Source organism: Callithrix jacchus, chromosome X (assembly GCF_049354715.1).
Source record: "Callithrix jacchus isolate 240 chromosome X, calJac240_pri, whole genome shotgun sequence".
In the NCBI taxonomy this organism is placed as follows: Eukaryota; Metazoa; Chordata; class Mammalia; order Primates; family Cebidae; genus Callithrix; species Callithrix jacchus.
This window is the reverse complement of record NC_133524.1, coordinates 44,607,023-44,739,067: the sequence shown is the minus strand read 5'-3', so window position 1 is coordinate 44,739,067 and position 132,045 is coordinate 44,607,023. Positions and strand designations below refer to the sequence as shown.

At 40.5% G+C, this 132,045-nt stretch overlaps 1 protein-coding gene and 1 non-coding gene across 2 annotated transcripts; both read right to left on the bottom strand.

Annotated features, from left to right (window-relative positions):
* Positions 1-10,554: 10,554 nt before the first annotated feature.
* Positions 10,555-85,700, bottom strand: MAOA (monoamine oxidase A). Its single transcript, XM_078363336.1, has 15 exons — positions 85,525-85,700; positions 66,562-66,656; positions 56,415-56,552; positions 38,827-38,931; positions 37,990-38,081; positions 29,301-29,442; positions 26,340-26,489; positions 25,888-26,047; positions 24,936-25,032; positions 21,469-21,522; positions 16,676-16,733; positions 15,372-15,469; positions 13,525-13,636; positions 13,260-13,322; positions 10,555-13,062 (listed from the first exon to the last, which is right to left on the bottom strand). The coding sequence occupies exons 1-15, from the start codon at positions 85,595-85,597 to the stop codon at positions 12,916-12,918; spliced, it is 1,584 nt and encodes a 527-aa protein (XP_078219462.1). The 5' UTR covers positions 85,598-85,700; the 3' UTR covers positions 10,555-12,915.
* A 42,602-nt stretch (positions 85,701-128,302) lies between these two features.
* On the bottom strand, positions 128,303-128,374 carry TRNAE-UUC (transfer RNA glutamic acid (anticodon UUC)). The gene has a single exon. It is a non-coding gene; the product is annotated as a tRNA-Glu (tRNA).
* Positions 128,375-132,045: the final 3,671 nt, after the last annotated feature.

Here is a 132,045-nt window from a genome sequence, read left to right as displayed (position 1 = left end):
CAGGTGGGCACAGGGAAGGCCAACTGCTGTTTAGGTAAGGAATCCGAGGGACTCCAGCAAAGACCTATTGACCAAGGCCTGAAAATGTTTTTGCTTCACTTTGTCACACTGTCTGAAATGTTACATCAGAAATCTCTTACATTGGGGTATCTCAAAACGCACATTTGGCCCACCAAATGGATTCCTGGCACATCTCACTTAAGTGTGAATAAGCTTTATCAAATTGTGGTTACCTCGGGGAAAAAGTCTACTGCAAAGATGAAATTCTGGGCAACACCAGCACAAGGTGACTTCAGGATATTGGGAGACTCAATGATTCTTCCTTCCTCATCACCCTCTGAACTCTTCTGCCTACCTCCTCTATGTTAGCTCTTCCTCCTGTTTCTCCTTGACTGCCTTCGGAGTGCTTTCAGTGGGTGACTGCCTCCTTTCTCAAGATCCCGCTGATGGAGGGAAGAGAATCCCAAATATGTCCAGTGCTTCCTGGGGATTGGCAGGCATGCTAAAATGACACTTTTCATAGCTTGACCTCAGAAGGTTGGGTTTCCTATTTGAAAGGCCTCTTTGAAAAAGTGGATGGGTGAGAAAACTAGAATAAAGATAGGAAAGCGGGGAAGGCTCTGATCATTTCTACAGGCCTTTGGTCCATCCAGCAGACTATGGCCCAAGAACCTTCCCCTGGGGCTTGTACCTGCGGGAAGTCCTACTCCCTCTGCCTTAGGTGTCCTACCCTGTTGTCAGCCTGGAGTATTTCTACATTTAGTCTTCAGCAACTCAGCTTCAGAATTTCTTTCTTTGAGAAGCCAAGAAGACGAGAGTTGGCTGGGTCCAGTGAGGCTCTTTCTCCACCCCAACCCATCCAGGCTGGCAGTGTCAATCATACCATATGCCGAGCTTAATAGGGTGACCCAGATAGACAGGCAGGGAAGAGGAGCAGGGTCCCAGTGTTCCTGGACGATGATTCAGTTGAGGTTCTGCAGAGGCTAATCCAGGTGAATTCGAGGGCCTGGTATTCAGCAGGCATGCAAAGAGTCATATTTAACCAGGGAGCATTACATTGGCCGCAGGTAGGTGACAGCCATATCCCTGCCCCAAAGGGATCTGTGATGAGAACAGTGTAGTTAAGGTACCCAGTGCAGACCACAGGCCTCAGACTGGATCTTAGATCCCATCCTCTCTCAGAGATGGATCTGCCTCAAGGGACAGGACCAAGGCTCCATGTCCAGTAGCCATCAGCAATTCCTTTTCCTCTGCTCCTTATTTGTAGGGCTTTCCTGTCTGAGCCTAAAAGGGTGTCTTTCCTATATTTTGTGTTATTATCCTCTGCCAGCCCGTCCTCACCAAGACTCCCTGGATCTGTTTGCCTGAAACCCAGAGTGAGGATGGCTAAGCCCTTGTGTGGCAAGCCCACCTTCTCCTCTTACCATTTCCTGACCACTAAGGCTGTCCTTTCCCTTTGCTCCCCCTGGCCACCTCACCATATTGAGTCTGTCCCAAGAGAGGGCATTGTGTCATGCATGGGCCCCTTCTCCCTGTCTCAGAGAGATTGCTGTACAGAGCCCTCCTTTCCCTGGATGCTGATCCGTGAGGGATGTGATCTGCTGAGTGCTCAACAGCATCCACCTGATGCCAAATGACCTTTACATTATCCCAATACTGCCTCCTCTGTTTACCTAACTGGAAATTTTCATCATGGATTCATGTGTGGGGATGGGGAGAAGGTGAGCTGAACTCTAAGAAGCCAACCAAGGGCACCCTTCCTGGGTATGCCCAGTGTCAGTCCTAGCCCTTGGAATAAGCTGGGGCGAGACTGGATTTTTTTTTCTTTTCTGTGCCTGTTAATTTTAATTTGTTAATTTTGCATTTCAGTCAGATACCCAGCTTCCCCTAGAGGCCAGGCTTGTCATAAATGATCAGATGAAATAAATAATGAATAAATGCTTCTCTCTTGGATTCCAATTTAAATCCAAGGAGCCCTGGTGAGATCTGAAGACTGGTTCTGTCAATTATTTCTTCCAGACTGACCTTCAGTTACTAATTGGCTCATTTAAATTCATGTTTTTGAGGGCATGTTACAATGGAAGTGAAATAATTAAAGAGCAGCAAACTTGAATTTGTGGTTGGATATCTTTGAAGGTATGTTATTACCATTATGATACTGGGAACCGTATGAAATTGTGGTCCTGGGAAATGACAGTGGGTTTTTTACTTTTTCTCATGCAAGCGATGTTTCATGGTAAAATCTGGATCCTTAATCCCTGCTTGCTTACCTCTCCAGCTACACCAAAAATACTGGCATAAGGCAGTGCTTGCCAACCTTTCTCACATCACATCACAAAAAAAAAAAATGGTTGCATTCGTTTTGGCACACTGGGTAAATGGATACAGTTACTGTATGCATGGGAGCTAGTAGCTCGGGGATGTGGACACCTGAGTTCCTCTTCGTATGGCTGGAGAACTGATGGCCTCTAGATCTCTACATAAATACGACCCATTTGTGGTGGGGTCTGTCATTTGGGGAGACATTAAACAAGCATTTCAGAAAATATGTAATTTCAAATCGTTATGGAAGGAAAACAAAAACAGTGATAAGAGCGTTTTTTCATACGTTTGTTGGTCACTTGTATATCTTCTTTTGTGAAGTAACTCAGGAATGGAAAACCAAACATTGTATGTTCTCACTGATATGTGGGAGCTAAGCTATGGGGATGCACAGGCATAAGAATGATACAATGGACTTTGGGGAGTTGGAGGGAAGAGTGTGAGGGGGGTGAGGGATCGAAGACAACAAATACGGTGCTCGGGTGATGGCTGCACCAAAATCTCACAAACCACCACTAAAAAACGTATTCATGTAACCAAATACCATTATACCCCAAAAACTTCTGGAAAATAATTTTTTTAAAAAGCAGTGATAAGAGATTGTAATGGAGAATTCATTGTCGGGGAGGGGTTCTCAGGAAATGTATCTCTGAGGAAGTACTATCTTATCCTTTTAGAAATGACCCAAAAAATTTAGCCAACTGAAGAATGGAGAAAAGAACCTTCCAGGGAGAGGGAACCAAGACAGAAAAGAGCTGGATGGATCCGAGCATTTATGAGAACTAGATGCCTAGAAGCTCTGAGGGAGAGTGGAGTTACTCTAGGCGAAGGTAGGTAAATAGGAAGAGGAAGGAGCATGCAAGGTTTTGGGAGCCACAGTGTGTCATATCCAAAGTGCATTGAGCAGTTATTGAAGGGGCTCCAGTCAGTACTGACAGGATCAAATTTGCAATTTTAAAAGATCTACTTGGGCTGCTCAGGTGGTATAGTAAAAGCGAAACCAGGGCATTTTAGCAAGAGATGACTAACCAGAGACGTGTTACTAGCAGAGAAAGGTAATTTAAGATGCGTTTTTGAAGTAGGAATCATAGTAGACCATCAACGGATCCTAAATCTTTACTTTTTTAAAAAGCTATCATTTATTGTTAGTACTATAACAACTTCACATATGTTATCCTATTGAATGCTCAGAATAACTGAACAGCTACCTCCATTTAACAGATAAGAAAATGCATGTTCAGGCTGGGCGCAGTGGTTCATACCTGCAATCCTAGCACTTTGGGAAGCCGAAGTGGGTGGATCACCTGAGGTCAGGATATCGAGACCATCTGGTCAACATGGAGAAACCCTGTCTCTACTAAAAATACAAAAAATTAGCTGGGCGCGGTGGCACATGCCTGTAATCCCTGCTACTAGAGAGCTGAGGTAGGAGAATCACTTGAACCCAGGAGGCGGAGGTTGTGGTGAGCCGAGACTACACCACTCCACTGCAGCTTGGGCAAGAAGAGCGAAACTCCGTCTCAAAAAAAAGAAAAGGAAAGAAAATGCATGTTCATTACCAAGATTCAAACCCAGGCCTAGCTGGCTCCAGAAACCTGAGCTTTTACTATTTCGCTTTCCTGCAAACGAAGGTGACTTAACAAAGAATCTGTTTCTAACAACAGTTCTTAAGGCTAATAAATCAGAATGTGCCTTTAAGAATAATAAGTAGTGTTAGTTGTGTGTTAAATGTAGGAAGCTGAAACCAACAGACTTTCCTGTCCCTGAACTAAACAATACTGAGCCAGTCAAAATAACCTGGCTACTTGTCCCAGGAAATACTTGCTCCGGGAATACAAAGCTTTGAAGAAACGAACACAGATTATTTGTCAAGACCAACAGCTTCCTCATCAAGACTCCCTTTAAGACACCACTTTACTTTGCCTACCAATCCACAACCACTCTATCATAAACATTTCCAATTCCAACCCTTTTTTGCCTTGCAAGATCTGCCTTAAAGACAACGCCCAGATTGAAAAGTCTATGAACACTTCCCCAATCTTTCCACTTTGACACATTAGTAAGACTGTCAATGCGATGCTCTCCCTTATGGCAGTGTATCTGATAAACTCGGCTTTTCTTGATTGACATGTTTGCTGATGATCTTTTGGGAATTCAATGGTTGACAAGTGCCTGGTAGGATACTTGTGCTTTGGGGCTTGGCCACCTAAAGGGGTGCCTGAGCAGTTTCATATGAAAGTACAGTATTCAGGTATGTGCAGAGTCTGAGAGAAATTCAATTTTTGGGATTAGAGAGCAAAAATTTCTCTTCTGTAATTTATTAAAGGTACAAAGTTGGAGTCCGGATTTATGCTTATGTAAAGCAAATACATTTTTTTCTCAGGATCCCAGATGCCAACCTTTCTGTATGTAGAAGACAAAGCTGGGTAGAAGCTATATTGGGGTGTGCATGTGATAAGGAAGAGAGTAGGCATTGGTGGAAGCAGGGCAGAGCCCATGTGGTTATAAATCATTAAAAGTTCTACTTGCTGCTCCAAATTCAGGTGCCTGGAACAGCAAGGATTTGAGGACAAATTGTGCCATTTAACTCTTGGTATTCAAAAATATTAAGGGCCATGTGGTAGGCTAGATACTAGTCTGGCCAAAGATGTCCACGTCCTAACCCTGGGCCCAATGAATATGTTACTTTACATAGCAAAGGGACTTTGCAGATGTGACAAAATAGGGAGATACTCCTCGTGGGCCCAGTGTAACAAGGGATCTCTTAAGAGGGAGGCAGGAAGGTCAAAGTGAGGAGGAGATGGTGCATCCATGGAAATGAGATTGGAGTTTTGTAGCTACAAACCAAGGAATGCCAGCAGCCTCTGGAAGCAGAGAGGCAAGGAATGAGTTCTCCCTTGGAGCTTCCAGAAGGAACCATTCCTGTTAACACCTTGATTTTAGCCCTGTAAGACTCATTTCTAACTTTTGACTTCCAGAACTGTAAACTAATCAGTTTGTGTTGTTGTAAGTCACTAAGCGTGTGCCAATTTGTTACAGGGACAATAGGACATTAATACAGCTGACAAAATTTAAATGACTGATATAGCAAAGGTTGTCAGGGTGCTTGAGAGAGAAGCTGACTTGCCCTCACTCCCTTTGGCCTGTCTGAACTGGCCCCATCTCTCAGTGGACTTACCTTTCAGATGTACCGTCTGGCCAGCTCTACACAACCTAAATATAAAGCCCATCTGATACCAGCTGCCTCGTTGGATCCATCTAGGGGCCTCATACCTGCATCTTCCATGTTTGCTAGTTGATGTGATGTAATAGTCTACAGTAGCCAGATGAATATACAACGTCAGGCAAGCAGACCTCCTTTGTTCATTTTCTTAATGTAAATCGAATGCACTGCCAGATGTATTACATATTGAGTGTATATCTGGCATGGGGTACACAGTTTACCAGCTTAGATGTTGATCTTGCCAAAGACAGAGTTGCCAAGGTTTAGTTCCACTGAAATCCCATAAACTGAACCCACAGGGCACTTACATGACATTCCAGATTTCAGCCACTATTTGGTGTATGTTTTCTGAATTTGTACAGCCCCAAATAACCGAGGGTGCTCTGGGGACCTCTAAGGCAGTCCCAGCACAATCCAGTGTCTAAAAGAAACACAATGTTGGCTCCCAAAGCTTTAAAGTAATGTAAATATTTACTATACCACACAACTCCAGCCAAACTTAGAAAGCTTCCTTCCTTCCTTCCGTTTCCTTTGATTGTCAAAGAAGTTTTTGAAAACCGCTTCTTCTCCCATCATTCTCAGCAAACTAACACAGGAACATAAAAGTAAATGCTGCATGTTCTCACTCATAATTGGGACACATGGACACAGTGGGGGGAACATCACACACTGGGGGCTGTCAGGGAGTGGGGGGCAAGAGGAGGGAAAACATTAAGACAAATACCTAATGCATGCGGGGCTTAAAACCTAGATGATTTGTTGATGGGTGCAGCAAACCACCATGGTACATGTATACCTATGTAACAAACCTGCACGTTCTGCACATGTATCCCGGAACTTAAAATAAAAAGAGAAAACCCCTCCTTCTCTCCAGCTGCCCTCCTCCACAGCCCCAAGTTGCCTTTCTGAAACTTTTTCCTCTCCCCAGCCCCGCTCTCCTGCTTTCCCCAGATTACTTCCGTGCCCTTTCTGAGGTGAGAGTAATTCTACCTGTCTCATCTCACATCTATTTTCTCTTCACCCATTACCCAGATGCACACAATAGAGGCTGAAGAACCGAGAAGTTTTAACCAAAACAAACTTCCTGAGAGATTAGGGCAGAGGAACGGCTGGAAATATTAGATATCGGTATTGATCCCTGTCAGAACTGAAAACAAAGGAAGAGAGCGCAGACAAATGTGCTGCAGGAAATTCTGTGTGGAAGTGACAAAACTTCTTAGTTTCCCCGAGGGCGAAGCTGTCTTGAATACTTTAGGATTCCCACGGGAAGGAAACAACAGTGTTTGGCCAGAAGATGGCACTCTTTTAAAACAAACTGGGGCAGCCCCTCGCCCAGGGCTTGGGAGATAATCATAGTTGATAACTCCAAGTACAGAGAAGGGCTGGGCAGACAGAGGAACAGTAAAAGACCAATGGGGTGAACTATTGTCAATGGGACAAATAGGACTTAACAGTCAGCAATTTTTACTTGCACATGTGGTTTTCATTACCATTTAGTCATGCCGTTTCTACTTTTTACTTCCTGTCTCACTATTTGGTGTCCTTACTCTCTTGCCACACAGTGGTGCTTATAAAGGCCTGAGGTTTCTGGAAACTTCCTCTTAAGTCCTGGTTCCCCTGCATTTATAGCATCCAATGCTTTTCTTTCTTTCTTTCTTTTTTTTTTTTTTGAGACAGAATCTCACTCTGTCACCCAGGCTGGAGTGCAGTGGCGCAATCTCAGCCCACTGCAACCTCCGCCTCCCAGGTTCAAATGATTCTCCTGCCTCAGCCTCCTGAGTAGCTGGGACTACAGGCACGCACCATCACATCTAGCTAATTTTTGTATTTTTAGTAGAAACAGTTTCACCATGTTGGTCAGGCTGGTCTCGAACTCCTGATCTCATGATCTGCCCACCTCAGCCTCCCAAAGTGCTGGGATTACAGGTTTGAGCCACCGTGCCCAGCCCTGATGCTCTTCTGTAATAGTACCGACTAGAGCCACAATTAATGCGATCCACAGCATCTACCATCAACCGTGTGCTCCATGAGGTGGGCTGTGTCTTGTACACTGCTGAATCACAGCATGGCGCCTACCTACCACATAGTAGGTGCTCAGTTAAGTATGTGTTGAATGATTGTAAGAAACTCAGGGCAATAACTGCTCACAAAACTTAAGCAGTGCTTCCTGTCTGCTAGTCTAAGAAGTCAATGGAGAATAGCTGATACCTATTGAGTGCTTGCTGCGTTAAGACCTTACCTGCATCATCTCACTTTTCCCATCAATTCCATAAGACAGGTACTGCAAGTCATAGTAGCTATCTAGGGGCATGTAAAAAGTAAATGATACAAGGTGCAGGGGCGCCCTATATCAGTCCAGCAAGATTCTCATTACTGTGCTGCTTTGTGGAACTTTAAGCACCCTACCCCCCGCCAATCTTTGTGTCTTTTTTTCTGTCCGTACCCCCCATTCCCCAACACACACCCACATGTCTCTCCTCCCCTGTATTTCACCCATAGACATCAGTGGTTTGTGGAAAATATATGAGGCCCGTTAATAGGAAAACCTGGTTCCCATCGAGGCATTATTGTTTGGAGTGTAAATAAATAACAGCCTTTTATGGATCACATGTGCATTAAAGTGGGGTCTCACTTGAAGGGCCCACAGCCCACCTTGAATGAACAGGAAGTTTCCATAAACCAACTTTTTCACATGAGATTTCCAAAGCTACTTTTCAGAAACTTGGCTCCAGGCTGAGATAACCAGTTCACACCAACTGTCACTTTAAGATCTGCTTTTGCCTTCAAACTCTGAAAAGAATGGCGTTGATCAAGGAAGAGAGCCAAGCCCTGGGCTCCGATAGAGGAAAGAACCGTTACTATTACCTAGTACCATCCTTTGTTTTCATCCTCTTCCTCTAATGTCTCAGTCAGCTTCCTTAGGCCACAGGACATGCCTTGCATGTTTACCAGCACCTCAGTGTAAGCAAGGACTATAGTTTGAAAAAATTAATACGCTCAATGTTAACGTCCTGTTTGCTGAAATTATAGCACAGAATAAATGTTAACAGAAGACCAGTGATTCTATCTCACTGCAAATACGCAGTTTTTCCAATAAAGTCTGACGCCAGTCTCATCAATTGTGACATTGCCATAGCAGGAGATAAACATTGCCATGGTATGCTGGACTGGGGGAGGGTAATTTCCTAAGGGAGATTTCTGGTCTAAAAAGACGTTTTTTCTGTCTTTGTTTTTCTTGTCTTTTTGCCCTTCCAACCCAGGCCTCTGTTTTTCACTGTAGGTAGTTTTACGATATGGTTGCTGGTCTTTGTGCTTGTTTCTCAGAAAATCAAAGACATCCAAAAAGAATTTGTCATTTAAGTGACGCAAAACCAAACTTTGCACTTCTGTATCAAGGACTTGAAGACAACTTGGACATGTGAACCAAGCCTTCAAATAAATGTGTTTTATTTTTATTTTTTTGAGATTGAGTTTTTTTCTTGTTGCCTAGGCTGGAATGCAATGGCACGATCTTGGCTTACTATAACCTCCATCTCCTGGTTCAAGTGATTCTCCTGCCTCAGCCTCCAAGTAGCTGGGATTACAGGCATGCACCACCACACTGGGCTAATTTTTGTATTTTTAGTAGAGATGTGATTTTGCCATGTTGGTTATGCTGGTCTCAAACTCCTGACCTCATGATCTGCCCGCCACGGTCTCCCAAAGTCCTAGGATTACAGGTGTAAGCCACCGCTCCTGGCTCAAATGTGTTTTATTTGGTCAGCAATCTTTTCAAGGAATTTGAATATAAATGCTTTTTAGAAGCGTAAATACTTCCTAAGTCAGCCAGTCCTCAATAGTCCCTAATGTCTCATGTCTGCTGCTGTTGACTTTTAAGCTGCCCAACTCCTTAAGACATTGGATTTAGGAATTGTCTTTATAAATGGTTATTTCCCCCTTTGATCTTTCTGTTAGTTTTCTGCAGATGGGGCTCCTTCATTGAGACAGAGATTGAATCATTTCTAGGGCTTTTTTTAATTCTGATTTTTTTTCTTTTATATAAATAGTGCAGAAATACAACCTTCTAAAAGAAGTTACCTTACCTAACAGGGATAGGTTCACAGAGAGAGCTCCATTCTATCTATAAAGCCGAAGCTCAAGTCCACAATGTCTTTTACATGACAAGGCAACTCCCTATTTTCTATGACAGTAAAGTAGATAATGCAGTGCTCTGCCCTGGATCTGAAAGGAATACAGGCTGGTCAAAGTTCACAGCTACAATTCCTCACTAGGAACTGTCCTTGAACCGGCCTCACCCAGGGTAGCACCCTGCCTCAGGGGGAGGCTGATGAAGGGTCACAGAGTCCAGACCTCCTGTTCTCAATGAGGGACAATTCTGAAGGGTCTTCCTAGCTCATTAGAATCTGTAGTTGCAACTGCATTGTAGGTCTCCTCTCCTGCCCAATCCTGCCTTCCTCACCCTCTTAGGTGTATTTCCTAAGGACTGTCTCCAATAAACTTTTTGCCTTGACTCTGTATCTTAGAGTCTGTTTCCAGAGGACCCAATCTAGGACAAGGAGGGAACCAGGGCACAGAAAGACTGAATTTTTTGCCCCTGCCATACCAATAGGCAGAAATAGATATAGTACTGGCAACAAAATGCATAGATCACATTATGCTGCCATGAAAAGAATGCTTAGAAGCCATCTAATGCAATCCAACCTTTTCCAGATGTGAAGACCGAGAGAACCAAAGTTACTTGCTCAACGTATCATAAGCTAATTAGGTGAGAAAACCTGGACCAGAATGCACATCTGCGGCCCAATCAGAATTTCAGCATTTAATCAGTTCCCAGAAAACCTCAGTAACACATGAGAGTCAAACTCAACGTTGAGAATTTGTAGTTGATATCAAGAATGATTTCCTAAGTCCATCTTCCATGGAAAATGCCTCATTGTGACCTCCTGCTATAAGAAGCCACTGAACTTTCTGCATTGAGCTATCAACCGAATACAGGAGTCAAGTCTGTATTGGGGATGGTATTACACTTTATTAACAAACAAAACAGAGCCATACAGGCAAAATCTTACTTCAGTGGCAAAGCACACACACACAGGTATACCCCAACATGTAGCACTGGGGCAAGCTTCGGACATGGAACATTAGGCATCAAGTTCACAATCAGACTAAACATTGTTCACAATCCTTCAATCCATACTCTTCAGTGGAATATGAGGTCTTATTTAACAGTTAACTGTGACAGACAGATAAAGTTTTAAAATCTAATTCTTGGCCTAACTATGGAGTGGGGCCAACTCAGCCTTCAAAACTGTGAAGTAGATGCGTTAGCAGGGCCAAGATCTATCAGCCTCTAAAAGTGACTTTCACATCTCTGGTTCAGAGACAAGGCTTATGGTATCTTCATGTTGGATGAACTCACATATGGTGAGAGTTCTCAGCTCCAATTTCTTGTCTGGGCATATCTGGACTGGAATTCATTTTGATACCCAATCCGTAGATTAATAGGGTTAATCTAATTAGAATAAATCAAATGGTTTTCCAAAAAGTTGAAAAGGGTAAATCACATACTTATGAGTTCTTCAGCACTGAAGACCTTAAATATGTTAGCAAGCTGAGTACTGTTCAAACTGTTGCCAGTTAAGGAGTTTCAATCAGCATTTCCCGAAAGGTGTGTCAGGACTGAGTTAATCAGTAAATTAATAGAAACAACTGTAATATATTAGGGAAAAGATTTCTCAAAGCAGTTTGATAGAATATGTGGCAACTCCTTATGTACTGGAGCACATCCAATACATTCTCAAAACTCCTAAATTACCTGAAATTCAAGGTAAAGGGCAGCAGAAAACTCCAGCCAGCTCTTGGGATAGGCAAAACTTGGAAGATTTATGTGCTCACACCAGGGTCCAGCAACTTAGGTTTGAATTCATAAGGTTAAATGATATAATAAACTTGGGTTGGCTGGATACCCCTGGCAATTGTTAATTTCCCTTAAATAAATATACATTGATACCTTTTAAAAGGAAGTATTTTATGGTTAAAACCTTGGGAAAGGGCTTTTAAAAATCGGAGTTTTTAATATGGGAAAACAAGAGGTGGGTACCCTTCTGGGCTGACATTACTCCTAAGATAGAGAACTTAGTCTTCACGTATAAAATGACTCAATTAAATGTCTTTTATAAAACTTAACAACTAAAGCAAGTGAGCTTTCTTTAAGAAAATTAGAGCCCTAATTTCTTTTCCATTTGACAGTCTCAACAAATAACAGTCAAATTTATCATGTGTATTTCAGAACTTATTTAAAAGAAATTGGCATGCTATGCTAATATTTATGCAGAGGTAACCATGTTGAAGACATGTGTAAGCTGAGAGGTGTGTCTAATTCTACGGATGCAGAAAAAAAGAAAAAAAAACATATGTCCCTAGAGGCCTTCAGCCAGCCAGGGGGCACCTGAAGAAAAGAAAACTGCTGCTTTCCTGGAGTTGAAATAGAATGTTATGACTGGCAAGGATTACTTGGTGTCTAGCTGCCTTCCAGCCGGAAGAGAAGATGCCAATTGCAGTTGGTCTCACAGAGCTAAGTGTGGAGATGTCCTGGGGGACAGTCCTGCCGCTATTTGCCTCTACTCAACGGGAAAGCTGCATGTAAGTCACAGCAAGTCAGTTTCAACATTCTCCCTCAGTTAAATACTCTCCTCCATAAGAAGTTAAAGAGGAAAAGCATACAAATAAGTGAGCACTGAGACTAGATGTCTAGAAAAGTCAGAGGAATTAGAAGTGGTCAGGAGATCCCTGAGGCAGCAGCCCACAAAGATGTCCCTATTCTGGTCTGAGGATCTGCATGCCGCTACCCCCAACACTGCTTTCCTTTACTATTTCCTGATCCAAAGTGGAGGCTGCTTTCTCCAGGAGGCTGTGAGCCTCTAGGCTCTGTAATGACACTTCACCATAGCCTAAGGGAAGGAAAAGGACAGTCACAGGCTGGGCCTTCACCTACTCCACCCCTACAGAGAGAAAGTCAAATGCTTTGTTTCTGAAATCATCAGGCATTTTGCATTGAAGAGAATAAAAACAGGACACAGAAATTGTTTCCGATGAGCAAATCACCTTTAACTTTTTGAATTTAAGTGATCACAAGGCTTATTCTATCAATTAACATGAGTTGGTTTACACAAACATATAAGATGGAGCTTGATCTTACTGAAATTAATTAGGTGATTCTTTGAGTTGTTTAACAATGATTGGAACTAAGCCGAAGATAGTTAGAGTGCACTTAAAAACGGCCCAATGACACAGCCTTTAAATTTGTCACTATTTTCAATACCACCATTGAGTGGTATTGAAAACTGGTGAGCAGGTATATGCATGAAACTTCAAAACCGTGGCAGTAGCTTGTATTTGTACATAGTAAACCCTAAGGCAGTTACTGATGAGGTAAATCCAATGATTTTCATGAGGCCAGGAACAGATGGCAGGTTTCTCTCCCAAAAGGTGTGGGTGATTTCTACCGCTGGAACATCCTAGATGAAGGAACACAGATCATGAGGAAAAAACTCATGCTGACAAGGAGGAACAAAACACATCTGTAACCCCCATGCATGGAGATCCCTTGGATAGTTGCATCTATAATAAATCAGAGGCTACAAGAAGGGAGATGTGAGTTCTATGTTCCATGATCGGTCTAAGGAGAGATGGTGTCCAGAGCTACCAAACTTACCTTTGATTCAGGTTCTTGTACCCAGATGTCTTTCTTGGCCACCTTCCCAAGTGCATGCAAAACCTGAAAGAAAGTGGCCACGGTATTATGAAAAGAGGTTGTACAGTTTCTACAGATTCAAGGCCCTGCTAGCCACAGATGAGCCCCATGAGTGAGGGGTAGAGAAATGGACATATAGATTCTATCAGTGTCAAGACTAGCAAGACCAGATGCCAAAAATGTCACCATGACTGAGGAAGGAGAGAGTCTCAGCTTCCCGGCTTACCTCCCTGGCTGCTCGTTCTCCAGCCTCAACTGCCCCTTCCATGTAGCCGCTCCACTGTGTGGCAGTCTCCGTGCCAGCAAAAAAAATCTTATCCACGGGTTGACGAATCACCCTTCAAGGGAACCAAGAGGTCACACAGAGTTACTTGGGAAGATGGGCAAGGTAAATGAGCCAACCACTGTCCTCGTTTAGTTTGTAGAAGGCACAGAAATTCAGACTGTTTAAAAAAACACCTGTATGCCTCAGCCCAAGGTGAAAGGCCGCTTTTTGCTTTCTGGGTCTGCATAGAAGATCTGAACTTTCAAGGCAGGGAGAATCAGGCTGTCAGATCATCAATCTCTAAAAGTGATGTTGACCTTTTCCAAGCCAGCCAGAGCTGGAATATAAGACCATGCATTCAATCCCCAAATCACATTTCTTTGCTATGTTTTCTGCTGGTAGTCCATTCTGCTCCCTATCCTGTCTTTCTCAGGGGAGGGGGCTCTCTTTTTGAGAACAGCCACAGACCCAGCTTTGCAGGCATTCCCAGTGTGTGAGGAGGAACTGCAGTGGCAAGTGGGAAGACAGGGAGGTTAACTGTCATTCCTGGCAAAGGAGAGACCTGAGAGATTATATGGGTATGTCTCTTTAAGAAAACACTGCCTCTGTACAGTTAGCTTCTCTGAACTTCTCTAGGGGCAGGCTGGGGGCAACAAAATGGGTCTCCTCTTACAAGGAGGTCCTGCCAAAGAGAACCAAAGAAGGGCTGGACTCAATGGACAGCTCTCCCCTCCAGCTTTCTTGGCTTTGACTCCTGCCATGTCCACAGCTAGTTTCATGAACTCTCCCAAGCTGCACATCTTGCCCTCATCCTGATGGCCTTCACCTCTACCCACTGGCACTCCTTAGCTATTCCTTATCTTTGTCCTGTCTTCTAGACTTCTACTTTGATACCAGAACAAATCCAGTTCCTCAATCCTGCCATTGTTAACAAAGGCGATTTGATTCACTTAAGAAAAAAAAGACCAAAGCTCCTGTAGGAAAAAGGTTAACAAATACTTCTTCCTTCTCGGTGGACAAACGTGATCTTGTGTTAACTTTCTAGCTCTGTTGCTCTGGAAACCAGATGAAGGTGTAATGCCACCTGTGGAGGCAACATCACTTATGCTAAAAGTGCCTCTCCACGCCACCCACGTTAGCAAACCATGCAAGCTGGGAAGACTGAATGATTTGTAAATACCTGGTACAAGGCTATCACTTTGGGTTTCCCTGAGTTTGGTGTCTCTTGTAACTGAGCAAGTCTTATAAATGAACAAGTTACTAGACACTATGCTATGAAGCATAGAGATAATGGTTCCCATGAAGCAAGGGGCTTCTAGGTCAAGGCGGACTTCCCCACCCCACGTGGATCTCATTTTCTCACACCTCAACTGTACAGTGAGGATTCTTCTCCTGAAGAGGACTGTCTCATGCTGCTCTGTTGGCAAGACAGATGTGTTAGATAAACACATCCAATATCCTTCTGTGTTGACTGGTGCCAAGGAGCCTAAGGCAGTCATGTGAGACTAAATGTCAAGCAGAGCTCAAGAAGGCCCTTTGGAGGACACTGCAGCTTCCTTCATTCTCACAAGCACTGTTCACATCTGAAATCCTCCCCAGTGTTCTGTTATTGTTTTATATGCTGACAGTTCTTTTTCTACGTACTGACATCCTTATTTTTCTATGGACACCCAGAAATATACAAGCGTTAACTATGACTTAAGAAACGGGGATTTTGACAACTATTTCTAGAATTCCCACTGAACTCTGTGTTTCCTTTCAAATTTGGCACAGGTCTTGGATTAACTGGTGTAGTGCTTGGGTCATACCTTCCATACTGAGTCATGATCCCAGGCGGAAAATAGGCCGTGTAGCAGCCCCCAGAGTACTGCTCCTCACACCAGTTCTTCTCTTCATAATGCACTGGCTGTAGTTCAGTGAGGGAGAAAATGCCAAAGAGAAAACAAAGCTGAAATGCTGCAAGCCCACAATATCGTTGCTTTACTTTAACCAAAAACTTACATTAAGAAAATAAAGAAGATCCTGTTTCTCTAACTCATTTAAGGGGGAGCATGATAGTACCAAATAATGGCCTTTTGTGAAGTTCCATGTGACAAAACACGTATACTTTGGTCTTCTCATTTTCTTGATTAGGAAAGACATGAAGTATTCCAGTATCTGGGAGGAAGGGGTAGCCATCCCTCCATGCGGATTCTGAAGTCTTTAGAGCTAAGTGTATAGGAAACCCCATTAACGATTCGGCTGCTCAAATCTCTGGAGTCTCTAATAACAGGTTTACTTCCCCATCTACCAGACATTATTGCTGAGAAAAGGGTGGGAGGGAGGAGGTAGAAGACTAACAAATGTCTAAAAAAGGCTTTTTTCCCAACCAGCTTCTCTAAGCTGGACACGTGAATGATGGGAATTCCACCAAAAAGGGGCAATTAATATGAAAGATGTTTCCTAAGGGACATGTGGGAACCTTCTCTAATTTCACTGGAACATTCAGAAAGTTTTATTATTTGAACAGTTCAGAGATAAACTCCTGAAAGAGCCCCCAGCTATTGGTATTTTTTGTTTCAAAAAGATGTAATTTCATTCTCCTAATTGCTTTCAGTGGTGGACTGCAAGCACTGATGTTCCTAAATGAGTTGTGAATTGAGTTCACACATGGAAAAATAAATTAGTATGACATTGACCTGGGCAGAGATTCTAGATTCAGTCTATCTTGTCAAGTACATACTACTTTGCCTTCACCAACAAATGATGCCATATCTGGAATTTAATCGTGCAGCAGGTAAGTGACACTGGCGGGGGGCAGGACCACTGTTCTGGGAACCCATCTCACCCATTCTTGACATAATGCCTTCAGCTCTAGACTCTGATTACAATTGGCTGCCAGTTATCTAGTGAACATTTAAATAGCCCAAAGGAGTTGCTGTCTCAGAAAATCCAGGCACCTCACACCAGCTTTTAATGACCTTTTGTGACTGCTGAAGCTTATCTTCCAAGTTAAGCATATCCCTTTATACTCTCCTTCATAAGACTGTCAAAAAATCAGCATCTGCTTCGCTTTACCACTTATACTAAACAGAGAAGAACCTGCTAGGGATTAAAGCTGGGAGTTTCTTACATCTAAAGCTTCTTGGGATCCTAGCACTTTCGCATAGAGCTCACAGATTTTCTTCTTCCTATAAAAAAGAACCAAAAAAAAAAAAAGTTAGGGAAGGAGTAGCTGATGGGTATAGAATAAATCCAGTAATTTCCAGGGCTTTTGCTTATCAGTCAGATTTGTTACAGAAAAGTTCAAATCAATGGCCTTCTGTAACTGCACAAATGAACAGTTCCCTGAATCCCTGCATTCTAATTAGTTTTCAATGCCTCAATACAGTCATTTCAGGATTCAATGGAATTATTATTCTTTTTTATATTTTTGCTTCTTTCACTACCTAATACGATATCTGCTCAAGATAAAGATGGGAAAAATAGATTCAATTAAGTTTAGCCAGCCTTAGGAATTGATTCCATGTAACTTTCCTCGAATATGTACAACACAGAAATGGCCCCTTTTATAAGACTATAGTATAAGTGATGGTGTATGTTAACTATCCTATACTTGTGTTTTAATTACCTACAAACATATAAAGCTCATTTAATCATTTATTTTAATTTTTCATTTTATTCAAAGTTGTTACAGAATTGCTAACATTTCCATAAAATAATTACTATACTTCAGTTACAGAAAATACCACAGAAAGGAATATACTTCGAAAGAAATGTAGTTCATCTTAAAGTTTCCAAATATTTTTGAAGGCTAATGCAGCAGCTGATAAAATAACACACAGTACACAAAGAACAGTGTATTTTAGTGTCAGTAATGCAAACTGACAGCTCTATAGCAGATATGCTTCATTTTTTTTCAAACAATAACATTTTCAAAAACACATGAAACCAAGATCATATATGTCTGCAATTTTTAAAATTCAGATTGTACACAGTAGGTTAGAAGAGACAAGTTAGAATTGTCATGATTTTGACAATCTTAAATCTATAATTTCAACTGTACTCCTTTCAATATAGAAATAACCTGCTTTATACCAAATTTTACTTTCTGCTTGCAACTCAAACATTGTACAATGAGATGGGTCCAATTAGTCAAACCTTAAAATTAAAAAAGCTGCGGACAACAGAGGGTAAACTGGAAATTCATTTCCATGTCATCTTTTAAGCATAAGTTATGCTATACTGAAAGTGTGTACAGTCATTTCAGTACTGGAATTTGTCACTTGACAGAATGGTCTGTGGACCACAGTATTCTAAACTGTACCTGAGGGATGGGCACAATATGCTAATGTTACCTCAAACACAGCCTTCGGTTAGTCTCATAATTCATTATCTAAATGACTAGCCCAGAACATGGTATTTTCATGTCTGAAAAAATCAGCAGTTGTACTTATGTAAACTCTTTTTGAAATGAAATACATTTTAAACTCACAAATACTCATGGTGAAGTTTTTTTAAAGGTCTAATTTACTAAAATCACCTGTTTTAGAAATTAATGGTTTTATTTCTGGATTTATTTGCATAGGTTCACACTGATCCACTTATATACTTTTCCTATTTACTTTTTATAGTTTTTATATAGTTTAAACATTTGAAAATGCTCTAAAATATTTGTTAAGGGATAACAAGCAACTGGAAAAATATTTGCTTAAAAATGTGGCAAAAGGTTTGAGTCAAATCTATAAGACAAGTATTAAAAGCTGAAGAGACAAAATTATGCAGCGGGGGAGCTCAAGCTTACTGGTAATAAAGAAATAGAGATTGAGGAATATACAATTTTATGTTGCCAATTACATTAGAAAATATTTTGAAGACATGCCCCTAATTTCTCTGAATAATGTGGATCCAATAAAATGTAACCTTATAAATGTATCTAAATGCTCACACTTATACCATTTATATAACTTGCAGAACATTCACCTCATAGGTATAAAGTCAGGAGGAGGAGGTGGATTATAAACATTGCTTATTGTCACCATTTTCCATGGAAGGTTTCAAGGGAAAGACAATGCCACTCCTGAGATGATGTCATGCAACATTAGGTAGATATTTAGGTGGATAGTTAAATTCCAGGATAGTCAGAGAAAGTTTGGTTTCCTTCAAAGAACTGCTACATTATACATAAGAAGTCATAAAGGAAAGGAAGAATGGGAAGAAGTCTCAAGACTACTGTCTGCCTGTCTGTCTCTCTCAGTCTGATTCAAGCCGCTCATTTCAGAGATGAGGAAGCTGAGGCTCAGGGAGCTGCAGAGATTTATTTGATTTTGCTCAGCTAATTAGCAGAGTAAGGTTCTACCCTTCTGAGTAATCTGCCCGTAGTAGGTACATAATAAATATTTGTTCAGTCAATATCCATCCTCAGTCTAATATGGCACTCTCTTTGCCTAGTCTTTGAAGAGATGACTGATTCTAACACCTGCTTCACAGGGGGGTTATAAGCAATAATTCAGACATTTTGAGTTAATTAGAAAATAAAAGTATTAGCAATGATTATTCTACAAAAGCTCACCAGTACTTAACTTATTACTATTATTTCTGAGATAGAGTCTTACTCTGTCACCCAAGCTGAAATGCAGTGGCACAATCATGGCTCACTGCAGCCTCAACCTCCCTGGACTCAGGTGAACCTCTTGACTCAGCCTCCCAAGTAGCTGGGACTACAAGTACATGCCACCATGCCCAGCTAATTTTTCTATTTTTTGTGGAGATGGAGTTTCTCCATGTTGCCCAGACTGGTCTTCAACTCCTGTGCTTAAGCAATCTGCCCACCTCAGCCTCCCAAAGTGTTGAGATTACAGGTGTGAGCCTTCCCTTTACAATTAAAACTTTTTGCAAAAGATGCAAGGCAAGGATGTTAAAAACAATGCACCGATTGATTAATTTGGCTCTAAAAGTGATGGAACCTAAGTGATGGCCAAAAGAAACCACTGGGCAAATCATCCTGTTGAACTTATTAACTGGTTTCTAAATCTGGTTGCTTATCATAATCACCTGAAAAGCTTGTTGAAAAATACAAATACTCGGACCCCACCTCAAACCTACTCAATCACAATCTATAGGTCTTATAAAAACATATTTTCCAAATATTCTTTGAGATATTTTGATGCAATCAGATCTGGGAACCACTGTTCTTGTCAATGACATATTCCGTAAGAGTTTTGCCTTACAAGAACTTTTGAGAAGTTCAGCCACTGTGTGGAATCATAACCAAATGTCTACCTACAGGCTGGTATTTATTTTACTATTAATAAGGAGGGAAAGCAGGAAATCCAAAAGAAAATGTCAGCTTAGGGTGGTGTAATGAAAAAGTATGTGTTATATGCTACTCCTGGCTTTGTCACAAGCTAGCTACGATGATTTGAATGTATGTGTCCCTCCAAAATTCAAATGCTGGAACTTAACTTCCAAGGTCATGGTATTAAGAGGTAGGGTCTTTGGGAAAATGATTAAATCAGGAAGATTATGCCCTCATGAATAGATTAGTGCCGTTATAAAAGGGCTGGAGGGAAGTAGCTAGGCCCTTTCTGCCCTTCTGCCTTCCTCCATGTGAGGACACCACCTTCATCCCTATTTGCCCTTCCCTCTTCTGCCTTTTCTGCCATGTGAGGGTACCATGAGAAAGTGCTACCTATGGAACAGGCCCTCACCAAATACTGAATTGAATCTGCTGGCATCATAATCTTGGACTTCCCAGCCTCTAGAACTGTGAGAAATAAATTTCTATTCTTCATAAATAACCTAGTTTTTGGCATTTTGTTATAGCATCACAAATGGACTAAGACACCAGCTATGGAGCCTTGAAAAAATCATTCCCCATCACTGGACCCCCAAATCCCTCCTCTATGGAGGAAGTAGAGTTTATTTTAACAACCATGAGATACATCTCATGGTTGTTTGAATCTCATGATTGTTGAGATTCAACCATTTACCACTTAGAGTGAACAGAGAAGAACCTGCTAGGGATTAAAGCTGGGAGTTTCTTCCATGTAAAGTTTATATGCAAACCATGAGATTGTTGAATCACATGGTTGTTCAAATAAACAAATCTGTGTGCACAGGTAGGAACTCATTCTGCAGCCTTTTCCCCACGTCTAAAGTCATTAGAGTAACTCCCAAAGCAAGGGCTGCTAATGGGTTAGCTGTTTAATTTTTTTAATTACATTCAGAGAAAAGTCTAAATTTTGGTGTATGTATTGGACCTCTTTAAAAGCTAGCAAAGTATTTAGGGCTACCGTGAGGCATCCCTCCAACAGCCAAATAACTCTGATGTTAAAAGGCTTACCTCTCTGGGTGAGACTTTATTTGGACAAAGGATTCCAAAACAAAACAAAACAAAACAAATATACCATGACAGAAAGAGAAAAGGAGAAAGAAAGAAAAAGCCACTGCCCTAAAATAAATTTTATACTAGGGAGCTTTCAGATAAGGAAACATCAGAACTGTGTCCCAGATAATAAGTATGGGTACTTTCATGTACACATGTTGCTACAGGTTAAAACACACTTTTTAGAAAGTCCATGTCAGACAATCTTAGAAAAGGATTATGGCCTTGCAAGGGGACTGAGATTCAGTTTCTACAGCTTTTTTCACAGTGAATATTTTCTGTGACTTTTTCTCCAACCATCTCACTGGGAAATCCTACCTCTTAACCACTGTAAAATAAATACAAACACGTAAAATTAAATTTGTATATGCACACAGGCAAGGGATAGGTCTGTAGCAAAATACAAAATGTTGGTTTGTTGGAATTTTGAGAATATTTATGAAACACTGTGCTTTTCCTCATGTTATTCTACTATTGTCAGTGCAAAAACACAATATAAGGCTAACTTTTAAATCTATTTTTCAGTTATAAATCCTTACCTTTCTTCTTTATGAAGCTTAGCAAGTCGATCGGCTTTCCGGGCAAGAATGAAGCTGGAGAAAGAGGTTACATTGAATAATCAGGTTACAGCTGTTCATCTTAAGAGCTGCCCTTCCTTTTTGAAGTATTCTTGACCTGTACCTATTCAGCATTAAATGAACTCTATCAGACCCTCTTCCTCCACTAGAGCAAATGCCATGTTGTCTTTGGTCTGCCTATGTGTCCAAAACCGCTGCTAGGCTCTGTTCTCCTACATGACAGGTGACTTCCTATTCGGTATTTTACTTCTAAAGTTTAACATGGTTTTTGGCATACCATAGGAAATCAAATATTGAATGAATTAATGTTGCACTAAATGATTATTCTGGTAATGACTGTTGCCCTCCGCCAAATACTTTATAAAAGCTGGAAAAACAAATGTAAACATGTGTCTGTAGTGGAGACCATGGTGGGCTCCCCAGGCCTCCCTTTAGGACCAGGCACTCCTTACTCTTTAGCTCACAGCTGAAACCTTCCCCAGTAATTAGATGGGGCAGCAGAGGATGCCTCGCTCAAGGTCCCACCCCTCCCCAGAGTTGTCCTGATCTAGGCTGTTGAAGGCAACTCTGAAGAGCCACCCAGCTCCAGAACTTCCAAGGAGGCCTTTGTTGGGACAACACTGGAGCTCAAGTTCTGCTTCATCCTTCTGCCATAGGTGGTCATCCTCAGAGCACTGTCCAATAAATCTCCAGCACCTGAGTCTCCAGATCTGAGTCAGCTTCCCTGGAAACTGACCTAATATAGTCCCCAAATAAAGTAACTCAATAAAACTCAGTTGTAACCTGCCTGCTCCCCTTTAATCAAATAGATTCTATTTATTATACTCATATTGCTAACTGCATGTATATTTGAAAGAACTGAATTGTGACATGAAGTCCTTAGTTATCCTATTATAAGAAAGCTTTCAACAATCCAAATGAGCTAAAGGACAATGAAATTACTTTTCCATTAAAAAAGTTTTAAATTTGTATTTCTTTTATTCAAGACCAAAAGGACAAGTAGATCAGTGCAAAAAAAAGATACTTCCTTCTCTCCCTACCCCCAAATTAAAGTGTTTCGCAAATTGGATTGGCAGTTCCTTTACAACTGTTATTTGAGATCACTCTGGGAAGCAAAGATGTATGTTAATGCAGAGAACAGTAATTCAGAGAAAGCTGTGGACTATTTAGGAAATTTGAACTATTGAACTTTATGGGATATAGTCATAATTTTGTATGATTTAATATCTTAAGTTACAGCTTGTTATTAATTATTTAAGTTAGATTTTGGGCTTATGCAAGAATCAGTAAGTTTAGATGTGTGTAGCATTTTTTAATCATCAATATCTGATAAAAGATTAAATTATTTATATGTAAACATTAGTCAACTCGTCTTGTATGCTTTTTACAATTCCCTTCCCAAAGGGCGGTTAGTGTTGGTTATTTCTGTGAAGTCTCAAGTCATGAATGAAATAATCTCTTTGATCTAATCCCAACTATGGATAAATAAGCTTTAACTTACTTTGGTGTTTTATTGAGGAAATTAAATATGCTGGCTTTGTGTTGGAAACATTTCACACTTTTATAGTAGACGGTCCTTTCTAGTTTCCAAAAGGTTACTACAAACACAGTGCTGGGCAATTACCACCCCTATCTTCAAGATGTTCGTGGCTGTGGCCATGAGCAAAGAGACGGGTAGGGGCAAGTATCCAGATAGAAGGGATTAGAATATCACTTTCTAGGAATCGTCTACATAACTCCATTAACTCCTGGAAGGTTATTAGAGCCCTGAATAACCTAGTTACTAATAAAGCTGAAGAAAGCCCAAAAGCACTGTACACATAAAAACTTGCACCCACAACCAGTGCTCAGTAAATGGTAGCTTTAATTTTTAACACCTCATCACCAAGTTAAGAAACAGATTATTTTGCTATTCCTCAGTTTCAAGGAAACTCTTTTCTTCTATACTTGGTTCTCTCTAACCAATTATTACTATTTCATATTTGTTTTGGCCCCACTGTCCACAGAACACAACTGTTTAACATTTTCCTTTTATACTATTTATCTTAAGTAAAATCGTTAAAATATTGAGTTCCATTTTCAAAAAAGAAGAAAGCACCAAACGGCAGAAGACATCACTACATCTAACTTCCAGGGCAAGAAAAACATCAATGCTCTTCCATTCATAGTTGGATTGGTCTTAACTGACATTCTCCTGAAACCTGTACCTGAATCTCCTGCTTTTCTCTGGTATATAGAAGGTGATGTCAAACCACCCAAACAATCTATGTCCTTTCTTGCCCAATGGAGTTAAAGAGGATGTGTTATTCCAATGGTCATTACGTTGTAAGCACCTGCCTTTCTCAGGGAGGCTGGTGTCTTTCTTACATGTTACAATGAGAGAAGTAGTTATAAGATATCTCATTAGTAACCCAGTAGCACAACCTGCTTTCTAAGGCCCCTGGGATGTGGGTCTGCTCCTTTTGTCTTTGTAATTTTCCTTTAATGTCATGATATGTATGAGTTCACCGTTCCTTTTGACCAAGAGGTAAGCATTTTCCAGGGGTAAAGGGGAGACTACTGGTTTCTAAGAGTCACTTGATTGCCACTGAAGCTATGTTCTTTTGTTACAGTGTGGTAGAATAAATCGCCTTTTATTTGTATAGTTTTTGAGGAGGCCAAAAGGGAGGAGGTGACAGGGAGGCTGTGGAACTCCTTAGCAATTCCTTTGTGGAGACCCCACTTCCTTCTCTGGACTCCTACCCCTCACCACGTAAGCCAGCTGTGTACAGAAATGGGAAAAGAAGCGAAGAGCTCTCATTTTCCCTACACAGAACCAGGCTCTGGACCATCTGCACACTTTGGAGGTTAAGTGAAGCACCACTGGTGAAGGATAACTAGAGTGACCCACCAGAAAAACTGCCATGCCATCCACTCAAGGCCTGGCTCAACTCTGAACTGTGCCTCTTAATTGGTCAGCTATCTTATATCTCAGGGTAATAACTAACATTTGTTATGTAGCAGATATCTGTAATGGAGAAAAAGATGAAACCCAGAAACCCTGCATTTAGATTTTTTTAATAGGAAAAAGCAATTAGTTCTCATTTCAGAATGGCTGTGGATATTCTGCCTCTAGGTAGGGTTGGCTACCATATTGCTTGCTTAGCTGTTTTTTTTTTTTCACTCCATCCTCAACATGTAAGTGCTATGAGAGAAAGAAATACATGGGGCACAAGTTCAAAATGGTGCCAATTTTAGTAAAGTTTCCCGGTATTCTTGTGCCACACATAACACATTACTATAATATTTTAATACATGGAAACATTATATATTTCGATAGCATTATTCATCATTGCTTGAGCTTAATTCCAAAGTAATATGCTTTGACAGCATCCACACCAATACATCAACACAATTTGGAAAATGCAGAACAGCCAGCTTTAACTTACCCCATGATGGCAGGCAGTGAGCCGTCTGGCTTGGTGTCATCCAAGGTTATTGAAATTGGAGCCTGTTCATCCTCAATGATCATACAACCACAATAATCTTAACCGAGAGAAAAATCAATAGGAGATCGAGACCAAGCTCATCAGAGATACCCATACATACATAAATATACATAAACTATTTTTTTAAGAGGAAGGCAAATCTTAAACTCTTGATCTTAGCCCCATCTCTAGATGCTATGTCTTGTTAAATACACACACCAAATATATAAGGATGTCTATTCACCCACAGATAGAAAATGACCCATCTCCATCACCTTTACATAAAGGGCTTATGACCAACCAATGCATGACAAAAATGGTAAGATGACCCTGGCTCCTAGCATACATGAGGAAAGAGAAGGGATGTGTTGGAGGGAACCACCCCAACAATCCAGCGAAGAGGTGGCAGAAGAGAATTTGATGAGTATAAGCAGAATGCTTATGAACAGTAGCCACCATATCTGGGAAGCTTTCTAAGTCTGAGACCCCACCTCATTTAATTCTCACAACACCTTAATGGTAGGTATTATTGTCATCACTTTACACCTACAGACTGATGCTAGCAAGCAAGTGAAGTCCTGGAATGTGCGACTTCAATGCGGTGTTCTTTCCAGGGTGACTGTTGACCTCACTCTGCTCATAAAAAGTAAGCAGCAGGACAGATGCCAGGAGCCAGGGCAATGGTGGCCTTATGAATGATATGATCTCCTTGTTCCCTCCCATTGCCAACAAATGCTCTTGGGGTCATTATGTGTGGCCAGGGATATGAGGAAATTGACAGACCAAGATTTCTAATCCTTTTTATATCAATTTGAGAATACTTTTTTTCCGTTCAGGACCTTCAGTTCAATAATCCTAAAAGCGTATCATTTCTTCATATAATACAGTTTAAACATGAATAATAGCAGCCTACCCTTCTTCTTCCAGAAAGCCTCCCTGTAATACATCATGCACTTAATGACAGCTCCCATTGGAAGACGCTGAATTAACTGGTTCCTCTCTGGTGGAAGCTCTGGTCTGAAGTGAATTTTGGCGGTCAAAGTCGGGGGGATCGCACTAATTACGTATTTGCACTAAAACACATACAAGCAAATATTAGCTCAGAAGTCTTTGTAGAAGGCATGAAAACTCATCTTTATCACTTTTAAACAACATTGAGCAATGAATACACACAAAATGAGAAAATGAGGCAGCTGTGAGACAACAAAACAGATCAAGGTAAGTCAACCAAGGCTAGTAATTTGGAAGATTGAGGCAGAAACATGTCAGCATTAAATATGCTACTGCTTGAATTATATCTGATTAGAAGCTACAGAAGACACAAGGGCTATGTACTATATGCTCCTTTTGACTAAACAGAGTTACCTCATAATGTTCGTGGTTCAATGTCTCTATGATGACATTGTCACTTGATTGGTCAACATGAGTGACAGGATGGTTTAGCTTCACTCGGTGCCCGAGGCGGTCCATTATCCGTTCGCTCACTTGACCAGATCCACCTACAAACTTCCGTTCCTACAGGAGGAGGTAGGTAGGAAAGGAAACGTTATGACAGCCCAAGGAAGGAAAACCCTATTTGCTACTGATTAGAAAACCTCTAGAAAGTCATAGGCCACACCTCCAATGTTCACACATTTAACTGTCTGAAGAATTCATCAGGACAGAGGCAGAGTTGGCCAAGACAATTCAATGCTCATTCCCTGCACAAGCTTCCAGCCAGGAAAAGCCATTACAAGTTTATAAAAATCACAGAATGAGAAGAAATGCTCCACTATGCCAATGCTGCCCTGACCAGGTGGGAGTATCAGCAAAGTCTGTCAATATCAGCAAGAAATGCTCCACTATGCCAATGCTGCCCTGACCAAATGGGAATATCAGCTTCAAATGGCCAAGAATGCAAGGTGTGGATGGAGCCCTGGGAAGGGTAGGGCACTGTGCTTATTCCACAGGATGAAGTTTCTAATTTCCTTTGATTCCTCTCATTCTGGGCTGTGGTTGTCCAGGCAGGTAAGGATGCAGATGGTGCCATATTATAGATAGTTACAGGGTGCTTTTAGGGATAGTCATGTCCGACTAGTCACCACCAAATGATGTTTCTAAGAACTGGAAAACGGGCCAGATGTGGTGGCTCACATCCGTAATCCCAGGACTTTGGGAGGCCAAGGCAGGTGGATCACCTGAGGTCAGGAGTTCAAGACCAGTTTGGCCAACATGGTGAAGCCCCATCTCTACTAAAACTACAAAAATTAGCCAGGCATGGTGGCACATGCCTACAATCCCAGCTACTTGGAAGGCTGAGGCAGGAGAATCACTTGAACCCAGGAGGCAGAGGTTGCAGTGAGCTGAGATTGTGCCACTGCACACTGCACTCCAGCATGGGCAACAGAGCTAGATTCCATCTCAGAAAAAAAAAAAAAAAAGAATTGGAATATTAGATCTTGAGTAACTTTTTGCAAAACTATCTGGAAGTTTCAAGGCGAAGGCAGAGGGTGAAGGCTAAGCATCTGCTTGTTCCTTTAGATATTGTTAAATAGTTCTTTTGGGCAGCCCTCGAGCACCAGAAATGCTCTACCCGCTGCCTTCTGCTATGATCACCATGGAAATGTTTCCAGTTTAATCTGAGAATGTAAGTCCTTAATACAATGCTTTTGGTAAGAAGCAGGGGTATATTTTTAGCCTATTATAGAAGATTCTTTAAATGGTTAGCAGTGCACAGTCCGCCAGTTAACAGATTCCTCAATCATGCTCCTCCAGAAAAATGCATAAACAGTCATGCAATGATTTTTCCACATTTGTAACTGGCTACTCTTTTAATGACACCACCAAAATTCTTTATAAAAAATATTCCTGGCTAGGCATGGTGGCTCATGCCTGTGATCCTAGCACTTTGAGAGGCTGAGGTGGGAGGACTGCTTCAGCCCAGGAAGTAAAGACCAGCCTAGGCAACAAAGTGAGAACCTGTCTCAAAAATTAAATTTAAAAAAGGGGGAAAAATCTCATAGTGGTTCAGACCTAAATTCATGATTTGTCCTTCCTCAAGAAACCTGTAACATTTACCTTATAATCTGGTCAATGTTTTCCAAGAGTTACTTTTAGTGTGGTGGACAGACCATGAACTGTTTCTGTCTTGTTCACTGTTCACCCCTCCAGGTCTAGTATTTGCTGAATTAAATTATATGATAAGTCTAAGTTCTTTATAAAAATGTTGTAATTATGGTTTGAGATTAATCATCTGAATCATACTTTCCAAAAGGTCATGTAGAATTTGGCTAGAAGTATCCTGGCTCCTCTGAATGAAGGACACAAATATCAAATATGAATCAAAATGCCTCAGAAAGTAAAATACTGGCTAAAAGGAGTAAGTGAGCATTTCTGCCTGTAAGTAAAGACATTTAAAAAATGCAACTGTCCTGCATTCGCCAAAGCTAAGGGTCAAATGGGAAATAACTCTTGGTATCATAAGAACTTGGGGATTTCCAGTGATCTCCTCAGGAGAGGAATAATTCACTTGGCAGAGAAAGACTCCACCCTGTACTGTGCACTCAGAATTCTGTAACTCAGAGAACCTAAGTTAGAAGCAAATTGCTACTAATTAAACCTCATACCATCCAAGTATAACATTTCTAGAACAGAGATACCCATTCCCTTTGGATAACATAAATGGTTGAAATAGAGAATCTCAGAATCTGGGGAATTAGGATTCTGGCTTCGCCACTGGTTTGCCATGTGTCCAGCCAATGAGCCAAATGAGTTCATTTATTAATAAAGGAAATGATATGGAAACTGGGCAAAAGCAAGTGGGCAGCAAAAATGAAGAATCCAAAAGGCATAATTTACTACTGCAAGAGAGGCCATAATCACTTGTGTGAATTAGAAGGAAGAACAGTCACTTCCATTCTGTAAAAATTAACATAAAAGAATAACTCAGATAAACAGATGGGACAGAAGGCTTATGTCTGGAACAGAGATGACTTTAAGTATAATAACTGCACAATTTCTAGAATTTTTTGGAAATTACTTAATATTAGGAATTTAGCTTCTACTACTTAAGCAGCCTAATTTTACCTGCCATCAAAAGGAAGGAACTTAATTCCCAAAAACAAACCAATTCAAAATGAAACATTATTTATCTGAGAACTCCTTTGTAGGAATGAAAAAAATGAAATGAGAAACTGGTTCTTTTTTTGCAGAAAAGATTTTGAGATCATTTCACACTGCTAATTATTCATGCTTCAAAATACTGCAGCAATTACTAAAGACGCTGCCCCAGGAGAAAGCAAAATCCCAGATGAAGCGCTTATTTCAGAACAGACACACACACCATACCTGGCCGCCATTGGTGACAGAGAATATCCGAGTGGTGCCCCCGCACTGCTTCACATACCATAAAAACCATAGAACTGATACCTCATGAGGCTCAGAGGTTACATTGATATTCACAAAAAGAGAAGCAAAACGCCTAGCAGTCCTGTTCACAGAACAAAAGTAGAAGTCAGGTGTCAAGATGTAAAGGAATCAGAGAATGTCATGTTTTTAAAACACTATTTAGTATGTTCAGAAAGTATTTCTATTGCAATTGGGAAAAAAACCCTCAAAGATTCAATTTCTGAAGGAATGCATTTAATAACTCTTGAAGAGATTAAAGTTTTCTCCTGCTATTAAGAAATTATGAGTTCGCTCCAAATATGCTAATCCAGGTTCTCTCTAAGGGTCAGTTTCAACACCCATCCTCTCCTCTCCATCTTCATTGCCATACCCCTGGTCCAGACTACCAATATGTCCTGGTGGTTCCTACTTGGTCATCCTATATCATCTCTTGTATCCTCCACACCACAGCCAATGAGGTCTTTTAAAAGTGCCAAACTCAAAAAATCATCTGCTTAAAACCCTTCAATGACCTTCAATGGAGAAAGGACAAATCTTGAATGTGGCCGATAGATCCTGCACTATCAGGCTCTAGACCAGTCCTCCAAACTCCCCTTACACCACTTGCTCTTGTCATCAATATGGTCCAGCTACACTGTCCAATCAGTTGCTCAAAAATGCCAACATGCTTCTCACTTCAAGGCCTTCACAAAAGCTCCTCCCTGTCTCCTCTGCCTGGATGATCCATCACTGTATATCATCCACCCGTCCCTGTCTCCCCACTTCCCTGTGAACTTTGGGTCATTCTTGAAAGATACCATTCTCCACACATCATCCAATCTTTCCTGTCTCTTTGCGTACCTGTGGGTAATTTCTGGAAGGCAGTATCCTGCCATACACCATTGACTCTTCCTGTCTACCTGCTACTCCTCTGGTTCAGTTCTGGATGGTACCATTGCCCCCAAAACATACACTTTTCCCTACCTCCCCTCAGCAGTTGTGTCTCATTCCTAGAAGACAATACTCTTGCAAACTCATTTTCTATCTTCTCATGTTCCCACTAACTCTGAGAGTCATGCCTAGTAGATATCATCTGCCTACACCACTCAATCTTCCTATCGCCACCCTAATACTATGGGTGATTTTAGGATATCATTACCTCCCCACAACCCCCACAACAAATTCAACCTTCACCATCTCTTCCAGAGCTTGTGTCACATTCACGGAAGATATAATTCCCCCAATACTGACCAATCTCCCCAATCTCCCCCTTGCACCTGTGGGCCATTACTGGAAGATATCATCCCCTCCACACCATCTACTCTTGCTGTCTTCCCTCTAAACCTATGGCTAATTCCTGGAATATACCACATACCAACACCATCTAATCATAATGTCTTCCCTCAAGCCCTCGTGGCTCATTCCTGTAAGATGTATCTTGCTACAGCATTCCTGTATTCCTGTCTCCCCCAGTCCCTCCTATGTCATTCGTGAATACCACCCTCCCACAACATCCTTCCTGTCTCTCCCTACCACTACCTGTATGGTTCATTCCTAGAAGATACTATCTCTCTAAACCCCTGTCTCCCCATATCCTTGTGGGTCTTTCCTAGAAGATACCATCATTCCACACCACCTACTCTTTTTGTTTCCCCAGCCACCATACCTGTGGTTCTCTCCAAAGCCTATCCATGCTGTCTCCCGCTTCTCCTGTGGGTCCTTCCTAGAAGACACCATCTCCCCACACCACCCACCTTTCCTGGCTCCCCTAGTCACCACCTGTGTGGTTCATTCCTAGAAGATACCATATTGCCACACCATCCAGCCTATTTCCCCCTTACTCCTGAGTCATATCTGGATGATACCATCCCCTCCCTAAGGCATCTACCCTTCCCTGTCTCCCCACAGTGCTTGTGCCATGGTCCTGAAAGATACTATACCCCTACACAAAACCATCCACTCCTCCCTGTCATTCTGTTAGATATCATCCCCAGTCCCGTGTCCCCCTAAAGCACCACCAGTGTGGTTCATTCCTGGAAGATACCATGCTGCCACACCATCCACACTTTCTGTATCCCCCGGAACTCTAACCACCCTTGTGGCAGATTGCTGGAAGATACCATCTCTTAAATCCAATGTACTGTTACCTACTGCCTCTGTGGGTCACACTAGGAAGATACCATCCACATCCACCTTCCATCCTGTCTCCACCCCCACTACCGCAAGTGTGGCTCATTCCTGGAAGATACCATCCTGTCACACCCACCCCCACTACCGCAAGTGTGGCTCATTCCTGGAAGATACCATCCTGTCACACCCACCCCCACTACCGCAAGTGTGGCTCATTCCTGGAAGATACCATCCTGTCACACCTACCCCCACTACCGCAAGTGTGGCTCATTCCTGGAAGATACCATCCTGTCACACCGTGCAACCTTTGTATTTTCCCCCTACCCCTCTGGGTCATTTTGAGATGATATCACCACATCTCCCCTTCCCTGTTACCCACAGTGACTTATACCACATTCCTGAAAGATACTATCACATCCAGCCCAACACTTCCACCTTGCCTTGTCTACTCCTTTGGGTTATCCAGGAAGATGCCATCTCCACATACCTCTTCCTGTGTTCCCCCCCAAGCACCACCGGGGTGGGTTGTTCCTGGAAGACACCATCTCTCAAAACACAATCCACCCTGTATCCCTCTGCCCCTTTGGGTCATCCCTGGAAGATACCATCATGGTCACCTTCCACACTTCCTGTCTCCTCCCACTCCTCTGGGTCATAGATGGAAGTTATCTCCCCCACCACTCCCAACTCTTTGGGTCACTCCAGGAAAAACCATTCCTGCCAACAAGCCAATGTTCTCTGCATCCCCTGGATCCTGTGGACCATTCCTGGGCAGTACCATTCCACCTCACCATCCACTTTTCAAGTTTCCCTACTGTCCCCGTGACTCATTCCTGAAAAATATACCCTGCCACACCAGTCATGCTTCATCTCCCTGTCCTGTCCCTCTGAGTCATTTCACAATGATACCATGCCAGCCAGCATCCCCCTGATGGTCTCCTCCACCACCCACAGTGTTCCTCATTCCTGGAAGATAGCATCCTGTCACACCATACAACTGTCCTATCTCCTCACTACCCCTCTGATCATTTCAGGATGATGCCACACCCTCCCCATCTTCTAGGCTTCCCTGTTTCCCTGCAGAGCCTTTGTCACATTCCTGATGTGACCCCCCCCCAACATTAATCCTCTGGCTCATTCAATTATGAAATCATCCCCCCATATTTCTGCCCTTCCTGTTTTCCCCCACCACTACCCGAGTGTCTCATTCCTGGAAGATACCATCTCTCTAAACCCAATGTACCCGTCTCCCCTGCCTCTGTGAATCATTCTTGGAAGATACCATCCATCCATACCTTCTGCCACCCCCACCACTGTCATTTTGGCTCATTCCTGGAAGATGCCACCCTGCCACACCATCTAATCATTCTATTTCCTTGTTATCCTCTTGGTTATTTGGGGATGATACCACCTTCTTCCTAAAACATCTACCCTTCCCTGCCTCTCTGCAGTGCTTGTGTCACACCCTGAAAGATACTGTATACCCCTTATATTCCTTATATTATCCAGTCTGCCTTGTCTCCTCCTTGGCTCTGTGGGTTATCCTGGAAGATACCATCTCCCTACCTCATCCATCATTCCCCCCTCCCCAAATTCTGTAGTTCATTACTGGAACATACCATCTCTTCTACTGTATCCATCCTTCCTATCTACCTTCTGCCCTGTGGGTCATTCCTGTAAAATAACATTCAGTCAAACTATCTACCCTACCAGTCTTCTCCAGAACCCAGTGGGTCATTCCTGGAAGACACCATGCCCCCCACGACCCCACCAGTGTGGTTCAATCCTGGAAGGTATCATTCTGCCGCACCATCCTGTCTCCCCCATCCCTCTGGGTCATTGCTGTAAGTTATCTCCATCCACAACGTCTACCCTTCAGTTTTCCCCCATAACCCTGTGGGTCATTTCTGGAAGATTTCATTCCGTCAAATAATCTACCCTGTCTTCTCCCACACCTGTGGCTCATTCCCATAAGATATGTCCTACCACACCAGTCAGGCTTCCTGTCTCTCCCCTCTTCCTCTGGGACATTCTTGAATGATATCATCCCAGCTAACATCCACCTTTCTTATCTCTTTCTGCCACCACCAGTGTGGCTCATTTCTGGAAGATATCATCCTGACACATCATGCAACTGTCCTATTTCCCCACTATTCCTTTGGGTCATTTTGGTATCACCCCCTCACAAAACATCTACCCTTCCCTGTTTCTCCCGAGAGACTTAGTCACATTCCTGAAAGTGATAGCCCCCTCAACACTTTCCACCCTGCCCTATTTCCCGCTACCCCTGAGGATTATCCTGGAAGATACCATTTCCCCTACCGTCACTCATCTTACTCTCCCAACCTTGTGGGTCACACCTGGAAAATATCATCCTGCCTCACCTTCGCCACTTCCTGTCTCCCCCACCCTTCTGTGTCATTACTGGAATTTATTCCCAACAACATCCCCCCTTATGGTCTCCCCACAACCTTTTGAATTGCTCCAGGAAGATACCATGTCCCTAGTCAGGCCAACATTCCCTGTGTCCCCTTAGCCTATATGCAGCATTCCTTGAAAATATATCCTGTCACACCATTCATGATTCCTAACTCCCTACTAACCCCTTTGGTTCATTCCTGTACAATATCATCCCCAGTATCCACCCTTCCTGTCTCCCCTCACCACTACCCTTTTGGCACATTCCTGGAAGATACCATCTGCCTAAACTTCTTTCCCTGACTTCTCTGGGTCATTCCTGGAAGATACCATCCACATACACCCTTACTGTCTCCCACCCCCACCACTGTCACTGTGGCTCATTCCTGGAAGATACCATCCTGCCATTCAACTATCACATCTCTACTCTACCACTCTGGGTCATTTGGGGATACTACTCCCTTACCAACACATGTACCCTTTCCTGCCTCCCTGCATTGCCTGGGTCATATTCCTGGAAGATACTAACACCCCTTACATTATCCACTCTGCCTTGTCTTGGCCCTATGGGCCATCCTAGCAGATCCCATCCACCTAGCTCATCCATCATCCCCCTCCTTCCTCAATCTTGTAGTTCATTCCTGGAAGATACCATTTCCTCCATACCATCCACCCTTTATATCTACCCCCTGCCCTGTGGCTCATTCCTATAAAATACCATTCTATGAAACCATCTACCTACCTGTCTCACCCCTACTTCTGTGGCTCATTCCTGGAAAATAACATCCTCCTACATGGTCCATCTTTCCTGTTTACTTAACCCCACACATTCTGAAGACCATTCTTAGAAAATACCATCCTGCCTCACTATCTTTATTTCCTATCTCCCCCGACCCCTTTGAGTCATTACTGAAAGACATTCCCCTCCACAACCTTTACCCTCAAGTCACCCCCATCCCCCTGTGGCTCCTTCCTGGAAGATACCATCCTGGTACACCTTTCTAAACCCTCTGGGTCATTTTGGGATGATACCACCTCCTCCACAAAACATCCACCCTTCTCTGAGTCCCCAGAGTGTCTGTGTCACATTCCTAAAAAGTAACATCCCCTCCCCTCAGAAACACATTATACACCCTGACCTATCTCCCCCTTGGCCTTGTGGGTCATCCTGGAAGATACCATCCCTACCCTTTCCGTGTTCCCCTCAAACACCACCAGGGTGGCTCATTCCTGGAAGAGTCCATCTCTCTAAATACAATCTACCATGTTTTCTTCTGCCCCTTTGATTCATTCCTGGAAGATACCACCCCACTAAATTATCTATCCTAGTTGTCTCTCCCAATTCTTGAAGGTCATTCCTGGAAATACCATCCTGGTCACCTTCCACACTTCCCGTCTCCTCCTACCTCTCTGGGTCATTGACGGAAGTTATCCCTCCTCCCGAAATATCTACCCTTTCTGTCTCACCCCTGACCCGTTGGGTCACTCCAGGAAGAACCATGCCTGCAAACAAGCCCACTTTTCTTGCATCCCCTAGCTCATGTGGACCATTCCTGGAAGGTATATCCTGCCACACCAGTCATGCTTCCTCTCTCTGCCCTCTGCCTCTGGGTCATTCCTGTACCACGCTATGAGTCATTATTGGAAGAAACCATGACATCTCACCATCCACCCTTCCTTTCTCTCCCTTACTACTGCCAGTATTGTTTATTCCTGGAAGATACCATCCTGCCACACCACCAAACCTTCCTATGTATCCTCTGCCCTGTGGATCATTCCTGGAAAATTCCATTTTGCCAAATGATCTACACTACCTGTGTCCCCTCTACCACTGTGGGTCATGCCTGGAAGAGACCATCTCCCTCACCCCATCCACCTTTGTATCTGCCCCTTCCCTGTGGATCATTTCTGGAATACATCGTCCTGCCTCACCATCTATGTTTCCTGTCTTCTCACCAACCCTCTGGGTCATTGCTGGAAAATTCCCCTTCCCCTAAGATATCTATCCTTCTGGCTTCCCCTTTGACCTTTTGGGTAGAAGATACCATCTCTATCCACACAAACCAACCTTCCCTTTCTCTCCCCAGGGAGAGAGAGAAATAGCTGTAAAATTTCATTCTCCCCCTGACCCCACCTCCCCACCACACACAGGCACCATCTAATGTTGCCTGTTTCCCCTTGATCCTGTAGGCCAATCCTGGAAGATACTATAACCCCACAGGGATCCATCCTTGTTCCCCACTCCCTAACACTGTGGGGGTGTTCCTGGAAGATGCAACCAAGTCACACCACTCACTCTTCCTATCTCACCCTTGCCCTTTTTGCTCATTTCTGGAAGACATAACCTGGTAATACCAACTATACTCCCCATTACACCTCCAGGTTGTTGGTGGATGATGTCCCTGCAACATATACCTTTCCTGTCTTCCCTTTACCCCTTTGGGTCATTCATAAAAGATACCATAACACCACATCATCAACCTTTTTGTCTCCCCCATATTCCTAGTAGCTCATTCATGGCAAACACCATCCACTATACTTGTCTCTTCTCTAAACTTGTGAATCATACCTGGAAGGTACTATCTTCCTTCCCCATCAGTCTTCCCTATCTCCCCCTAATCCCTGTGGCTCATTCCCAGACAATAAAATTCCCCAATGCCATCCACCCTTCCAGTCCCCATCTCCCTTGTTTTTGTGGGTCATTCCTAAAACACCATCCATCTTTCTCCATTATCCCTTTCTCCCTTCTTGCCCTGGGGGGTAATTTTTGTAAGATATCATTCCCTCCTCTCACCAACACTGTCCAACCTTCTCTACCTCCCTTTGACACTGTGTGTCATTCTTAGATCATACCATATGCCCCACTACTATCAACCATATGGGTTACCCCTGGAAGCTACCATTTCCACCACACCATCCACCCTTCCTGTCTCTCTCTTGCCCCATGGCTTATTCCTGGCAGATACTATCCCCACAACTTTATCCACTCTTCCTTTCTCTCTCCTGTCCCTGTGTGTAATTCCTGGAAGATACCATCACCCTACATTGTTCAACTGACCCCTGCCCCTGTGGCTCATTTTTAGTTGATACACTTAGTTTCAGATTAAAGATTGCTTCATCAAAGAACGCTTCCTTTACCTTCAGACCATGTAAGGTTCTCCCTATTAAAGGAACTCTCCTAGTTCTTATGTAATTATGTTCAAGGTCAGTGCTTGCTAGAAAAACATAAACTCCATGAGGGTAAGGGCTATTCCTAAGAAGTTCACCCCCCACTCCTCAGAGCCTGGTATGGTGCCTTGACATAGTAGCCTCCACATAAACTAATAATACATGGTCTAATTGAAAAGATTATATAACATATTTTTTACTAGTACAGACTAGCTTTCCCCTCATTTCCTAGTATTCTACATCTATATGAGATTATCTTTTTATTTTATTTCAAGTTCCAGGGTAAATGTGCAGGTTTATTATACAGGTAAATATGTGCCATGGTGGTTTTCTGCACCTGTCAACCCATCACCTAGGTATTAACCCCTACATGCATTAGCTACGTATCCTGATACTCTCCCTCCCCTAACCCCCTGACAGGTGTCAGTGTGTGTTGTTCCCCTCCCTGAGTCTGTGTTCAGCTCCCATTTATGAATGAGAACATGTGGTGTTTGGTTTTCTCTTCCTGTGTTAGTTTGCTGAGGATGATAGCTTCCAGCTTCATCTATGTCCCTGGAAAGGATATGATTTCATTCTTTTTTATGGCTGCATAGTATTCCATGGTGTAAATGTACTATCTTTTCAAACTGCTTTTGTAGGCAACCTTTCCATAATATGAAAACACAATTATTGATTTTATTGATCATATAACACTTTTATTAAAAGAAGTTCTACTTCATTCACCTACTTTTCTTAGTTTTTAGATTCATTTTCTGTTCTAACCTACTTTGAAGTGCTAAAGTGCCCTCAATATTGCTATTAACTGAAAGATTACTATGTTACCTCTTAACTTTTTTTCTGTAAGTTGTTAAGAAAAGCATGGCAGTTCAAGGCAGGATATAAAAGACAAGAAGGGAGGATAAAAAGGAAATTTTGTATGGTCAAATCTACTTACGCTGTCCAGCAGATTTTATCAATGAGCTCTTTCATAGTCATTTTGTCCCATTCGTTAGCATGTGGGGCCTCCCAGGGAGCCTCAGCTGGAATCTGTAGAGAAAGGAAGTCCCCCACTCAGGTGTGACAGTAACTGCTACCTCCTCATGAGGAAGGCCCTCATGAGAACCTCCGAAAATGGGTCTCTTGGTCTCTCTGTTGAAATTTGTGATCGGTATGGAATTCTATATAGAGACAGGGAGTGGGATAGGGTTCTTTGGATTCTGTCCTAATGCCATTGCCAAAACAATACAAATAGTGATAGTATTATGTATGTCTATGCACAAGTTTATATTAATTATTATCATGATGATGATTATCATGATCACTATTATTGAAAGCTAATACCTACTTTATGTCCCAAATTCAAGTTTGAGAGATTGATATTAGAGAGCCTAAGACTAAGTAAAAAAGCTTTGGGTCAGCAAATCCTTCTCTCCTTTACTATCTAAAATGGCATTACAGGCAGACAAACAACTATAAGTAGAGATGCTTGGCAAAAATATGTCATATAAATGCTCAGGAGCATAAAATTGAAGGCACACAGGCATTTGTATAAGAGATTAGGTTGGTATGCTGGTTCCCTTGCTATGAGGTCTTGGGTAAATTACATAATCTTTGGGCACTGATTTTTCCCATTTGTCAAGTAGAAATACTACCAACTTTGCAGAGTTTGGGTACATTGGAAATGATATGCATTGGTGTACAGAGCAATATTCCCTGCAACATGGAAGGATATTAAACAGTTGCCATTGTTATTTCAGTAACTGGTCATGTGCAAACTGAACACACATTTTACCTCCTTTCCCATGTTATCCATAGTTCGCCACAAGTTGTTATAGTCCAAATATGCAATAGGGTTCCATACTGGTGGAAAGGCCCCCCGAAATGGATAGGTTTTCCCCTAGAACATAAAAGCAAACAGAATAAATCCAAAAGGGCAACACCTTAAATTTGAATGGTATTCTAAAACAACAAAAAAGCAACCAACCTAAGACTTTCAAAGTAACCAGACCCTCTACTGTGCCAGAAACATTCCCTTTGGTGGGAACTGAATACATTATACTTATACAGGACCCAATTTAATAAGATGTGCAAAATCTCCCTGGTGCTGTGTTGGCTTGTTTTAATTTACAGGAAATAATAGCTTTAAATGTATTTCTATTTATTTGGAAATTATACATAAATAAAGGTAGCACATCCTAGTATCTAATGCTGGTGCTACGATATTCTCAACTCCTGATTTCCCATCTAATCGCTTGGGAAAACTGTTCCCACTTAGATGAGAGCAGGATGACGACATGGAGGACTGGCTTTAGACCACATATAGGACAGGAATAGCAAAATGGAATATCTCATGCTGTGTTTTCAGGTCTACAAAGGCTTAATAAAGACAGGCTAGATTACAGACTATGCCTGACATAAAGAATCAGATTATTAGCAGTGTAGAATATCAGGCACTTGCCACTGTGGGCTCCTAAGCATCCATTCCCCTTTCCTGGTAGTATCCTGGTTTCTTTCTGGAAAATTGCCTCTCTTCTTCCTCTTTGTATAGCTGTGTAGTGAGGATGGTCCCAGCTACCAGCTTCCATTACAGAAAATGATAGGTTAGATTTTTTTTTTTTTCTCTCTCCACACCCCTACCCCCAGCTCCTGGGATAGCCTGGGTGTAGAGCCTGTTATCTGAGCTTGGCCGGTCACCCTCTAAGATGACTCTGATGATGGAGTGGGTCACCCACGTAGAGAAGAGAGTGGACTGTGGGTTTTCTTTCCCCATGGCCAAGTGCTGAACAGATGCTTCCTGCTACAAAGACCATGGCTATGGTTCCTGCCCCTAACTTGCCAGAGCTCTCATGCTCTCTGCTCATTCTCAAGTGTGGTCCTCCAGCCTCACATCAGTTCTGTGGGTCTTCTCATTTACTTTCAGCAAATTCCCTCTTGTTAGCCTGAGTTGGATTCTATTGCTTGGTACCAAGACCTCTAACATGAAGATGGCTCATTCATTATTAGAAACGATTAACTTCATTTCATTGTGTAACAGCCAAAGTGCTAAGAAAAGCAAGGGTGAGTAGAGGTGAATCCTTAGGAAACAGACTAGAAATGGGTAATTTATAAGACCTTATTTGCCAATTTAATTTCTTTTACTTTAAAAATAAATGTCTTGTAAATCTTCATAAGGTCAAAATCTTTTCTAACGGTATAATTTGCATGATAATTTGATTTTTTTAATTAAAGAAATCACTTGTAGAAAGGCTATTGCATGCACTGCACAATATTGAGAGCTGTGTTGAATTTTTAAAAGGGCTAAAGCAAAACTCTTGACCATCAGGGCAAGGACCCAAGACATAGCAAGCATGTGTATGCACACCTCCTAACTGAGTAAGAATATATGGCAACCATTAAGTGACAGAGAAGTAATTTTCCCTTCCACATAGCAAATTCAAATAACCTTGGCAGACTATGTGATCTGGTTTCTTATCTGAAAATGTTACATTGTAATGCTACAATATAACATTTTGGACTCCAAATCCTTTATCATCATCACCACTATCATCACTAACATTTATTGAGATCCTTCTTCATTCCTGCACTGGCTGAAGCCCTTCATATGCATTATCTCATGCAATGCTTACTCCAACCCTGTGAAGGCAAGCACTGTTGATACTTCCATTTTATCAATGAGGAAACTAAAGCCCAGTGGAAGTAGTTAGTACATCATAGAACAGAAATTTCCTGCTTCCAAAGCCTTTGCTCATAAAAGATGCTTTCTTGCCTCCTATATACCTGATAGAATGTGGAGATGGGTTTCTTCTAGAGGCATTTTTAAACTTCTCAACTTTCTCTTTCCCAAAAGAAAGAGAACTTTAAAATGTAAAACTTACAAATCTTCCACATGTACCTTTTCTGTTTCTAAGAAGTAAAAATAGAGACTAAGAAGCTCCAGGGGTAGAAGATGACTGCTGAGGGAACATAACCAACTTTGGAAAATGCTAATACATACTCAGAGAAGTGAGCAAAGATATTTTACATGGAACACAAAAATAGCAATGGAGAAGAGAGGGGTTGAGGTTAAGAAACAGCTCAGGGGCAGCCTCAGAGCAGCTGGTCCTTGTTGTAATTCCTCCCTTTACTGAAATCTGGAAAAATTGACATTTTCCTCTGTAAAATGTATGTATAGTCAAGGAATAGTCTAATATAAAACTGATCTTTGCTTTGGGAAAAATATTTTATTAAAAAACATAAATATTCTCTGGGAGGCTGAGGCAGGAGAATCGCTTGAACCCGTGAGGCAGAGGTTGTAGTGAGCCGAGATCGCACTACTGCACTCCATCCTGGGTGACAGAGCAAGACTCTGCTGTCTCAAAAAAAAAAAAAAAAGAAAAAGAAAAAGAAAAGAAAACAAGAAGACCATCAAGGCCCATAATGTAAACTTCTTTGCTGTTGATAAAGGCACCAAGTAGATAAAGGATTTCATTAATTAGTTTCACCCCTATCAGTTTCTGACTTCTCTGTTCTCATTTCACAGAAAACCCAAACTTGCTAAAAAGAAATGCACGTATGTGGGGAACACGTTTGCATGTGCAAATCCCTGAAGTAGTGCAGTAGGAGGGCCTGGTCGGTGTCTCTTGGCTGAGTGAGAACTGCCTGACAGTGTGGCCCCTCTCAGTCTCCAAAATATGTTTCTATAGTTTTCTCACCAAAGTTTCAGCAGTTTCTCAATACTAAGCCACTTCTCAGTAAGGAATGCCTTCATGACCTAAAAGGGTGAGGCAGGGGCTCTGGGAATACTTCCAAATGATGACTGCACTTTGAAAAGAAAAGGAAAAAAAATCTAGAGTAATGGTCAAGTTCATTTTGTACCTATACTCTGAAAGCTTGCTAGTTTTCCAAAGTGGCCTTTATCTCTAAAGGGCAGTGTCTTTGATACAGCAGAAATTGTTGATTCAAGCAGAACGCAATGTCCCTGGAACCATGCCCCCAAGCACTTAAATCCCTTTGAGAAATTACATCGTAATAATGGGAGACTATTGCCAGGAGATGGCAGTTTATGGCTCCCACATAATCCTTTATTGTTGGTCCTATAAGATAAGCCAAGTTTATAGTAAGAAAAATAGCATTTCCTGATTGAAACATTGGAGAACTTAATCTCTCTGCACTTTTATATTTTAGTTAAGGAAAAGAAAATCAGCATTATTAGAATACCAGAGGTCACTGGGGAAGCTGCCAAATATACTTGTTTAATCATCTTGAAAATAAAGAGCTATCTTCCAGATTAATTCAGAAACATGTCTGTCCAGCTTATATGAATACCTCAAGACCCTTCTAGTTCCACTGTTTTGTGACAAAGCCTGTAAGAGAAATCTTTTGATGATTTATTTTCTATAGTTTACAACAATGATTTAAATTTTAAAATCATCTAAGAAGAGACCCATTAAATAGGATGGTAGTATTGTGTTGTATTAATAGTTAACAAAAGCATTATATTTCTCTTTCCAAATGTAGGTATCCAAGCTCTCTTCAAACATACATAGCTTCACTCTATCTAGACAAAGCCTCCAAACACTACAGGGAAACATCTTTCCTTTTCATTTGTCATCCTCTTTACATTCTTTTAACAGTCCCACTCAAATGATGCCCTCATTGCCTTCATATGTTTCTGTTTTCTAAAATCTGACTTGTATCCTCAAAAGTCCATGGATGCCCTTTTCTCTGTGTCACCAATGAGCTCCTTTTAGCCAGATATGAAGGGATGTATCCATCCAATTAGCACTTGGCTGCATCTAACACCACCCCATCAGATAGTGCTAGTTGTCCCAAGTCTCAACCTAGTTCAAGACTCCTCCTTCTATGATCCACTGAACCACCCCCTGAGTCTGATCCTTAGCCTTTTCCCTTCCTTCTCCCCACTCCTTTCCCATTTCCCTGGGGAACTCATCCACCTTCAAATTTGTTATTATATTTGTACAGTCTTATGGTTTGCATTTTTCATGCCTCTGCTCCCTCTATGTTTGTGAATACCAAATTATCTATAACCTCTCACACCATTTAAAGGGCTGGCAGCACATTCTTATGTGTTTGCTTATGACCTGGTATTTCATCATATTCTCAGCCTCTGTCTCAAGACTTGTACAACTAACAACTAAAGCAATGGGTACCTGAGTTGTGCATTTCCATCTATGGAAAAAGAGAACTATTAAACTCAGTTATAAATGATGCCATACCATCAACAATGAAGGATTTTATTTTTTTTTCAGACAGGATCTTGCTCTGTCACCCAGGCTGGGGTGCAATAGTGTGATCACAGCTCACCGCAGCCTCAAATTCTCAGGTTTAAGTGATCCTCCTGCCTCAGCCTCCCAAGCAAGCTGGGACTACAGGTGTGTGCCACTATGCACAGCTAACTTTTGTATTTTTATTTCTTTGTAGAGATGGACTTGCACTTTGTTGCTCAGGCTGATATTGAACTCCTGAGCTCAAGTGATCCTCCTGTCTTGGCCTCCCAAAGTGCTGGGATTACAGGCATGAGCCACTATGCCTGGCCCCAATAGTGAAGGGTTTTAAAATAAATTTATGTCATCTTTTCCAAGGGATTCTAGTTATATACAGAAACTACAAACAAAACAGTTAAGATAGAAACAATATGAGTTATTCTGGAGGCTTTTGTGTAATTAAAGAGAATTGACAGAGTTTAAAAAAAAAACAGTTTTCCTGTTTCACAGATGCCATTAACTCAGGAGAAACAGGCAGTTTGAAAAAAGATGAAAATGTCACACTGTGAGGACAAGTAGCTATTTAACAGCTTTGTTAACATACTATTCACATATCCCATAATTCATCCATTTATAGTGTACAATTCAATGGTCTTTGGGATATTCACAGAGTATGCAACCATCATCACATCTCATTTTATAACATTTTCATTACCCCAAGAAGAGATCCTTATTGTCTTTTTAGTTTCTTGATAGTGAACAAATGACAAAACTTCAAAAACTTTTTTTGATGAAGACAAATTTATCTATTTTTTCTTCTGTTGTTTGTGCTTTCAGTATCATGAAATAAATCACTGCCTAACTCACAGATGTTTATTATTTTTTCTTCTAGGCATTTTATAGTTTTAGCTCTTGTAGTTAGGTCTAAAGTAAGTTAAGGTTTGTGTACAGTATGAGAAGAGGTCCAACTTTATTATTTGCATGTGGATATCCAGTCGTTCCAACACCATTTGTTGAAATGACTATTTTTTTGCAATGAGTTGTCTTGCTACCCTTGACAAAAATCAATTGGCCATAAATGTAAGGGTTTATTTCTGAAATCACAGTTCTACTCCATTTACCTATATGTCTATCCTTATACAAGTACACATTGTTTTCATACAAGTATGCATTGTTTTAGTACACTAGCTTCACAGTAAGTTTTGAAATCAGTAAGTGTGGGTCCTTCAAATTTGTTCTTCTCTTTTAAAACTGCTTTGGTTAGCCGGGCGCGGTGGCTCACGCCTGTAATCCCAGCACTGTGGGAGGCCGAGGCGGGTGGATCACGAGGTCAAGAGATCGAGACCATCCTGGTCAACATGGTGAAACCCTGTCTCTACTAAAAATACAAAAATTAGCTGGGCATAGTGGTACACGCCTGTAGTCCCAGCTACTCGGGAGGCTGAGGCAGGAGAATTGCTTGAACCCAGGAGGTGGAGGTTGCGGTGAGCCAAGATCATGCCATTGCACTCCAGCCTGGGTAACGAGAGCAAAATTCCGTCTCAAAAAAAAAAAAAATGCTTTGGCTATTTTGGGTCTCTTGCATTTACATATAAATTTTAGGATCAATCTCCCTATTTTTGCAAAAACAGTCAGCTGGGATTTTGAAAGGGATTGTGTTAAAAATGTAATTCAGTTTGGGAAGGATTGTTGCCCTAACAATATTAAGTCTTCTAATCCATAAACACAGGATACCTCCATTTATTTACATCTTTAATTTATTTCAATGATATTCTGTAGTTTTAGGTATATAAGTCTTGCACTTCTTTGGTTAAATTTATTCCTAAGTATTTTATGTTTTTTGATGCTATTTTAAGTGAAATTATTTTCTTAATTTCATTTCAGATTGTTCATTCCTACTGTATAGAACTACAATTTATTTTTGAATAATGATCTTGTATCCTGCAAACTTGATGAACTTGTTTAATAGTTCTATGAGTTGTTTTAGTCAGTATCAGGATTTTCTATATACAAGATCAGGTCATCTGCAAATACAGACAATTTTTATCCTTCCTTTACAATCTGGATGACTTTTATTTGTATTTCTTGCCTAAGTGCCCTGGCTAAAATCTCCAGTACAATGTTAAATACAAGTAGCCAGAGTAAATCTCTTTGTCTTGCTCCTGATTTTAGAAGGAAAGTGTTCAATCTTTTACCTTTGAGTATTATGGTAGCTGTGGGTTTTTTGTAGATGCCCTTTATTAGGTTGAGAAAAGTTCTCCTTTATTCTTAGTTTTTCTAGTGATTTTATCATAAAAGGGTGTTGAATTTTGTCAAATGTTTTTGCTGCATCTGTTGAGCTGATCATGTGCTATTGATCCTTTAACCTATTAATATGGTGGTGCGTTACAGTATTGGATTTTTGTATGTTAAACTAACCTTGCATTCCTGGAATAAATCCCACTTATTCATGGTGTATAAACCTTTTAATATATTACTAGATTTAGTTTGCTAGTATTTTCTTGAAGATTTTTGCATCTCTATATAGGGATATTGGTTTGTAGTTTTCTTGTGATGTCTTTGACTGGTTTTGTTATTCATGATAATACTGGCCTCATAGGATGAATTGAGAAATCTTTCCCCAACTTGTATTTTTGGGAAGAGTTTATAAAGAATTGGTATTAATTCTTCTTTAAACTTTTGGTGAAATTTACCAGTAAAGCCATTTGTGTCTGGGTTTGTTTCTGTGGGAGATTTTAAATTACTCATTCAATGACTTTTCTTATTATAAGTCTACCAAATTTTCTATTTATTCCTGAGTAGTTTTGGTAATTTGTGAACCTAAATCTCTAAAAACACTTACTGTGTTAGCATCTCTCACTCTGACCTTTACAGGTGTTATATGAAAATAGTTTCCATGGTCATAAATCTTGGAAATCCTGGTTTGTGTTCAACAGTCTTTTTTATTGCCAGACTTCCTAGGACTCCTAATTTGTTAATGGACATCTTGAATATCAGAGATAGGAACAGAACATGGAGCACTTCCAAAATTTATCTGACCACCAAATGCCCTCTTTTTGCAAAGCATTTTTAAGATTAATGTTGCTTAGAAAACACTTGAGAAATATTCCCCTAGGCATTCTCCACATTCTGGCTTGCACTGGCAGAAGCATGACATAACACAGGAAAACATGTGATGAAAGAGGAGCTGTGATAACCAGAATATTTATTTTCCAAATGTTACACATGGGAATACAATTTCATTTGTATCCCTTCTGGACAAATGGGCACATCATTCCACGACACTGAATCAAATAGGAGAAAGAAAGGAAATTGCTTGTACATCTAGCTAAAATTGCAAATGCATCATGGGCTTCATGCTGAGTGTCTGCCCTTAGCCCATCCTCCTTGTAACAAGGCAGTGCAGTGAGAAAGTACATCAGAGCAGGTAGAGAGGGCCAAGGGCGAAGCAGAGCTTCTTGTCAGCTAAGTGGTTAATTGAGTGCATTCACCTTGAGTATCACAGTGTTTGGGAGGATGTAGCCCTGCCCCCTACTACTGGATGAAGTTACCTCAGTGATGGCTTTATTACCATGATGGCAGAGCTTAGATGATGGCATGGAATGAGAGAGTGGATGAACTAAGAGCCATTATACTCTTAGCACAATCTTCCCAGTATTTAAACATCAGCAAAGTATTTTTTTTTAATCCACGGACTGGGAAAAGTCACAGAAACTCAGGACTACTCCACTGATGGATGCTCAAATAATTATGTCAATTAGTGACTGCACCTAAATCTGTGTCCCGGGGTCCACTTTTGTCACCCACTGCTTGTCTGCAAATGTGAGCCAGAGTGATTTCCTCCCATTGTCTTTGAAGCCTTATTTTATTTCAGAGACATTTATCTGCTAGATATGGCTATGGAAACCAGGCTACGGCGTACTTTGGCAAATACACAAAACTACATCTCAGCTTGAGGTTCAGTGTTTATCATTTGAGTCTTACAAATTACAGGAGAGCTATGGGAACAAAAGGTAATGGAATAGTTTACTAATCATTGTTTGAAAAACCTGACATGAGAAGTCTTCTAAATGAAAATGACTACATTTCATAGCCTTCAGGATCAAAGCATTCACTACACTGAACTACAATCAACACTCAAACTTTCTGTGATTCCATCGAGAATTTTCTTCTTCTGGTTACATGAAACACAAACACAAAGCAAAAACTAAAATGAAGTGCTATGAAAATAGTACTGGACTGTCAAATGTCAGGTATTGACATTATTATCATTATTTGTCTCTTTTTGGTTTGAAGCTCTGTGTTTGCAAAGGTTAGTAATTAACTAGGCTTTTATGTCTGTCCCTCTTTCCCTCTCACTTCTGTAGGACCTTGAACCACTCTCATTATTGTAACTTTCTCTTATCTCTAAAGTAGGAATAATTGTCACTTATTAAAACTCTGAGGCCCAGTAGGTTTTCAAAAGGTATCTGTTCATTGAATATTGACATAGAGATGAAAAAGGTTTGAGTCTTCATGTGATACAGAGGGCTAGATGGCAGCATCGATCCTAGCAGATGGCATGATGAGGCAATGACAGAAAAGATTTTCTAGTTGGACCAACATGTGATCGTGGGACAACTGAATTTCCCTTCTTCAGCCCAGAATGGACTAGATATGGGATTCATTGGACGTTAGAGGGTGTTTAAGATTTCAACTGTTAGAAGGCTCCTTTGCCAAAGTTTGAAAATTAAAGATCAATGAATCTTTTGATTGGAGTAGGGTCTTCTGGCGGGGGTAAGGGACAAGGGTTGCAGAGGAAAAAATAGGAAGTAGAAAGCAAGGAGGAAGAAGGAGATTTTAACCTCTGAGAGGCAACTACATTCTAACCTGAAAGGTCAGAACCTCCAGGAGTTCAGTTATCATAGAGACTAGAGCAATTTCTCTTGAGGAGGCTGCTCATATAACGTTTAATTCCATTTACAAAATTATTTTGGCCATTAATCCAAATGCTGAGACCCCATATGATTATGTGTGATTGCAAAGTCCCACAGCCTGATTGTGAGAGAAATCCTTTGTGTCTGACATAAACCCCTTTCTATGCTGCCAATGGGAAGGTGATGGTAGGCTACCTCTCAATGAACGTTTGGAAAACAATTCCTGTAGTGAATTAGTCCCTATTAGAAAACAATGGAAGGAAGCTGAAAGGGGTTCTGTTGGATGGATGGCAGAGGCAGTGGTACAACAACATGGATGTACTTAATGCTACTGAATTAACTGTATACCTAAAAATGGTGAAGATGATAAATTTTACATTAGTGTACTTTACCAATTTTTTTAAAAGAAAAAAATGAGTGGAAGAAAAAGTCTAAGAACTAACCTTATTTTGCTAAATAATGGGTTGTCACTGAGTAGGAACTTTATATTTTTGAAACCAAATCTGAGATGTAACCCTGAGAGTTTACAGGAAGAAGGAGCCTCTGAGAGGAGATGGAGAATGCTGACCTAGCTCTCTAAACAGAGCAAAGCTTTAAGAGTAATTCTGCCATTAAGCTCTCTGGGAACTCACAAGCAGCAAATGAAGTCTTTTCAAAGTGAGGAGTAAAGACGAATGGAAGTTACTAAAAACTATTTTTTACCGGCTACCTTCATATATCTTTATGCTGGATACTGGATAGACCAAACTGAAAATATGTAAACATTTATAGTCTCTCTGCTTTTAAAATCTACTCACAATTGTAATTGAGAGAAGAAAGCAATCCCTCCTGTATTGCTTCAATTCTATCATCAAAACAGAATATCTTATCCTGAGCACAGGCTTGTTGTCACCGCTTGCTTGTCCTTACGTAACTGGTGTTTTTTTTTTCTGTCTTCTACGCTGACTTATATAAATTAGTAATACTTATCAACAACCAATTTAAATCCTTTCTTTTTTTTGTCATTTTTAAAATCAGGCAGGATATAATGGCATAAATTAAAATATTGATCAATACATGGTCCATACTTTGAATAATAAGTTCACATGAACCATTTAACAAAAAGAATATTTAGCCAGCAATTTCAAACCACTCCTTAGACCTCTAGACTTAGTATTTTAACAAAATAATAGAATCCATCTGTGGTCTTCAGCCTGCTGAGGCTAACTGGCACACTCTGGGGACTGTTTAGCTGCCAGGTGCTCACAGAAGGCCAGAGGACCTCTCAGACTACAGCTCAGGGTGCAAGAGAAGAAGCCATCTTGTGAACTGTGCCACATACAGCTCCCAGGAACTACCACCCCCACATCCACAGGAGTCCCTGTTTCCAAAGAGGTATCTTAAACTCCAGAGCCTGCTGGGATAAAGTGATTTTGTCACATCTTGGAGCAGTCTATTAGAAGGGTTCACAAGTTAACTTTGGAATAAAAAACAATGTGATGTAACCCACAGAACACTGGGCTCAGAGTTAGAAAGCCACACTTTTTCTCCTAAGCTCTCTGAGTTGGGAAAAATACTGCTTATTACTCCTATGACCATTGGGAAGCTCAAATGAGGTAAAACATGTTATAGGCACATTACAGATGGAAGGCAATATTAATAGCATGGAATCAGGAGGGATGAATTTAGGTGTTCAAAAGAAAGGAGGCAAATACACAGCAAGCAACATCCCTACAAGGATTTAACCCTTTTCGCTTCCTGAGTTTCCTTCTGAGAGGGGTTGAAAGTGAAAATGTATCTTTCTTTGAGGACAAAAGAAACATGTTCTGTGAGTTGGTATGGAAAAGGTGTGAAAAGAAGATGAAATGTTCCTATCCAAAAGAAACCCTAAGGCTGGGCATGCTGGCTCATGCCTGTAATCCCAGCACTTTGGGAGGCCAAGGTGGGTGGATCACGAGGTCAGGAGTCTGAGACCAACCTGAGCAATGTAGTGAAACCCTGTCTCTACTGAAAATACAAAAAATTAGCCAGGCATGGTGGCAGGTGCCTGCAGTCCCAGCTACTCGGAAGGCTGAGGCAGGAGAATCACTTGAACCCGGGAGGTAGAGGTTGCAGTGCCGAGATGGCACCACTGGATACCAGCCGGGGCAACCAAGTAAGACTCAGTCTCAAAAAAAAGGAAAGAAAGAAATTCTATTATAAGCAATGGGTCAAATTCTATTAGAAGCAAGGGGTTATATCTGGTAAGCATTAAGACAAACTCTTGCTTTCTACATGGCCTGCTGGCTAAAACCAAGTTTCCTTCTTAGCAACAACAAAATTAACTTAGTATTCCAGAACACACACATCGAGAAAAGCCTTTGATTTCAGATGTTGGCATGGAAACCTGGAGTAAAGGGCTGTGGGAAGAACAGAACCAATACTGGCAAAAAAAAAAAAAAAGGCCTATGTTGTTTTAAATAAATCTTTATCACACCATTCCCTAAAATCGAATATGTGGTATCTATTTATAGTCTCTGCTTTTATTTAGAGAGACTGTGAAAAGCAAGAAGAAAGTGAGAATGCACGTAATTGTCAATTTCTGTTTTGAAGTAGCCTCTGCAAAATGCCTTGCTCCATTTCTGGCTGGGTTCTCCTGCTCTACATTCCTCACTCTACCTGTATTATGACGTGGGGGAAACTCATGCAAAGCAAAAAAAAAAAAAAATAGAATCCAATATTTTCATTTTTTCTGCAAGACATGGCACTGCAAAATTTAACAAAAGATCTCTACAACTCAATGAAAAACACTCATAATGGTGGAGCATCTTATTTACTAATGCAAGCAATGAATCAATCCACTTGGCATTCAGGTCCATCTGCTTCCTTTATGCCATGCAGAAGAAAAGAACTGATCAAGAGAATGTTTTATTTTATTTACTTATTTTTAAAATTTTATATTTAAAAAAAACTGTAGCAATGGGGGTCTTACTATGTTGTCCAGGCTAGTCTCAAACTCCTGGCTCAAGCAATCCCAACGTGCTGGGTTTACAGGCATGAGCCACCATGACCAGCCAATAAAGAGAATGTTTTAAACATATCTAGCTATTGCTTCTTGGCTTTTTGGCTAAGATCAAGTGTACAAAATATTTAGCTGATGCCATTTAAGAATCTACCTTTAAGGTTCACAACAATATGATTAATTTATATTAATTTCACAAATCAGATATAATCTCTCCAATAAAACCATGTCAGATCCACAACATTCATAAAAGCTGCTCACTGTAGAAACCAGTCAGGAACCTATTATGTAAGAATCAGGATCTAGGCCAGGCGCAGTGGCTTACAGCTGTAATCCCAGCACTTTGGGAGGCCGAGGTGGGCGGATCACAAGGTCAGGAGTTCAAGACCAGCCTGGCTATAGTAGAACCCCATCTCTACTAAAAACACAAAAATTAGCTGGGCATGGTGGCACATGCCTGTAGTCCTAGCTACTTGGGAAGCTGAAGCAGAAGAATCACTTGAACTCGGAAGGCGGAGGTTACAGTGAGCCAAGATTGCACCGCTGCAGTCCAGCCTAGGTGACAGAGCAAGACTTCTCAAAATAATATAAAAGAATCAGAATCTACTAAATCAGAATTAGAAGAGGGATTCTATTCACAAGATCCATGAAGAATCCAGACAAAAATGTTAGCTAATATTTATTTACTGTTCTCGTTTACTTGTCTTCTCTCTTTAGATTAGAAGGACTATCAGGGCAGAAATTTTGATCATTTGTCCACCACTCTATCTGCAGCCTGGAACAACATCTAATTCAGAGTAGATTTTGCTCTGTAAATACTTATACATTTATCAAATATGTAAATATAAATATTAAGCAATGAATGAATTTAGCATATTGATGTTAGTCCTCTAAATGAAGTAGACAGGCATAGTCTCAGGGAAGGAAGGGATTGGGTAGAGGAAACACCACTAAGGTGTACCCTCAGTATTTACCTAAGAGGCTTAGGCTTGAAACCGCACACTATCTTATCAAAACTTGTACTGTAAACATAATCTAACAAAAGTAATGAGTAGTCCCTTGGTGAACAGTAAAAGTCATCCTAGAATAAGCTGAGACTAGATGTGTTACAGACTGCTGACAGTGTTTAAACAATTTAAACATTCTTTAAGGTTTTACACTGGGAAAATTTTAGAGCTGAAGCAATCTGGGCCATAAAGAATATTTATTAGTTTATCTAGACAACGGCAATCTTCCACTTCATTTCAGTGTTATTTATAGGAAAGGCTATTGACTGTATTAGATTATGAAGGCTAAAGTTGTCACAAAGCAATGCAGAAAGTGTCACAAAGACAATTTGCATTATTAACCCAATACACTATCATGTTGGGGAAACACCCACGTTCCCGTAGAAGTGGAGAAAAACAGTGAGAGTTGAGATATTTTTAAAATAAGTAGTTATTTTTAGTATACAATTTGTTAATCATCTTATCTGGAATACTGAACTAAATATCTTCCTGCTTTTCCCTATTACAGTTTCCTGATCATCATAAAAACATCTACTACAACGATTACTTCTCATTCCAGAAATGATATGATTTATTAGAAAACACTAGCAAAAAGGCACTCATTCAGATCAAATAAACTGAAGTTTAACCAACCCACTACTTTTTTGCCTTAACATTGCTGTCTACCTTGGCTGAAAATATGTGTTCTCTGAAAGGTTAAAGTATGTGAGAAGATGATTTAATGATATATATTTCTATTTTCCTTCTTTTCATCTGATGAGATTAAGTATTAAATGAAAAGAATGATGCTTACCATCTGAAATGTATAGTTACTTGTAAATAAGTAATACAATTTAAAACAGAGCTTCAACATTTATTTTCTGTGGCAATTAAATGGCTGTTTTCCAGTTACTGCATCCATCAAACAATAACCAAGGCACAGTGACTATATTATAGCAGGGAGTTAACCCTGCTCTCTCAGGCTTCCAGGCCAAAAGATTGAGCAAAGTGGTCACCAGCACTGCATATGGGGAAACAGTGAAGGACATAGGATGACTATCAGAAGAGAGGTGCCAAAAAGAGCCCGGACAAGCACAAACTGAAAGGCAGCTTCCTGGAGTCCACGGTCCCTGACAGTAGAATCTAGATTAGCAAGAGACATCATGGAAAAGTCAAAAGACCTTAATCTGAATTCCAGCTCAGTGACCTTTACTCTCTTAGACAGGTTACTGGCCCTCTGAACTTCAGACTCTGTGAAATGGTGCTATAACCCCTAACTTAGTATCCCTGTGAGGGTTAAGGTCCTGTGAAGGCGCTGGCACAGGACCTGGGACATACTACCAGCTCAGCAGGGACAGTCTTCATTATTATTACTGTGGGAGTGGTACTGACCTTGAGGGATCAACCACAGTGGCTGTGATTTAAAGGTGCCATTTGTTGTCCAAAGTGTAGGCACAGTATGTGTTTTAGCACACGTCTGCCATGTGCTGTATATGCAATAATTCTGGTCTAATATTACCATTGTGTTGATGTGCATGGCCATGCAATGGTAAAGATCCAGAGGTTAACAATGCCTTACATTCTTGTTTGTTTTTCTTTTTCCGTTTTTGTTTTTATTTTTATTTTCTGCTTTACATTCTTGAAAGCAGCCTCGAGCTACCAAGTCCAATGCCACGGCAAGGTGCCTTTGTCTAGTAGGTTATGCAATAGTTCAGCCATATTTGCATTTTTGTGAAAGAAAAATATGGTAGAAGTTGAGCAGTTCTCCCCTCCAAAAAGCTGAAGTTGTTTTTTCCCTTAGGAACAGGACTATCAGGGTAGTATGAACCTAACCTTAGAGCAGAACTCAGCAGCAGCAACGAAAGCCAAAAAGGGACCTTGGATGCTACTCTTAACATTTCTCTTTCCTTATTTAGGCACCTAATGTAGCATGCATCATCTCCTTAAGTCTTTCCATGAACTTATCCACCATTAAAGCCTGCAGAAGGACCTTCTCAAAGTATAGAACAAATACATCTGGATTTCTAGAAAGCAGGGTTCCCAGTAAAGCCCAGAAAATTTCAGAGACATCAGAAAGTCTGACACTTAAGATACGTAATTTGTAAGGTGCTGGTAGGAAGACTGGACAGCATGCCATGATCTGCTGATCACTTTCAGGCAAAGTAAAAATTCTTAAACAGAACTTTATCATTTTAATCCCATCTTACCTCCATCAAAAACAATGAGGAGCTAAATTACTTACAAAAGCTGGCTATGGGTGCCACTTTCAAACTATCACCTAAGCATCATGTTTTATTTTTTTTATTTTTTATTTGTACTTTTGAGGCAGGGTCTTGCTCTGTTGCCCAGGCTGAAGTGCAGTGGCATGATCAAGGCTCACTGTAACCACGACCTTCTGGGCTCAAGCCATCCTTTTGCCTCAGCCTCCCAAGTAGCTGGGACTACAGGACATGTGTACCACCATGCCCAGCTAATTTTTTTATTTTTCACAGAGAAGAGGTCCCACTATGTTGCCCAGGCTAGTCTAGAACTCCTGGCCTCAGATGACCCTCCCACCTTGGCCTCTCAAAGGCTGGGATTACAGATGTGAGCCACTACACCCAGCCCAATATAAAGTTTTAGAGTGGGCATGGCTGGGAGACTAGCAGGTACCTAGTTTGAGAACGTACTTATAAATTTCCAGTTTTCCCCAGTTTTTAAAATCTACATAAAAAGAACATAAAACTGGAAGAAGAGTAACAAAGTAGAAAAAAATAAGTGGTCTTTCAAGGACTGCATCTACTCATCAAAAGAGCCAGGCTTCAATGATACTGATGGTGAGATACCTTACCATAGATGTGTGTGCGTGGCTGAACAAACACTGGAGGCCCAGCACATGTCCATTCAGAGCCCTCAGTTTCATTTCCTAGGCCATATATTGGGATAATAAAGAGCATGCACTCAGGGGGTAGGTAGACTGTTAAGAGTTTTATAGCCTTGTCAAGTCACTTTAACCTCTTTGAACTTCTGATTTCTCATAAGTAAACTGGGATGATCATGCCTGCCTAGCAGGGTGGATGTAAGGATTTAATGAGTTCATGCATAAAAAGCCTTGAGTTGTTTATTGTTAGCCTCCAGGTAAACTAAAAATCTCTCAGCCCCTGAATCTTATCAGCATGAGTCTGCTCAGATTCCAAGATAATCATCACACTCATTTGCTTCCCAGTTGGAGTGGAAAGTGAATTTACATGACTGTTTAATTAGTAGCTGAGTGCAAAGCGTTTGGTCTCTCTCCCTCCATTAAATGTGAGAATATAGGTAAAAGTGCTTAATAAATGTTAGCTACTATTATTCTTACAGTTGTTATTACTTACTAGTCCATGGAGACTCTATGCAGTGCAGAAAAAATGAGGAAGCAGAGGGGTTTTTCTTTTTTGATCAGGGCCTGTTGTAGCCAGAGTTCCTAAGTACTTTGTGAAATTTTTTATACTTTATTTCTCCCTTGACCTCTGAACCCACAGTTTTTCTAAAGACTACTGATTTTCAAGTCCAACAGAGCTTAAAGGTAAAAAGAAAAGAACAAAAACAAGTAGGCCACAATGTCAGGTGGGAAATTTGATTTCTCAAGGCATGTTTCCAGACTCCAGCCACTCCATGTTTGGCTTCAGTGAGAAAGAAAAACACTGACAACAGCGGCAGATACCAGTGGCTAGAGTTTAAACAATCTCTTTTTTAAACAGTAGGAAACTGCACAAAGGAGCTAGACTCCCCAGGAGTGAAGGCCAGGTACAGAGGAAATAAAGTATTCCAAGAAATGCCAGGTAAGAATGAGAATGAATAACTAGTTCAAAGGCTAAAGAAGTGGCCTCAAACGCTTGTGTTCCTTGGGGCTCCAGAGTTGCTTCCTAGGTCACTCAGGGATTGCCTGCAGCTGGGGGAGGGGGGTATGCATGTATGGGTATGTGAACATATCTGTTGCAGGCACCTGCTACCCCCACCCCTGTGCCCTTCAAATGCATTAGCAGGGAAGCCAGAGCCTCCCATTCCTACTCTCTGGGAGTGAGGGTAGCTTGTGAGGGCCACTGAGAGTGACAGGGAGGAAGGCCAAGGTGAATCATAATATCCTGTAGTGATTCCAGGAGTCTTTAGTGATCTTTTCAAAAGAAAAAGAAAACAAGAAAAGAAAGGCAAACTACTATTTTAAAGTCAAGAGCCTATTTTTACAATTGCTTTGAAAGAAAAATAAAACAAACCAAATGTTTTCTCAAAAAAAAAAAGTTTCCCTGTCAGTCACTTGTGTGAAAAGGCAGCCTTACCTTGACATATTGAACGAGACGCTCACAGACATTCACTTTATAAGTCTCTATGCCAAGCTCCTTAGCCAAGCGTAATATTCTGTTTTGAGTTGGTCCCACGTAGGCTCCACCTACATCCACATAATCAACATGTTTGTTCTGCAAAAGGAGAAAAATTGGTCAGAGGACTTTAGTTAAAACTTGGAAAACTATGTCTTGTAAAAACTAACCCCATTTATTTTTTTAAAAGTTAATTGTGCCTTACATCTCCCCTATAAAGAGCAACTGAAAATAGCAATCTTTTCTCCTCCACTCAAGAATTGGGGCACAATCCTGTCTAATACTCAGCAGTAAACACCATCCTTTGGAAAAGCTATTGGTAAGGCCAATAGCTTCAGCAATATAATGCATAAAAGAGAAAGAACACTGTAGTATACTCTGCCAGTTTAGATCCCTTACGAAACATTTAAATTATGACGTATGCTTTTCTCTGGTGTTATTGCTGGAGGAGCCATCCAAAGCCTAATTCCCTAATTTTCACCAGATGAAAGCTTAAATCAATCCACATTGATGGCTCTAGATGTTACTTTAAAACACTTTCAGGAAAGAATGCATCATAAGGAAAGAATACAAAAAGATATACAAAGATTCATGTATTACTAAACTACTTACAAATATGCAAACCCTCTCTCATAAACTACAATTATTTACTTCCTCCCTCATAAATACAGGTCTCCATGCTTTTCATCTTTTTATGAATTGGCAAGTCCTAATGATTTAATCAGTAAATTGCATATTGGTGAGCTACAGCGCCTCTGTGTTTTTGTAATCACTTAAGGCTCTGTTTCTATTTTTGTTATGTATATCAGTTCTCAAGCATGTCGTCATGCCTTTTCTCTGTGTTTGCCGGATTATTTTTTATTGCATGCCACTCATTAAACTTGAAAACATGTAGAATCATTTGAATCCTAGGGGGATGATAGCTTTCTCAGAGAGGATTTATGTTGGCTTCTGCCCAGAGCCTGGGACCCTCACAGTACTAGATAACTTAATTCCATTTTCAGTACCTGAGAGGATTTGAAGCTGGGCTGAAATGCACATTTGGCCTAGTTTTCCTGCCTTTCTTCTTACATACCCTTGCTTCTTACATGCAGCCCAACCCAAAGCATGAGGAGTTGACCAATACTCCCCCACAAATAGGTACACACTTCATGGGGCTCTGGACTTGACCTGTCACCCTAGCTTTGCACTAGGTGCACAGCACTGCTCAGCCTTCAGAAGCTTCTTCAGTGGTCAGCAAATCCACCTGCTACCCAGGGAAAAGTAGGTTAATACTTTCCAGATGTTGCCTCAGTGATTTTTCACTATCTTGTTAGCTCACTCATTCTCTAATGCTTTAAATGTGTGTGTGTGTGTGTGTGTGTGTGTGTGTGTGTGTGTGTATACAGAGCAACTTGTCTATCTGTCTAGTTATCTTTGTATTTTGTTATAATTTACCTAATCTGTTATTTCCAGAAAATTGTCTAGTATTATTCAACATTTCCTTCCTGGAACTACCCAACCTGATATTATCTTTCTATTGGAGGATATGCTTTGCTAACATTTTGTTTAGAATTCTTATATCTATGTTTATAAGCAATAATGAGACTGGCCTGTGATTCTCCTTTCTTCTGCCTTGTCTGTTTTTTGCATTAGAGTACTGCTAATCTCCTTAGTTAGTGATAATACTTTCTTCTATTCTCTAGAAGGATTTGTATGTAAATAAAGTGATCCATTCTTTGATCATTAGGTAGAACACACCTGTAGAACCATCTACACTTGGTGATATTTTTGAGGTAAAATCTTAAACTACATATTTAATTTGTTTTTAGGTTAAAGAACTATATCAGCATCTTTTCTACTGCCAGACTAAAGCAGTGTTAATTTTGGTGAATTATATTTTTCTGATAATATATACATTTCATGTATGTTTCAAAACTGTTGGTTTAATGTTCATGGCATCCTCTTTTCCATTTAATTATTCTTTATTGCATCAGTAATTATATCTTCATCTTCATCTCTCTCTCTCTCTCTTTTTTCATTTTCTTGAGACAAGGTCTTACTCTATCACCCAGGCTGGAGTACAGTGGCATCAATATGGCTCACTGCAGCCTCAACTTCCCTGGGCTCTAGCAATTCTCCCACCTCAGCCTCCCAAGTAGCTGGGACCACAGGTGTGTGCCACCACATTCAGCTAATTTTTGTATTTTTTGTAGAGTCAGGGTTTTGCCATGTTGCCTAGACTGATCTCTAACTCCTGAGCTCAAGCAATGTACCTGTCTCAGCCTCCCAAAGTGCTGGGATTACAGGCATGAGCCCCACATCTGGCTGTCATCTCTTATATATTTGGGGTGTATATTTTTTCTTTTTCTGGAAAAATCTTACCAGACATTTCTTGTCTATCTTTAATAGGTATCTTCAAATAATCAACTTTTATTTTATTGATACTCTGTTGTGTGTTTATTTTCTATATCATTGATTTGTGCCCTTTCACCCCTTCTTTGGATTTATTTTGCTCTTAATTTTCTAACTCTTTGCATGCTTAGCTTAGTCATATAAAGCCCTTTTTATTTTCTAATGCAACAATTTAGACTATACATCTTCTAAGTATTGCTTTAGCTTTATCCACAACTTTATCTTTTCCATTATTTTGCAGGTCTAAGTATTGTCACACAGAAAAGGAAAACAAAAGCTTATCTTTATTTATGTTTTCCATCTGAATTTACACTACCCAGATGATGTGAAAAACCTAGAGCAGAAAATTTAAAGTGTCAAGGAGGGTGGTAGAAGTAGACTCAAATCCTTTTCCCCAGGCCTCAAATAATCCACCACAGATAAAGTTCCACAGAAAATTAGCAACCCACAGCCAAAAGTTACAAAACATATGTGCAAACAAGGCACCAAAAGAAAATAAGCAAAAAAAATTCTCCAGAAAGATTTTGTAATAGTTGAAAAGAAGTGATTAAAACTAGGAGCAGAGGAAAACAAACTGAAAATATCAGGTAGATTAAAAAATAACTGCCAGTAATAAAAATGTACTAATTAAAAATTTTAAAACTCCGTGAATGGATTAAATAGTATATTTGACTATTCAAGAGTGAGTAGACTGGGCATGGTGGCTCATGCCTGCAATCCAGCACCTTGGGAGGCCAAGGCAGGCAGATCATGAGGTCAGGAGTCCGAGACCAGCCTGGCCAACATGGTGAAACACCGTCTGAATACAAAAAAAATTAGCCAGGTGTGGTGGCGCATGCCTGTAATCCCAGCTACTCAGGAGGCTGAGGCAGAATTGCTGGAACCCAAGAGGCGGAGGTTGCAGTGAGCCAAGATCTTGCCATTGCACTCCAGCTCTAGGCGACTGAGCAAGACTTTATCTCAGGGAAAAAAAAGAGTAAGTGAACTACTAGATCTGAATAAATTATCTAGAATGCAGTTCAAAGATAAAGAATTGGAAAATATGTTGAGGAGGTAGTTAAGACATGGAAGATAATGTCAAAATATTAAATAGTATTTAAAAATTAGTAGCTGAGGGGTTAGCAGCACTGTTGGAAGATAAAAAAAACCAACAGATCTAAAGTATGATAAATAAAAAGAAACTCTCACCCAGACACAGAGAAACTGCAGTATACCAAAGAAAAGAGATCTTAAAAGCAATTCTTTTTCAGAAAACAAAACAGGCAAATCATACATACTTGGAAAAAAACAAAAATTAGACTTACTAGTGACTCTTCAACAATAAAAATACAATCCAGAAGACAGAAGAAGAATGTCTTTACTGTTCTGAGAGAAAAAAAAAAGGAAGAGAAATTCTAAGTAGAATTTGTCACCTGTTTGAACTGTGTTTTTGTCAAGCTGACAAATGTATGGAGTTTAGGACCCAGATTGGAGGAAAGCATGTGTTTCAAGTAGAATGAAAATGGTTACAAATAAAAGTCTGAGATTCAAGAAGGGACAGTGAACAAAGATACTGGCAAACCTTTAAATAAAATTAAGCAACATCAACAATAGAATAAAACAAAATTAATAATGTCCTTTGTTGAAAAACAAACTTGAAATGAAATACTTTTACAGTTTACAGATTAGAAGAAGGGTGATCACAATTGAAGCATGAAAGTTTTTGTATTTTTTAGTAGAAAGATAATATATTGATAAACCTTAGACTACATAAGTGTGAGTGTTAACATAGTTAAGAAAATTGATTGAAAAACATTGGTTTGACTATGTAACTTCCAAACAAATAGAAGAAAAAAACTAAAAAGAAAACAAAAAGAAGAAAACCATTAACCCAAAAGAAGGAAAGAAAGAAACCAAGAGGAAAACTGTTAAAGTGGGACAAATGGAAAGTCATAATGTAATAAAGTTAAAACATTTAAAAAAGAAATAATAACAAATATGGATGGACCAAGTTTGTCAATTAAACTTAAAAATGCAAAAACGAGTGGGGCATGGTGGCAGTCACCTATGATCCCAGCTACTAGGGAAGCCAAGCCAGGAAAATCACTTGAACCCAGAAGGCAGAGGCTACGGTGAGCAGAGATGGCACCAAGGCACTCCAGCCTGGGCAACACAGCGAGGCTCCATTTCATATATATATATATATATATATATATATATAGTTACCCCCTGAATCTAAAATTTTAAAACAGACAAAAAGTCAGAATAAAGAAAACTCTAACTGAAAGATAAAGAGATAAACAAATACTAATATAAGCTGTTGTAACTATATTAATATCAATGAAAACCTTAAAGAAAATAAATCTCAGTGAAATAAGTGTCACTACATAATGCTAAAAGATCCAGAAGGTTGAACAAGTTTAAACTTGCATACACTGAATAATATAGCTTCAAAATGTAAGCAACATTTGACAGGAACCAAAGATAAGTGTCCAGTAGAATAGGGAATTTTTAACATACTTTTAAAAGTGAATAATAGATTAAGCAAACAAAAAAGGAGCCCCATTAAGCTTATTCTAGTAGATATATATAAAGCACTGCATATAGGTTTTAGAGACTACATGTTCTTTTCAAGCAGAAATTAGAAGAACTTTGGATATTAACCATGTGTTTGCTAGGTTATAAAGTGAACCTCAAGGATTGTTACCATATAAACAATGTTCTCTGACCATGATACGGTGATGACAAAAAATAACTGAAAAATATTCCAGCTGTAGAAATTAAAACACACCAGCATGGCCAACATGGTGAAACCCTGTCTCTACTAAAAATACAAAAATTGGCCGGGAGTGGTGGCATGCACCTGTAATCCCAGCTATTTGGGAGGCTGAGGCAGGAGAATCACTGAAACCCTGGAGCAAGGGTTGTGGTGAGGCAGTGAGGCGAGATCGCACCACTGCCCTCCAGCCTGGGTGACAGCGTGAGACTCTGTCTTCAACAACAACAACAACAACAACAACAAAAACTCCTAGCAATATGGATTTAAGTCTGTAACACAGAAGCCTGCTGATATGTTCAAGAAGTAGCAAGAAGGCCAAAGTGGACGGAACAACATGGGCAAGGAAAATAACTGAAGATGAGGTTACAGAGGTTATTGGCAGGGCAGGTCACCTAAAGCCTCACAGGACACTATAAGGACATAGGCTTTGACTGTCTGTGAGAAGGGGAGCCTTTGGAAGGTTTTGAGCAGGGAAATGCTAAAATCTGACTTGCATTTGAAAGGCTCACTCTCACTGATGCTTTAAAAAAGAATAGAATATAGGGGGGAAGAGTAAAAGCAGGGATCAGGAGCCTATTGCAGTCATCTGGCCTAGAGATAATGGTGGCTCCCACCAGGGGATGGCAGTGGAATTGGTGGGAAGCATTGAATTCTGGATATGTTTTGAAGGCAGGGCCAACAGAATTTTCTGACAGAACAAATGAGGGTCTGGCAGTGTTGAGCATGACTGAGTTTTCTGAAAGTTGCCATCCTCTAACATGAGGAAGGCGGCTGGAAGAGCAGCCTTGAGGAAGATCAGAAGTCTAGTGTTGGATGTGTTATGTTTGAGATGTCTATGCAACATCTAGGAGTTCTGCAAATTTCTAACTTCCATGTCAGATTAGCACAGCATATTGTAGTCAGCATTTTGCTTATTTCAATGAGGAGTTAGGGTTTCCGTTCTGCCATGATACCAGAAATTAAGTGCTTCTTCGACCTCTTTAATCTGTCCTCATATAATGTTTATTCTCTGTTTTAGTAACCATCAGTGCTTGCTCCCAAATGTTTTCTAGTCTCCAACATCCATTTTAAGATATAAAGAACAAAACTGGAATCAGGACTCCAATAAATTTCTGGGCTTTAACAAAGACAGCAAGAGGACTCCTGGGAGTTTCCAAACATGATGTCTGTAGAATGCTGACACTATCTTTAAATGAAGCAGTAAAAAGAGAGAGGAATTTTGCAGAATGCTGCTTTATGAAGTAAAAACATTCTAAATCAGGTGCCTCAAATTCAGCATAAAGACACCAGAAGTGTAACACTGTATTCTATACTATGTTGCATCTCAGTTCTTTAGGGTCTTGATTTAGATCTCACTACTCAACCTTTGAAGAAGCCACAAACATGCAACAATATTGGCAAACAAATACACCAACCCTGTGGTAGCCCTGCAGACATTTCAACTTTATTAATTTCATTCTGAAGAATCATGGATGAATCACATTAGGAAAAACTGGGAAGTTCTGAACTAATGGAAGTTCCATCTGAATGGCTTGCCGTGTAATACCAAATTTGACATTCTGGTGCTCAGAGATCCACAGTAGCTTTTATATCATCTCCTCCCAAAATTATCCTAGTTGATTATGTTATTAGAAGCAATTCTAAAAATATTTGCTTCAGTTTCTTATTAAATATGATTTTCATGCCTGTTTCCTTTTTTAAATTTAAAAAATTTTTGAATCAGGGTTTCACTCCTGTCATCCAAACTGGAATGCAATGGTATAATCTTGGCTCACTGCAACCTCTGCCTCTCCGGCTCAAGTGATTCTTCTGTCTCAGCCTCCCAAATAGTTGGTACTACAGGTATAGACCACTGCACCTGGCTAATTTTTATATTTTTAGTAGAGATGGGGTTTCACCATATTACCCAGGCTGGTTTTGAACTCCTGAGCTCAAGTAATCCACCTGCCTTGGCCTCCCAAAGTGCTGGGATTACAGGCGTGAGCCACCATTCCCGACTTCCATGCCTATTTCTTAAAACCCTTTTTTTCTTTTTCTCATCATTTGGAGCATAAATGCTAAGTCCTAATTTCTAAGAATTTCAGAGATTCCTTTCTCACATTCCTAAGGGGAGTGTAATATCATGCTGAATAGACAATAACGGTTCCTGTGTGGTGCTGACATATACAAATGACACAGCATAGTAAAGTAACTGAGGCCAATAACACAGATGGGGACAAGCATGTTGGAATTCTCATTTCCCTTATACAAAGAAACTTGTTCTTAACTGAAAATCCGCAACATGACTGATGCTCCTGTTTAATAACCAAAAGGTTTTAGAGATAAGAAAAATAGGGCTAAGGGACAAATTAATAACTATCTCCAAAATGAAGGAATATTTTTCAGAAAATGACAGAAAAATCATATCTCACAAAGGCATACAGGCAGAAGATGCAATTCTTGTTTTGCACTATAACACATTGCCTTAAATTAGAATTTGAAGATGGAAGGGAGTTTCTTTAAGAACATTTAGATTGTATCTTATTACCCAGATGAGAAAACTGAGATGTAAAGTGATAATAGGACTTAACCAAGACATCATGTCAAGTCAGCACAGAGGTTAGAATCCCAGTTCCCTCACTCCCTGACCAATAGCTTCCCAGTGGACTACATCTAAGGGTGTACTCAGAAAATTTAATCTGGATTGGCATTAATTTAAGGCAAGCAAGTAAACAAATGCCACAGAGTAGCACTTCTGTAGTGTCCCCTGGAGATGTCGTCAAAATGCAGGTCCAGAATCAGCAGGTCTGAGATAGGGCCTGAGATTCTGCATTTCTATCAAACGCCCAGTTGATTCAAGGGCTACTAACTGACAGATGACACTTTGAATGGCAAGGCTGTACAGCACCCTTAGAGCTGAGCAAAGCAGAATAGGCCTAGATACATCCCTCAATCTAAAAAGTTAGGGAGCAAATGACAGAAGGGTAGCATGGCACAGTGTGGCTGAAATCACTGCTACAATATCGTAGTTCAAATGTTGTCTGTATGCTATTCCAATATTCATTGATATTCCCTCTCACATGCCTGCTTCTATTATGCAGCCTAGCATTGTGAAATACTTGCTTTCCCAGGATCCCTGACAGCTGAAAGTAGCCATGGGACCCAACTCTGGCCAATGAAACTAAAGCAAATGTCGGCTGGGGTCTCTTAGCAAAGGAAAAGCTTTGTTGCAGACAAGGCTGGTGCCACCCTTTTACTCTCCTTTCAGCTTTGAATGAGAACTTGATGCTTAGAATTTCAGCATCCATCTTGTTACCACAGGACAACAAACCAACATGCAAAGAATATCAGAGCAGGGCCAGACACAGTGGCTCATGCCTGTGATCCCAGCACTTTGGGAGGCTGAGGTGGATGGATCACCTGAAGTCAGGAGTTTGCGACCAGCCTGGCCAACATGGTGAAACCCCGTCTCTACTGAAAATACAAAAATTAGCTGGGCATGGTGGTGGGCACCTGTAATCCCAGCTACTTGGGAGGCTGATGCAGGAGAATTGCTTGAACCCAGGAGGCGGAGGTTGCAGTGAGCCGAGATCGCACCTTTGCACTCCAGCCTGGGCCACAAGAACAAAATGCCATCTCAAACAAACAAACAAACAAACAAAGAATATCAGAGCAGAAAGACAGAAAGAGCCTGTTGATAATAAAGCTGAACCTGTGCACCAGCCTGGACTATCTACCACCAGACTTCTGTGAAATAACCAAATGTTTGCATTGCTTACGCCATTCTGCTGTTAATCTAACTGAAGCATCTTCTAGTTGGATAGATGCTTCTTCTCTTTCCAGTCACTTCCACAGTCTGGTTTTGTCTTTACTGCCAATCCCTAAACTTTAACACTCTATTTGTGTACTCTAGCAAAAAGGCTGACTGATGACCTTCTAACTGTCAAATGCGAGGGTTGGTTTTCTGTTTTTGTTTTTTGCCTTCATACTGTGTCAGCTGACTGCTGAGCATCCCTTCCTCTTTGGTGCACCGACTTACCTATTGCTGCTCTAGTCTGGTCCTCTGCTTCTGCCTCTATTGTGTCTCTCTGGCTCTTCTCCCTTTCTCCCCCACTTTTATGTATGGAAACTTCCATTGTTGCCCCTATTTCCTTCCCACTTTTCATTATCTCCCTGTGTACTTTCATCAGTACCCACAGATTCAACCACCTGCAACCATGCCCTTAATAGTAGTACAACTTAAATAAAGGGACAACTTAATAGCTATCTCCAAAATGAAGGAATATTATTCAGAAAATGACAGAAGAATCATATCTAATAAAGGCATACAGGCAGAAGATGCAACTCTTGTTTTGCATTATAACACATAGCATGCATTTTTTCCAGAATGGTGATGTAAGCCCAAGTATAAAAAAGGCAGCGATGTAGCAAGAACTGGGCTTCTTTCTTATATCTAGCCAGACCCAGCCTGAGGAGTGTCTCTGGCAGCAGGATACTTCTTAGGGAACTAAGGGTTAAGGGAAAAGTTATGCAAAAACATACTATATTTGTTCCTGCTTACTGCAGCCACCACAGTTCTATTAAGTTGTGTGTCATTGAATAAATAAAGAATCTAAGTGTGTGTGCATGTGTGTCTGTGTGTGTGTGTGTCTGTGTGTGTGTGTATGTGGGTGTTGTGGGTGTATAGTCACTTCCAGTACAGCCAAACTATTATGTCTGTAGTATGGAAATTATGACATTGTATTGAAGGTATTTGCTCATGTTTATTGAATTCACTCAACTGAAAGTCAGAAGCTGCCAGTCTTAGTGAGTACTTGTTCAAGAGAATGGACACTTATTTGATGGAGTACTTTAGGGCTATGGAGGACAAATGGCTTCACTGCATGAACTCTTGAGATCTCCTCTAGCCCTATGATTTCCAATGGCACCACTTGTAGTTTGAGTGAGTTATTACATGTAAGTATTAAAATCACTTACCCTCACAGTATGTGTTCTTCCACCAACCCTGTCCCGAGCTTCTAAAACCAAAACGTTAACTCCATATTCATTTAAGAGTTTGGCAGCAGAAAGACCTAAAGGAAAAAAAAAAGAGAGCAACATAACATCCAAATGCTTAAAATCCAAGGTTTAACCAGGTCTACACATCAAATAAATTCAGGGTATCATATACAGTCCAATGATTTTGTTGTCTTTCTAATAAATTCTGACCACACTGTGGTTAAATGAGTCACCAATTTTATTATCTATCACAAGAGATTAAAAAATGACTAATTTAGTCATCTTGCATTTCAGGTTGGTCAACAGAAACAAAATGTAATGGTTTTAAAAAGATGTATCTTGTTTTCTGGTGATAATCATATATTTAGAGAATTTTTGACCCTCTAAACCAATTCCTATTATTTTTCTCTTCCAGAAATCCTGATAGTATTAACAGAAGAGAATACTTTTCTTGAAAACTTTCTCTAGCTACACCAGGTCTCAGTATATCTATGCTTCGCTTTTCTTAACTTAAAAATCCTGTATAATCATGTCCTGTCATTTATATTTCAATTACATGCTTGCTAGATCTTGTTTCCTTCACTAGTTTCTGAGTTACCATAAGGTAGAAACCGTGCTTCATACTTTTTTCATTAGCTCAAACAAAGCTGAGAACACATTTTCACCTGTAATTAGAAGCCTTCAGGGAAGATAAAATATTTTTTAAACCCAACATAGTAATATCAGAAAAATTAAGAAAGTGTTGCAGATTAACATTATATCAAGGGCAAATGCTACAAGCATGATTTATCACTGATGTTGACCTTGATCTGATCACCTGGCTGAGGCAGCATTTGTCAGGTTTCTCCACTATAGTTATTCTTTTCCCCATCTTAACATACTGTACTCTTTGGAAGAAAGGCTAGGCATAGCCCACACTTAATGAGTGGGAAGTATGTTCCAGCTTTTTGAGGGTGGAGTATCTATACAAATTATTTGGAATTCTGCACTGGAGATGTGTCTATTCTCCTCACTTATTGATTTATTCAATCATTTACTTATTAATATATCAATATGGACTCCCAGATATTTGTTTTATGTATAATCCAACACTATGTCATTAATTTTATTGCTCAAATTCTTCCAGCTATGGTTATTGGGAGTTCTTTTAGTTGCGCCTATGCCCCTTTGACATGCCCCCATCATTTTGTGTGTGTGTGTGTTTGAGCACTTCCTTCCTTTCCGATACTTTACAATGCTCCAGACTTATCTTTCTCTGCCACAGCCTTAAAATCAGGCATTTCTTCAATGAACCTTGGTCCCTTTTACTGGAGAACAGTATTAGAAACCAAGATCGAGATTCTAGGTGTGCTCATTGCTACTGGGATGTCATTGCTTCTAAGACCTCTCAGCTCACAGAGTAAAGAAATATATTGTGCATACACTTATTTTTAAATCTACATTCATTTTTGTAATTCAAATTAGGTCTTAGATCCTAGTTAATGTTATACTTCTCATTATAAAGAAATGAAGAAGACTAGCGAGATAAATATAATACAGGGGGGAAATGCTAGTTATATTAGGGTAGAGAGAAATAAGAATGGCACCAGAGACAAGATTAGTAAAATGATACAAATAATACCTAGATATGTATAAAAGTGGTTGAGGAGAGGAACTATTCTGATTTTAAAACACAGTGATTTGATAGTTCATTTCTAATGGTATATATCCTAAAGATAAAAGAACTGTACAATCTTTTTCAATAAGAATTTAACTAGTCCTAGTATTAGCATTGTTATCCCAAAGGTATTACATTTGTAGTATTCGATAAAACAAGTGAGTAATCAGCCTGACGTTGTTGAGAAGCAGGTTTTTTAGCATGGCAATAAATATATTCAGATGTAAAAATGATGAGATGAAGTAATAACCCTGTAGTCTTAGATATGAATTGGAATTATAAGCATGATATCTGGATATACTCTATCTTTACAAAAATATTTCTTAGTTTTGCCCAGTTAAAAGGTCCAGAAAAAATAACCTACCCAGTAGCAATGAACACTCCCAACACCTAGACTGTTGTTTCTAAAACATCAATTTCCACTACAATAAACTATGGCTTGTAACCTAGTGAGATCTGGGGCAGGAAATGTACAAGATGAGCTGCAACATGAAGTCATGCCAGAAAGTAGGGAGACTGTCAGAGACTACTAGGATTATGTCAAAAAGACTCCGGAGCCCACCTATATAAACTCCTACTGGCTAAAGATGAAATAATTTGAGTGCTAAAGATAATAACTGCAATGGCTTAAATCCAAGAGCTCATAATACTAAACAAACATAAAAACGCTCATTTTTCACCTTTGGAAAATGCCAAGGGACCAACTTATCATCTTGAAAAATGATAAGCAAAAGAAAAAAGCTAGTATTTATCTTACCTTTCCTATTTGCACTGAACTTCAAAACAACCAAATAGCTAATGAGGGAAAGTTTCTCTGGATAAAAGTATGCTAGTCAGTAAGTGAAGACAGAAATAATTCAGATGTCAGCATTTTGCAATCCCTAATGAATTAATGGATCTAACATAATGATTATCAAGCTGCTAACACACGCAGAAAAAGATGAGACAGATGTTATCTGCCTCTTGATGGAAGCACACACCATCACCTATGAAGTAGTTTTGCAAGAATGAAGGAAAGGAAAGGGGAGGAGAGGGGAGGGGAGGGGAGAAGGAAGGAAGGAACAAATTAAATTCTAATGTGATCAGGCCTCTGCATCTGATAGATACTTAGGGGACAGAGGAACATGGTAAATAACACTACTGGGATGAAATCAACAAAATCCAAATTGTAGGAAATTATACAGGACTATCCTTCCCTGCTCATGCTCTCTCCCACCTTTATCCTTCATGGGTTTTTCCCACAGTAAATCTCTTAGACAGCTAGTTCTATCTTGATGCTGGCTCTCACAGAACCCAGTATTTTACTCATACAGAATGGTATAGAATATACATAGCCAGAATCAAGGATGAGTTTGGGTCTACAAGATCTAAAATGCAGGGAGTCTAAGCCATAATATCCAGCACTGGTATCTGCTAATGTTTGTGTGCAATTTTGAGCCCTTCAAGTACACTACTCTAACATTGCTGAGGCCCATCAAAGATCTAGGTATGTAATGAATTTTTGGAATCAGCTCACAAAGAAAGCCATCCCCTGACAGTTAAATAAACTCAAACCAGCGTCTATCAATCTTGGTGCAATATGTTTTCTGGAACACAGCCAAAGGCTTCTTGTGCTGACTAATGTGAATATGGGATGCAGCAGACGAAAAATGTGTTTATGCATAAATCTTTTGCCTTATGTCTGATTATTTCTTTAGGATTAAGTTCCAGAGGGAGATTACTAAGTTGAAAGTGATGAATATTTTTAGGCTCAAAGTAAAGCTCTGTATTTAAAAACAGAGAAACTCAGATGCAAAAAGTTTTATTTCTTCCCAGTTTCCTTTAATCAACCTAACTACATACCAATTAGGTAGATAATATGCCAAAGGGTCTACTAGAATTGCTCTAGCAGCTCCTCTTCTTTTTTTAATTATACTTTAAGTTCTGGGGTACATGTGCAGAATGTGCAGGTTTTTCTTTTTTTCTTTTTTTAACTATACTTTTAAGTTCTGGGGTACATGTGCAGAACGTACAGGTTTTTTTACATAGGTATACACGTGCCATGGTGGGTTGCTGCATCTATCCTCCTACCATCATCCATTAGGTATTTCTCCTAACGCTAACCCTCCTCAATTCCCCCGCCCCCTGCTATCCCTTCCCTAGTCTCCCACGCCCTGACAGGCCTCGTTGTGTGATGTTCTCCTCCCTGTGTCCATGTGTACTCATTGTTCAACACCCAGTTATGAGTGAGAACCTGTGGAGAAACTGGCTCTCACCACATTGCCTAAGGGGATGGAGTAGTGGGGAACTTTGGATCCACCACCACTGTTGGTGGGGCCTATAGCAGTTGTACGCATATGGGGACCTCTCAGTGGCATCCTACAGATCCATTTCACATGCCTTTCCTTGGAGTAGATTTCTCCCATCCAAGTACTAACCAGGCTGGACCCTGCTTAGCTTCCGAGATCAGACGAGATTGGGTGTGTTCAGGGTGGTATGGCCACAGGCTCTTGGAGTAGATTTCTTTATCTTCATACTCCAAGTGCCTGATATGACCACAACAAAGTCTTCTGAAAAGCGCAGGATTTTACTTCTCATACTCTAACTTAGAGTCTTAATAAAATCGAATCTAGTATGTAACTCCAAACAAGTTTTGTGAATGGGTTTCAGTGCCAATAATAAATTAACATTTCTCAGGAAACTAAAAGGGGAGGGGCGAGCAGGGCTCTCTGAGTCAATACAATGATCCCACCAGGGACAAAGGTCATTTTGCAGTTTGGCATTTAAGAACATAACCAAATAAAATTTAAAAGCTGGTGAAAGCAGTTGTTTCTACATTGCGGAAAATGATTAGCCCTATCACAGCAAGGAGAGTTTAAACTCTTAGTTTAAGAAATAAGAAATATGTTTAAAATATTTAAAAAGGATTTCAGAGAAATGGTTTCTAAAAGGTCTTAGAATTTGAAGGGTGAAGATTTATGTAGGAAAATCTACTCTATTAAGCATATTTCTTCTAAGATGCTGAATAAATAGGTGCTAATGTTTCAGTTTGCATGTTTACTGGGAAGAAGACCCTGTTAAAAAAACTTCCATGATAACTTAAAGCTTAAAAAATACACAATATGAAAATAAAAGTATGATGCTGCTAGGAAAATATTTTTGAATGCTTAGTAAGTCAAAGTACAGGCAAACACTTGCAGCTCAGAAATCTTTTGTAATACAATAACTGTGGCTGCCTGCTACTTTGAATGGAAAAACCTAAAGATTTTTCCTACTTTAAGATGTAAATTTTAGATTATAATTAACTCTTTTTTGTACTTGTCTGTCACTCACTATGCATTCTACCCTCCCCTCATCACTACAAAATTCAATGATCAGTTATAGAAAAAAAATGATATCTTAATTGTCAACCCTACAGACTAGTTTAAGGGCTTCTGACCTAATCTTTCGAAATATTTATTGAGCAGTTTTTTTTTTTTTGTAAATGGGATAAAATTGTTAGAAAAGATTCTTAAGTCTAAAGGCAAGTCATCAAATAAAATGTGGCTACTATAAAAATAGGTTTTGTAATCAAATATTGCTTTCACATTTTATTATGAAAAGAAAAAAAAATCTCATCTTAAATCTTTTATTTCATCTTGTTCCAAAGTAATATAAATTACTAAGCAAAAAATAAAAAGCATTATGCATTACAGCTCTCCCTTTCATTTTCCATCATTTAATGACCACATGGAATCTAGTGATAAGAAGCCTGTTTCTCACCACTCCCTACCAGCATGATAAGGGAAGGGTTTGACACAGGTATGCCAGCAAATGATTAACAACCAGTCCAGTGGTGGGGAGGAGGGACCTGTTTCACAGCATTTAGATTTCCATGCTATATATGCACTCTCACCATGGGTTTCAAACAAGTGTAATTTCAGGCTACTAACATTATTGTCTATTAAATCAGCAAGTGTTTGATATTCATTGGGATATAGGAGATGTGAGGCCACCTTGGTAAAGGACCACTGGGCCAAACTCTCAAGTATCCTAATGTCAAAAGTTTGTGATTCTCTCACCCATGTTTTTGAGAGAAGAGGGTTAAGTGAACAGTAGCAAAATCTACCATCTCCTATACTCAGAGCTCTCCCTCTCCCAAACCATGGTAAACAGAGCTCATTAGGAAGAAAAAAGCTCAAAACTCCTGAGCATCATATGGTTTTCTCTGAGAGTAGAGAGGTCTCAGAAACTACATTCACAAAGAGTTTGTTAAGACCTTATTGTGTGAACAATGAGATATGATAGATTTCAAAATGCAAAAACCTGAAAACAGGAAGATAGCAGATCATAGCACAGCAGATCTTTAATTAGTTTACATTAAATATTCTAAAAAGGGATGATGAGTTTAAAACAATACAATTCTTCTCCTAATTTCTCTCTCCTAAATCATTTGCAACTTACAGAAACCAAAATAAAATAGGTTAATGGATATATCAGAGAGGTTAAAAAAAAAAGCTAGTCTGCTAAAAGCACACATTGTTTGAGAGAGTTCAAGGCAATGTGAGTCCTGGTTATTAGATCAAAAGAGCCTGGGTGAGATGTATGTAGCCAGCAGTGGTGTTACCATGGCAACTTCAAACCAAGCACCAGGTTCTTAAAGCAACTGCCCATAGAAACTGTGTTCCCACCAATTCTGCAATGCTTCCAACAACCCAAAATGGCTGCTGTCCCCAGAGAACTGGTAGAGGAGATGATTTTGCCCACCTAACATAGCTTGGGAGTTAATTTATGCAATGAAGCCTTTGAGGAAATGATCCCTTTGCTTCCTGGGGCATAAATCTCAGGCATACTGTCACTTTGGAACCTAGCTTCCACATTTAGCCCTGTCTTCTTCACCTCTCCAAGGACCATTTGCTCTACCTTATTTCTTCAAGCATATTCACATTTGTCTATCATAGAAAAGCAAGAAATTCCTCAGTTTGACTCATGCAACCCTTTCCAATTCCTATGTGATTTCTTTCTACAACACATGATCAGGTGTCTCCATTTCCTAACCAGAATAAACCTGGAAATGTAATGTACTCCTCATGAAAAATGCCCAGTGGCCTCACTGTCAATGCAGACAATTAATACAGTCATCTGTCACACTCTGTCCCTGCTACCCTAATTTATTTTTCTTCTTAGTACACATTACTACCTGGCACTACACACACACACACACACACACACACACACACACACACACTTTTTTGTATGTTATTTAATTAAGCCCCTATAAAAATAGGGTCTTTGCTCATTTTTGCTTATTGCTGTATCTCCAGAGCTTAGCACAGTACCTGGCATGCAGTGCACACTCAGGATATATTTGTTGAAATAATTTATTAATGAATGAATAGAGTTTATAAAACTTCAGAGATTGCAATTCAAAACCCCTCACAAATTCAATGGTATATATGCCTACTGAAGGCATTCACAGTTTAAAAACAAACAAAACAAAACAAAAATCCCATAATGAATTGGCCAAACAAAATATTCCTGGGGCAGGCTCTAGATTGATTCTCCCAGTATTATGTGAAAGAGCTCCTGCTATAGAGCTAGTGTATTTTGCAATCGCATTTTGTTATTTATTGTGTAATAATCTTAAGAAAGTTTCCTCAGCCTGTTACCACAGGTATAAAACAGAGATAATAATCATTCTGCCTTGGTGGCTAATGTGAAGATTAAACAAGGTAACATGGATAATTACTCAGCCAAGTGACTGATGCCTGGTAAATGTCCCATCAGTGTGAGCTGTCATCATCACCATTATCCTTAAGGTCACTGATGACCTCCTTTTTTCCGAAGGCTCATGGTTTTGTCTCAATCCTTAAATTCCCTTTATGCTATGGTTGGTATTGTTAATCACGGATTTCTCTAAATCAGCATTTCCCAAAAGGATGTACACAGAATTTGTCAACATTGTTCAATAAGACAAACACATTATCAAGTTCATTGTGTTCCAGATTACAATAAAGGTCATTAAGTGGTTATGAACTATTAAGGAAATATTAAGTGCTATGCAGATAAACAACACAGAGTAAGGAGAGAGTGCACCATGGAGGTGGGGAGTGCTCTTTTACACAGGGTCATCAGTGAATCCATCTGAGAGGTGACATTAAAGCAGAGATCTTAATGAAGTAAGGATGTGAGCCATGGAACTATCTGGGGAAGATAGGAAAAAGGCTAATGGGCTCAAAGAAGAACAATAGGGCTGGCACAGCCAAAGGGAAATTAGTGAGGAGAAGATGAGACTGGAAAAGTAAGAAGAGACTAAGGGACGGAGTGCCTTATAGACAACAGCAAGCCTCTGGGTTTTGGTCTAAGTATGATGGGGGCTACTGGAAGCTTATAAGTAGGGGAGTGATTCATCTTATTTTAACTTTTTAAAAGATCATCCTGGTTTCTGTGAAGAAAGCAGACTGTAGTGGGGCAAAAGAGGAAGGAAGTACAGAGACCAGAAAAGAGGCATCCCTAGGATGGAGCCTGGATGTTGCAGTGCCCAAATGCTTGTTGCAATGAATAGAAGAACCACATACTAAGAAAACAAAACCATGCTTATGTGGATGAGGGCAACAGGGAAGTTTCTAATGCCACCTAGATTACATTTATCTAAAACAACTAAAAAACATTGACAAGGATAGGGTGCCATGTCATTTTAACCTTTATGTCTAAGTAAGTTAATTCTCTATCATTCAGTGAAGTGGTCTCTGGCCAACAGAATTCTTACATAACTGCACATTTGGAATCTTGGACTGAACACTCCAAGGACTATAAAAAGTATAGTCAAACATCAACTGGCCAAGAGATCATGGTGGCTTGGACAAAGGCAAAAGACTACAATGGCTTGGGTGGGGATAACTGTGATTGCAATTGTGGGAAGCAGTGAGATACAGAACATATTTTGAGCCTACAGCCAATAGGATTTGCTGCTGGAATGGATGTGGTATATGATAAAAGAGAGGAACCAAGAATGGCTCCAAGCTTTTTAACCTGAGCAACTGGTTAAATGGTGGTACGATTTACTAAGTTGGAAACAGCCAGGGAAAGAAGAGTTATGGGGAAACATCAAGTGTCTTGTTTTAGATGCATTAAGCTTGAGATGCCTAAATGAGCTAAATGTGTGTTGCCAAAGAGCAGAAATATGTTACACATCTTTGCAACCCTAGGATGGAGCCTGCACATTGCAGTGCCCAAATACTTGTGTCAATGAACAGAAGAATCACATACTAAGAAAACAAAACCATGCTTATGTGGATGAGGGCAACAGGGAAATTTCTAATGCTACCTAGATTATATTTATCTGAAGCAACTAAGAAACTATGACAAGGATAGGGTGCCATGCCATTTTAACCTTTATGCCTTAGTAAGTCAGCAGATTCTAAATACTGCTAGCACATTTTCTGACCTTTGAACCATTTGTGCTTTTTGGCAGAAGACAACAGAGAATATCAGTGTATAAACAAACTTGCCCTTGATACATAAAACCATTCCTATCTATCTATCTAATCTATACCTATGCCCATCTGTATTTTGTACTTCCTTTCAGATATGTAATTCTCTGCTTTTGGAAAGACCAAATTTTCTAATCCCTTTGATAGGCTAAAAAAGATAGGGCTGTCTCAAGTAATAAACAGATGAAAGCTAACAATTAACTTCAATTTGCCCTGAATTCAACAGACTCGTTGTCTAGACAGTCCTAATTTATTTGATTATTGTTCAGCATTCATCTTCACTTTAGATAAAAGCATCTCATCCAAGTCAGGGAATGCAATTACCCCTTAATTCATTATTCATCCCATTCTTTTATTGAAACTTAAAATACACCAGGGACACTCCATATTCCTGTCCTTGGATTCTGCACACTAGGATGGGCTGTAGTTTAAAGCAATGGTTCCCTAAATGTTTTATGGAACACGAGTCCTCAAGAAAGATGCTCCGGGGAAAAGGATCAATGTTCATGAAAGTTGAGACACCATATACTGTTTCTCCTTCTGGGAAATTCCTGGTGCACATTGGCATATGGTCCTGAGAAGTCCTGCAGTAAAAAGATCCACTTAATTCAGCATTTATCCACCCTCTGCTTTTTAAAAAAATATACCTGAAAACACACTTTAGGAAAGTTTGTTTCATCTCTTATAAGATGGATTGTTCCAACAGGATAATAAACTCCTGAAGGAAAGGTCCTAAGTGAACAATGCCTAGAGCACAAGCTGAGCAAGTCGGAGCAAGGTTTTAGTGTAGCTATGGTGTATACTTTGATGCCTGTTTAGTCATTTCTCTTTATTCCTGAAAGTGACACCTTTCTTCAACTTTGATATTCATCATCACCTAGGAATGTGTACAGAGTACACTACATGATACATTAAGTTAATTCTCTATTATTCAGTGAAGTGGTCTCTGGCCAACAGAATTCTTACATAACTGCACATTTGGACTCTTGAACTGAACACTCCAAGGACAATGAAAAGTAAAGTCAAACATCAACTCGTATTGCCTCATCTGCAACTCATATGCCCAAAGCAGAAAAGCAGAGAGCGAAACCCACAAATACTACTCAAGGCATATAGTGATGCACAATTGACAAATATTTACTGAATGAATGAACAGATACATAAAAGCAAGAAAATGATCTTCAACTTAGGCCACAGCTCCCAGCTAACTCATTTAATCTAGAAACGGTCAGTTTAAAGGTCATCTTCATTACATTTCAGAATTTACCCAAAATCTATGACACTTCTGTCAAGTACTTCCTCCATGAAATCCTTTCCTTGTCACTTCCTCTAGGTAGAATTGATTCCTCCGTCCTCTGTGCTGACATTGAACCTGAGAACCAACTTCAAGTATGAAGAGTATTTTGGGCTCCTCACTATAATGCCTGTGACACAGAGGTTACATACAGTCTATGTCTTACACAAGTCACTGAATAGACAACAGGCTACCGATACTTTAAACAATCTTTGAAAACTACTAAAAGATATCATCTCCACTACCACAGCTTTCCATTTCCTTCACCAATGTTTTCTCTCAAATTCTTTCTTTTTCAAAACATGTCAAGTTCACTTCTCTAGTTGCTATGGACCTAACGTAGGAAATAGGTGCCTTTGTTTCCAGCCTGAATGTTTTCACTCTTTTCATCATGGTCTCTTTAGAAATTCATTACCAGTAACTGTCTAAAGATGTAATGAATCCTCTGAAATATTTTTCACCACTTTCATGAAGTCTCAGTATCAGCAAAAAATAATTATACTACTAGGACAGTGACACAGAAGAGGCTTCCAGAACACTGGCGTGGTGCAAGGGAGAAAAATACGCATAAAAACACCGATGCATTTTTTTGTGAAAAAGTTCAATAGCTTTCATCAGATTTTTGAAGAGAAATTCGGTCCAAAAGGTCAAGAATCACTGATCTAAACTATCCCAACAATCTCTACATATCCTAAATGCACTAGGAATGAACTTTCCAAAAAGGAAATAGATTTGTCATATGAAAGTCATTTTACCTAATAAGGTGTCCCATATTTTTAAATGTAAATGTTCAGAAAGCAATAACATTCCCTGTGATATCTTATAATGTATAAATTACTGCCAAGCCACCATCACTATATTATAAGTTTTAGAGTATCAACCTCCAAAGTAAAGCAATAATAAAGTTTACTGCAGATCTATGGATGAGCTGACAAAGCAAGTCCAGTGAGGTGAGGAATAGAAAGAGCACTGTCCTGGAAGTCAGTATTTTAGGCATCTATGGACAAGCTATACAGCTAAGAATTTTGTGGGATTTGGTAATTCACTTGACCCCTCTGAGCCTCTGTTTCAATCCCTTTGGGCTCTCGCATGTCACCATTCTATGACCCTTGGACATGGTTAATATATAATTACTTCAACTCTTAGAGCTATCATCTATTTTTTATGTTCTCAACACTCTTACCTAATCAGTTAATTCAATATTGTTAATGAGTGTGCTTTGTTTACTTTGGCCTAGCAAAAACTACATAAGCATTTTTAAAGTCTCAGAGAAGCCACGAGGAAAGTGTGAATGAGCACCCGTGGAGAGACCCAGGTCCTGATTTAAGTTTGTGAAGAATGTCTGTATGAGAGATAATGCAAACTCTTCCCAGAATCAAGCATGGAAGAAAAAAACTGTTGAGGAGGGTCCAAGAAAGAAAGCTAAAAAGACGATCTTTATGAAATTGACTAATTACTAAAAGTTCATACCAGAAGATATATCACATATAACAATCCAACTTCTTGGATGACAAAACCACAGTTCAAAGACTTTAAACTTCCCCAATACACAATGATAGATGGCAACATAACAAGAAATAGATTGTCTGAAGGAAAATAGAAATTGTTGGTAAAAATATAAAGTATTTCTCATGATAAAGGAGGATAAACAGCCCCAAAAATCAATTTGTCTTAAATGCTCACAACATTTAGAAAATGTTTTGTTTCAAATTTTGAAGTTCTAACTACTCAAAATTAAAATTAAAAAAAACTATCATTATGAAATCTATCCATATCATACATACAAGTATATTCCTTAACAAGTATTTATTAGGTGTCTATATTTTATTTATTTATTTATTTTTATTTACTTATTTTTTTTGAGACAGAGTCTCACTCTGTCACCAGGCACGAAGCTGGAGTGCAGTGGCACAATCTCGACTCACTGCAACCTCTGCCTCCCAGGTTCAAGCAATTCTCCTGCCTCAGCCTCCCGAGTAGCTGGGACTACAGGCACATGCCACCATGCCTAGCTAATTTTTGTATTTTTAGTAGAGACAGGGTTTCACCATGTTGGCCAGGATAGTCTCGATCTCTCGACCTTGTGATCCACCCGCCTCGGCCTCCCAAAGTACTGGGATTACAGGCTTCAGCTACTGCACCCGGCCTATTTATTTATTTTTAAGGAGTCTTGCTCTTGTCATCCAGGCTAGAGTGCAATGGTGTGATTTTGGCTCACTACAACCTCCACCTCCTGGATTCAAGTGATTCTCCTGCCTCAGCCTCCCGAGTAGCTGGGATTACAGGTGTCCACCACCATGCCTGGCTAATTTTTGTATTTTTAGTAGAGATGGGGTTTCACCATGTTGACCAGGCTGGTCTCCTGACTTAAGGTGATCCACCCACCTTGGCCTCCCAAAGTGCTGGGATTACAGGCATGAGCCACCGCACCTGGCTGGGTGTCTATATTTTCTAAATCACAGGGCCGGGCACTGTATATGTAATATAAAACTACAATACAACCTTACTCTTTCTGAGTACACCTGAATGCAAATACCACAAGATTTTTCATAGGCTAAAATATTTTTATGCCACAACTGCAAAAAGATTGTGACTGAGTATTCACAAATAATGGCTTTCTATGTTTCTTTTTCTCCGCTATTGGTATCTGTAATGTATGGAATTATGCTATACTTAGATTTATTGTTAAATACATTTTTCTCAATAGCTGAGGATTATGTAACAATTCAAATCAATTAGTATTGACTAAATGCTAAAATTTTCCATTAAATGACAGATAAATCCAAAACCTCCTTTAACCATGAAGATTAAAAAAAAATCAGAACACAAATAAATGTAATTCTTGTATTCTTTGTTCAGCATAAAAAAAATTTATGAAGTAAAAGCATACTAGTTTATTTTTTAGAAAAATAAAATATAAAACAGGGGCAGAGAAGCATCCTAAAAGCCACAAAATTAATGCTTAGACCACATTGAACCTCAGTGTATTTGAATAACTAAGGCACCAAAAATAAGCACCATTTCTTAAATGGAGGCTTTTCTTAATCACTGCAAACCCACACAGTACATGCTGCCAAGTTCTGGCTTTAAATGCCTAAAATATGTCCTAGCAGAATAATTTTTACGGGTGATATATTTCAGCAAAAAGGGAAATTGTGGTATGTTGTGGACTCAATCATCGGAATGCTGAACATCAGTCATTTTTCTTGCAAAATGGCTTTTCTGTCTCTCAGATGATAAGAAGGATTCAATTCTTGCTGGTTTGATACAGCACTGAATTCTGGTCAGCTAGTGTTCTTAATTCTTTTAGGAGAGCTCAGCTCATGGACAAAAATGGAGAAGAGTTCTATTGTTTAAACATTATTTGGACACGAAAAGGTCTTTTTACATGACACTTGGAATTTAATTGCAAAAAAATAAAATGAAGAAACACTTGATTCACCCAGGACAATCCAGTGTTATGACTAAGTCATTTTCACTGTGTACTCGCCAACCATTCACAGTTCACACAGGAACAAAAATCATGGGTAGACATGGCACACGGGGGTCATCTCAATAGCTGCCAGGATCACATCCCTAGAGGCATAGGAAACAACTATTTTCATTCCCACTCTCCATTGGGAAATTGAGCACTGCTCATGCCTGGCTTATACCCTCATGACTGTATCTGTGCTCCTTTAGTCTCTCCTGTATGGTATGTGTTTTTTCCATCCTCTTATCTCTACCTGTTAAAATTCTACTTATCTCTCAAGATCCCTGCACTTTGTTCATATTCAGAACATTAATATTTATCTCACTGCATTGATATTTATCTCATTATATTCATATCAATTATCTCACTGTATTCATGTTAATTATTCACCCACTTGATTACTTCTTCAAGAAGATAGGAGTACTTTATGTGCAGGGATGCTATTTACTCATCTTTATATACCTCTTTCTTTCCCCATGATCTAGTCCCTGCTTAGCATATGTATGGGTAAAGGCTCCTGACATGCTTAAACAAGACAGAGCTACCTCTACTCATAATGCGTTGAAAGCTACAGCCATCTGGCCCTAATCACTAGCAAGGTGCTGTCAAGAAGATTAAAATCTTAGATGATTGGACTAGATTGCCTTTTAAAACCCCTTTGACCCAAAGACTCAAATTCCAAACAGACTCATGAAAGAAGTATACATTGTGCCCTGCAGGTAGGCTTTTTTCTCATTTCCTTTTCTTCTCTCCCTAAAGAGAGCCATTTCAGAAATTCTCAGTTGAGGACAGATTTTAAATTCTTCTACCACTGTTTTTCTGTCATTTATTTTATCTGTGGTAGCTCATGAGTAAGAACTAGCACCTGAATTCAGTGGACTGAGCCATTATCCTTAAAATCAAACCATGAAATAAGAGATAGAAAATAAGGGTAAATTGTTTGTTAAGTACAGATACAAGCTCTACAAGAGGAGAGAAAAATCAATGGGAGCCAGAGTGATCAAGGAAAGGATCTTCAACCAAGTATTGCAGGATAGATAGAATATAAATGTAAGAGAGAAGCACTGCCATGTTAAGAAAGATAAAAATAGAAAAGGCATGAAGGAACAAAATAAACGTAGTGTAGCCTGAGGACATGAGGCAGTGAGACTAAAGCTCAAACCCATGTTGGAAAATAGTAGGAAATGCTACTTGTCCAACAAAGTGGGACAAATAATTGGAGGCATGATGGGGAGTGGGGTAGGGAGGTATCTGAGAGGCTGCTAATAGGAGAGCACAGAGCTGTAAGGTGATGAAATAAGTGTTTAAGAAAAATCAAGTCTGGGGAACACTGCATGCAAGATGAACATAAAGGGAGAGCCATTATTGTAAAGGGTGACCACTGGGAAGGGGGTCATAACCAGGTAGCTTCAGGGGTCAAGAGCCTTTGCAACAACATTGATGGAACTGGAGGCCATTATCTTAAGTGAAACAACTCAGAAATAGAAAGTCAAATACTATATGTTCTGACTTGTAAGTGAGAGGTAAATAATGTGCAAACACAGACATAGAGGTATGGAATAATAGACATTGGCGACTGGAAGGGTGTGTGGGCAGGAGGAAGGTGGACGATGAGAAATTACCTAATGGGTACAATGTATGTTATGCACCTTATGAATACGCTAAAAGCCCAGATTTCACCACTACACAGTCTATCCATGTAACAAAATTGCAGTTGTATCCCTTACATTTATACAAAAATAATAAAAAGAGTATGTGCTGGTGATGGGGGGAGAGAGGTCATCATAGAGAAAGGCGAAGAGAGATAGCCCCAAAGGGGAGTGAGAAGGATCTGCTAAAAGGGTGCAGAAGATGAAAAAGAATATTGTGTAAAAAAAGTATGGAAGGGATGGTGTGCTAAGAACAGAGTCAAGGAACTGAGGAAAAGCTGGATTGGCTACCACAGTAGCTTTGGTACATGTTAAATCTGTATTCAAGCATGAAATACCCAGGAGCAGATAAGCCATGGGACAGGAATTCAGAGAAAGAAGAGGATTCAAATTAGAGACTTGAGAGCTTTCTACAGATAAGAGACAGCTGAAGTCCTAGAATGAGAAAGAGAGGGAGAGAGTCCCTAAGAGCCCCAAAGTGATGAACAGTGGAACCTTTGAAAACCAGATGTTTGCAAGAATATGAGCACAATGAAAGGGACAGAAAAGCAGCAATCAGTGTGGGATAAAAATTCAAGATCTGACAGCAAGCATCACAGCAAACATGAAAGGAGTTTTAAAAAGGAATGGGTGATAGATGATGAATGATGGTTAAGGACCAGAGCATTTTAAAGACATCACTAGACCAACAAATCAGCAGGGTTATTTCCTCTCTCAACTACTAACATACTATATAGAATTATTTAATTGATAGGCAGGAAAAGAGTTTGTGGCTGTAACACATAGTCTATTTTGTGTTTTATAATGACAAATAAGGAGACACATCAAGATGCTGCCATTCTCTGTGCAGAGAGAGTAATTAAAAATAATGTTGCTAATACGGGTCAATTTTGAGTAATGTCACTTAGAATATGTACTCTTCTAGGGGGGTATATAATAGAAGTAACACTGCTGATGCTACGCATTAGTGATGTATTATGAATATGTGGGTAACCTATCAAAGTGTGCAAGTCCTAACAAAAGTTATAAAGAACATGTAAAGGCATATAAAACTGCCACAGGGACTATTTAAGTAATTCATGGGATATTGCCAGGCACAGACAAAGATGGTATGTTTCTGAATTCACAAGAATGCTTGGGAAGTGATATTTCTTACCTGCTCTTGAAACACTCAGTTTATGTCCAGGATCTGACATGAGCTACACTTGCAACTACTTTCATTTTAGCTGGGAACCATCTGGGAAGGTACTACAGATAAAAAGCAATGCTTCTGATCAGTCTGAGTATTAAAATCACTCAGATCTGACTGATGGAGATGACATTAGAGGAAGCCAAGTGCTTTTTCCAGTGTCACTGAAACTGGCCTCTGGAATAGGGGTGTGAACTACTGTGCAAGAAATGCCCTCTACTTCCCCCAAATGGAAATAAATGAATAATTAATAGTGACCATGGACAGATTCAGGTTTTGTGGGTCCTAAAACATATATAATTTGGGGACGCTCTCTAAGAAATAAGAAAGTAAAATTGCAAATACAGGACTGAGTGTGAAATTGGTTATTTATTTAGAATGAGAACCAGAAGAAACCTACAGTTATAAGACCATAAAACATAAAGGTTATCAGCTACATGGTAGATTCACCTCTGCTAATGACCAAGTATTAAGCATAAAGTATAGAAAGGGAGGAAGAGCAGGTAATAACGAAGAGGAAAAAAAACAACAACAACGTCCCTTAAGGAATTCTGGAGACTGAATAAGAAAAAGGACTAAGAATAAAACCCCAGAAAGAACTCTGAATTGCAGAATACAGATGGTATAGAGATGGGAGAGAACCCAGAACCCCTAGTCAATGTATATAACACATTGTCAACATATTTATTTTCCAGTGATTTACAACCATATTGCTTTTAGAAGACTTGCCTAGTGGGACCAGATTTTGGGAAACACCAGGCGACTTCACTGCAGGTACTCAACAAGTGTTTGCTGAATGAATGAATAAGTAAATGCATGAAGAGAAACAAGGGAAATACTCCTTTTTCTTACTCTCCACCGGGAGCTGCTTTCCTCTGATGCTCCAATACACATGCATGTTTTTTTTGGCACTGGCTGGAATTGTCAAAGCAACAGTTCATGCCAATCTCTTCTCTTGCTCTGTTCAGGATAAACAAACATGTGACTGTTTTTCCTGAACAGGCCAAGTCAAAAGCTATCTCTACCGAACATTAACTTGTAAGCATGTTCAGAGTCTCCTCAAAAGGATTATATATAAAATGGCTACTGTGGGGTCTCTCTACTTACTCCCTCCCACCATCTTTCTCTTTCTGAATCAGATCCCTGCAGGGATATCTCAGAAATTATTAACACCTAGTGCGGGGAGGATAGGTCAGTGTGGGATTCTAGCCAGGGCTGAAAGGCAACAAAATTCCTACCTTTCAAACATTTCACCAATGATGGTAAAATAAGTGACAATTAATATATCAATCATGATGAGGCTTCCAGGAAGATATTGAAAAGCCTCATTCACCACTCACTTGGTTAGCTACAAATCTAAGCCAGGACCAGGGGAACCCTGGCCCACCAACTGGCTCATCAGAAGACAAGATTTAGGTGATGGGAGCTCTTAGTGAAAGGAGGAAGGAGGATATAACAGGGCACTCAGCCCCTGCTTCATAAAGGTTTTCTCTTTGGACAATAAATGCCCTACGCCTTCCTGCAAGTTCATATGTATATATACACACACAGGAATAGTTTAAAAGCGTATCCCCTTTCCCCCCCTTTTTTTAACCTTTTCCTAAAGAAGTCTGCCTTCTTCCTCTTCACCTACTAAATTTTCTACTTAAAATAGAGAAGAGCAAGACTGGAATAACACTACTGCTACCTCAATACTACAGAATTCTGTATCCTGATGTTCTGTTTAGGGCAAAGGATATGAAATCAGTGAGGCAAAGCAGCCACCTCAGTAATTAGGACTGCAGGTCTTAAATGGGAGAATATCGTTCAGCCACTTCCAAGCTAGGTGATTCGACCTCAAGAGTTACCGAAACTCCCCAGACCTGTTTCTTGGTTTTGCAAAACAGGAATGAATTTAGTTCCCACCTCTCGGAACTGTTGAGGACTGAGAAAATCCACGTGAAATGTTAAATATAACTGCACAGCAAAAGCTAATTAAATATTAGTACATGGCAACTAGTACGGGGTAAATTTAATAGCAGTAGTAAAATTATTGTGTCTGCCTCCCCCAGTCACACCACCAGCAAAACGGGCACAACCCCCACTCCCACCTCGCAGGATACGGGACCAAGCCACGGCTACACTACACTCTCGCATGCACCAGAGACCCCCAAACGCCACAGCGCTACTGCAGCTTCCCCACCCCTGACTGGCCAGCTCCCCCCAAGCCATCGCTACAGTCCACACTGACCTGAAATGCCACCTCCGATCACGACCACGTCGAACATGTGGCCCGCTATACTCGCCTTCTCTTGGCTAGTCATGCTTCTGTTGATACTGTCCTGGGTCGTAGGCACAGGAGTGGGGACCGCAAAGGGCGGAAAGGACCCTTCTACCAACTCCCCCCGGGAGTCCGGGGGCGGAGCCGATCCTTCTTTTGATATCCGGGGGTAGCCGGGCACTGAGGGCGGGGCGAACGCTTTTGCTGATACTCCGAGAGCGCCCAGGGGCGGAGCTGATTTTTCAGCTGATGCCCGGCGGGAGCTGGGCACTCTGAGCGGGGCGGACCCTTGTACTGATGTTAGGCGAGAGTTATTAGGTTTAGAAGATCCTTGGGTCGGCAGTTGGAAAGGATTGTTGGAGCCAGGAGGATCTTGTATTGAGACCTGCGGAGTGCCGGGCACCGAGGGTGGTGGAGACGCCAGGCTTGATACTCGGGAGGTGTTAAGGGGTGCAGGAGGTGCTCGTGGCGTTACTTGGGAAATGCTATTGGGTAGAGGCGGTCCTGGTACCAAAACCCAGGGGAAGCTGGGCGCTGTGGATGTAGCAGATTCCTGTACTGACACTAGGGTGGTGTTACTGTGTGTAGAAGGTGTTTGAACTGACAGTAGTGAGAGGTCGCTGGGTCTGGGAGGTCCCTCTACAAATATCCAGGGGTAGCCGGGCACTGAGGTCAGGGCGTAACCCGAGGGCAGGGCCGGCCCTTCCACCGAATCCCGGGGGTTGCTGAACATAGATGAAAAGGCCGAGCCTTGTAGTGACTCTAACGACCAGTCTACGGACGGGGTAGGTCTTGTTACTGATACCCGGGGAATGCCGTCGTTGTGGTTGGAGGTTGTGGCGGCCCCATCGGAGGAGTTGTAGCGGAGGGTAGACTCCGGGATCCGCCTCTCCAAGATGTAAGCGCTGAAACCTGCCAAGCTACTCTTGGAGTCGGAGTCAGTACTAAGGTTACTTGTGGTGTTGATCTGAGAGGGTATGCTGGTGCTCCAGGAGGGGGCCTCGGCCGTTGAGGACATGCTCCTCTGGGAACTACCTGGAGGACTGGAGACGGTCCGCCAATCAGACGGGTTGTACGAGGTGTAGTCAAAGCTGGAGGCCGAGTTCGGGACCTGGGCAGTTGCGCCCTCCGCCTCGCGCCAGCTCCCGGTGCCGATGCCAGTGCCGGTGCCGGTCCCGGTGCCAGTGGCGGTGCCGGTGCCGGTCCCGGTCCCGGTGCCGCCGGGAGAGGAGGCTGAGTAGTTTGTGTTCATGATTCAAGTGCTGTAGCACTCTGGACGCTAGGGGTGGCGTTCCTCTCCCCGCAGCCCTTCTCCAGTCAGGCTGTTGCCGGTATGCACTCTTGGAGGCCAGTCCTGGGCGCCGGGCCCAGTCGGGGGCGGGGAGATGTAGCGCTAGCCTGGCCCGCCGGGCCCCGCCTTCCCGATCTGCCTGCCAGCAGGCGCTAGAAACCCAGCCACTGGGCGTGGCTGGGCGATGCCACTGCATGCGGGAGGCTCCGTGACCTGGCGAGAGTTGGGAAGTGGATGTGCGTGTAACCGCGTGGGGTCTCAACTTACTGCTTTCATTCTTTGACTTTAAGTAAAAGCCAATTGGCCAAGAGTGAACTTAAGGAAGCAGATATTTGAAGGAGGCGGAGCTGGGCAGGATCACAGGGTGCTGCCCGACTTGGTCTGGCCCCTTTGTAACGTCATCAAGGGCCCGCTGAGGTCTGCGCAGCCTCGAGCCCTCACTAGGTTGAGGGCGGGGAGAGGGTGGGGAGAGGGCGGGGAGAGGGCGGGGCGAGGGCGGGGGGCGGGGCGAGAACTATCACTTGAGGGAGACCGGGCAATTATTGGTTCTCTGTGGGGTTTTTCAAGCTGAGGCGCTTTACCCAAGTAGAAGCAAGTAGGTCAGAAAATTAACTCACCTATCATAGATTAAGTGGGACTGCATTTTAAAAGCAAAGGTCAAAGGGATGGTTAAGGTGCAGAAACAAACGAAATAAGAAAACCTGTTTCCCCATGCTACTGAAAAGAGTGCTATTTAGTGCATATATTTTACTGCGCAGCCAGCCTTCTGTTTCCTAGTTTTATCCCTTTCTTAACTTTTCACTTTCTCTTATCCTGAATTTGTCATCAATGGGTGAATTTGTCATCACTGGAACTCTCAAAAATAGAAGAAATAGTGACAGAAATTTAGAGAAAGTGATGAGAACTCGAGGAAGCTAATGATGTCTACTCCCACCTATAAACATTTCTCCTGCTGCCCTTCGCCCCATTCTGTATCAAACATCTTGTCAAATAAACTGTAACGAAATATGGATTTAGTCTTTTCTTCATCCTGTTTTAATAGTTTTTACTTCCTAGAAAAGTACTTGAGACTTATGACTAAATTGAAATCATTTTTATCTTGGTAGACTTTGAGCATAGAGAGAAGAAATACTAGATATAAGTAAATCAGCTTTTTCTAATGTGGTTCTGCCCACCTTTCTCCTTATTCTCATTGTTTTCATTTATTTTCATTCAGATACTTGATTTCACACTACGTGCTAGGCACAGGGCACAATACTGGGGATACACAGGCATCACAAGACAGAGACCATCATCATCGAACACACAGTCTAGCAGAGGAGCTAACAGAGGACATAGACAACTGTTTATGTGATGTGTAAATACAAAATGTTATATTAGAAAGATCCACAGTGATAAGAAAGTGTTAGGGTGTTCTGACCCCTCTGGAGATTAATTTTGAGAGAGGAAGTGTAAAAATGTTTCAGAAAGAAGAAACAATGTATGCAAAGGCCCTGTGGTAGAAAAAAAGCATAGTTCATTAGGGCAACTAAAAGTCAGTGGAGCTGGGGCAAGGGGAGAAGTATAGGAGACAAGGCTGCTGAGGCTGACTGGGCCAAGGTAGCATCCTTGGCCTCTATCCTAAGAGCAACAGAAGCCAGTGCAAGACTTTAAGCAAGTGGCAATATACCCAGATTGCAACTTGGAGAGGTCTGTCTGCCTGCCATGTGCATAATTGGGCAAGAGTAGATAGGTACAGGGAGACCAAAGTTAGAAATTTTTTAAAGAAAGTGGTAGAAGTGTCTTAGACTGAGGTAGGTGGTGGCAGTGGAGCTGGGGATATCTTAGAGACATTTACATATAAGGTTCACAGGACTTGGTCGTAGCTGGGATTTGGAAAACCATGAGCATGTTTTTGGACATGATGAGTTTCAAGTGCCTTTGAGACATCCAGATGAACGTTTTAGAGTAGGCAACTGACACTCGAAGCAAGAGTTTGGCTGGAGATGAAAATGGGGAAGTCTTATTAAATAAAGGATGGAAATCAATGAGAAAAAATATGGGTATTTTCTCTTTTCATTTTATTTGTGCTGTAGGAAAACAATACAAGTTCATTTTAAATAAATAAAGAAATAACTGTGAAACATCCCATAAGTATTATTTCCTCCCTTGTGTGACCTTGGGCAGGTTACTTGACTTCTCTATGCTTGTCCCAACCATAGAATCATAGAATCCTATAAGTTGTTGAATCAGTCAGGGTTCCAGCAGTGTTGAGAAATGCTGAGAGTATGATTGCTAAGAAATGCTGAATGTATGATAAAATATATTGTTTGCTAAGAAGAACGATGGCAAGGAAAACCTAGCCACCCCCACCAAGTGGAAAACTACTTGGGACATTCTAAAGTGGCAAGACAGTATATGTATATCATACACCGGTGTAAACAATTCTTTAAGCATGGGATATGTGACCCTGCCCCCATGGCTTCCTCGTGGAGAATACGTTTTAGTTTGTCTGTGATCAGTGATAAGCAGGCACCAGCTGCCTACCTAGTTTATTTTTGTTCTATGAGAAAATATTAAACACCTCTTTATTAATAAGCATCACCTGTTCAGAGAGAATACGTAGGTCAGTGTCTGCTTGAGGTCTTTAGCCTAGAATGCTGTCAGCCCTCTGAGGCTTTCAGCTTGGGAGGCTGTTGTCCCCCCAGATAGTCCCACTTTGTTGTTCTGTCTGGGTGTCTGCTTCTTAATGCCTTCAGTGCCACCTGGGTGGGAGTCGCTACGGCTGAGCTGGTCTTGTTACAGCAGGAAACAGCAAACTCAAATTAATTTCAAGAGCGTGTCATCAACTATTTTCAAAGATATGGGCAAGATGGAGAGAAGCCATGAGGAATTGGGCAGTACCCTAGGTTGGTAACAGCAAGAAGGTATCACTCTGAACAGGTAAGAGGAGAGAGCAGTCATCAGAACTTTAGTGACAATATTGTTTGGAAAGGGCTGCCTGACACAAGGTGTAGTGAGACAGTCAGCCCACAGGAAACCCACAGGGAGGAAGCTGGGAGAATAACTACCTTATCTCCCTCCCTCCAGTCTCCTGCTGGTCCTCTGCATAGATCTAATCCAACCAGAAGCTAGAAAGCAAGGGAGACTCTGTTGATGCAGTCCATACAGGTGTGAGATAAACTATTAAGTGCCAAGAAGCCATGTTTGTTCATTTCTGCTTGCCAGCATAATTTCACAAAGCCTCTGACTCTATGAAGATGTGCAGCTCACCAGAGGATGCTTCGAAGACATAACAGGATAGAGCACACGGCCCCCCATATCTCTTGTCTGAGTCACTATATTCCTTAAAAGGTAAATGACCCTAGTCCTTGCCTTTCCCTACACATAAGGTAACGTCTGATGGGGTTAGTGATTATGCTTCCATAGTCTATAGCCAGATGTACTCTTACACCCAAACCTAGATGTGATTCCGCTTCAATGTAACTTCTGAGCAGGTTTGATTTAATTTTGCATGTATTGAACTCCCATGCTTGTCTATAAGCAATGGGCTGAAACACTGTGCCAGAGCAGTCTGACGGAACTGCTCCTGGACTATAAACCTTGGTCTGTAGTCTCCAGTAAGACTTCTGAATAAAACTAACATTAATTCTTTAAAAGCTTGATCTGTTTTTCCTTAGTTGACACAGGTCAGTCTTCAGGGGCCAGAACAGAGTAGAGAAGTGTGGTGGTGGCACCTAGAGAAGCAAAGTGAAGATACCTAGCACAACTGAAGTGAGGACTAAATGAGCAAATGCATTAAAACATTTAGGGTAGTACCAGACATGTAATAATTACTCAATACATATTCATACTTTAATTTTTTAGACTACATTATATATTCATGCCATATATATGTATATATATTCACTCTTTGTGTTCAGTTGCTTACTCTAGTCTACTTAATCATTATCCTCTCACATCAAGCATTTAGTACTTTCCAGTTTTTAATATAATACATAATATGGAGATGAACATTTTGTGCACAAAATATTGTATGTACTTTTTAGAATTTCCTTGAGATAGATTCCTAAAACAGGATTATGAGGTAAGAAACTAGGAGGATTTTTAAGCTCTTTGATTGAAGTTACCAAATTACTTGCCCAAAAGATTATACAAATGTATACTTCATCAGTAATGCCTAAGAATGGCTTTTTACTATACCCATTCCAACAATAAACAAGTTAACTTTTAGCTTTTCTTAACTTGAAAGGGAAAAAATTAGCATGCCTTTGCTACTTAAATGAGCATTTCTTTGCTTACTTGTGAAATACATCTTTCAAAAATGTATTAGCCATTTCCATCTCTTCTGTTGTGAATGATCACTTTGTGCCTTTCTGTAGTTGATTTCTGAAAGTGCTTTATAAAAGATAGTAACTAACCCCTTGCTTGCTTTTTTCACTGAAGATAGTTTATTCCAGTTTATATTTTAATGTTGTTTATGACATTTTAGATATGTGTAACATTCAAATGTATGTGCTCATATCTATTCTTTAGTGATTTCTTTCACTGCTTTTCAACTTGGAAGGGCTTTGTCTTTCAAAGATCTGAAGGACAAAATCTGTTTTCTTTAATAATAGTTTTTTGATGGTTTGATATTTTAAATTACTTTTTTCTTTTCTTTGAGATGGAGTCTTGCTCTGTCACCCAGGCTGGAGTGCAGTGGCATGATCTTGGCTCACTGCAACTTCTGCCTCCTGGGTTCAAGAGATTCTTCTGCCTCAGCCTCCCAAGTAGCTGGGACTATAGTCCTACACCACCACACATGGGTAATTTTTATATTTTTAGTAGAGACGAGGTTTTACCAAGTTGGCCAGGCTGGTCTCAAACTCCTGACCCCAAGTGATCTGCCTGCCTCAGCCTCCCAAAGCGCTAGGATTACAGGTATGAACCATCATGCCCAGACTGATATTTTTAAATTTAATTATTTAATCCTAATCTACTGGTATATATTTTGCTATGTGCTATAAGGTGAGGACCTAAATGAATTCTCTGCTCCCCCACCCAAATAGCTAACCAATCATAAGAGAACTCTCTGTCAAAAAATCCTTCCATTCTCCACTGATTAGTTTTACCTCATGTAACATAAATAGTGATATGCTTTTGAACTGTCTCTTCAGTTATATTAACCTACTTATTCTTGCCACATTATCATCAATGCCATATTGACTTACGTATTGTTGCCTTATTAGATTTTATGAGATAGAAAGATTAGTGTCTTCCCAATAGGTTTTTAAACAAATTCTTTGAAATATTCTTTTTTTTTTTTTTTTTTTTTTTTTTTGAGACGGAGTTTCGCTCTTGTTACCCAGGCTGGAGTGCAATGGCGCAATCTCGGCTCACCGCAACCTCCGCCTCCTGGGTTCAGGCAATTCTCCTGCCTCAGCCTCCCGAGTAGCTGGGATTACAGGAATGCGCCACCATGCCCAGCTAATTTTTTGTATTTTTAGTAGAGACGGCGTTTCACCATGTTGACCTGGATGGTCTCAATCTCTTGACCTTGTGATCCACCCGTCTCGGCCTCCCAAAGTGCTGGGATTACAGGCGTGAGCCACCGCGCCTGGCCCTGAAATATTCTTACATAGTCCTTCCATTAATATATTCTTCTATATTGAAATAAATTTCAAAATCATTTCATAAATGAAATGACTGGTTAATTTAATTGTGATGATATTTCTTTTCTTTTCTTTCTTTTTTTTTTTTTTTTTTGACCCAGAGAGGTCTTTATTGCCCTCCTTAGTCCTGGTCCAGCCCTGCTGTGGCGTCGCAGGGAAACCAGGCTGGGGAGCTGCCTTTTGTCTCACAAAAGTCCATGTTCTCTGGGAAAATGGCAAGTCCTCGGGGCCAAGGTCAGGGTGCCGGGGTTGGGGTCCGGAGTCCGGGGTCAGAGGTCCGGGGTCGGGGGTCCAGGGTCAGGGATCCGGGGTCTGGGGTCGGGGATCTGGGGTCGGGGGTGAGGGATCCGGGGTCGGGGGTTGGGGATCTGGGGTCGGGGGTCAGGGATCAGGGATTGTGATGATATTTCTTAGACATCAATTTGAGAAATTTATATTTGGCAGCCCTAACCTCTTTTAACATAAGTCTTCATTTACAGAATACTCTTGAGAAATTGTTTCATTTATCCCAGAAACTAAACAATTTTGTGAGGACAGTATGAGTCCATGTATGTGTCTGTGTGTGTCTATTTGCATGTGTGAAGTATCATAAATCCTTTCCATCTGTAGATTTTTAATTTGGGGTTTTCGTTATTCCTAGGTAAGGAAAGTTTTTCTCTACAAAAACTTGATTACATCTATCTTAAGTATTTGGTTTCTTCCTGGGAAACACCTATAGTTACCTTGTTGGATCACCTTTCTATGTCCTTTATTATTGTTGTCATCTCTGCCATTTTCCCTCTGAATTCTGAGAGCTAATCAAATTTATCTTTCATATTATTTAATTTTCTGAAGTTCTAATTCTATTTGTACTGCTTCTAATGCAGATTTGAACTGTCATTTCACTTTAGGTTTTGTTTTGTTTTTTACTTTAAGTTCTCATTTCAGCCAATTCAGTTTTCATTTATGCCATGTATATCTCAATACATTTTCTCCTTAGGATTTCCTCACTGTTTCACAGAAACCTAGTTCATGCATTTTCTGGGACAACATCAACTGTTTTTGAGAATGCTCTTCCTTGTTTGGTTTGGTTTTGGGACGGTGTCTCACTCTGTTACCCAGGCTGGAGGGCAGTGGCCAGATTCTAGCTCACTGTAACCTTGAACTCCTGGGTTCAAGGGATCATCTCACCTCAGCCTCCTGAGTAGCTGGAACTATAGGTGCACACCAGTCAACCTGGTTATTTTTAAAATTTTTTGTGGAGATGAGGGTCTTACTTTGTTGCCCAGGCTGTTCTCGAACCCCTGGTCTCAAGCAACCCTTCTACCTCTGCCTCTCCATGTACTAGGATTACAGATGTGAACCACTGCCCCAGGCCAAAAAGGTCAATCTCTGTCTAGAGACACATATGACATTCTCATACATTGCTGGCTCAAGTGCAAATGGTACAACCTCTGATGATGAGGAATTTGATAATATCTAACAAAATGACGTATGCATTTACCCTTTGACCCAGCAACCCTCCTAGGAATTTACCTTAATAATACACTTCCACAAACAATGAAAAAATATGCTCAAAGTTCTCTGTTATGGAATTATTTTGAATAGCAAAATATTCAAAACTATTTACATGCCCATCCATAGAGGACTGTTTGCACAATGAAACACTATGCAGTCACTACAACAAAAAGAAAGAAGAGCTCTATGAACTGATATGGAAAATTGAGTGATTTTCAGGATATATTTTCAAGTAGCAAAATGAAGGTATGAGAGAGTATATATATATAGCATACCTTTGTATATGTCTATGTGTATGTATGTTTATTTGTATATTTGTGTAAGGATATATTTACTCATATTTTCAAAAATACATAGGAAAGATAAATCATATATGGATAAATAGATGAGAATGTGATGGAAGGGGTAGGAATGGAAGTGAACTTTCTATGAGTATTCTTTTTAAAATAGTGCAACTCCCATTAGGGACTCTGCATGGGTTCAACTAAACCTTCAGACTAACAGAATGACCATGGACTATATTTGGCATCAGTCTGCTCAAAGGAATACACGAGAAACCATAGCTTGCCAGCAGGACAGCATCAAGTGTTTATCTTCCATGGGTGTTCCTACAACAGATCAAAGAGCAGTCAGAATAACTATATTGCAGCTATTCTTATTAATTTCCCAGGTGGTAGTTTAGGTACAAAGGAACAAGTTTCACTTCAGACAACTGTGGAATTTAGCCTGATTTAGCACCCTTATGCCCCATAGGAGCCAATAACTCTTGTAATAATTACACAGGCATAGTTTCAAGGATCCCTCGCATGGGACACAGGCAATTGTAACAGTTACCACACTAAAGGAAACCCAAAATTATGGTATTTACATCAAGTATTTAGAGTTCATTTATAAAGTCTACCAGTCCAGATGCTATTTACCAGTCAGAGGGCACTTTTTTGCCATAAGTAATGCTGCCTGAAGTTGGAACAATTTGAGCATCAAAAAATTATGACACTAATAAAACATTAATAAAAATCCATCAGCCCATTGTCTTATACCAAAATAAGTAAGTTAACAAAACATAAGGAGAAAGATGTTAAAAAGGATAGTTCTTTACAGAAAAATACCAGGTAGTCAATGTAGAAGGCATTATTAAAAACTACCACTTTGAACTCTTGTAATAATTTAAGCATCTCAGCAGATGCTAAAAACCAGGACTGAAAGCTTATTAGGAAATTGTTCATTCGAAAGTTCTCCAAGTATCACTCCACAGATTATTAACTCTAAAGGAAAAAAATTCCTTTACAGGTAAGAGACCTGGCAGTTATCACCTAAACTAAATGATCAAACTTAAGATCATCAATCATCAGTAACCTAATATAATATATCCTTTGATGTGATGTAATAAATTCACGACCTACCTTCCTTATGCAGTATTCTTATTAAAAACTGCTTAACTTGAATCCAGTCATAAGAGAACAATCGGACAAGTTCAGATACAGGCTGTTTTACAAGACAACTGGCCTGGATCCTTCAATAAAAGTTAATGTTGTGGGAAAAAAATAAAAAATAAAATGTAGGGGGACTGTGCAAGATTAAGAGAATAAAGAGACATGACCCAAGACTATGTGTAAAACTTGGCTGGATTCTGGTTTGGAAAATTAAAAAGCTATAGACATTGTGATAATTGAGGAAATTTAAATATGGACTGCATATTAGATGATATTATTGATTAGTGTTAATTTTACTAGATGTGATAATAGTACTATAGTTATGAGGATAAATTTTTTTTTGAGAGAGTCTCCCACTGTCACCTGGGTTGGGGTGCAGTGGTACGATCTCAACTCACTGCAACCTCTGCCTCCTAGGTTCAAGCACTTCTTCTTCCTCAGCCTCCCAAGTAGCTGTGATTACAGGTGCCCACCACTATGCCCAGCTAATTTTTTTGTATTGTTTGTAGAGATGGGGGTTTCACCGTGTTGGCCAGGCTGGTCTCGAACTCCTGACCTCATGATTTACCTGCCTCGGCCTTTAAAGTGCTGAGATTACAGTCGTGAACCACCACACCCAGCCGAGAATGCTCTTATTCCTAGAAGATGCAGACTGAAGTTCTTTGAGGTGAAATGTCATGAGTGATTCAACTTATTTTTAAATAATTTAGAAAGACAAATAATGAAAATGTGGCAATATCTATGACAATTGGTGAATCCAGGTCAAGACTATGTTGGTGTTGATCAAAATATTCTTTTAACCGTTCTCTAGGCTTGACATTTTCTCAATAATAAGCACTGGGGAGAAACAGTTCAGAGGAAGAGTTATTTTGAGCCCAAAATCCTTCACCAAGTTAAGTTGTTATTTGATTATGAAGGCAAAAGAAATTCATCTTCATACAAACAAAAGAGAAACTTTCTCTCTTTCTGAAAGGAAACTTCATAAGAGGGCTATCCAGATGCTGATCTGAAAAGTCTCTGCCAGCCAAGTGAAAGTTCCCAGTAAAAAGTACCCATCAGAGGAGCCCCGAGTTACTCAACTAGGGTAAATGTCTAGCCCCATACCACTGCCTTGCTTAGTCATGCACTGTGGGTTTTCCTAAGAGGACTCTTAGGCTTGTGTTTCCCCCAAGAATATTGTGATGTTAACACTAAAGCTGAGGCAGATCCTGGAGAAAATCTCAGCTATGGGCTGTCAGCTGGCCACACTCCTCACATCTGTGCAGGAGCCTTCTTGAAAGAGATGAGTGATGCATGTCCATGCCTGCCATAGGACTCAGGGCTGGCTTCATGAACATGTGACCTATGCAGTCACATCGGGCCTGCTCTTAGAAGGGTCCTACCCTAGGTTTAATATCCTGCTGTTTTTGTCTTGAAATTCTTAATGATTTAATCTTTAAACTTGCATTTTTTAAATGAAGCCCAGAGACTTCACTGAGCAATGCAGTATGCATATAAGTGGAGGAGATACATGTAATATGCATGTCCTCTGTTCCTTGTCATCCCATTGTTGCCCTATTTGCAAGTGTTAGGATTTTTTTTAAAGAGATAAGGGGCTCATTATGTTTCTCAGGCTGGCCTCAAACTCCTGTGCTCAAGTGATCCCCATGCCCTAGCCTGCTGAGTAGCTGGGAGTATAGGTGTGTGCCACCACACCCTGCCAACATGTCATTTTTGAGTAAGGAGTTCTGCATTTTCATTTTGCACTGGGCCATGCAAATTATGTAGCAGGCCCTGACAGCAGCCCTTTTGACCAGTCTCCAGTCATGAATAAATGTCTGTCCTCTGGTCTCCTGTGGATTTTATATCTTCTATTGCATGTAGTACAGATATGTTAAAATTACCTGTTAATTTGTCTGTTGCCACATTATAAGGTACCAGTTTTCTTAGTATATTTCTACTCTTTAAAAGCATATCTACCAAGAATTTGTGCATTATTTCTGTTCTTTCATCTTTTTTCCCATAATCTTCTACTTCATTGTAAATGAAATATCACTGTGATTATCTTTGTGGAAGAGACAGTTATCTCCCAGTGTCTTTCTCTTTCTTCTTTAGAAGTAGAACCACAGTTTTGCTCCTCAGAATAAAGACTATAATTTCCTAGCTTCCCTTCCAGCTAAGTGTGATTAAGTTCTAGTCAACAGATATAATTGGAAATGTCATGTGAAACTCCCAGGAGGTTTTCTTAAAGGGAAGGATTGTTCTCTCTTCTTTCCTTCCTCTTTTCTGCTACCTGGAGTGTAGGCATTGCCATCTGAGACAAAAAGATAGAAGAAGGCTGGCAGAATAATAAGGAGTATGTACATTGCTAGACATATTTTACATGACAGATACACTTCTTTTTGTTTAAGTCACTATTATTTGGGGTTTTCTGTCAAAAGGAGCTGAACTTAACCCTTCTGATATAGTTCTTTAAATGAATGTTGAACAGTAAATGTGTGTCTACTGGTGCCCTGCTCAAAGAGGATATTCCCAAACGGCCCTGTTCAGTTCTACCTTACCAAGGGCTGCGGTTCTCCTTTCATGCCTACCATCTCCACCTTTTGGTCAGAGGTGAGTGTGAGTGGAGGAGACTTATAAATATCCAATATTATTGAAAGGTGGTTTGTCTATATACTCTGAATTGGCATGGGTTGGGGAAGGAGTACCTGCACTCAATGACATCCCCTTCTTCGAATCTCTTTTATTTGGCTCTTTGGTTATCATGACAGAAAGTTCATTCCACCCATCCTTCTGTCCTTCCTCTTCCATTTGAATCCCTACTTCGTCATCTCTTTTTACTTTGCCTATGCTCTGTCTCATCTAATCTCTGAGAGAGAGAAAACCAGCATACACACTTCTGTGAATTTCCATTTGACACATAAATTTAAAAGTTTCTTTTATATTTTCTATGTAACTTTATTTCAACTTCAGTGTGGACTGGAAGAGTGAAATTGATCCATTGTATATCAGTGAGAAAGAAGAGGGAGCAAGGGAGAACACTGAAAACAAGCAGAATAATACTTTGAAGTATAACCCATTCCATTACAGGGAGGTGCTTCACTGATTATCATGATGATAACTAATGATGGTATCACTGAGATATGATATATATGGACCTAATTAAATCCTCAGAGGACTCTCCCTGATTCAAAAAGTATAAATGTATGTCATTTAATTCCTTAATAAGTGACAGGTGATTTAAGCTCAGAGCAAGGTATTAGATGTATAGTGGTGAGGTGGACGTATGGCATTCTAGCTGCTCAGTGGTTGAAGATGAAGCTTCTATACTTATACCACAAGAACTGCTGCTCCTTTAAAGAAGTTCTTATGTGCAGGGACAGACGATAAGGGTAAGTTAGGGCTTTCAAGCACGTAAACCCCAGTTCTTTCCAAAACTTCTGGTCAGCAGTGATATTGAATCAAGCCCTTTGGATAATTTTTTTTAATGCTGGCTCTGACTGTCTGCATCAATAACCCCTACAGGGGCCATGTCTGACATTTATAAACGTGTTTACTTTTCCTTCCATCTAAATAGGCAAGAGTCAGAGAATCCTCTGAATCATGCAGCTCTAGGCAATTTTAAGTCCAGGCTCTTCTTTAAATCATTTCTTTAACTTTCAATATTTCAAGACACAATTTGAACAAGAATGATTTAAAAAAAAAAAAAACAGGCAGTGCCCGTCCTCCAGCAGATAAGCAATTAAGTTCAAATCAGACTCACTTAAGAGATGCAGCTCTAGGCATTCCCACTGAGTGGGACCAGGAAGGCAAAGTAGAATGGTAAGGTAAACAAACAATTATCTACACAATTTGATCAATATGGAATGCCAGGCAAACAAGACCTTCCTTAAAAGCATCATCTTAAGAGGGACTTGAATTTTAAACCAGATTACTGCCTTCAATGTCCTTAACCCATTTTGGTAGAAAACACTGTTCAAAAGTGCTGAGGGAATAATGTACTGGTTATTCTGCATTTCTCCCTCCTCCACATTGATTTTCCACCTTTTTCCATCCTGATCTGACCCCCATGGAATACATCACTTGGGTGCCCCTGCTTTTAGCTTCTGGTTGGGTTGGGGCATTGGAGTGGGGATTGGCAAGAGATGAAGGGGCAGGAGAGAAAGGTCATGGTATTTATTCCATCACTGTCATCATCTTTCCTCACCCCATCTTCCACAGCTGAGACATGGCCATGGTTGCCCCTTTTTAACTAAAGCTTCTGTCTTGCCATTGTCCACAGCTCCAGCTCTCAGCTGGGATGCCTTAAAACCTTTTCCTCCCCATATCCTATCAAGCCATGATGCCTTCCCATCATGACTCATCCCTGGGTGCTTCAATATCCCTTGTCAGTTTCCTTAACTCAGCCCATACTTCTGTGAATATTCCCATCTTTAAAATTCTATACAAAAATCTCAGCTGAGTTTGTCAGGTTTTTCTTATTAGGATCCTGACTGATGGCTGACTGTGTCAATATGACCTACTATAGCAGCTGATAAGCAAGATTCTGGATTGGTGTCTACTTTCTACATTGTGCTTTGAATGAGTTCCTTAAAATTTTCAAAAATGGGATGGGCACAGTGGCTCACACCTGTAATCCCAGCACTTTGGGAGTCCAAGGTGGTTGGATCACGTGTAGTCAGAAGTTTGAGACCAGCCTGGCCAACATGGTGAAACCCTATCTCTACCAAACACAAACACACACACACACACACACACACACACACACACACACACACACGTTAGCAGGGCATGGTGGCATATGCCTGTAATCCCAGCTACTCAGGAGGCTGAGGCAGGAGAATTGCTTGAACCCAGAAGGCAGAGGTTGCAGTGAACTGAGATCATGCCACTACACTCCAGCCTGGGTGACAGAACAGAACTTTGTCTCAAAAAAACACAAAAAAATGAAGTTGTAATTATAGCATATATGCATGGTGAATATACCATTCTAATCTTGCTGAGCTGGAAAAGAATGCTTAGAAAGAGAAAGTGGGACCTAACATCTGTTATCAGTCAGCTGTTATCAGTCATCACTGTCCTTTGTATGGGGATGAAAGTTCTGTAGAACAGTTTAGATTGATAAATATGAGCATGAGTTACCTTCTCATTATTTTCAACTGTTTTCATGCTTGTTTGGAATGAAAATTTGGAGCTAACAACTCTTACTACAAGTGTAGAGCACCAATGTTCATGGAACTCTCTCCAGTTTACATTTGTGATATATTAAAATAAAACATTTTGAGAGGACTCAAGATGGCACGGTGAGAACAACCCAAGATTGAAGCTCTCGATGAATGCACGGAGAGGGTGAGTCAGGGCCGCATTTCCAGACGGATCTTTGTTGCCCACAGAACGGGGAAATTCCCAGGTATAAAAGAGACACGGGACGCCAGGCAGAGGTTTTGGCTGGTGCAGCCGGCGGCCGGTGCTGTAGTGCAGCGGCGCTACACAGCACTTCGCACAAAGCGCACTGGTCCAGGTGCCCTGTTGAACTGGCAATCTGAGACTTGAGAGGGCTGAACTTGAGACTGAACGGGACTTGGACAGTGAGCCAGCCCAGGAGATTCCAGGGAAACAGCATTTGGGGTAGTGCAGTGGGACAAACAAAACGGCGATTCCAAACGCTCCTGGTGGAGAGGTTCCCTGAGGGCACAGCTGAACCCAGGATGGTGCAGCTCCGTGGGGGAGGGGGGTCCGCCATTACAGAGGCAATCCACCCCTACTGAGGTACATGCCCATTGCTGATGCAGCCTGCCGTTGCTGAGGCAACCCACTACAACACAGAGACTCCACCACAGGGCATAGCCCGTGGCAGCAGGGCGGAGACCACAGCAGAAGGGCAGAACCTGCAGCAACAGGGCGAACCTCACACCAGCAGGGCGGAGCCTCGGCAGGCAAATAGTGACTAGACTGCCTCCTAGCTGGGCAGGACAGAACAACGGACACTCACAAAGAAAGCCCCAACCCCCCCGAGACAGAGCATCTGAGAAAAAAAGGGTTTTTTAATGAGTTCTGTTGCAGCAGAATTAAACGTAGCAGCCTAACAGCCCTGAATGAACAACAGAGCTCACAGCTTAGCACTTGAGCTCCTATAAAGTACAGACTGTCTCCTCAAGCAGCTCCCTGACCCCTCTATATCCAAAAGACTGACATTTGGCAGGCATCATTCTGGGACAAAGATAGCAGAAAAAGAAACTGGTAGCATCCCTCACTGTTCTGCAGCTGCTATAGGTGCACCCCAGACAAGCAGGGCCTGGAGTGGACCTCAGCAGTCATACAGTGGAGGGGCTAGACTGGTAGAAGGAAAACCAAGTAACAGAAATACTTCATCATCAACAATCTGGACGTCCACTCAGAGACCCAATCGAAAAGTCAGCAACTACACAGACGACAGGTGGATAAATCCACAAAGATGGGAAGAAACCAGCGCAAAAAGGAGGAAAACACCCGAAACCAGAACACCTCGCCTCCTAGAAAGGACCAAAACTCCTCACCAGCGAGGGAACAAAGCAGGAAGGAGAATGACTGTGATGAAATGACGGAATTCGACTTCAGAAGGTGGATAATGAGAAACTATTGTGAGCTAAAAGAACATGTTTTAAATCAATGCAAAGAAACTAAGAACCTTGAAAAAAGATTTGAAAAAAGATTCGAGGAAACGATAACAAGAATGGATAACTTAGAGAGGAATATGAATGAATTAAAGGAGCTGAAAAACACAATACAAGAACTTCGCGAAGCATACACAAGTTTCAACAGCCGAATTGACCAAGCAGAAGAAAGAATATCAGAAGTCGAAGACCAACTCAATGAAATAAAACGAGAAACCAAGATCAGAGAAAAAAGCGCAAAAAGGAATGAACAAAGTCTTCATGAAATGTGGTACTATGTGAAGAGACCTAACCTACGTTTGATAGGTATATGAGAATGTGACGAAGAGAATGAATCCAAGCTGGAAAATACTCTTCAGGGCATTATCCAGGAAAATTTCCCCCACCTACCAAGATAGGCCAACACTCAAATGCAGGAAATACAGAGAACACCACAAAGATATTCCGCAAGAAGAGCAACCCCAAGGCACATAATTGTCAGATTCAACAAGGTTGAAATAAAGGAGAAAATACTAAGGGCAGCCAGAGAGAAAGGTTGGGTCACCCACAAAGGGAAGCCCACCAGACTCACAGCAGATCTCTCGGCAGAAACACTACAAGCCAGAAGAGAGTGGGGGCCAATATTCAACATCCTTAAAGAAAGAACATTCAACCCAGAATTTCATATCCAGCCAAACTCAGCTTCATAAGTGAAGGAAAAATAAAATCCTTTGTGAACAAGCAAGTACTCAGAGATTTTGTCACCACCAGGCCTGCTTTACAAGAGCTCCTAAAAGAGGCACTACACATAGAAAGGAACAACCAGTACCAGCCATTCCAAAATCACATTAAATGCTAAAAAGCATCAACATAATGAAGAATCTACAAAAACTAACGGGCAAAACAGCCAGCTAGCATCAAAATGGCAGTATCAAACTCACACATAACAATATTAACCCTAAATGTAAATGGACTAAATGCACCAATCAAAAGACACAGACTGGCAAATTGGATAAAAATCCAAAACCCATCAGTGTGCTGTATCCAGGAAACCCATCTCACATGCAAGGATACACAAAGGCTCAAAATAAAGGGATGGAGGAAGATTTACCAAGCAAATGGAGAGCAAAAGAAAGTAGGAGTTGCAATTCTCATCTCTGATAAAATAGACTTTAAAGCAACAAAGATCAAAAGAGACAAAGAAGGCCATTACATAATGGTAAATGGATCGATACAACAAGAAGAGCTAACGATCCTAAACATATATGGACCCAATACAGAAGCACCCAGATACATAAGGCAAGTTCTTAATGACTTACAAAGAGACTTAGACTCCCACACAATAATAGTGGGAGACTTTAACACTCCACTGTCAATTTTAGACAGATCAACCAGACAGAAAATCAACAAGGACATCCAGGGCTTGAACTCAGACCTGGAGCAAGCAAACCTGATAGACATTTACAGAACTCTCCACCCCAAATCCACAGAATATACATTCTTCTCAGCACCACATCACACCTACTCTAAAATTGACCACATAATTGGAAGTAAAGCACTGCTCAACAAATGCAAAACAACTGAAATCATAACAAACAGCCTCTCAGACCATAGTGCAATCAAGTTAGAACACAGAATTCAGAAACCAACCCAGAACCGCACAGCTTCATGGAAACTGAACAACTGGCTCCTGAATGTTGACTGGATAAGAAATGAAATGAAGGCAGAAACAAAGAAGTTCTTTGAAACCAATCAGAACGAAGACACAACATGCCAGAATCTCTGGGACACATTTAAAGCAGTCTCTAGAGGAAACTATATAGCAATAAGTGCCCATATGAGGAGAATGGAGAAATCCAAAATTGACACCCTATCGTCAAAATTGAAAGAGCTAGAGGAGCATGATCAAAAAAACTCAAAACCCAGCAGAAGACAAGAAATAACTAAGATCAAAGCTGAACTGAAGGAGATTGAGACACGAAAAACCCTTCAAAAAATCAATAAATCCAAGAGCTGGTGTTTTGAAAAGATCATCAAAATAGACAGACCACTATCCAGATTGATTAAAAAGAAAAGAGAGAACAACCAAACAGATGCAATAAAAAATGATAAAGGGGAAATCACCACAGATTCCACAGAAATTCAAACCATCATCAGAGAATATTACAAACAACTCTATGCACATAAACTAGTAAACCTGGAAGAAATGGATAAATTCCTGGATGCCTGTGTCCTCCCAAGCCTAAACCAGGAGGAAGCTGAAACTATGAATAGACCAATAACAAGGGCAGAAGTCGAGGCAGCAATTAAGAGCCTACCTCACAAAAAAAGCCCAGGTCCAGATGGGTCCACAGCCGAATTCTACCAAACACACAAAGAGGAACTGTTACCATTCCTTCAGAAACTATTCCAAATAATCCAAAAAGAGGGAATCCTTCCCAAATCATTTTATGAGACCAACATCATCCTGATACCGAAGCCCGGCAGAGACTCAACAAGAAAAGAAAACTTCAGGCCAATATCCATGATGAACATAGATGCAAAAATCTTCAATAAAATATTGGCAAGCCGATTGCAACAGCAAATCAAAAAACTTATCCATCATGCTCAAGTAGGATTCATCCCGGGGATGCAAGTCTGGTTCAACATATGCAAGTCTATAAACGTAATTCCACATAAACAGAACCAAAAACAAAAACCACATGATTATCTCAATTGATGCAGAGAAGGCATTCGACAAAATTCAGCAGCCCTTTATGCTAAAAACCCTCAATAAACTCGGTATTGATGGAACTTATCTCAAAGTAATAAAAGCTATTTATGACAAACCAACAGCCAATATCATACTGAATGGGCAAAAACTGGAAGCATTCCCTTTGAAATCCGGCACTAGACAAGGATACCCTCTTTCACCACTCCTATTCAATATAGTACTGGAAGTTCTAGCCAGAGCAATCAGGCAAGAAAAAGAAATAAAGGGTATTCAAATAGGAAAGGTGGAAGCCAAATTGTCTCTATTTGCAGACGACATGATAGTATACCTAGAAGACCCCATTGCCTCAGCCCAAAAACTCCTGAAACTGATAAGCAACTTCAGCAAAGTCTCAGGATATAAAATCAATGTGCAAAAATCACAAGCATTCGTCTACACCAATAACAGACTTAAAGAAAGCCAAATCAAGAATGAACTGCCATTCACAATTGCTACAAAAAGAATAAAATACCTAGGAATACAACTCACAAGGAACGTAAGGGACCTCTTCAAGGAAAACTACAAACCGCTGCTCAACGAAATAAGAGAGGAAACAAACAGATGGAGAAATATTCCATGTTCATTGTTAGGAAGAATTAATATCGTGAAAATGGCTATACTGCCCAAAGTAATTTACAGAATCAACACTATCCCCATCAAGCTACCACTGACTTTCTTCACAGAACTGGAAAAAACCACTATGAACTTCATATGGAACCAAAAGAGAGCCCGCATAGCCAAGTCAATGCTAAGCAAAAAGAACACAGCGGGGGGCATCACACTACCGGATTTCAAACTATACTACAAGGCTACAGTAATCAAAAGAGCATGGTACTGGTACCAAAACAGATATATAGACCAATGGAACAAAACAGAGGCATTGGAGGCAACACAACATATCTACAACCATACAATTTTTGATAAACCTGACAAGAACAAGCAATGGGGAAAGGATTCCATGTTTAACAAATGGTGTTGGGAAAACTGGCTAGCCATGTGCAGAAAGCAGAAACTGGACCCCTTCCTGACACCTTACACTAAAATTAACTCCAGATGGATTAAAGACTTAAACATAAGACCTGGCACCATAAAAACCCTAGAAGGAAATCTAGGCAAAACTATACAGGACATAGGAGTAGGCAAGGACTTCATGAACAAAACACCAAAAGCATTGGCAACAAAAGCCAAAATAGACAAATAGGACCTAATCAAACTCCACAGCTTCTGCACGGCAAAAGAAACAGTCACTAGAGTGAATCGGCAACCAACAAAATGGGAAAAAATTTTTGCAGTTTACCCATCTGACAAAGGGCTGCTATCCAGAATTTACAAAGAACTCAAACAGATTTACAGGAAAAAAAACAAACAAGCCCATTCAAAAGTGGGCAAAGGATATGAACAGACACTTTACGAAAGAAGACATATATGAGGCCAACAATCATATGAAAAAATGCTCATTGTCACTGGTCATCAGAGAGATGCAAATCAAAACCACATTGAAATACCATCTCACGCCAGTTAGAATGGCGATCATTAAAAAATCTGGAGACAACAGATCCTGGAGACGATGTGGAGAAAAAGGTACCCTTTTACACTGTTGGTGGGAGTGTAAATTAGTTCAACCATTGTGGAAGACAGTGTGGCGATTCCTCAAGGCCTTAGAAATAGAAATTCCATTTGACCCAGCAATCCCATTACTGGGTATATATCCAAAGGACTATAAATCGTTCTACTATAAGGACACATGCACACGAATGTTCATTGCAGCACTGTTTACAATAGCAAAGACCTGGAATCAACCCAAATGCCCATCGATGATAGACTGGATTGGGAAAATGTGGCACATATACACCATGGAATATTATCCAGCAATCAGAAATGATGAGTTTGTGTCGTTTGTAGAGACATGGATGAATCTGGAGAACATCATTCTCAGCAAACTGACACAAGAACAGAAAATGAAACACCGCATATTCTCACTCATAGGCGGGTGATGAAAAATGAGAACACATGGACACAGGGAGGGGAGTACTAAACACTGGGGTCTATTGCGGAGAAAAGGGGAGGGCCAGCGGGGGGTGGGGGAGCTGGGGAGGGATAGCCTGGGGAGAAATGCCAAATGTGGGTGAAGGGTAGAAAGGAAGCAAAACACACTGCCATGTGTGTACCTATGCAACTGTCTTGCATGTTCTGCACATGTACCCCAAAACCTAAAATGCAAAAAAAATTTTTTAAATAAATAAATAAAATAAAACATTTTAAGAAGGTTTTCCCTAGAGGGAAACAAAAGCTGAAACCATGGTTACTGCAATAAAAACAAAATGATTTTGCCCTAAGGTCATTAGAGACAGGGCAAAAGAGAGATTTAAAGATAAAAAGTCTCCAGACAGGTGTACCTGAATACAATGAAGAGAATGAATCCAAGCTGGAAAATACTCTTCAGGATATTATTCAGGAAAACTTTCCCAACCTAGCAAGGCAGAACAATATTCAACTCCAGGTAATACAGAGAACACCACAAAGGTATTCCTCAAGAAGAGTAACCCCAAGGCACATAATCATTAGATTCACTGGGGTTGAAATGAAGGAGAAAATACTAAGTGCAGTGAGAGAGAAAGGTTAGGTTACCTACACAAAGGGAAGCCTATCAGACTCACAGCAGATCTCTCAGCAGAAACCCTACAAGCCAGAAGAGAGTGGGGGCCAATATTCAACATCCTTAAAGAAAAGAACTTTCAGCCCAGAATTTCATATATAGCCAAATTAAGCTTCAAAACTGAAGGAAAAAATAAAATCTTTTATGAACAAGCAAGTACTCAGAGATTTTATTACCACCAGGCCTGCTTTACAAGAGCTTCTGAAAGAAGCATTACACATAGAAAGGAACAACCAGTATTAGCCTTTCTAAAAATATACCAAAAAGTAAAGAGCATCAACATAATGAAGTATTTACATCAACGAATGGACAAAACAGCCAGTTAACATCAAATGGCAATAATCCCAAATTTAAATTGACTAAACCCCCCAATCAAAAGATACAGCCAAAACCCAACGGTATGCTGCATCCAGACCCAACTTACATGCAAGGATACACAAAGACTCAAAACAAAGGGATGGAGAAAGATTTACCAACCAAATGGAGAGCAAGAATAAATAAATAAATAAATAAATAAATAAATAAATAGCAGGAGTTGCAATTCTCGCCTCTGATAAAATAGATTTTAAAGCAACAAAGATATCATGGTAAAAGGATCAATGCAATAAGAAGAGCTAACGATCCTAACACCCAGATACATAAGACCTATAAAAAGACTTAGACTCCCTAGACTCCCACACAATAATGGTGGGAGACTTCAACATCAATATTGGATGGATCAACGAGACAGAAGATTAATGGGGATGTCCAGGACTTGAACTCAGATTCGGAACAAGTAAACTTGATAGGCATTTATAGAGCTCTCCACTTTAAATACATAAGGTGTACATTCTTGTCAGTGCCACATCGCACCTACTCATAGGTTTAAATGAAGCATTGATCAGCCATTATTAAGCACAATTATTGCCATAAAAGAGGTTTTCAATACCCATTTTTAGAATAAAGCAGCATTCCCATTCTCTCTCCCTCTTTTTCTTCCTCTTTCTTCCTCTCCTTTACTCCTTTTTTCTTTCTTTCCTTCTCTCCTTTCTAAAAAAAAAAATATATATATACATATATTTAAAAAAAGATACAAACAGATACTATGCAAGTGGCAGAGTTGCCAGGCCCTACATATGCTCCTGGCCAGTTCTCTATGATTTGAAGAGGTGAGGGATATATAAAGACTTGGCAATTGTCTCTGAGCATGTAGTTTTCTACGTAATGGCAGTTTTCTCAGGACACACTAGCAGATGCAGTGTTGGAGGTATACAGTAAAACCAGAGATTTTTAGACCAGAAGTTCTTAACTTGAAGTCAACTAATAAAATTCGGGAGGATCTGTGATCTTGGAAAGGAAAAAAAAAAACACATATTTATTTTCACTAACTTATTACTAAAATTAATATACTTTTTACTATGAATGTAGGTAAACTGCTGTATATTAGCAGTACCTGTAACTTTGTCAACAACAGAAATCACAGGCTTTACTGACGTTAAGGCAGCAAAATATCTACAAATGTAATATTTATCGTGACCCATTTGGCTAATGTACTCCCAATTACCCTTAAGCTCCTGCTTTAAGGTCCATAAATACCCCTGAAAAAAATATCCACCATGGCGTGCTGAGTCCTGTCTTGCTGAGGCACCCCACTGCACTTTTCTACAGTGTTCTTTCTTTCTAATAAAACTTTCCTAGCCAGACATGGTGGCTCATGCCTGTAATCCCAGCACTTTGGGAGGCCAAGGTGGGCAGATCACCTGAGCACAGGAGTTTGAGACCAGCCTGACCAACATGGTGAAACCCTGTCTCTACTAAAAATACAAAATTTAGCCAGGAATGGTGGTGCCCGCCTGTAATCCCAACTACTCAGGCAGCTGAGGCAGGAGAATAACTTGAACCTAGGAGGCACAGGTTGCAGTGAGCCGAGATCGTGCCATTGCACTCCAGCCTGGGCAACAGAGCAAGACACTATCACACACACACAAAAAAACAAGAAACAAAAAACAAACAAATTCCATTTTCTTGAACCTATGCTGTCATCGGTAAATTCTTCTTACCAACCCATGAGCTGACCACTTTCTGACGCTGGGGCTTTGACACCTTGCTCAGCATCTTGGTGGCGCACAGGGAGACTTTACTGGGATTTCTTCTTTCTTTTTATCCTCCCTGCTTCCCTTGATGGTCTTGGGAACTGAAGATCCTTGGCTGAGGCCACTCTTCGGCAGGATCCTGAAACCCTAGAGAAGGGGCACGTGTCTGTCATTGCCTTTAGGGGTGAGGGACTGGACAGGGATCTTTTCTGTTTTCTGACTGCCAGTGAACCAGCTTAAGTATTCTTTGGCAATTGAGGGTTTCTGGCTGAGGGCACTCCCTTGTGTTACAGGAAGGCCAAGACGAAAAAACAAATTCACTATTGCCTATCAGGATGGCAAGTCCATTTTCACTTAACACTCTGTAAACTGTGCCTTAATGAGCAGCAGCAATCTCAACTCTGCACAGACACACTCTACTGGTGTGGACCCAATTTTGGATTCACTTTTGTAACAAGCACCTCATCCCAAGTTATGGGTGAGTTCTCTTTCACATTTGGTTTGATCTGACCACTCAAACAAGGTCACTCCTGGACTGGTCACCCAGGCAAGGGCAGGCCCCTCTATCCATGGTGGAATACCCCTGAATAGAGCAAGCCAAAGGAAAAAGGGAGGTCCAAATCCCTCAGGGATGCCTCAGGGATCTTGTAGTCCTTTATCAAAATCCAACATGGATTCAATTCATTCTTCAATTGCATTTGACTCACCCATGGGTTGCATATTTAAAAATTGGTCCCATTTTGACCCACAAACTCTCAAAAAGAAGCATATAGTTTTCTTTTTAATACAACTCGGGTTCAATATAAGCTTTCCAGTAATTTAAATTGGCCTCTTAATTGTACCAACCCTAGATTGGAATATTATTTTACAACTAGATTTATTTTGCCAGAATCTTGGAAAGGATTCAGAGTTCTCAAATGTTCAGGTCTTTTGGCTTTATCCCCAAACCCAGAATTACATAAAAATTGTCACATATGCTTCCAAAGAACTTCCTCCCTCCCTGTTTCTGTGTCTTAGATGATCATTCCTTTTGCTTATCACACTCTCCTCAGCCTGTTCTCACTTCACCTACACCTTCTGCATCTGCTTCATCCCCTAATCAACCCTCTCACATATCTAGACAGTTTATCCCTCTCACATACTCACACAGGAGTCACATATGCCACTAGTACAGTTTTGTCTCTCCATGACGTGGCAAATGAAGATTTGGAAACAATTTGAGTTTGTGTTCCTTTTCCAATGTTTGATCTTTTGCAAATTCAATCCAAGTTGGGTTCATTTAATCAGGATCCCTCTAAGTTTATTTGAGAATTTGGGGCTTTAACTGTTGCCTTTGATTTAACCTGGCAAGACATATTCATGATATTAACTACTTGCTGTTTCCATGAAGAAAAAGCACACATATGTCCTTTAGCTCCAGCTTGGGCAGATGAGGCTCACGCTTGTAATCCTAATGATGATAGAGCTGGTGCAGAAGCTGTCCCCAACACACAATCCAATTTGCAATACCAGGCTGCTGATGTCAGCCCAAACAGAGGCAGGGATGGACAGATGAGATTATATGATAATTTGTTTATTGGAAGGAATGAAAAAGGCTGTAATAAAACCTGTTAATTTTTCTAAATTACAAGAAATCACTCAGGAGCCATCTGACAATCCTACTCTTTTCCAAGCTAGACTGGTGGCGGCTATGCGTAAATATACAAATTTAGACTACAAAAGCCCTGAGGGCCAATGCATTTTGTCAGACTTCCCTAGACATCAGACAAAAACTCCAAAAATTAGAGAAAGGCCCACAAACTCCTTTTCCTATTTTATTAAATACAGGCTTTAAGGTTTTTAATAACTGGGAAGAAACATCAAAAATGAAAGAGGCTCGATTAGAGGAGAAGAAATGCTGTCACCAAGCTAAATACATGGGAACAGCATTGGCACATTCTATTTTGTTAGCTAATAACCCCAAGGCTTGTCCCTATAATACTAACAGAATGGGGGCTGAGCACTGCTGCAGAAATCCAGGACATTGTAGTAAAGAATGTCCCAAACCTCTGGGTTACAAGCTGCCCCCTAGACCTTGTCCTTATTGCAAACAAGAGGTTCACTGGAAGAGTGAGTGTCCCTCTCTCCCTTGTGAGAGGTGGGGATCTCTTCCTTCTGGGTTGCCACAGCCACAACCTCACCAACCTACCCAACAAAGAGACCCTACAGTATAAGGACTAGGGCAAGGGCAAGGACAAGCACCTTCCACTTTATTCCTGGATTATGATCAAGCTTCTGAAAGTCATCCTCTAGATGACTTTGAGGCCATCCAACCCCTATCTTTTATATCTTTATAGACAAGCCTCAAATAAATCTGATTGTAACTGAACAAGAGAGAATGCTCCTTATAGGTACAGGACCTTGTTATTCAGCTTTAAATGTTTATTATGGCCCAATGTGCCAGTCCTCCATTTTCCTCACAGGTATTGATGGAAAACCCCAATGAGGTTGTTTCACATTGTCACTTCCTTGTAAAATAGAAGGTTATGCCTTTACTCACTCCTTTTCAGTCCTGCCAAGCTGCCCTGCTCCATTATTAGGTCATGAATTATTTACAAAATTACAAGCTAATTTAAAGCTAAGACCCCCACCTTCTAGTTATATTAACTCACGTGTCACCAAAAGAGCCGCTGCAGTCTACACAATGTCAAGTTCTAAAACAAGTGCCATTTGAGGTTTGGAATTCTTCCATTCCTGGCCATTCAGTATCAGCTGCTCCCATCATTATTCAGCCTAAAAATCCTAAATAAGTTCCCTAGAAATCCCAAAAACCCCATGAAACCAGAAGCATAAAAAGGGTTAAGCACCTAATAACAAATTTTTTAACCCATGGATTATTGCACCATGCAATGTGCCTTGCAACACTCCCATTTTAGCTGTAAAGAAACCAGATGGCTCCTACTGACTGGTACAGGGTCTTAGAGTTATTAATGAAGCTGCTATTCCTATTCATCCTATTGTCCCAAACCCTTATACCTTTTTTGGACAGATTCCCTTCACCACAGCATGGTTTACTGTACTTCAGCTTAAAGATGTCTTTTTCTGCATTCCTGTACACCCAAATAGCCATTTTTTATTTGCTTTTGAATGGCAAGACCGAAATATTCAAATAACAGTTAACTTGGACAGCTCTGCCCCAGGGATTCAGAGATAGCCCCCACCTTTTTGGACAGGACCTAGCTAAAGACCTGTCCACCCTGCAGCTTCTCCCAGATAGCAGTCTACTCCAGTATGTGAATGGCCTACTAATCTGTAGTCATAACAAGACTGTTTCAGACTGAAATACAGTATTAGTACTAAAGTAACTTGCTAATTGTGGGTACTAAGTATCTCCTTCTAAGGTACAAGTATCTACATAAAGAGTTCCATTTTGGGGTTTATTTTAACCCCTGATACAAATAGTGTCTCTAGTACTCAAAAAGACCTCATCTTAAATGTGACAACACCAGAAAGTAAACAATAGCTTCACCAGAATATGGATTCCTTCCTTTGGATTAATAGCAAATCATTTATATGAGCCCTCAAGGAATTGAGGAACAACTTCTATCCTGGACCACTGATATGAAGCATACTCTGAACACCTTAATCTCAGCCCCAATCTTAGCCCTATCAGATTTGACTAAGCCTTTCTTTTTGTATGAACATGAACAAAGGGGAACAGCTTGAAGATTCTTAGCCCAAAATCTGGGGCTCTCTAAGTGCTCTATGGCATATTTTTCAAAACGTTAGACCTAGTATCCTAGGGATGAGCCCCCAGCACCCACTTAAAAGCCTCAGCAGTGGAGGACCTCTTTTCCAAAAAGCCTCAAACTATATTACCTGCCTGTCCTGGGGCTCTTACAGATTTGCGGCACTGCTAAGAATTACTTAAACCCTTTTTAAGCTTTGGCCTTATACCACCTTGATAATTCTCTCTTCATTATGGTGATTGTACTCTGGGAACAACAGTGCTCACCCAAATCACTGTCTTGAACATAACTTCTGATCTATAATTCCATTCAAGAAGAAAAAGGGCCCTAGGGCATATTGTGAACCATCACAATTCTTGCCCCTTGGGGAGGTTTTACGTAACCATAAAATCACACTATGAGAACTTAGTGTCTCCCTTGAAATAGCCTTAGCACAAAAACTATTGCAAGTCTATTGGTGCTAGAGAAGTCTTCAAACTGACTAGCAGAAATGGTTTTTGATAATAGATGGGTTCTAGATTACCTCCAAGCTGAACAAGGAGAAGTCTGTGCTGTCATCAACAAAATCTGTTGCATTTACATTAATGTGTCTGGAGAAGTGAAAACTAATGTCCAAGAAATTTTCAAACAAGGCACATGGCTACACACACTTTCCCAAGGTAACCAAGACTGGGCCAAAACCTTTAGTGATTGGTTTCCATAAATCACTTGGCTTCCCCCATTCTTTGGACCTTTAATCCTCATCATTCTTGTTTTAATATTTGGTCCCTGCCTCTTAAATACTCTCATTAAGTTTATATCTTCCAGATTATCACGATTCTATCTACAGATGTCTAATGCAATCCCAATACTGGCCTGCAGCAGCAACTTCCATTTACATAGGACGCTTGATGGAATCCAGTCTTCCCTGTGAGCAAGCTTTCATGACCTTTCATTTCCTTCATGACAGAGAGCAAGAAAGGGAAAAACAATGTATCCCCTCAATGCTCCTTTTCAGCAGGAAGCCAGACAGACTTGACACCCCTCTTCACTGTGCCATTTTCCCTTTCTTCTTGAGACCCTAATAGGCAGCAGCTATACATGAGCATGGGGGAATATAAAGGGTAAAAGATTTGACCAAGGTATTTGTCAGGCAGAAAATGAGGAGAGCAAAGATCACCTGGTGACCATCAAGCAGACCATCCAGAGACAAAACTCCTTACCTGAGGAATTCAGAAGTAATTAGACTTCCCTGTTATCTAAAGCAGACATCTGGTTTCAGGTTTCTTTACCCCAAATTTTTAAATAACTAGAATTTCTATACATCTCCAGAATGCATGCATACTGAAACTCACTGTGCAACCATGGCTGACATTAAGGGACCACATGTCTACAAATCACTTATCATGACCTTTGTGGCTAATACTCCAAATTACCCATAAGCTCCTGCTTTAAGGTCCATAAATACCCCTGTGGAAAAATCCATCATGGCACACTGAGTCCTGTCTTTCTGAGGTACCCAGTTGCACATGTCTAGAGCATTCTTTCTAATAGAACTTTCCTTTCTCAAACCTATACTGTCATTGGTAAATTCTTCTTACCAACCCATTAGTCAACCACTTACTGATGCCAGGGCTCTGACACTTCACCTAGCAGTGAGGGTAATAAATGATTTTCAGGGGAAAAGAATGGACCCAAATAACAATGACCTGTGACAAAGTTCCTCTGAGCTCTGGGTGAGGTGGCAGGAAGATGAGGGGCAGAACTTCACTGTGAACAAGGGCTGTTTTATTATACAGATAAAGTTCCCCAGGTAATCTCTTGGAGTTGTCTTCAGAAGAATAGATGAAAAGTCTGTCTGGGATGAGATTCCATTTTATTTGGAATTTCTTAGATAAGGAAATCCCAGAAAGATTCTCTCCCTGTGCTTGTGGGGGGAAAACAAGAGAAAGTTAGAAAGACCTTGGTTTTGAGGCAGCTTCTAAGGCCTTCCAATTTCCTTTAATTCAAAAGTGTTCAGCATGTCCAAGCACTATACTTTGTGGTATTATGAGAATAATACCACCCCAACACCACTTCAAAATGTGACTGTAGGAGACCAGAATATACCACCCCAAAATAGGCCTCTTTGGCATAAAGATTATTTTGAGAAATGGTAGCCACAGAAGAAACTCTGAAAACAGAGTAGAAGTTATCCTTTTGTAAGGGAAATTTACATCTACAAATGAAATAATTTATTTATAAGGGTGTCTCCCTCTTTGTATCAGGAGGAGAGGGATGATTCTAAATCACTAAAGACTTATCAATGGAGAAGGCAACTTAAACCTGTGTTACAAACATTATTCTTCTTTACCATGCTTTTCCTTTTCCTAGCTATCTCCCCATAATGGGTCTTCTTCTCTTTCTTTGTTTCAGAGAATGATGGTTTTAAAGCCTGAATTCAAAGCCACCTTTTTGAGATTTAGTCATTCTCTCTGAATATATCCCATGTATACATGAGACGTACATGTTATTAAACTTTGTTTTTCTCTTATTAATTTATTTTTTGTTACAAGGATCTCTCTCAACTAAGAACTATGAAGAATAAAGAGAAAATTATTTTTCCTCCCTTACATGAGCTTCCCAACTAAACTGCATACTTCTCTAACACAGAGGCCATCTGCGTCTCATACCAGGAAACGTACTTATGTAGGTTAGTACATATTCACCAGCATCACTGAAGTTATTTCTGAATGATGGTCCACATAAGCCATTAGTAATGATATATCACTAATACACATGTCACTGCTGAAATGTCAACGCTTCAATTTTTAAAACACTGCTACTTGGTAAATCTGAGTAAGATCTGTAGTCCCTGAGCGTGGTGGCTCACAGCTATAATCCCAGAACTTTGGGAGGCCAAGGTGGGCGGATCACGAGGTCAAGATACAGAGACCATCCTGGCCAACATGGTGAAATCCCGTCTCTATTAAAAATACAAAAATTAGCTGGGTTTGGTGGTGCCTGCCTGCAATCCCAGCTACTCAGGAGGCTGAGGCAAGAGAATCACTTGAACCTGGGAGGTGGAAGTTGCAGTAAGCCGAGATTGTGGCACTGTGCTCCAGCCTGGTGACAGAGTGAGACTCCGTCTCAAAAAAAAAAAAAAAGATCTGTAGTTGAGTTAATTGTATGGTGACAATGTCAGTTTCCTGGTTTTGACCCTCTACACATTTCTTCACCTGCCCCACCCTCTACCCTCAAAATACATGAATTCTATGCACTAGCAATAACAGCACATAATATCAACCCTTTGTTTGTGCTACATCCTGGGCTTCATTCTCTCTATATATAAATTTTTACTTGGATGTTCCCTATTCATTCTTTTAGACTAAATTAACCATTATCTCCTAATGAAGCTGTATCCATCAGTCAATGTTGTGGGGTTCCAGTTATTCCAAGTGTCTGCTGTTCTAGGCAATCCAGTTTACTTCCCTACCTCCAAATAATCATAATTAGGACCTTTCTTCCATCCTTTCATCTCTTCTTGTATTCTCTGTTTTTCTTATCTTGCCTGTTTTGTATTTATGTTACTTCCAACACTTGCCGGTGTCCACATCAGAACTTTTAGATAGAACCCATCTTTCTGTTTGCATGCATGTCATTATAAACAAGATCCAAAGTCCAATTTCATCATGTCATCTCAAAGCCATTTGCCAAGAGGATCCAGAGAAGATTTAGGGTGAAACAGCAGTTCCAAAGCAGCCTCAGAGGGAAGATAAATTCAACAGGATTATTCCCTTGCTTTGAGGAAAGGCAGATCCAATAATCCTAACTCATTTAGGGTATCTGTTTCTCAGCACATTAAATCAGGAATGGCAGATCCTCAGGCCTCTAACCGTTATGCTCTCCCCATCTCTCTAACCCCCTCCTTGGTGTGTCCCTAAGTGAAATGTAAAATTTTTCAGTTGGGTTTATGTTTTAAATACTAATGGATGCTTGGGAAAATGGTCCATGAGTAGTTTTATTTAAAAAAGAGATTTGCAGGATAATATGTGTTTTCACATGCATTCCTAACACCTTTTATCACCTAAGCAATAAGCTACAATTTGTCAGGAGAATACCTTCTGTGGATTCTAGGGCCTTTTAAATTTTGTACATCCTTTTCTCTTGGGTAGAGAAATTTTAGATTATATTTGGACCAGGATTTTATATGCTCAGTATCTTGCTTTGCTCTCCCTTAATCTCTGAGTGTTGTATTGTCATTAGTATTTATTTTTTTATTTTTTGAGATGGAGTTTCACTCTTGTTGCCCAGGCTGGAGTGCAATGGCACAGTCTCTGCTCACTTCAACCTCTGCCTCCTGGGTTCAAGTGACTCTTGGGCCTCTGCCTCCCAAGTAGCTAGGATTACAGGCATGCACCACCATGGCTAGCTAATTTTTGTATTTTTAGTAGAGACGGGGTTTCATCATGTTGGTCAAACTGGTCTTGAACTCCTGACCTTGGGTAATCCACCCACCTCGTCCTCCCAAAGTTCTGGGATTACAGGCATGAGCCACTGTGCCTGGCCATCGGTATTTTAATCTACACAATTATTGATATAACAATCTAGACCATTTTTATCTCTTCTAGGAGCAGGGGCTCAGAAAACAATACCTAAAATGAAGGCCTCATAAAGAGCAAAAGTTTCTCTCTGACCTTCTCCTGCCCTCCTGTCTCAGTCCCATTCTCCTTGAGGCCAGCCACAGAAATTAGAATCCCTCTTCCCCAAGCTGGGTCATAGAAACCAGAACCCCTTCTCCCCAAAGCTTGTCATTCTGTAACCGGGTTTTTTCTCAGATGCCTGTGAGGCACAGCACCTCCAAGAGAATGTTGTGGATTCTTGGCCTCCAACCTCTTAAAGAATAAGCGGTGGGGCCACTGCAGGTGCACCATATGCTTGTAAAAAGTAAAATATCAGACCCAAAAAAGTGTTGCAGAAAGGTGATTTTATTTAGGTAGAGAAAAGAGAAGGAAAGGAGAAGAAAAGAAAGGCTTCCACAAAGAGTGTGGAAGGGGATTCCAGAGGGGAAATCCCAGAGGGAGCTCCCACCGTGTGGGAGGGGATTCCAGAAAGTTGGAAATCTGGTGCAGGTGAAGGAGCATGGACTTTTATCCTGGGAGAAACCTCCACCTTCTCAAAGACCCTGTGCCAATGAAAAGAGTTCCTTAGAACTTTCGCTGGAGTGATTGACTTTTAGTTTCTTCCCATGCACTCGAAATTCAAACATAAACAGTTGAATCTCCTGGATGGAGAGAGATGGGAGCTGGGCATGGCACCTGGAAATTCTTGTCCTTAAAGCTACACCCCCTCATGGACCCGGAAAGAGAACACATTCCCTCAATGAAACCTAAAATTATTACTCTAACACTCCCTCTGCCTTTCTGTGTAAAAACTGGCCGTAAACAAATGATCTGACCTACTTTGTTCGACGGTCAGTCATAAGACCCCCATTCCAGAGATGGCCCTGCCCCACACACAGAAGGCAGGAATTTTGCTCAGAGAGGCCAAGAAAATAGACCTTGCTGTGTCTTCCCACTCAGTTTATTAACATGAAATAATTCCCTTCTTTCCAATTATATTTCTACATGGTTGTCTATAAATTTGTTGAACCTAGGCATAAAAATGGACCATTTCCCCTGTACCTTTGTGTCTTCATTCTGAAGGCTCATGTGTATGCACATTGACTAAATTTGTGTGCCTTTTCTCCTGTTACTCTGCCTCCTATCACTTTCAAACCTCCAGGGGGCCAAGGCCGCATAGCTGATGACTTAGTGAATAGAAAGTCACGGGTTGGGCGGGGTGGCTCATGCCTGTAATCTCAGCACTTTGGGAAGCCGAGGTGGGTACCTGATGTCGGGAGTTCAAGATCAGCCTGGCCAACATGGTGAAACCCCATCTCTACTAAAAATAGAAAATTAGCCAGGTGTGGTGGCACATGCCTGTAATCCCAGCTACTTGAGGGGCTGAGGCAGGGGAATCGCTTGAACCAGGTAGGTGGAGGTTGCAGTGAGCCGAGATTGTGCCATTGCACTCCAGACTGGACAAGAGTGAAACTCCATCTCTCTCGCACACACACACGAATATCACTTAGTGATTGTCCCTTCCACAAGATTTTTCTAGTTCTGCTCCTATTTCTTATGTTACCCCCAAGCCATTCTTTAAAACAAAAAGATGTTTAAATTTTACATCCCTTTTCAAAGAAACTTAGTTATCACATTTTTACAACCTTTGTTCTACTGAATGTTATTCCTTCTATCTTATTTTTATTATTTATTTTAAGGGCTTTAATAAGGTATAATTGACATATAATGAACTGCACATAAAGAGTATAATTTGACACATTTTGGCATTTGTATACATGGCTGAAGCCATCACCATATTTAAGAGAATGAACATATTCACCAGGCCCACAAATTTCTTCAAGCTCCTTTGTAATCTCTTTCCTGCCCTTCTTTTACACCTAACTCCTAGGCAGTCACTGATCTGCTTTCTGTCACCCTAGTTTGCATTTTCTAGAATTTTATATACATGAGGTCAAACAGAACATACTCTTTTTTATCTGTTTTCTTTCACTCAGCATAATTATTTTGAAATGCATCCACATTGTATGTATTAACAGTTCATTGTTTTTATTGCTGATATTGGGTATTTGGATATTGGACAATTGTGGATATGCCACAGTGTATTTATCCATTCACCTCCTGATAGATATTTCAATGACTCCAGGCTTTGGTAATTACAAATAGAGCTGCTGGGCCTGGCGCTGTGGTTCACACCTGTAATCCCAGCACTTTGGGAAGCCGAGGAGAGCGGATTACCTGAGGTCAGGAGTTCAAGACCAGCTTGGCCAATATGGTGAAACCTCGTCTTTACAAAAATTAGCTGGGCATGATGGCGAGTACCTGTAATCCCACCTACTCAGGAAGCTGAGGTGGGAGAATCACTTGAAACCAGGAGGCGGATGTTGCAGTGAGCCGGGATTGCACCATTGTACTCCAGCCTGGGCACCAGAGTGAGACTCCATCTCAACAACAAAAAAACAGAGCTGCTATGAACATTCATCTACAAGTCTTTGTATGGACCTACACTTTCATTTCTCTTGAATAAATAACTAGAATTAGAATGGCTAGATCATACTGTAAAAATATGTTTAACTTTAACTTTTTAAGAGATGGCCACACTGTTTTTTAAAGCTATTGCACTATTTTACATTCCCACCAGCAATCTGTGAGAATTCCAGTTCTTCCACATCCTTGCATATTCTGTTATTAAGAGTGTCACTTTAGTAAAATGGATTTGTTATAATTGAACCTAATGAGGAAGGCTTTCTTTCTCTCTTTTTGGTTATTTTTATTTTAATTTTTGTTAAGGAGTACATATGAATAATCTGTGTTTGGGACACATAATAGGGTTCTAACAAACATTAACTGCTCTTAAAATCCAGTTTTCTCTTAACCTGTTATGGACAATTGCATCCCAATGTGAAGGAATAAGGCAGTAACACTCAAGTATAAAAAATAAGAAAACCATTAACTTTATATTTTGATAGCTAAGATATTTTAACACATTAGGAATAATTTTTTCCACGTTATATGACAAGAGGAAAGATGATATATTTCTCACCATATTTTTGGTTTGAAAAAATTTTAAAGCCCCAAACATTCAAAGCATTTGAAAATTCACACATTTCTTGCAGATATGTATGTGATTTTTCACATACTGCTCTGATAAAGGGATAGACTTGTATGTATCAAACTCATCCAGGGCAATGAGGTCTAGGAAGTCACAGACCAAGCTATCTAATAAGCATTTCTTCCCTTAAGAATTATTGTTCTAGAAATGCAGAGAAATGCAATATAGTAGAAGCATTTCTGTGTTTCCAGTACCTCACTGTGGATTTTACTCCGGAACATGTGTACAAAATACAAAGCCATTACCTTCACTTCTGGCTGCACGCTGGTCAAATAACACAGGGACTAACTGGTTAATGATGAAGTGCAGCCTGAAGTCCAGCTCTTCCTTCCAGAGCTAACAACAGCAGGATGCAGTATCCGTGCCAGAATGTCCTTGAGCTCTACTGTTGATGGCTTTATGAGTCAACTGACCTTGAGGCGAAATCTGTTTGGTGGTTCAGTAAAGTCTTACTGCATTTACTGGAGCAAATACAGTTAAGGCAATGATTCAGGAATGTTTAAAAGCCCTAAAATTATTGAAAACCACTGCACAGTAGGACAGTGTTTTCACCTGCTACTGTGTTGTGTTCCAATCAAAGTTTCAATGAACCATTCTGTCCAATTCCTAGAGAAAACTGATGTGAATGAATCATATCTGACGTAAGAGTCATCTTAAAGTAAAAGTGACATGGACAACATCTTTTTAGTATCTTAAATTGCTGAGATTAAAAAAACATAGTTTAAATGCAGGATATAATAGTTTAAAAGTGGTATTAATGGAAGAGAAATTTTCTACTCAACAGCAGAGAGGAAATAGAGAATGCATATGTCTTCTTTCACTTAATTCTAAATTATGAGCATTCTGTAAATTTTCATAAACTCATTGTAATCACTTTTTATGATTGCATAACAGCCTGTGATATGTATATAATGACTCTTTTAAACAAATTTCACATGTATTTGTTTCATGTTTTTGCAACTTGAATTGTTATTGTGATAAAAATATGTAGAACAAAGCTTTTTTTTTTGAGATGGAGTTTCGCTCTTGTTGCCCAGGCTGGAGTGCAATGGCGTGATCTTGGCTCACTGCAAACCTCCGCCTCCCAGGTTCAAGCGATTCTCCTGCCTCAGCCTCCCTAGGAGCTGGGATTACAGGTGCCTGCCACCACGCTTAGCTAATTTTTTTTGGTATTTTTAGTAGAGACGGTGTTTCACTATGTTGGCCAGGCTGGTCTTGAACTCCTGACTTCAGGAGATCCACCCTCCTCAACCTCCCAAAGTAATGGGATTACAGATGTGAGCCACGACGCCCGGCTACAAAGCTTTTCCTGCATTTGGAATTGTTTCTTTAGGATAGATTTCCAGAAAAAGAATAGCTTTAGTAAATAGTATTATTTTCTTAGTTTTAATATCAAATGTTAAAGTGATTCCCAAAAAGACTGTGCCAATTTGTTCCCCAGTGGCAGTAACAGTATGTTTTATTGAAATCTCACCAGGGGTAGACATTTTATAATTTTTTAGTGTGCCCTAATTTAATAGGGGAAGTATTGTTTAGTTTTAATTACTTTTTTTAATTACTAGAAAATTGTTATTATTTGCTGCTTTTGAGTTGTATACTCACATCATTAAACATTTATGTCTTTTGAAGTATTCATGTTTTTATTTATTGATGTGTATGAGCTTCTTAGACATTAAAAATATCAACCCTTGGTCTATTGATGCAAAATTTCCCACAGATGAAAACTCAGCACTTCTGCTTAGATCTCTAGTTCTAAAATAACTGCGGGTTGAAAAACCCTTAAAACCAAAACTAAGTCAAAATGAAATCTTTTTTAAAAAAAATTCACAGTTTCATACTGACCTCTTTTCAAAGATTACCACTTCTCAAACAATGTTCTAAGTAAGGTATTTCCTGCTGTATTCATATTTTAGCTATTTATATTCATGGCCTTCGTGATTTCTAAACTTATAATACCGTTTATGTTCTATAAGAGATTGTTTGAAGTCATGTTCTCTATTTCTGGGGAAGTTGACTCTGAGCCAGAGCTTTGTGTATAGGAAGTGTATTAAGGATCTTCCTATATACAAAAATCGATATCCGGAAGTGTTGAAGTGAACATTGGAAGTGGGAAAGTGAAGGAAGCAGGACTGGGTGGAGGTGAGCTATGATGTAGTCACATAAAAGGTCTCATCTGATCTCCCAGGGATGGCCCTTTAGTGTTGTCCTACTTTGAGACCCAGGGTAGAGGCTTTCAACTCCAGTCATGACTGGTCATTGGATGATGTCTACCTCTATGCAAGCAGCAGGACCTTGAGGCAAGTGGCTCTTTCTTGCTTATGGAAACTCCTGGACAGAGACTCAGCTGATGGTTATCAGCCACCAACATTCCTGACAGCTGGACTAATTAGTGAATGTCTCAGTCCTGAAGGTGGAATCTGGGATGACCGACCATAGCATCTGCTACAGGTTTGAAAACACTGGCAACGCTTTGAATCTTAGGGGCAATGACTCCTTCTCTGCCACATGGTGTCTCCCACTCTCTGCCAATGGTCGCTCATAGGCCTGGGAGAGTAAGTGTGGCTTTGTTCAACTAATCTGCTCTCAGGTCTTATGTCAATTATGGATCTTACCTAGAAGTTTACTTTAGAGCTTTGGATCAAGTTCAGGCTCTTCCCAGGTCATAGAATTGCCCTTTCTGAGGCTCATGGGGCTCTGTGTCTATGTGGGCTTTATCTGATCTATGTGTTTACCATGTTGGCTTAAGAAGAGGCCTGCACTAAACCCTCCAGATGTGATTGCCTGGAAAACCTAGCCTTCTCAGAACCACTGTATACCAGAGTGGGCCTCACTTCTTCCTTTTCCTGTAACACTCCATTTCCTCACTCAATTGGGACCTGATAGTCCTTGATTGGGTTATAAGTCAATCAGCTATAGAACTTGAATGCCGAAGCAGTTACCCATGCTTTATGGTAAAATTTTTAGACCTCAACAGAATATAGTCATTTTTCAGAGTCATTTCTGTATGTTTGCTGCATTTACAACCAGAGGATCGATGCACAAGGCCCCCTAAAAATAAAAGATGGCTCTAGTGAGCCCAGGCATATCCATGGTAAGAGTTCATGAATATCTGTTGAGAAATAATAGTTTTATTGCTCAAAAGAATGCCAAATGCCACTCAAAGGAAGTGAGGAGGAGGCATGGGAGATGTTCAAAACTTCAAGGCTCAAGAAGAGTCTTGAAGGTGGGGGCCACTCACAGATCATCTTCTTAGCCGACCCTTCTCCTTCAGATGACTCAACACCACTGACCGTGCCTCTTCTTTTCCATATTACCATGTATTGAAAGAAGCATACTGTCCTGCTCCTGAAGTCACAGTAAATAGAATCTAGGTCTTGGAGCAACCACTTTCTTTATGTGCAACTGAAGAAATCAAGTTACCTCCCAGATGTACTTCTGCAAAATCAGGGGCAGTAATGCCAGCATGGTTTTTGTCGTTCTAAAGGTGTTAATACCTTATTTCTTTTCTTTTCTTTCTTTTTTTTTTTTTTTGAGATGGAGTCTTGCTCTGTCTCCCAGGTTGGAGTGCAGTGGCACAGTGTCGGCTCACTGCAAACTCTGCCTCCCGAGTTCGAGTGATTCTCCTGCCTCAGCCTCCCGAGTACCCGGGATTACAGGTGCCTGCCACCACAGCCAGCTAATTTTTTTGTATTTTTAGTAGAGACAGGGTTTCACCACATTGGCCAGGCTGGTCTTGAACTCCTGACTTCGTGATCCACCCTCCTGGGCCTCCCAAAGTGCTGGGATTACAGGCATGAGCCACTGTGCCTGGACAATACCTTATTTCTTGAGTATCACTGAAACATAAGGTGTTCCATCTAAGTCAGCATGTCATAGACACACCATCATGGCATAATGTTAACTATTTTTAATGGAAATCTTTTTAAAACTACATTACACACTTGATGTTTTTGAAAATAGCCACATCAAACATAATCTTTGTGATGAATTAGACCATCATTATGCACATCAGTCATAGTACTTTGATGCAATATGGTCCATATAAACTACGTTTTTCTCCAACTTTAATCTTTCATTGAGGAAGTTATTATACATCCAGAAAAGTGCACATAAGTTTACAGTCACAAACAGAACATATCTGAGTAACCAGTAACCAAATAAAGAAACAAAATTCTACCAGCATTGTAAAAGCCTGACTCACATTCCCTTTTAGTCATTACCCACAGCCCCCTGCAAAACATCATCCTAACTTCTGACAGCATAGTTTTGTCTTAAACTCTATCTTATTGTAATTATTACCATTTAACAATGATAATTAATCATCCCTTCTTATGTATTCTCATAGCTTTTATCTTATGTGCAATTAAATATACTTTCATTCTGCCTTGTTTATTGTTTAATTGGTTTTGATTAGTTCATTTATTCAGGCTTTTTTGAATTCCCACTATATGTCAGGTACTTTTTCATGAAGTAGAGATAAGACAGATGTAGTTTCTGCCCTCATAGAATTTACATTCCAGAGGGAAAGACAGACAATAAAAGTAAACCATGAAAGGAAAATCAATCTTGGGGCCCCAAAATTGCTAAGCTAAAGGGAAAAGTTAAGCTGGGAACTGCTTAGGGCCAACCTGCCTCCCACACTATTCAAAGTCATCCCTCTGCTCACTGAGATAAATGCTTATCTGATTACCTCATTTGGAGAGTTGAATCAAACTTGACAGAATGCAGCCATTTGTCTCTTATCTACCTATATCCTGGAAGCCCCCTCCTTGCTTCAAGTTGTCCTGCCTTTGCCTCAAGTTGTCCCACCTTTCCAGACTAAACCAATGTACATCTTACACATCACATTGATTGATGTCTCATGTGTCCCTAAAATGTATAAAACCAAGCTGTGCCCCTCCCACCTTGGGCACATGTCATCAGTAATACCTGAGGCTGTGTCATGGGTGTGCATCCTCAACCCTGGCAAAATAAACTTTCTAAATTATTTGAGACCTGTCTCAGATATTCAGGGGTTCACATTTTGGTAACCATGGAGAGATTCTGAGTGAAGATGCCCCTGACCTTTGACAAATCTCCTATCAGTGCTTGGTACCAGCATGAACTAACCTTATGGCTCAAACCAATAGGACAATTTTCTGAGGTCTGAGGTCCCCCTCCAGAGAATCCCTGATCTCCCAAAATTTGGTTGAGATCTAAAGTTTATTTCACTTTACCACTCCTGTTTCCTTGGAGTTTTACTTGCTTCCAGAAAGGAAGGCAAAATTTCCCGCTTCCATAACGATAGAAGGCAGGCAACTCCTTTATGGAGTTTGAGCTTGCTCTTAGCAGGAAAGACAAGTTTGAGGTTTTTTTTCCCGCTTCTAGGATGGTAGAGGGCAGTCTTCAGGCAGATACCTGTCCCTAGGTAAGTAGCTGAATTCGGGTTTTGTCTTGGCTAGTTTAACAACCAGCTGGTCTTAATTTCACTTCATCATTAGAGCTCTCAGTGATCAAATTGTTGGGTTTTTTGTTATTGATTGTTCTGGTCTTTCTCCCTTCAGATTTGACCAACTCTACCAGACTTGGTAAAATCTGAGTGAGAATTCCATTATGAGTAACAAATCCTCTTTAATTTGACTAAAATTCCTCGCAGCTGCAAAAGAGGAAAAAAATCCCAAAAAGCAAAAAACCATGTACTTGGCTTCTGTGTTTGCTTCCTGTCTTAAAAAAACAAATGTTCCTTCATTTACTTTTCTTCCACCCTATACTTCCTTCCCCCTTTGCCATCTGCAGTACCAAAAAATCTAGAGAAGGCTTCTGATGACTTGAACCCCTTTAAAGAATTCAGAACAGGCTGGGCACGATTACTTGAGGTCGGGAGTTCGAGACCAGCCTGACCAACATAGAGAAACCCCGTCTCTACTAAAAATACAAAATTAGCCAGGCGTGGTGGCACATGCCTGTAATCCCAGCTACTTGGGAAGCTGAGGCAGGAGAATCACTTGAACCCAGGAGGCAGAGATTGCAGTGAGCCGAGATCGCGCCATTGCACTCCAGCCTAGGCAACAAGAGTGAAACTCCATCTCAAAAAAAAAAAAAAAAGAAATTCAGAACAGAGTTGTCACTCATCCTTTTTGGGGTGTTCTGTTTTCCTTATGGAGTTTCAAGAGTCATGGGCAGATTCTTCTTAGGTCTAAAGCTCCGTTTTCTTGTATTGCATATCCTGACCTCTTCAGCTTTGGGAGTACCAGAGATTACCTTATATTGTGAGAGGATTTGACCTTGATGAGTATAATGGAGGATGAGAGCTGCAAAGTAAGGGTGGCTGAGCCAGTTTATAGGAAAAGGTATTGGCTTTTTGTTTTTTTTTTCCTTCTTCTAAGAAGTTGTTTAAGAATCCTAATTTTAATCCGGGAGACAGAGGTTGTAGTGAGCCAAGATCGTGCCACTGCACTCCAGCCTGTCAAAAGTGCAAGATTCCATCTCAAAAAAAAAAAAAAAAGGATCCTAATTTTAGTTCAGAGATGCATTCTAAAGGATCTGCTCTATTGCTTTTTTTCCCAAAGTTAATCAGATTTGACTTGTCTGTGCACATTTTTGTGAGGAACTTAACTGTTCTTTTAATAGGTAAATGAGAGACTGAGTTTTCTTAGCTCTGAAGTGAAAGGGCATTGTTCTCCTCCCAGCCAAAAGGCACTGCTGGGTGACCTGGGGCCTCATGGGAGTGTCTGGGGGGTTAAGCACCCACAATGTACAGCAGTCCTGCAGAGAAATCCCCAACAAAAATTAATTTTTTTAAAAAAAGGCTTGTTGAGGAAACACATATAAGGGCTGGTCAGCTGGTATCTTGAGTCCTTTCAGAGATGATAGACCTCTGGGGAGAGAAACTGAGACATGTAAGTTGGGGGCGGACTTGTCGAAAAGTTCCTCTATCCCGAAGAATGGGGAAAAGGGTCCTAGAAGCACAGTGAGTTTGCCCTTCAGATAAATATTGTGGACGCAAAGAGTTTTGCAGAGAGTGATTTATGAGAGAGAGAGAGAGAGAGAGAGAGAGAAGGCTTCGGTGACTCACGCCTGTAATCCTAGCCCTTTAAGGTCGAGGTGGGCGGATCACCTGAGATAGGGAGTTCAAGACCAGCCCGACCAACGTGGAGAAACCTCATCTCTACTAAAAATACAAAATTAGTGGAGCCTGGTGCATGCCTGTAATCCCAGCTACTCAGGAAACTGAGACAGGAGAATCGCTTGACCCGGGGAGGCGGAAGTTGCAGTGAGCCGAGATCATACCATTATACTCCAGCCTGGGCAACAAGACCGAAACTCAAGCTCAAAAAGAAAAAAGAAAAAAAAAAAAAAATTGAGATTTTTTTTTCTCCCCGTTTTTCGGGGAAAAAAACAAAGCTCCCTGACCGGGGATCGAACCCGGGTCTCAGCAGTGAAAGTGCCGAATCATAACCACTAGACCACCAGGGACCACGCTATGATCCCTTGGCAGAACTATATTTTATATGGGAAGACAGTGTTCAGTTTGTTGTCTAGGCCACACCCCAATTAAGAAGGACAGTCTGCTTTATTTCAAACCAATTTATAGCCCGGCACGGTGGCGCGTGCCTGTAGTCCCAGCTACTTGGGAGGCTGAAGTGGGAGAATTGCTTGAGTTCAGGAATTCTGGGCTGTAGTGCGCTATGCCGATGGGGTGTCTACACTAAGTTCGGCATCAATATGGTGACCTACCGGGAGCGGGGAACCACTAGGTTGCCTAAGGAGGGGTGAACCGGCCCAGGTCGGAAACGGAGCAGGTCAAAACTGCGGCGCTGAGCAGTAGTGGGATCGCGCCTCTGAATACCCACTGCACTCCAGCCTGCGCAACACAGCGAGACCTCATCTCTAAAAAAAATAAAAAATAAAAAAAGAATAAAAAGAAAATCAATTTATAGTGAATGTTAATCACCTCTACAAAATACCCTCACAGCAACTTCTAGACTGGTGTTTGACCAATCACCCAGGGGCACCATAAGGTAGCTAAGTTGACACATAAAATTAACCATCACAGAAATATAAGGAGAAATTGACAGAGAAACAAAGCAATATAAGACTAACATAACTCGGGTGGGCGTGGTGGCTCACACCTTTAATCCCAGCACTTTGGGAGGCCGAGCCAGGCGAATCACCTGGGGTCAGGAGTTTGCGACTAGCCTGGTCAACACGGTGAAACCTTGTCTCTACTAAAAATACAAAAAATTAGCCGGGCACCTGTAATCCCAGCTACTTGGGAAGCTGAGGCAGGAGAATCGCTTGAACCCTGTAGGTGAAGGTTGCAGTAAGCGAAGATGGAGCCATTGCACTCCAGCCTGAACAACAGGAGCAAATCTCTGTCTCAGAAAAAAAAAAAAAAAAAAAAAAAGACATACCAAGCAGACCAAAAAATAAATATGAATGCAGAGAATTTGAATACTATTAAGACTACATAGAATATTAATATAATAATGACTATATATAAGTTATATAAATAGATGAGAATGGTGGTAGCAATCTGAGCATAAATTCCAGGATATATTCCAAATGGATCAAACATTTAAATGTTAAACTGAAATATAAAAGTGCTTGAGGCCGGGCGCAGTGGCTCATACCTGTAATCTCAGCACTTTGGGATGCCGACGCAGGCGGATCACGAGGTCAGGAGTTTGAGACCAGCCTGGCTAACATGGTGAAACCTGATCTCCACTAAAAATACAAAAATTAACTGAGCATGGCGACAGGCACCTGTAATCCAGCTACTCGGGGGGCTGAAGCATGCTTGAAACTGGAAGTTGCAGTGAGCCGAGACTGTGCCATTGCACTCCAGCCTGGGTGATAGAGTGAGACTCTGTCTCAAAAAAAAAAAAAAAGTACTTGGAGAGACCGGATAGGCCAGGAGCGGTGGCTCATGTCTGTAATCCTAGCATTTTTGGAGGCTGAGGTTGGTTGGTTACTTGAGGTCGGGGGTTAGAGACCAGCCTGACCAACATGGAGAAACCCCGTCTCTACTAAAAATACAAAATTAGCCAGTCGTGGTGGCGGGTGCCTGTAATCCCAGCTACTCAGGAGGCTGAGGTACTAGAATTGCTTGAACCTGGGAGGCGGAGGTTGCGATCAGCCGAGATCTTACCACTACACTCTAGCCTGGGCAACAAGAGCAAAACTCCATATATATATATATTTAAAAAGTATTTGAACAGCTGTGAGATACTTTTAAAGTATAATTTTAGAGTGCAGAAAGCCTTTCTGAGAATCACACAAAATCCTAAAGCCTTAAAAATAAACAATAAATTTGACTAAATATAAATAATCTGCCTGGCAAAACCACTGTAAGCAAAGTCAAAAGATAAATGAGAAATTGTGGAAAATATTTGAAATTTTTTATCATAAATGACTGCCTCATTTCCCTAATAGAGTTCCTACAAATCAATTTTTTTAAAAAGACTAACAATCTAATAAAATATTGATATAAGCAGCCAATTCATAGAGAGAAAAATACAAGTTATTATTATTATTTTTTTTAGATAGTCTCGCTCTGTAGCCCAGGCTGGAGTGCAGTGGCGTGATCTCGGCTCACTGCAACCTCTGTCTCCTGGGTTCAAGCAGTTCGCCTACCTCAGCCTCCCAAGTAGCTGGGATTACAGGCACGAGCCACCACACCCAGCTAATTTTTTTATTTTTTAAGTAGAGATGGGGTTTCACCATGTTGGCCATCTGGTCTTGAACTCCTCATCTTGTGATCTACCTGCCTTGGCCTCCCAAAGTGCTAGGATTACAGGCGTGAGCCACTGTGCCCGGCCACAAATTATTCTTAAATGAATGAAAAGAAACTAGAACTTACTCAAAAGACACACAAATTAAAAAGTAATCTGAGACAGCATTTTTCACTGGTCAGAATGGTAAAGATATAAAAGCGCAATATTATACTGTGCTGTTGATTCCGCAGAGGGACAGGCACGTTCATATACTGCTGACAGGTTTTGATGACATCCATAGGAATTAATTTGGCAATGTTTATGAAAATTTAAAGTAATGAAATTAGACCCACCAATTTTATTTCTAATAGCATCCTATAAAAATATTTGCACATGCATAAAATAATTTATATACCTAAACCTAACTAACTACAAGTTATTTACTGCTGTATTATTTGTAGTAGCAAAATTTTGGCAACAAACCTAAACGTCCACCAATAGGAACAGGTTAAATGAATTACGATATTTCCATACAATGGAATACTATGCAGTTGTTAAAAAAATGAGGATATTCTCTTTTACTGGCTTAGCATGATCTGTAATATATATTAGTAAACAAAAAGAAACAAGGTAGAGAACAGCATGAAGTATTCTACCACTTGTTGAAAAATGAAAAAGATATGTATACAAATGTAATTTCTTATATATTCGTAAAATAATACCATGGACACATACCTGAGGAACTGATAATATTGGCTGTGTTTGGTGAGGGGAACTGGTTGTGTAGAGAACAGATGTGAGGAGCCTTTCACTCTGTATACCCTTATATACCCTTTGAATGTGGAATCATGACTGTATTACCTATTCAACATTAAAAATTTTTTTATTTTTTATTTTTTTAGATGGAGTGTCACTCTGTCACCTAGGCTGGAGTGCAGTAGCACAATCTTGGCTCACTGCAACCTCCGCCTCCTGAATTCAAGCGATTCTCCTGCCTCAGCCTCCTAAGTAGCTGGGAATACAGGTGCATGCCACCATGCCCGGCTATAAATTTTTTAAATAATAAAATATTGTAAAACTTATGGCTGGGCGTGGTGGCTCACACCTGTAATCTCAGCGCTTTGGGAGGCCGAGGAGGGCAGATCACCTGAGGTCAGGAGCTTGAGACCAGCCTGGCCAACATGATGAAACCCTGTCTCTACTAAAAAATACAAAAATGAGCTGGGTGTGGTGGCACATGCCTGTAATCCCAGCTACTCGAGAGGCTGAGGGAAGAGAATTGCTTGAACTCAGGAGGTGGAGGTTGCAGTGAGCCAAGATGGCACCATTGCCCTCCAGCCTGGGGGACAAGAGCAAGACTTTGTCTCAAGAAAAAAAAAAAAGAAAAATTGTAAAACTTATATATAAACTTAGAATGCCACCAATAGATAA

What these genes read in the sequence shown, in the direction of transcription:
- MAOA (XM_078363336.1), bottom strand. Translation starts at nt 85,597, where the DNA reads ATGACTAGCCAAGAGAAGGCGAGTATAGCGGGCCACATGTTCGACGTG. An exon ending in TGAACCACGAACATTATGAG is followed by an intron (nt 26,048 to 26,339) that starts GTAACTCTGTTT and finishes TATGTGTTTTAG; the next exon opens with TGCAAATACGTAATTAGTGC. An exon ending in GAGAACGAGCAGCCAGGGAG is followed by an intron (nt 13,323 to 13,524) that starts GTAAGCCGGGAA and finishes ACTTTCTTTCAG; the next exon opens with GTTTTGCATGCACTTGGGAA.